General features: G+C 51.8%; 17 protein-coding genes and 4 long non-coding RNA genes across 38 annotated transcripts; 12 read left to right on the top strand and 9 right to left on the bottom strand.

Annotated features, from left to right (window-relative positions):
• Window positions 1-221: 221 nt before the first annotated feature.
• LOC146421600 (E3 ubiquitin-protein ligase TRIM39-like) lies at window positions 222-12,996 on the top strand. The gene is made up of 7 exons (XM_085047276.1): window positions 222-705; window positions 2,154-2,249; window positions 4,826-5,056; window positions 7,498-7,520; window positions 8,439-8,539; window positions 10,313-10,494; window positions 12,619-12,996. The coding sequence occupies exons 1-7, from the start codon at window positions 304-306 to the stop codon at window positions 12,949-12,951; spliced, it is 1,368 nt and encodes a 455-aa protein (XP_084903402.1). The 5' UTR covers window positions 222-303; the 3' UTR covers window positions 12,952-12,996.
• Window positions 12,997-18,274: 5,278 nt separating this feature from the next.
• Window positions 18,275-19,174, top strand: LOC146421599 (uncharacterized). Its single transcript, XR_014848659.1, has 3 exons — window positions 18,275-18,665; window positions 18,987-19,051; window positions 19,149-19,174. It is a non-coding gene; the product is annotated as an uncharacterized LOC146421599 (long non-coding RNA).
• Window positions 19,175-19,279: 105 nt separating this feature from the next.
• LOC146421598 (uncharacterized) lies at window positions 19,280-21,586 on the bottom strand. 5 transcript variants are annotated; one of them, XM_085047209.1, is made up of 2 exons: window positions 19,413-21,581; window positions 19,280-19,324 (listed from the first exon to the last, which is right to left on the bottom strand). In XM_085047209.1, exon 1 carries the CDS (start codon window positions 21,529-21,531, stop codon window positions 19,414-19,416), a length of 2,118 nt encoding a protein of 705 aa, XP_084903335.1. In that variant the 5' UTR covers window positions 21,532-21,581; the 3' UTR covers window positions 19,280-19,324; window position 19,413. The 5 variants fall into 5 exon arrangements, with proteins under 5 accessions (XP_084903335.1, XP_084903339.1, XP_084903337.1 ...); XM_085047213.1 differs by lacking the exon at window positions 19,280-19,324 and having other exon boundaries at window positions 19,344-19,835; window positions 19,989-21,586; XM_085047211.1 differs by lacking the exon at window positions 19,280-19,324 and having other exon boundaries at window positions 19,344-19,895; window positions 19,989-21,585.
• Window positions 21,587-21,724: 138 nt separating this feature from the next.
• Window positions 21,725-24,385, bottom strand: LOC146421597 (uncharacterized). Its single transcript, XR_014848653.1, has 3 exons — window positions 24,158-24,385; window positions 23,125-23,238; window positions 21,725-21,971 (listed from the first exon to the last, which is right to left on the bottom strand). It is a non-coding gene; the product is annotated as an uncharacterized LOC146421597 (long non-coding RNA).
• A 796-nt stretch (window positions 24,386-25,181) lies between these two features.
• LOC146421593 (uncharacterized) lies at window positions 25,182-59,805 on the bottom strand. Of its 4 annotated transcripts, none has more exons than XR_014848643.1 (7): window positions 59,673-59,805; window positions 49,924-50,633; window positions 49,532-49,633; window positions 49,092-49,294; window positions 48,899-48,999; window positions 47,781-48,806; window positions 25,182-25,440 (listed from the first exon to the last, which is right to left on the bottom strand). XR_014848643.1 is itself a non-coding variant. In XM_085047273.1 (7 exons), exons 2-6 carry the CDS (start codon window positions 50,471-50,473, stop codon window positions 48,692-48,694), a joined length of 1,071 nt encoding a protein of 356 aa, XP_084903399.1. In that variant the 5' UTR covers window positions 50,474-50,633; window positions 59,673-59,805; the 3' UTR covers window positions 30,721-31,260; window positions 48,680-48,691. The 4 variants fall into 4 exon arrangements, 3 of the variants coding, with proteins under 3 accessions (XP_084903399.1, XP_084903398.1, XP_084903397.1); XM_085047273.1 differs by lacking the exon at window positions 25,182-25,440 and adding an exon at window positions 30,721-31,260 and having other exon boundaries at window positions 48,680-48,806; XM_085047272.1 differs by lacking the exons at window positions 25,182-25,440; window positions 47,781-48,806 and adding an exon at window positions 30,721-31,536.
• On the top strand, window positions 25,580-28,804 carry LOC146421596 (killer cell lectin-like receptor subfamily B member 1B allele A). Its single transcript, XM_085047302.1, has 6 exons — window positions 25,580-26,141; window positions 26,856-26,951; window positions 27,528-27,656; window positions 27,872-28,026; window positions 28,245-28,360; window positions 28,448-28,804. Exons 1-6 carry the CDS (start codon window positions 26,057-26,059, stop codon window positions 28,563-28,565), a joined length of 699 nt encoding a protein of 232 aa, XP_084903428.1. The 5' UTR covers window positions 25,580-26,056; the 3' UTR covers window positions 28,566-28,804.
• LOC146421594 (C-type lectin domain family 2 member D-like) lies at window positions 39,120-58,204 on the top strand. Of its 5 annotated transcripts, none has more exons than XM_085047286.1 (6): window positions 54,460-54,573; window positions 55,687-56,314; window positions 56,695-56,799; window positions 57,037-57,239; window positions 57,331-57,431; window positions 57,525-58,204. In XM_085047286.1, the coding sequence occupies exons 2-6, from the start codon at window positions 55,924-55,926 to the stop codon at window positions 57,643-57,645; spliced, it is 921 nt and encodes a 306-aa protein (XP_084903412.1). In that variant the 5' UTR covers window positions 54,460-54,573; window positions 55,687-55,923; the 3' UTR covers window positions 57,646-58,204. The 5 variants fall into 5 exon arrangements, with proteins under 5 accessions (XP_084903415.1, XP_084903414.1, XP_084903412.1 ...); XM_085047285.1 differs by having other exon boundaries at window positions 54,463-54,573; window positions 55,591-56,314; XM_085047287.1 differs by lacking the exon at window positions 54,460-54,573 and having other exon boundaries at window positions 55,157-55,773; window positions 55,827-56,314.
• On the bottom strand, window positions 42,188-44,899 carry LOC146421595 (killer cell lectin-like receptor subfamily B member 1B allele A). The gene is made up of 6 exons (XM_085047323.1): window positions 44,625-44,899; window positions 43,946-44,041; window positions 43,240-43,368; window positions 42,870-43,024; window positions 42,530-42,645; window positions 42,188-42,443 (listed from the first exon to the last, which is right to left on the bottom strand). Exons 1-6 carry the CDS (start codon window positions 44,707-44,709, stop codon window positions 42,326-42,328), a joined length of 699 nt encoding a protein of 232 aa, XP_084903449.1. The 5' UTR covers window positions 44,710-44,899; the 3' UTR covers window positions 42,188-42,325.
• A 1,459-nt stretch (window positions 59,806-61,264) lies between the features above and the next one.
• Window positions 61,265-64,228, top strand: LOC146421592 (killer cell lectin-like receptor subfamily B member 1B allele A). Its single transcript, XM_085047300.1, has 6 exons — window positions 61,265-61,433; window positions 62,145-62,240; window positions 62,822-62,950; window positions 63,166-63,320; window positions 63,542-63,657; window positions 63,740-64,228. Exons 1-6 carry the CDS (start codon window positions 61,349-61,351, stop codon window positions 63,864-63,866), a joined length of 708 nt encoding a protein of 235 aa, XP_084903426.1. The 5' UTR covers window positions 61,265-61,348; the 3' UTR covers window positions 63,867-64,228.
• A 640-nt stretch (window positions 64,229-64,868) lies between these two features.
• LOC146421591 (early activation antigen CD69-like) lies at window positions 64,869-66,880 on the bottom strand. 2 transcript variants are annotated; one of them, XM_085047313.1, is made up of 4 exons: window positions 66,461-66,880; window positions 66,275-66,375; window positions 66,013-66,120; window positions 64,869-65,829 (listed from the first exon to the last, which is right to left on the bottom strand). In XM_085047313.1, the coding sequence occupies exons 1-4, from the start codon at window positions 66,647-66,649 to the stop codon at window positions 65,715-65,717; spliced, it is 513 nt and encodes a 170-aa protein (XP_084903439.1). In that variant the 5' UTR covers window positions 66,650-66,880; the 3' UTR covers window positions 64,869-65,714. The 2 variants fall into 2 exon arrangements, with proteins under 2 accessions (XP_084903439.1, XP_084903440.1); XM_085047314.1 differs by lacking the exon at window positions 66,013-66,120 and having other exon boundaries at window positions 66,461-66,829.
• Window positions 66,881-72,933: 6,053 nt separating this feature from the next.
• LOC146421590 (uncharacterized) lies at window positions 72,934-75,432 on the top strand. The gene is made up of 5 exons (XM_085047281.1): window positions 72,934-74,144; window positions 74,483-74,587; window positions 74,820-75,013; window positions 75,106-75,206; window positions 75,300-75,432. Exons 1-5 carry the CDS (start codon window positions 73,700-73,702, stop codon window positions 75,415-75,417), a joined length of 963 nt encoding a protein of 320 aa, XP_084903407.1. The 5' UTR covers window positions 72,934-73,699; the 3' UTR covers window positions 75,418-75,432.
• Window positions 75,433-76,266: 834 nt separating this feature from the next.
• On the bottom strand, window positions 76,267-79,376 carry LOC146421589 (killer cell lectin-like receptor subfamily B member 1B allele C). The gene is made up of 6 exons (XM_085047291.1): window positions 78,881-79,376; window positions 78,193-78,288; window positions 77,489-77,617; window positions 77,188-77,342; window positions 76,860-76,969; window positions 76,267-76,777 (listed from the first exon to the last, which is right to left on the bottom strand). The coding sequence occupies exons 1-6, from the start codon at window positions 78,963-78,965 to the stop codon at window positions 76,651-76,653; spliced, it is 702 nt and encodes a 233-aa protein (XP_084903417.1). The 5' UTR covers window positions 78,966-79,376; the 3' UTR covers window positions 76,267-76,650.
• A 2,558-nt stretch (window positions 79,377-81,934) lies between these two features.
• MGAT1 (alpha-1,3-mannosyl-glycoprotein 2-beta-N-acetylglucosaminyltransferase) lies at window positions 81,935-87,573 on the bottom strand. Of its 2 annotated transcripts, XM_085047252.1 has the most exons (3): window positions 87,405-87,573; window positions 86,820-86,988; window positions 81,935-83,734 (listed from the first exon to the last, which is right to left on the bottom strand). In XM_085047252.1, the coding sequence occupies exon 3, from the start codon at window positions 83,719-83,721 to the stop codon at window positions 82,387-82,389; it is 1,335 nt and encodes a 444-aa protein (XP_084903378.1). In that variant the 5' UTR covers window positions 83,722-83,734; window positions 86,820-86,988; window positions 87,405-87,573; the 3' UTR covers window positions 81,935-82,386. The 2 variants fall into 2 exon arrangements, with proteins under 2 accessions (XP_084903378.1, XP_084903379.1); XM_085047253.1 differs by lacking the exons at window positions 86,820-86,988; window positions 87,405-87,573 and adding an exon at window positions 86,088-86,364.
• LOC146421588 (uncharacterized) lies at window positions 83,734-84,777 on the top strand. Its single transcript, XR_014848665.1, has 2 exons — window positions 83,734-83,947; window positions 83,979-84,777. It is a non-coding gene; the product is annotated as an uncharacterized LOC146421588 (long non-coding RNA).
• Window positions 87,574-87,858: 285 nt separating the features above from the next.
• POLR1H (RNA polymerase I subunit H) lies at window positions 87,859-92,235 on the top strand. 2 transcript variants are annotated; one of them, XM_085047320.1, is made up of 5 exons: window positions 87,859-87,883; window positions 88,776-88,907; window positions 89,756-89,856; window positions 90,867-90,976; window positions 92,133-92,235. In XM_085047320.1, exons 2-5 carry the CDS (start codon window positions 88,778-88,780, stop codon window positions 92,155-92,157), a joined length of 366 nt encoding a protein of 121 aa, XP_084903446.1. In that variant the 5' UTR covers window positions 87,859-87,883; window positions 88,776-88,777; the 3' UTR covers window positions 92,158-92,235. The 2 variants fall into 2 exon arrangements, with proteins under 2 accessions (XP_084903446.1, XP_084903447.1); XM_085047321.1 differs by lacking the exon at window positions 87,859-87,883 and adding an exon at window positions 88,591-88,658.
• Window positions 92,236-92,718: 483 nt separating this feature from the next.
• PPP1R11 (protein phosphatase 1 regulatory inhibitor subunit 11) lies at window positions 92,719-95,712 on the top strand. Its single transcript, XM_085047317.1, has 3 exons — window positions 92,719-92,967; window positions 94,512-94,620; window positions 95,446-95,712. Exons 1-3 carry the CDS (start codon window positions 92,899-92,901, stop codon window positions 95,700-95,702), a joined length of 435 nt encoding a protein of 144 aa, XP_084903443.1. The 5' UTR covers window positions 92,719-92,898; the 3' UTR covers window positions 95,703-95,712.
• Window positions 95,713-95,889: 177 nt separating this feature from the next.
• Window positions 95,890-96,750, top strand: LOC146421584 (uncharacterized). Its single transcript, XR_014848647.1, has 2 exons — window positions 95,890-96,480; window positions 96,569-96,750. It is a non-coding gene; the product is annotated as an uncharacterized LOC146421584 (long non-coding RNA).
• Window positions 96,751-97,026: 276 nt separating this feature from the next.
• Window positions 97,027-100,591, bottom strand: RNF39 (ring finger protein 39). Of its 3 annotated transcripts, XM_085047237.1 has the most exons (4): window positions 100,331-100,591; window positions 100,073-100,109; window positions 99,391-99,901; window positions 97,027-97,125 (listed from the first exon to the last, which is right to left on the bottom strand). In XM_085047237.1, exons 3-4 carry the CDS (start codon window positions 99,753-99,755, stop codon window positions 97,044-97,046), a joined length of 447 nt encoding a protein of 148 aa, XP_084903363.1. In that variant the 5' UTR covers window positions 99,756-99,901; window positions 100,073-100,109; window positions 100,331-100,591; the 3' UTR covers window positions 97,027-97,043. The 3 variants fall into 3 exon arrangements, with proteins under 3 accessions (XP_084903363.1, XP_084903361.1, XP_084903362.1); XM_085047235.1 differs by having other exon boundaries at window positions 99,391-100,007; window positions 100,047-100,591; XM_085047236.1 differs by having other exon boundaries at window positions 100,073-100,591.
• Window positions 100,592-100,906: 315 nt separating this feature from the next.
• RPP21 (ribonuclease P subunit p21) lies at window positions 100,907-105,134 on the top strand. The gene is made up of 5 exons (XM_085047316.1): window positions 100,907-101,234; window positions 102,552-102,643; window positions 103,320-103,402; window positions 104,278-104,397; window positions 105,050-105,134. Exons 1-5 carry the CDS (start codon window positions 101,079-101,081, stop codon window positions 105,067-105,069), a joined length of 471 nt encoding a protein of 156 aa, XP_084903442.1. The 5' UTR covers window positions 100,907-101,078; the 3' UTR covers window positions 105,070-105,134.
• On the bottom strand, window positions 105,106-113,816 carry GNL1 (G protein nucleolar 1). Its single transcript, XM_085047229.1, has 12 exons — window positions 113,702-113,816; window positions 113,126-113,252; window positions 112,057-112,187; window positions 111,402-111,577; window positions 110,999-111,070; window positions 110,171-110,369; window positions 109,735-109,833; window positions 108,708-108,896; window positions 108,030-108,208; window positions 106,655-106,799; window positions 105,990-106,130; window positions 105,106-105,384 (listed from the first exon to the last, which is right to left on the bottom strand). Exons 1-12 carry the CDS (start codon window positions 113,775-113,777, stop codon window positions 105,194-105,196), a joined length of 1,725 nt encoding a protein of 574 aa, XP_084903355.1. The 5' UTR covers window positions 113,778-113,816; the 3' UTR covers window positions 105,106-105,193.
• Window positions 113,817-114,069: 253 nt separating this feature from the next.
• ABCF1 (ATP binding cassette subfamily F member 1) lies at window positions 114,070-129,040 on the top strand. 2 transcript variants are annotated; one of them, XM_085047207.1, is made up of 26 exons: window positions 114,070-114,189; window positions 115,222-115,268; window positions 115,357-115,443; window positions 116,269-116,404; window positions 116,474-116,508; window positions 117,270-117,383; window positions 117,667-117,732; window positions 117,855-117,911; window positions 118,099-118,176; window positions 118,783-118,863; window positions 119,370-119,495; window positions 120,208-120,308; window positions 120,741-120,826; window positions 121,578-121,717; window positions 122,224-122,372; window positions 123,085-123,168; window positions 123,616-123,740; window positions 124,421-124,533; window positions 125,209-125,380; window positions 126,054-126,128; window positions 126,414-126,484; window positions 126,958-126,990; window positions 127,555-127,723; window positions 128,272-128,336; window positions 128,586-128,658; window positions 128,741-129,040. In XM_085047207.1, the coding sequence occupies exons 1-26, from the start codon at window positions 114,105-114,107 to the stop codon at window positions 128,905-128,907; spliced, it is 2,535 nt and encodes an 844-aa protein (XP_084903333.1). In that variant the 5' UTR covers window positions 114,070-114,104; the 3' UTR covers window positions 128,908-129,040. The 2 variants fall into 2 exon arrangements, with proteins under 2 accessions (XP_084903333.1, XP_084903332.1); XM_085047206.1 differs by having other exon boundaries at window positions 117,846-117,911.
• The last annotated feature ends 1,481 nt before the right edge of the window (window positions 129,041-130,521 follow it).

Below are 130,521 nucleotides of genomic sequence, written 5' to 3'. Positions count from 1 at the left end.
CTCCCTGTCCCCTCGCTGTCCCTGTCCCTGTCCCTGTCCCTGTCCCTGTCCCTGTCCCTGTCCCTCTCCCTCTCCCTGTCCCTCTCCCTGTCCCTGTTCCCTCCCTCTCCCTGTCCCCATCCCCGTCCCTGTCCCCATCCCCATCCCTCTCCCTGTCCCCTCGCTGTCCCTGTCCCTGTCCCCTCCCTGTCCCCACCCCTCTCCCTGTCCCCTCCCTGTCCCTGTCCCCTCCCTGTCCCTGTTCCTGTTCCCTCCCTGTCCCTGTCCCCATCCCTGTCCCCTCGCTGTCCCCTCGCTGTCGCCATGGCCGCGCCCACTCTCCGCTCGGCAGCCTCCTGTCCCCTGTGCGGTCACCTGTTCCGTGACCCGGTGTCCATCCCCTGCGGCCACCACTTCTGCCGCGCCTGCATCGAGCGCCGCTGGCACAGCTCCCTGGTGACCTTCTGCTGTCCCCAATGTCACCAAACCGCCCCGGAGCGCAGCCTGCGACCCAACCGCCAGCTGGCCGAGATCATCCGCGTCGCTCAGCGCCTCAGCCTGCGGGGGACAGCGGCGACAGGCGACAGGCTGTGCCCGCGACACGGCCAGCCGCTGAAGCTCTTCTGCGAGGAGGACGAGGTGGCGCTGTGTCGCGCGTGTCGCCAGTCCCCCGAGCACGGCGGGCACCGCGCTGTCCCCATCGAGGAGGCGGCGGAGGAGCGCAAGGTGGGTGTGCTGCCTTCAGCCCCGGGAGGAGGAGGAGGAGGAGGAGAGCAAGGTTGGTGTCCTTCCACCCAAAAAAAAAAAAAAAAAAAAGAGGATGAGGATGAGGAGAGCACAAGGTGGGTGTCCCTCCTTCATCCCTGAGGAGGAGGAGGAAGGTGGGAGAAGGAGGTGGAGGAGGAGGAGGAAGAGGAGGAGGAGGAGGAGGAGAAGAGGATGAAGAGGAGGATGAAGAGGAGGAGGAGGAGGAGAAGGAGAATGACGAGGAGGAGGATGAAGAAGAGGGTGATGAAGAGAATGAGAAGGAGGAGGAGCACAAGGCTGGTGTCCCTCCTTCATCCCGGAGTGTCCCTGAGGAGGAGGAAGATGGGAGGAGGAGGAGGAAGAGGAAGAGGAGGAAGAGGAGGAGGAGGAGGAAGAGGAGGAAGAGGAGGAGGAGGAGGAAGAGGAGGAGGAGAATGAGGAGGAGGAGGAGGAAGAGGAGGAGGAAGAGGGTGATGAAGAGAATGAGGAGGAGGAGGAGCACAAGGCTGGTGTCCCTCCTTCATCCCCATGTGTCCCTGAGGAGGAGGAAGGTGGGAGAAGGAGGAGGAAGAGGAGGAAGAGGAGGAAGAGGAGGAAGAGGAGGAAGAGGAGAAGAGGAGGAGGAGGAGGAGCACAAGGTTGGTGTCCTGCCTTCATCCCCGAGTGTCCCTGAGGATGAGGAGGAGGAGGATGAGGAAGAGGAAGAGGATGAGGAGGAGGAGGAGGAAGCCAGGTGAGAATTGTTTCCCTCGCAAACATCTGGATTTCCTCCTGTTCTCCTCCCTTTTGGGTCACAATCCTCACAAACATCTGGATTTCCTCACCTTCTCCTCACAAACATCCGGATTTCCTCCTGTTCTCCGCAAACATCTGGATTTCCTCACCTCCTCCTCATCCCTTTTGGGTCACAATCCTCACCAACATCTGGATTTCCTCCTGTCCTCACAAACATCTGGATTTCCTCACCTTCTCCTCACCCCTTTTGGGTCACAATCCTCACCAACATCTGGATTTCCTCCTGTTGTCTGCAAACATCTGGATTTCCTCACCTTCTCCTCACCCCTTTTGGGTCACAATCCTCACAAACATCTGGATTTCCTCCTGTTCTTCACGAACATCTGGATTTCCTCACCTTCTCCTCACCAACATCTGGATTTCCTCCTGTTCTCCGCAAACATCTGGATTTCCTCACCTCCTCCTCATCCCTTTTGGGTCACAATCCACCCCAACCCTCCAGATGGACCAAAAAACCCCAAAAAATATGTTTTTTCTCCTCTCAGGAGGAATTCCAAATCCACCCCAACCCTCCAGATGGACCAAAAACCCCCCAAAAAAATGATTTTTCTCCTCTCAGGAGGAATTCCAAATCCACCCCAGAGCTCCAGATGGATGAAAAAAAACCCAAAAAATATTTTTTTTCTCCTCAGGAGGAATTCCAAGCTCAAGCTCAGATGCTGAAGGAGAGGAGAGAAAAGCTGCTGGAGCTGAAAGCGGCAGAGGAAGGGAAAATCTTGGATTTGCTGGTGAGAAATTCTTCGGCAAAACTGGGAAAATTTTCGCTTTTCTCGCAGGAATTTTGCAGGAATTTCTCGCTGGTTTGCAAGCTAAATCTGGATTTCGCCAGGTTGTTGTGGGTTTTTTTCCTCCCTATAAATTCCTCCCTCGTTTTGCCTTTCCTTGATCTTTATCATTGAATAATCTGGGATTTATTTTGGTTTATTTTGGTGTATTTTGGTATAAATTTATGGGTTTATTTTGGTATAATTCATGGGTTTATTTTGGTATATTTTGGTATAATTTATGGGTTTGTTTTGGTTTATTTTGGTCTATTTTGGTATAATTCATGGGTTTATTTTGGTTTATTTTGGTATATTTTAAGGGTTTATTTTGATATATTTTGGTTTATTTTTATATAATTCATGGGTATATTTTGTATAATTCATGGGTTTATTTTGGTATATTTTGGTATAATTTATGGCTTCATTTTGGTATAATTTCAGTATAATTAATCAATTTATTTTGGTATATTTTGGTATAATTCTTGGGTTTATTTTGCTATATTTCAATATAAGTCATTTGTTTCTTTTCCACCTTCCCTCCTCTGAAACATTTCAGCTAAAAACTTCCCAGACCGTTTTAAAACACTTTCCCAGCAACCTTCACCTCCAAATAACCCCAAATTTTTATTTTTCTTAATCCCTAATTTTTCAAATTTTTCTTTTTTTAACTCCCTAATTTTTTAAAAAAATTTTTTCTCTTAATCCCTAATTTTTCCAAAAATTTTTTTCCTTAATCCCTAATTTTTCCAAAATTTTTTTCTTAATCCCTAATTTTTCCAAATTTTTTTTCTTAATCCTAATTTTTCCAAAAATTTTTTTTCTTAATCCCTAATTTTTCAAAACTTTTTTTTTCTTAATCCCTAATTTTGTTAAAAACTTTTTTTTCTTAATCCCTCATTGTTCCAAAATTTTTTTTTTCTTAATCCCTAATTTTTCCAAAAATTTTTTTTCTTAATCCCTAATTTTTCCAAAATTTCTTTTTCTTAATCCCTAATTTTTCAATTTTTTCTTTTTTTAACTCCCTAATTTTTTTTAAAAAAATTTTCTCTTAATCCCTAATTTTTCCAACATTTTTTTCTCAATTCCAAGGACTTTCTGCTGGCGATAAATCAAATTTCCCTCCCCAACCCCAAAAAATTTTTTCCTTAATCCCTAATTTTTCCAAAAATTTTCTTTTTCTTAATCCCTAATTTTTCCAATTTTTTTTCTTACTCCCTAATTTTTCCAAAAATTCTTTTTCTTAATCCCTAATTTTTCCAAAATTTTCTTTTCTTAATCCCTAATTTTTCCAAAATTTCTTTTTCTTAATCCCTAATTTTTCCAAAAATTTTTTTCTTAATCCCTAATTTTTCCAAAAATTTTTTTTTCTTAATCCCTAATTGTTCCAAAATTTTATTTTTCCTTAATCCCTAATTTTTCCAAATTTTTTTCTCTTAATCCCTAATTTTTCCAAAATTTCTTTTTCTTAATCCCTAATTTTTCCAAAAATTTTTTTCTTAATCCCTAATTTTTCCAAAAATTCTTTTTTCTTAATCCCTAATTTTTCCAAATTCTTTTTCTTAATCCCTAATTTTTCCAAATTTTTTTTCCTTAATCCCTAATTTTTCCAAAAATTTTTTTTCTTAATCCCTAATTTTTCCAAAATTTTTTTTCCTTAATCCCTAATTTTTCAAAAAATTTTCTTTTACTTAATCCTTAATTTTTCCAATTTTTTTTTCTCTTAATCCCTAATTTTTCCAAAATTTTCTTTTCTTAATCCCTAATTTTTCCAAAAATTTTTTTTTCTTAATCCCTAATTTTTCAAATTTTTCTTTTTTTAACTCCCTAATTTTTCCAACAATTTTTTCTCAATTCCAAGGACTTTCTGCTGGCGATAAATCAAATTTCCCTCCCCAACCCCAAAATATTTTTTCCTTAATCCCTATTTTTTCCAAAAATTTTCTTTTTCTTAATCCCTAATTTTTCCAAAAATTTTTTTTCTTACTCCCTAATTTTTCCAAAAATTTTTTTCCTTAATCCCTAATTTTTCCAAAAATTTTCTTTTTCTTAATCCTTAATTTTTCCAAAATTTTTTTTCTTAATCCCTAATTTTTCCAAAAATTTTTTTCCTTAATCCCTAATTTTTCCAAAAATTTTTTTCCTTAATCCCTAATTTTTCCAAAAATTTTTTTTTCTTAATCCCTAATTTTTCAAATTTTTCTTTTTTTAACTCCCTAATTTTTCCAACAATTTTTTCTCAATTCCAAGGACTTTCTGCTGGCGATAAATCAAATTTCCCTCCCCAACCCCAAAATATTTTTTCCTTAATCCCTAATTTTTCCAAAAATTTTCTTTTCCTTAATCCCTAATTTTTCCAAAAATTTTTTTCTTAATCCCTAATTTTTCCAAAATTTTTTTTTCCTTAATCCCTAATTTTTCCAAAAATTTTTTTTCTTACTCCCTAATTTTTCTAACATTTTTTTTCTCAATTCCAAGGACTTTCTGGCGACGATAAATCAAATTTCCCTCCCTATTCCCCAAATTTCCCATCCCCCTCGCAGGACAAGCTGGACGAGGAGCGGCAGAAAATTCTCTCCCAACTCCAGGAGCTCCACCAACTCCTGGAAAAACAGGAAAATCTCCTCCTGGAGCGACTGGGAAAGCTGGAGAAGAAAATCCTACAAAAGCAGGAGGAGAACATCAGCAGGATCTCGGAGCAGATCTCCTCCGTGGGACAGAAAATCCGGGAGGTGGAGGAGAAATGTCAGCAGCCTGCCTGGGAAATCCTGCAGGTGAGACCCCAAAATCCTGGGAAATCCTGCAGGTGAGACCCCAAAATCCGGCAGGTGAGACCCCAAAATCCGGCAGGTGAGACCCCAAAATCCTGGGAAATCCTGCAGGTGAGACCCCAAAATCCGGCAGGTGAGACCCCAAAATCCTGGGAAATCCTGCAGGTGAGACCCCAAAATCCTGGGAAATCCTGCAGGTGAGATCCCAAAATCCTGCAGGTGAGATCCCAAAATCCTGCAGGTGAGATCCCAAAATCCTGCCAGGGAAATCCTGCAGGTGAGACCCCAAAATCCTGGGAAACCCTGCAGGTGAGACCCCAAAATCCTGCAGGTGAGACCCCAAAATCCTGGGAAACCCTGCAGGTGAGACCCCAAAATCCTGCAGGTGAGACCCCAAAATCCTGGGAAACCCTGCAGGTGAGACCCCAAAATCCTGCAGGTGAGACCCCAAAATCCTGCCTGGGAAATCCTGCAGGTGAGACCCCAAAATCCTGGGAAAAACTCAGGAAAAACCTTCAGGATCCTAAATAGAATCCTAAAGAGAATTCCAGGATTTTGGTTTGGGGTAGGAATCCAAAATCCTGCAGGTGAGACCCCAAAATCCTGGGAAATCCTGCAGGTGAGACCCCAAAATCCTGCAGGTGAGACCCCAAAATCCTGCCTGGGAAATCCTGCAGGTGAGACCCCAAAATCCTGGGAAAAAACTCAGGAAAAACCTTCAGGATCCTAAATAGAATCCTAAAGAGAATTTCAGGATTTTGGTTTGGGTAGGAATCCCAAATTCTCCATAAAAAATGGGATGTTGTGGATCATTCCTTCCTGGGAAATCCTGCAGGTGAGACCCCAAAATCCTGGGGAAAAAACTCAGGAAAAACCTTCAGGATCCTAAATAAAATCCCAGGATTTTGGTTTGGGGTAGGAATCCCAAATCCTGCAGGTTTGACCCCAAAATCCTGGGAAAAAACTCAGGAAAACCTTCACAATCCTAAATAGAATCCTAAAGAGAATTCCAGGATTTTTGTTGGGGTAGGAATCCCAAATTTTCCAATCCCTGTCCAATTTTCAGATATAAAAATTTCTAAAAAACTTTTATTTTTCCCCTAAATTATGCCATTTAATGCCCATAAAATCATCCCAGCTGTACACCAGAATCCTTGGAAAATTCTCAGGAAAAACCTTCAGGATCCTAAAGAGAATCCTAAAGAGAATTCCAGGATGGTGGTTTGGGGTGGGAATCCCAAATCCTGCAGGTGAGACCCCAAAATCCTGGGAAAAAACTCAGAAAAAACCTTCAGGATCCTAAATAAAATCCCAGGATTTTGGTTTGGGGTAGGAATCCCAAATCCTGCAGGTGAGACCCCAAAATCCTGCAGGTGAGACCCCAAAATCTTGGAAAAAAGTCAGGAAAAACCTTCAGGATCCTAAATAGAATCCTAAAGAGAATTTCAGGATTTTTGTTGGGTAGGAATCCCAAATTCTCCAATCCCTGTCCAATTTTCGGATATAAAAACTTCTAAAAATCATATTTTTTCCCCCAAATTATTCCATTTTATTCCCATAAAATCATCCCAGCTGTACACCAGAATCCTTGGAAAAAACTCAGGAAAAACCTTCAGGATCCTAAAGAGAATCAATATTCAAATATCAAAAAATCCAAACATCCAATTGTCTAAAAATTCAAATATCAAAAATTCCAAACATTCGAATGTCTAAATATTCAAATATCCAAACATTCAAATATCCAAAAATCCAAACATTGAAATGTTTAAATATTCAAATATCAAAAAATCTATACAACCAAATATTCAAATATTCAAATATCCAAAAATCCAAACATCCAATTGTCTAAATATTCAAATAACTAAATATTCAAATATCAAAAAATCCAAATATCCAAATATCTAAATATTCAAATATCCAAAAATCCAAACATCCAAATGTCTAAATATTCAAATATCAAAAAACCCAAACATTCAAATGTCTCAATATTCAAATACCAAAAAATCCAAACACTTGAATGTCTAAATATTCAAATATCAAAAAACCCAAACATCCAAATATCTAAATATTCAAATACCAAAAAATCCAAATATCCAAATATCAAAAAATCCAAACATTCAAATGTCAAAATATTCAAATACCAAAAAATCCAAACATTTGAATGTCTAAGTATTCAAATATCCAAAAATCCAAATGTCTCAATATTCAAAAATCAAAAAATTCCAAACATTCAATTGTCTAAATATTCAAATAGCAAAAAAACCAAACATTCAAATGTCAAAATATTCAAATGTCAAAATATTCAAATGTCTAAATATTCAAATACTCATGACCTCATCTGAAATCTCTCATTATTTGGGGTAATTTTGGGTAATTTTGGGTAATTTAGGGTAATTTTGGGTAATTTAGGGTAATTTATATTTTTCTCTCTCTCTCCCCTGCAGGACAGCAGAGACACCCTGAGCAGGTTTGTGCCAAAAATGTTAAATTCTGAGGGAATTCTCCAATTTTTAACATCCAAAAATGGTAAATTCTGAGGGAATTTTCCACCTTTTAACATCCAAAAATGGTAAATTCTGAGGGAATCCTCCAATTTTTAACATCCAAAAATGTTAGATTCTAAGGGAATTTTCCAATTTTTAACGTCCAAAAATGTTAAATTCTAAGGGAATCCTCCATCCCAAAAAATTCCTGAATATCCCAAAAAAATTCCTGTAATCCCAAGAAATTCCTGTAATCCCAAAAAATTCCTGTAGATCCCAAAATATTCCTGCAGATCCCAAAAAACTCCTGAATATCCAAAATAATTCCTGTAATCCCAAAAAATTCCTGAATATCCCAAAATATTCCTGTAGATCCCAAAATACTCCTGTAGATCCCAAAAAAATTCCTGCAGATCCCAAAAAACTCCTGAATATCCAAAAAAAATTCCTGTAGATCCCAAAATATTCCTGTAGATCCCAAAAAAATCCTGAATATCCCAAAAAATTTCTGCAGATCCCAAAAAATTCCTGCAGATCCCAAAAAACTCCTGAATATCCCAAAAAATTCCTGCAGATCCCAAAAAATTCCTGTAGATCCCAAAAAATTCCTGAATATCCAAAAAAATTCCTGAATATCCCAAAAAAATTCCTGTAATCCCAAAAAATTCCTGCAGATCCCAAAAAACTCCTGAATATCCAAAAAAATTCCTACAGATCCCAAAATATTCCCGCAGACACCAAAACCCAGAAGGAATAAATTACAAATCTGTGGAAATTTGGGATATTTTGGGTCGGAATTGACTTTTCAAGCCACTCCAGTCCCACCATTCCATATTTCAACTTTTCCGGAAGAAATGAAATAATTTTTTTCCAGGAGAAAATATTTTTCTTTTTTTTTCCAGGCTGGAGGAGCAAAATTCCCCGGAGCAGGAGGTGACAGCAGGAGCCACAGGGATGTCCCCAAAAATTGTCACCTTCAAGGAGGCGCTGGAGGAGTTCCGAGGTGTGGATTTCACCTCCAGAAATCACCCAAAATTGGGGGAAAATCCCAAATATTTCCACGCGGTGGGAAAACTGAGGAAAGCCGTGGGGCAGCAGGGAAAATTCACCACATTTCTCCTTTTTGGTCCCAAAATTTTTTGGTTCAAAATTTTTGGGTCCAAAATTTTTGGTCTGAAAATTTTTGGCTCCAAAATTTTTTGTCCAAAATTTTTGGCTCCAAAATTTTTGGTCCCAAAATTTTTGCTCCAAAAGTTTTGGTCTGAAAATTTTTGGTCCCAAATTTTTTGTCCAAATTTTTTGGTCTGAAAATTTTTGGTCCCAAATTTTTGGTCCCAAAGTTTTAGTCCAAAAGTTTTGGTCCAAATTTTTGGTCCCAAAATTTTTGGTCTGAAAATTTTTGGTCCAAAATTTTTTATCCCAAATTTTTGGTCCAAAATTTTTTGGTCTGAAAATTTTTGGTCTGAAAATTTTTTGGACCGAAAATTTTTTGTCCAAAATTTTTGGCTCCAAAATTTTTGGTCCGAAAATTTTTGGTCCCAAATTTTTGGTCCCAAATTTTTTGGTCTGAAAATTTTTGGTCCCAAATTTTTTGGTCCCAAAATTTTTGGTCCAAAATTTTTTGGTTCAAAATTTTTTGGTCCCAAAACTTTTGCTCCAAAATTTTTAGTCCAAAATTTTTGGTCCCAAATTTTTTGGTCCAAAATTTTTTGGTCTGAAAATTTTTGTTCCCAAATTTTTGGTCCAAAATTTCTGCTCTGAGATAAATTTTATTTGTTGGTTTTCCCACATAAAGCCAATCCCAAAATGATACAAAACCAACCCCAAAATGGGACAAATCCAACCCAAAATGGGACAAACTCAACCCCAAAATGGGGTAAACCCAACCCAACCCAAAATTGGACAAACCCCAAAAATGGGACAAACCCAAAATGGGACAAACTCAACCCAACTACTAAATGGGACAAACCCCAAAGATGGGATAAACCCCAAAATGGGATAAACCCCAAAATGGGACAAAGGCAAGCCAAAATGGAACAAATCCAACCCCAAAATGGGACAAACCCCAAAGATGGGATCAACCCCAAAACGGGATAAACCCAACCCAACCCCAAAATGGGATAAACCCAACCCAAAATGGAACAAACCCCAAAAATGGGACAAACCCCAAAATGGGACAAACTCAACCCCAAAATGCAACAAACCCAACCCAAAATAGGACAAACCCAATCCCAAAGATGGAACAAACCCCAAAGATGGGATAAACCCCAAAATGAGATAAACCCAAAAATGGGACAAACTCAACCCCAAAATGGGACAAACCCAACCCAAAATGAGATAAACCCAACCCAACCCCAAAATGGGATAAACCCCAAAATGGGACAAACCCAACCCCAAAACAGGACAAACCTAACCCAAAATGGGACAACCTCAACCCCAAAATGGGACAAACCAACCCAAAAGATGGAACAAACCCCAAAGATGGGATAAACCCCAAAATGGGACAAACCCAATCCAACCCCAAAACAGACCAAACCCAACCCCAAAATGGGACAAACCCAACCCAAAATGAGACAAACCCAACCCAAAATAGGACAAACCAAACCCAAAACACGACAAACCCAACCCAAAATAAGACAAACTCAACCCCAAAATTGGACAAACCCAACCCCAAAATGGAACAAACCCCAAAAATGGAACAAACCCAAAACAGGACAACCCCAACCCCAAACCCCCCTTGGACTGACCCCACACCTGACCCCATTGTCCCCCGCAGTGAGCCTGACGCTGGACCCCGACACTGCCCACCCGCGGCTCGCGCTGTCCGCGGACGGCAGGAGTGTCCGGTGGATGGACACTCGCCGGACAGTCCCCGACCACCCCAAACGCTTCGACTCGTCGCGCTGCGTCCTGAGCCGGCGGGGATTCACCTCCGGCCGCCACTGCTGGGAGGTGAAGGTGAGTTTGGGGTCGATTTGGGGTCTCAGGGATTTGGGGTTGGTGTAAAATCCCATTTGTTGGGAAGAAAAAGTCTTTTTTTATAGTGTTACGAAGTTTACGAAATCTTGGTTATGCGTTTTATTTTCCTGATGTTTTTCTTTTCTTTATTTTTCTTTCTGGGTTTTTTTTGGGGGGTTGGGTTTGTCCCATTTTGGGGTTTGTCCCATTTTGGGTTGGGTTTGTCCCATTTTGGGGTTTGTCCCGTTTGGGGTTGGGTTTGTCCCATTTTGGGTTGGGTTTGTCCCATTTGGGGTTTGTCCCATTTTGGGGTTTATCCCATTTTGGGTTGGGTTTGTCCCATTTTGGGGTTTGGGGTTTATCCCATTTGGGGTTGGGTTTATCCCATTTGGGGTTGGGTTTGTCCCATTTGGGGTTGGATTTATCCTATTTTTGGGGTTGGGTTTGTCCTATTTTGGGTTGGGGTTATCCCATTTTGGGGTTGGGGTTTATCCCATTTTAGGATTGGCTTTATCCCATTTGGGATTGGCTTTATCCCATTTTTGGGATTGGGTTTATCCCATTTTAGGATTGGGGTTTGTCCCATTTGGGGTGGGTTTGTCCCATCTTTGGGTTTATCCCATTTTTAGGATTAGCTTTATCCCATTTTTGGGATTGGGGTTTATCCCATTTTTGGGGTTAGTTTTATCCCATTTAGGATTACCTTTCCCCCATTTTCGGGATTAGTTTTATCCCATTTTTGGGGTTAGTTTTGTCCCATTTAGGATTACCTTTCCCCCATTTTTGGGATTAGGTTTATCCCATTTTTAGGATTGGCTTTATCCCATTTTGGGATTGGATTTATCCCATTTAGGATCACCTTTACCCCATTTTTAGGATTAGTTTTATCCCATTTTGGGATTAGTTTTATCCCATTTAGGATTACCTTTCCCCCATTTTTGGGATTGGGGTTTATCCCATTTTGGGATTGGATTTATCCCATTTAGGATCACCTTGACCCCATTTTTGGGATTCGCTTTATCCCATTTTTGGGATTGGCTTTATTGCATTTTTGGATTACCTTTACCCCATTTTTGGGATTAGTTTTATCCCATTTTAGGATTACCTTTACCCCATTTTTGGGGTTAGTTTTATCCCATTTTGGGGTTAGTTTTATCCCATTTAGGATTACCTTTACCCCATTTTTGGGATTGGATTTATCCCATTTTGGGATTGGATTTATCCCATTTAGGATCACCTTTACCCCATTTTTGGGATTGGGATTTATCCCATTTTTGGGGTTAGTTTTATCCCATTTAGGATTACCTTTCCCCCATTTTCGGGATTAGTTTTATCCCATTTTTGGAGTTAGTTTTGTCCCATTTAGGATTGGCTTTATCCCATTTTAGGATTACCTTTATCCCATTTTGGGATTAGGTTTGGCTTTACCCCATTTAGGATCACCTTTCCCCCATTTTTGGGATTACCTTTACCCCATTTAGGATCACCTTTCCCCCATTTTTGGGGTTAGTTTTACCCCATTTAGGATCACCTTTCCCCCATTTTTGGGATTACCTTTACCCCATTTTAGGATCACCTTTCCCCCATTTTTGGGATCACCTTTACCCCATTTACGATCACCTTTCCCCCATTTTTGGGATTACTTTTACCCCATTTACGATCACCTTTCCCCCATTTTTGGGATCACCTTTACCCCATTTAGGATCACCTTTCCCCCATTTTTGGGGTTAGTTTTACCCCATTTAGGATCACCTTTCCCCCATTTTTGGGATTACCTTTACCCCATTTTAGGATCACCTTTCCCCCATTTTTGGGATCACCTTTACCCCATTTACGATCACCTTTCCCCCATTTTTGGGATTACTTTTACCCCATTTACGATCACCTTTCCCCCATTTTTGGGATCACCTTTACCCCATTTAGGATCACCTTTCCCCCATTTTTGGGATTAGTTTTATCCCATTTTAGGATCACCTTTCCCCCATTTTTGGGATTAGTTTTATCCCATTTTAGGATCACCTTTCCCCCATTTTTGGGATTAGTTTTATCCCATTTTAGGATCACCTTTCCCCCATTTTCGGCACCACACCTCTCCCCCCATCACCATCACCCCAAACCCCGCAGGTGGTCAGCGGCGCCGCCTGGGCCATCGGCGTGGCCAGAGCCTCCGTCCGCCGGAAAGGCCGAGTCGCCGTCCAGCCGGCCGCGGGCATTTGGGCAGTTGGGCAGTGCGGGGCTCAGTGCCAGGCGCTCACCTCGCCCCCCACGCCGATCCCGCTGCCCCAAACCCCGCAGGTGATCGGGGTTTACCTGGATTACGGGGCAGGTAGGGTGGCGTTTTGGGATCCCCAGAGGGAAATCCCGATGTTCTCGTTCCCCGCGGCGTCCTTCGGAGGGGAGGAGGTGATGCCACTGCTGTGTCTGGGCAGGGATTGTCACCTCACCTTGTCCCCGTGACCTCCAGGTGGGTGATCACCTGGGTGATCACCTGGGTGGAAATTCCCTTTTCTCCATCATTGTTATTTCAAATAAAATGATTTTTCAAATGCAGAATTATTATTTTGAATTTTTTTCATCATTGACCCAAAACTCTCAATGAGGATGGATGGAAAAATCCTTTAAAATTGGGGAAAAACTCTTAAAAAATGGGAAAAAAACCCTTGAAAATGGGAAAAATGGATGGAAAGAAACCTTGAAAACTGGGGAAAAAAACCCTTAAAAACTGGGGAAAAAACCCTTGAAAATTGGGAAAAAAACCCTTAAAAATTGGGGGAAAACCCTCAAAAATTGGGGGAAAAAAACCTGAAAATTGGGGGAAAACTCTTAAAAATTGGGAAAAAAAACCCTTAAAATTGGGGAAAAAAAACCTTTAAAAATGGGAAAAAACCCTTAAAAACTGATGTCCTTCGGAGGGGAGGAGGTGATGCCACTGCTGTGCCTGGGCAGGGATTGTCACCTCACCCTGTCCCCGTGAGCCCCTGGCTCACCTGGGTGATCACCTGGGTGCCTCACCTGGCGGGGAAATTCTCCTTTCTCCATCATTGTTATTTCAAATAAAATGATTTTTTAAATGCAGAATTATTTTGGGTCAGTGGCCAAAAACTCTCAATGAGGATGGATGGAAAAAAACCTTGAAAATTGGGAAAAAACTCTTAAAAATTGGGAAAAATGGATGAAAAAATGCTTAAAAACTGGGGAAAAACTTTGAAAATTGGGGGAAAATACTTAAAAATTGGGGGGAAAATGGATGAAAAAACCACTTGAAAACTGGGGAAAAACCCATAAAAATTGGGGGAAAAACCCTTGAAAACTGGGGGAAAAACTTTTAAATATTAGGGAAAATGGTGTAAAAATTGGGGAAAATTGCTAAAAAACCCTTAAAAATTGGGAAAAAAACCCTTGAAACTTGGGGAAAAACTCTTAAAAATTGGGGGAAAAAAACCTTGAAAACTGGGAAAAAAACCCTTGAAAATTGGGGAAAAAACCCTTGAAAATTGGGGAAAAAAACCTTGAAAATTGGGGAAAAAACCCTTGAAAATTGGGGAAAAAACCCTTGAAAATTGGGGGAAAAACCATTAAAAATTGGGAAAAAACCCTTAAAATCTGGGAAAAATTGATTTAAAAAACGCTTAAAAATTGGGAAAAATGGATGAAAAAAACCGCTTAAAAATTGGGAAAAACGGACCAAAAAACCACAAAAAATGGGAGAAAAACCCCAAACCTCCCCGAAATCAACAAACACCACAACGCCATCAGTGAAAAAAAAACCACCTGTAATTATCATTCCAAATCTTCCAACCGTCCCACCAGACCCAAAACCCCCCAAAACCACCCCAAAAAACCACTCAGCAAGGCTGACTAGGATAAGCCCAGAGCGGCAGCAACGCCGCGGCGACCCCAGAAGTGACCCCAGCAGTGACCCCAGGGGTGACCCCAGCGGCGACCCCAGCACCACCACTGACCCCAGCAGTGGCCAAAGTGGCCGAATTGCCCGAAATTCCCCCGGAGTGAGTCCTGAGGTGCCGCTTGTGGTGCGAGCTCCTGCTGAAGCTCTTCCCGCACACCCCGCAGCTGTAGGGCTTCTCGCCGGTGTGCGTCCGGCGGTGTTGGGTCAGCGTGGACTTGTCCGTGAACTTCTTCCCGCAGTCGCCGCAGCCGTAGGGCTTCTCGCCGGTGTGGATGCGGCGGTGCCGGATCAGGTTGGAGCTCACGTTGAACTTCTTCCCGCAAACCCCGCAGCTGTAGGGTTTCTCCCCCGTGTGGATCCGGAGGTGCTTGACCAGGTCGGAGGACTGGCCGAAGCTCTGCCAGCACTCGCCGCAGGTGTTGGGGACGCCGAGGGTCATCTTGGGGACGGCGCGGCCGCTCTGGCCGCCGCCTCGGCCGCCCCGGCGGCGTTTCGGGGTGGGTTTGGGTTTGGTCAGTGGTGTGGTGGTGGTGGTCAAGGTTTTCCCGCAGTCCACGCATTTTTGGGGTCGGCGGGAGGGCGGGGCGGGTGTGGTCAGCGAGCGGCCGCAGTCGCGGCAGCCGAGGGCCGGAGCGGCGTGGGAACGGCGGTGAGTGACCAGGTGGGAGCTCTGGAGGAAGGTTTGGCCGCAGTCCTGGCAGGTGAAGGGGTGGTGGTCAGCGGGGTGGTCATCGCTGTGGTCCTGGTGGTCATCTGTGTGGTCTTGGTGGTCATCATCATGGTTCACCCTTTGGTCATCAGCAGCGTTGAGTCTTTGGCCATCATTGCCTCTTTGGCCATCGCTGACCCTTTGGCCATCGCCAATGTTGCCTTGACCATCACCACAATCCCACTGACCACTGCCATGGTCCTGCTGACCACCACGGTCCAACTGACCACCACCACAATCCCTCTGACCACCACGATTTCGTTGACCACCACGATTCCGCTGACCGCCGTGATGATCCCGCTGACCACCGCAGTCCCGCTGACCACTGCAGTCCCGCTGACCACCGTGACTCCGCTGACCGCCGTGATGATTCCGCTGACCGCGACTCCTCTGGCCGCCGTGATGATCCCGTTGACCACCACCCTGACCCCGATGACCACCGCGGCTCTGCTGACCGCCGTCACAGTCTCGTTGACCACCGTGGTCCAACTGACCGCCGCCACGATCCCTTTGACCACCACAATCCCACTGACCGCCACCACCCTCCCGCCATGCCACGCCACCCCGCTGACCACCATGGTCCAACTGACCACTACCGTCCAACTGACCACCCCGATGACCCTTCCGGTGCTCCTCCAGCGCCCCCTGGTGGACGAAGCTCTTCCCGCACTCCACGCAGATATTGGGGTGCTCGGCCGCCCCTCCCCCCCTCACCGCCTTCGTCTCCTTCCTCTTCCTCCCCCCTCGACCTCTGACCACTTCCGGGTGTCCTGGGGGCTCCGGGGGTCCCTCGGAGTGACCGCTGACCCCTTGGGGGGTCACTGCCCGGCAGCGTTTGGGTGACATGCAGACCAAGGGAAGGGGTTGGGTCTGAAATTTTGGGGTTTTGAGATCCCCAAATCTCCCCCAAAATCGATTTCAGACCCCCCCAACTTCACCTCAAATTTTGCCTCGATTTCTCCCCAATTTCTCCTCAATTTCCCCCGAATTTCACCCCAAATTTTGCCTCAATTTCCCCCCAATTTCATCCCAGCTTCCCCCAGTTTTGTCCTAATTTCACCCCAATTTTGCCCCAATTTTCTCCAAGTTCACCCCAATTTCTCCTTAATTTGACCCCAACTTGGTCACAGTTTCGCCCCAATTTTGCCCCAATTTCTCCTCAATTTCGCCCCAATTTCCCCCAGTTTTGCCCTAATTTCACTCCAATTTTGCCCCAATTTTGCCCTAATTTCACCCCAATTTTGCCCCAATTTTCTCCAATTTCACTCCAATTTCTCCTCAATTTGACCCCAACTCGGCCACAGTTTCGCCTCAATTTCCCCCAATTCTGCCCCAAATTCAGCCCAATTTTGCCCCAATTTCGCCCCAATTTCTCCTCAATTTTGTCCCAATTTCTCCGCAATTTGACCCAAATTTCCCCTCAATTCCTCCCCAGTTTCCTCTAACTTCACCCAAATTTCCCCTCAATTTCTCCCCAATTTCCTCCAATTTCACCCCAATTTCACCCCAATTTTACCTCAATTTCCCCACAATTTCCCCCCAATTTGACCCAAATTTCACCCCAAAAACAATTCCCGACCCCCCACTTTCATCCCAATTTCTCCCCAAATCCCCCAAATTTTTGGGCTCCCGCGACGCCCAAATCTCCCCCAAAAACCTTTTCCCCCCGAATTTTTTGGGGGTCCTGCGACCCTCAGGATTACCCCAAAATCCCTTCCTCCCCCTCCTCCCGACCCCAACCCCGAATTTTTGTGTTTCCGCGTCCCCCAGGATTGTCCCAAAAACGGTTTGTCCCCAAAATTTTGGGGTCTCGCGACCCCCCGGCTCCCTCCCGGCGCTGCCGCTCGGACAATGGAGGAGGAGGAGGAGGAGGAGGAGGAGGAAGAAGCGCTGCTGACCCAGGAAGTTCAACCCTCGGGGGCTGCGAGGAGGAAAAGGAGAGAAAAAAGGGGAGGGGGAGGCGAGCCGGGGGTCGGAGAGGGAATTTTGCCCAATTTCGGCTCAATTTCGGCGCAAATTCTCCGCAATTTCACCCCAGTTTGGCTACAATTTCCTCCACCTCAATTTCATCCCAATTTCACCCCAAATTCGCCCCAAATTCAGTCCAATATCTCCGCAATTCCACCCCAATTTCCGCCCCAATTTCAACCCAATTTCGCCCCGATTTTAGCTCGATTTCTCCCCAATTTCACCCCGAATTCACATCAATTTTCCCCATTTTCACCCCAATTCATCTGCAATTTCTTCTCAATTTCTCCGCAATTTCCTCCCATTTTCACCCCAATTTCTCCGCAATTTCACCCCAAAACCCCCCCCAAAACCACCCAAAATCCACCCACAGCCATTCCCCTATTTTTCTCACCTCCCCCCCATCCTCGACAACCCTTTTTTCCCCAAAAAAAATCCCAAATTTGGGATTTGGAGGCAAAAATCCCAAAGAGCCGCAAAATTGCAAAATTCTTTACTGCGCGGGAAAAGATTTGGGGACATTTTGGGGACATTTTGGGGACATTTTTGGGGCACTTTGGGGTCACCCCGGGGGGTCGTTTTGGGCTAATTTTTGGGGCACCCTAGGGGTCATTTTGGGGATATTTTAGGGACATTTTGGGGCTATTTTGGGGTCATTTTGGGGTTCTGGTACCGGAAGGATTTCGGTTCTTCTCCCACCGGTCCCGAAGTGCTCTCGGTGTCATTTCTGGAGGATTCCGGTTCTGTTTCTGGTTCCGAAGGAATTCCCAATCCTGGTTCTGGAAGGTTCTGGAAGATTCCCATTCCGTTTCCAGAGGGATATCCCAGTCCCGGTTCCGGTCCCAAAAAGCTCCCGATTTTGGAGAATTCTGGTCTCATTTCCAGCAGAATTCCCGGTTCTGGAGGATCCCAGTCCCGGTGGGATATCCTGCTCCCTGTCCCGGTTCCGGTCCCGTTTCCAGCAGAATTCCCGGTCCCTGTCCCGGTTCCGAAGAACTCCCAGATTTGGAGGATCTCGGTCCCGTTTCCAGCGGAATTCCCGGTTCTGAAGAGCTCCCGGTCCCGTTTCCAAACGAATTCCCAGACCCGGTTCCGGTCCCGTTTCCAGCGGAATTCCCTGTCCCGTTTTTCCAGGCTCCTGGTACCAGTGGGATATCCCGGTCCTGGTCCCGGTCCCGGTTCCGAAGGGTCCCGGTGGGATATTCCGGTTCCGATCCCAGTCCCGTTTCCCAAGGAATTCCCAGTCCCGGTCCCGCTTTTGGAAGGTTCCGATCCCGGTTCCAGGGAGATCTCCCGGTCCCGGTTCGGCTTCTCAAACCCTCCCGGTTCCGAAAGGCTCCCGGTTTTGGAGAGGTTCGGTTCCGAGGGAATTCCCGGTTCCGGTTCTGAACAGCTCCCGGTTTTAGAGGATCCCGGTCCCGGTGGGATATCCCGGTCCAGGTCCCGGTCTCGGTGGGATTCCCAGTCCCGGTTCCGGTTCTGGAAGGTCCCGGTGGGATATCCCGGTTCCGATCCAGGTCTCGGTTCCAGAGGAATTCCCAGTTCCATTTCCAGACGAATTCCTGCTCTCTGTCCCGGTTTTGGAAGGTCCCGGTTCCGGTCCTGGTGGGATATCCCGGTCTCGGTGGAATTCCCAGTCCCGGTCCCGGTTCTGGAAGGTCCCGGTGCCAGTGGGATATCCCGGTCTCGGTGGGATTCCCGGATCTGGTCCCGGTGGGATATCCCGGTCTCGGTGGGATTCCCGGTTCCGTTTCTGGAAGGTTCTGGTCCCGCTGGGATATCCCGGTCCAGGTCCCGGTCTCGGTGGGATTCCCAGTCCCGGTTCCGTTTCTGGAAGGTTCCGGTCCTCGTGGGATATCCCAGTCCAGGTCCCGGTGGGATTCCCTGTTCTGGTTCCGGTTCTGGAAGGTTCTGGTCCCGGTGGGATATCCCGGTCTCGGTGGAATTCCCGGTTCTGGTTCCGGTTCTGCAAGGTCCCAGTGGGATATCCCGGTCTCGGTGGGATATCCCGGTCCAGGTCCCGGTGGGATATCCCGGTCTCGGTGGAATTCCCAGTCCCGGTTCCGGTAGGTTCTGGTCCCGGTGGGATATCCCGGTCTCGGTGGAATTCCCGATTCTGGAGGGTTCTGGTCCCGGTGGGATATCCCGGTCTCGGTGGGATTCCCGGATCTGGTTCCGGTTCTGGTCCAGGTGGGATATCGCGGTCCAGGTCCCGGTCTCGGTGGGATTCCCGGTTCGGTTCCGTTTCTGGAATGTTCTGGTCCCGGTGGGATTCCCGGTCCCGGTCCCAGTAGGATATCCCGGTCCCGGTGGAATTCCCGGTTCGGTTCGGTTCCTATCCCAGGTGCAGCCGCTGGTGCCGAAGGAGAGCAGAGCTGCTCCGGAAACCTTTCCCGCAGTGTCCGCAGGTGTGCCGCTTGTCCCCATTGTCCCCAAAGGTGTGCCGCTTGTCCCCATTGTCCCCAAAGGTGTGGGGTTTGTCCCCATTGTCCCCAAAGGTGCGCCGTTTGTCCCCATTGTCCCCAGAGCTCTGGGATTTGTCCTCATTGTCCCCAAAGGTGCGCCGTTTGTCCCCAAAGGTGTGAGATTTGTCCCCATTGTCCCCAAAGCTCTGGGATTTGTCCTTATTGTCCCCAAAGTTCTGGGATTTGTCCTTACTGTCCCCAAAGGTGCGCCGTTTGTCCCCAAAGGTGTGAGATTTGTCCCCATTGTCCCCAAAGCTCTGGGGTTTGTCCCCATTGTCCCCAAAGCTCTGGGGTTTGTCCCCATTGTCCCCAAAGCTCTGGGATTTGTCCTCATTGTCCTCACAAGCACAGGGTTTGTCCCCGTTGTCCCCGCAGCGGCAGGGTTTGTCCCCACAGGTGTAGGATTTGTCCCCAAAGGTGTGGGGTTTGTCCCCGCAGGTGTAAGGTTCGTTCACACAGTTGTAGGGTTTGTCCCCATTGTCCCCAAAGGTGGGGGGTTTGTCCCCACAGGTCTGGGGCTTGTCCCCATTGTCCCCAAAGGTGTGGGATTGTTTGTCCCCACAGCCATAGGGTTTGTCCCCATTGTCCCCACAGCGCCAGCAGGGCAGCAGCTTCTTCCTCCTCCTCTTCCTCTTCCTCCCTTCCTCCTCCTCCTCCTCTTGGTGATGTTTGAGGGAAGCTGAGCTGCAGGTGACACTTTGCCTGCTGTCCCCATTGTCCCCACAGGTGTGGGGTTTGTCCCCAAAGGTGTGGGGTTTGTCCCCATTGTCCCCACAGCTATAGGGTTTCTCCTCAGCCACCCCCGAGCTCCACCCCAAACCCTTCCCACACTTCCCACAGTGGCCGGAGTGACCAATGGTCAGTCTGGAGTGACCACAGCACTGTCCAGAGTGACCACAGCACTGTCCAGAGTGACCGAGGGACAATGCCAGGTGGCCAAAGCCTTGCCCAGAGTGGTCAAACCCTTGTCCAGAGTGACCATAGCATTGTCCAGAGTGGCCAAACCCCTCCCCAGAGTGACCACAACCCTCCCCAGAGTGACCACAGCACTGTCCAGAGTGCCCAGTGGTCACTTTGGAATGACCACAGCCCTGTCCAGCGTGGTCAAACCCCTGTCCAGAGTGACCACAGCCCTCCCCAGAGTGACCACAACACTGTCCAGAGTGGCCAAAGGGCACTTTCAGGTGGTCAAACCCCTGTCCAGAGTGGCCACAGCACTGTCCAGAGTGTCCGCAGTGGCTGGAGTGACCACAGCAGTGTCCAGAGTGGTCACAGCCCTGCCTGCAGTGCCCAAAGGTCACTTTGGAGTGACCACACCCCTCCCCAGAGTGACCACAACCCTGTCCAGAGTGTTCAGTGGTCACTTCAGAGTGACCCCAGCCCTGTCCGGAGTGCTCAGTGGTCAGTGGGAAGTGGTCAAACCCCTGTCCGGAGTGTCCGAAGGTCACTTTGGAGTGACCATAACCCTCCCCAGAGTGACCACAGCCCTGTCCAGAGTGACCACTGGTCAGTCCAGAGTGACCAAACCCCTGTCCAGAGTGTCCAGAGTGGTCAGTGGTCACTCCAGAGTGACCAAACCCCTGTCCAGAGTGTCCAGAGTGGTCAGTGGTCACTCCAGAGTGACCAAACCCCTGTCCAGAGTGTCCGGAGTGGTCAGTGGTCACTCCAGAGTGACCACAGTGGCGCCGCTGGTGAGCGTTGCGGTTGGAGCTTCTCGTGAATCCTTTCCCACACTCGGGGCATTTGTAAGCTTTTTCTAACCGATTTTTCCACCCAATTTTTCCCTTTTCCTCCCCATTTTCCCACCCTGCTTTTCTTCCTTTTTCCTCATTTCTCCACCCCGTTTTTCCTCCTTTTTCCTCCCCGTTTTTCCACCTCGTTTTGCCTTTTTCCTCCCCGTTTTCCCACCCGCTTTTCCCCTTTTCCCGATTTTTCCACCCCGTTTTTCTGCCTCTTTTCCCTTTTTCCCCGCAGCTTCCCCACCCCATTTCCCCTCTTTCTTCCCCATTTTTCCACCTCGTTTTTCCTCCTCTTTCCCCCCAGTTTTCCCACCCCTTTTTCCCTTTTCCCCCATTTTCCCACCCCATTTCCCCTCCTTCTTCCCCACCGTTTTTCCACCCTTTTTCCTGATTTTTCCACCCGATTTCCCCATTTTTCCACCCCATTTCCCCCAAATTTTTCCCTCCCCGGCCACGCCCACGCCCCGCCCTGCCACGCCCTGGCCCCGCCCTGCCACGCCCTCTCCTCCCCCCGCGACCCCTGGGGGTTAAATTTAGGGAATTTTGGGGTCCCTGGGGGTCCCAGGGGGAGGGGAAGGGGGGGAAGGGCAGGTTTGGGGTTGGGGTTTCCCTGGAGAGGAAGATTTGGAGTTCAGGATCTTCATCTTCATCATCTTCATCTTCATCATCCTCCTCGCTCGGGGTGGAGTCTGGGGGAAATTGGGGGGAAAATTTGGGATTTTGGGTTAATTTGGGGTGAAATTGCAAAGAAATTGAGAGAAATTGCAAAGAAATTGCAAAGAAATTGAAAAGAAATTGCAGAGAGAAATTGGAGGATATTGGGAGGAATTGGGGAGAAATTGGGGCAAATTGGGGGAAATTTTGGGGGAAATTGGGGGAAATTGGGTGAAATTAGGGTGGGGAAAGGGAATTTTGGGATTGGAGGGAAAGGGGATTTTGGGATTGGGGAAAAAGGGGAAAAAATGGAAGGAAATGGGGGAAAAAGGGGGAAAAGGGGAAAAAGGGATTGGGGGAAAAGGGGATTCTGAGATTGGGGGGAAAAAGGATTGGGAAAAAGGGGAAAAAGGGGAAAAAGAGAATCCTGGGATTGGGAAAAAAAGGGAAAAAAATAAGGGATTGGGGGGAAAAAGGGGATTTTGGGAATGGGGAAAAAGTAATGGAAGGAAAAAGGGGAAAAAGGATGGAAGGAAAAAGGGGAAAAAGGGATTTGGGGAAAAAAAGGATTCTGAGATTGGGGGAAAAGGGGATTGGGGGAAATGGGGAAAAAGGGAATCCTGGGATTGGGGAAAAAAGGGAAAAAAATAAGGGATTGTGGGAAAAAGGGGAAAAAGGAAATTTCGGGAATGGGAAAAAGGGCATTGGGGGAAAAAGGGGAAAAAGGGAATCCTGGGATTGGGAAAAAAAGGGAAAAAAATAAGGGATTGGGGGGAAAAAGGGGATTTTGGGAATGGGGAAAAAGGGATAGAAGGAAAAAGGGAAAAAGGGGAAAAAGGATGGAAGGAAAAAGGGGAAAAAGGATGGAAGGAAAAAGGGGAAAAAGGGGAAAAATGGGGGAAAAGAGGATCCCACAATGGGGGAAAAAGGGGAAAAGGGAATCCTGGAATTTGGGAAAAAGGGGGAAAAAAGGGGGAAAATGGGAAAAAGGGGAAAAAGGGGAAAAAGGATAAAAGCAAAAGGGGGAAAAAGGGGAAAAAGAGGATCCCAGAATGGAGGAAAAAGGGGAAAAGGGAATCCTGGAATTTGGGAAAAAGGGGAAAAAAAGGGGGAAAAGGGGAAAAAAGGTGAAAAAGGGGGAAAGGAACCCCAAAAAGGTAAAAAAGGTTAAAAAAGGTCAGAGCTCACCTGCAAGGACAACCCTGAGGATTTCCCACTCCTTGGAGTCATTGGGGTCAGGAATTCCCAGATCCTCCTCAGGCTCCAGCCGGGAAACGATGTTGGGGTTGGGAATGGGGAAATCTGATCCAAAAAAACCCCAAAAAAAATCAGAAAAATCCCAAAATTTGGTTGGTTATGGGTCTGTTTGGAACAGGGAAATCTGCCCCAAAATAATCCCAAGAAAACAAAAAAAACCCCAAAAAACCACCAAAATTTGATTGTTATGGGTCTGTTGGGAATGGGGAAATCTGATTTAAAAAAAACCCAAAAAACATCAGAAAAATCCCAAAATTTGGTTGGTTATGGGTCTAATGGGAATGGGAAATCTGCCCCAAAAATACTCCCAAAAAACCCAAAAAAACCCCAAAATCGGGTTTGTTATGGCTCCATTTAGAATGGGGAAATCTATCCTGAAAACCCCAAAAAACCCCTTCAAATAAAACCCAAAAAAACCCCCAAAATCAGGTTAATTACATCTCGATTTGGGTTTCCTCAAAAATTTTAATTTAAAATCATACCGGATTTCATCCCAGATTTTTTTGCGGAGGGATTATTTTGGGGGATTTCTTTTTGGGGAATTATTTTTGGGGATTATTTTGGGGATGGCAATTTTGTGGGGTTTTACCCCAGATTTTTTAGATTTTTTGGGCTATTTCGTGGGAATTTTTTTTGTTTGTTTCTTTGTTTTGTGGGAATTTTGGGGTTTTTTTTTAGGGGTGGATTTTTTGGGGTTGTTTTTTTCCGAAAATTCCGATTTTTGGGGATAATTTGGGGTTGATTTCGAGGGTCTCAGCCCCCTCCTCACCCAGCGGGATCAGACACTCCCAGTTCTGCACAGTGCCTGATTTTATCCCAGATTTTTAGGATTTTTGAGCTTTTTTGTGTGATTTTTGGGGGGTTTTTTGGGGGGGAGATTCTTAATGGGGTATTTTGGGGTTGATTTTTAGGAAATTCCGATTTTTTGGGGGATGATTTCGGGGGTCGCAGCCCCCCGCCTCACCCAGCAGGATCAGCGACTCGTAATTCTCCTGCATGATGCTTCTTCTTCCTCCTCCTCCTCCTCTTCCTCCTCCTCCTCCTCCTTTCCCGGGGGTCTCAGAGGTATCCGGAGCCCCAAAGACCCCCAAAGACCCCCGAGGGTCTCCCCGGCCCGGGAAGCTCCGCAGCTCCGCCCGGAATCCGGATGGAGGAGCTGCGGCTGACCCAGGAAGTTCAGCCCCTGAGCCGGCGGAGCTTCCTCCTCCTCTTCCTCCTCCTCTTCCTCCTTTTCGTCCTCCTCCTCCTTCATTTTCATCTTCATCCTCATCCCGCTCTCCTCCTCTTCAGCTTCATCTCATCCTCATCCCTCTCTCCTCCTCCTCTTCCTTTCGTCTTCATCCTCCTCCTCTTCCTCATCTTCCTCTTCCTCATCTTCATCCTCCCCCTTTTCCTCTTCTTCCTCTTCCTCCTCCTTCATCTTCATCCTCATCCCTCTTTCCTCCTCCTTTTCCGCTTCTTCATCCCCACCCTGCTCTTTCCTCCTCCTCCTCTTTCTTCATTTTCATCCTCATCTCTCTCTCCTCCTCTTCCTTTTCTCTTTCTCCATCTTCAGCCCTCTCTCCTCTTCCTCCTCGTCTCTGTCTTCATCTTCATTCCACTCTCCTCCTCCTCTTCCTCATCCTGCTCTCCTCCTCTTCATCCTCATCCTGCTCTCTTCCTCCTCCTCCTCATCTCCATCTTCATCCTCATCCCTCTCTCCTCCTCTTTCCCTTCATCTTCATCCTCTTCCCTTTCTCCTCCTCTTCCTCCTCCTCTTTCTCCATATCCATCCTCATCCCCATCCTGCTCTTCTCTTCTTCATCCCCATCCCTCTTCTTCCTCCTCCTCCTCTTCTTCTTCCTCCCCATCCCTCTTCTTCCTCTTCTTCTTCATCTCCATCCTTCTCTCCTCCTCCTCCTCCTCTTCTTCATCCCCATCCCGCTCTTCCCTCCTCTTCTTCCTCCCCATCCAAGGGACAGAGCTGTTGGCACTGAGGGGACACGAGAGACAGCAGGGCGGAAACACTAATTTTATTGCAAAAGCAACAAATAATACAATAAATAACACTGTTGGAAAACGTACCATGTTAAAAATTTTGTATAACTGCAGTCAAAGGGCTCTGTGTTTACCTCAGAAAAAAGAATTTTAGGGTTTTTTTCCAGGGTATTGTTCCACCAGGTGAGGTCTGGTGAGCTCAGCTTATCAACAGACTGGAGCAACCCAAAAATAAAGTTCTCAGCAGAACAGCAGCTCCAGTTAAGACATCTAGTTAGGAAAGGAATAATAGGAAAACTGAATACTGAGGTTTTGCTCAACTTTGGCCCAATGAACACTGACTCAATAAATTTCTACACTCAGGGCTGGGAAAGCAAAGCTGGCAGCTCCACAAAACATTTTCTGTCCATTTTCAGACACCTCTGGCATTTCATTGATCAATTTGCCAATGTTTCATTTCTCCCTCAATGACATTTTATCAATTCTCACCTCTCAGAGATCAGGGCCAACCTCCTGCTCTTCTATTTTCACCATTTTAGGGCAGCCAGGGTGGCTTTTTCTCCAGCAGCACCTCCTGCCACAACTCCCTGTCCTTTCCCCCATGGGGACAAACCTCAAATCCCAATTTTCCTTTCCCCCATGGGGACAAACCCAAAATCTTGATTTTCCTTCCCCTGGAGACAAAATCCCACCCCTCCCAGCCCCTCCCCGGGGTGTCAGGGTTGTGATGAGGGCAGGAAGCTCCAGTCCAGCGGTCAGAGATGCTTTGGCTTCCTGTCCCCTCCTCTGAGCCACCAGCGCAGTGTCCCCACACTGTCCCCACCCAGTGTCCCCACGCTGTGTCCCCAAACTGTGTCCCCAAGCTGTCCCCAAGCTCTGCAGGGACATGGAGGATGAAGAAGGCTACATGGTGTTGGACCGACGGAGCAAGCAGGGGGCTGCAGGGAGATCCTCAGCCCTGCAGGGTGCAGGTAAAGGGGTTCAGCCCCTCTGGGGACCCCCAGGTGGGTGGGGGACAGGAACTGGGGGATGCTGGGGCTGCTTTTGGGGTGGAATGGCTTTGGTGCTCAGGCACTGCTTCACCTCCTCATCCTCTTCAGCTCAAAGCTGGGTTTGTAGGATGATTTTTAAGCCCTGACTGCCCCAGGCTCCTGTTTGAGCTTCATCTCTGCGTGGAGAGGCTGAGCTGGGCTAACTGAACTCCACACCAATTGCCATTTCAGGGGTTTGTTCTTTCTAGGGGTCACTGATTGGAGCAAAAGCCCCAAATCTGCCCCAATTCTGCAGCCCTGCCATGCTGAAGGGCAGCTGATGCCTTTGGAAATCCTCATCCAGCTCTTGATGCTCCTTGTCCATCTTCCCTGAGCTTCTGGGCGTTCCTGCTTTGTTTCCTTCTACTGCTGCTTGTGCCTCATCCTTTGTCCTGCTGACTCCAGTTTGGGTTTCCTTGTGGAGAAAAATCAGCAGAAGAATCAGAACCGTTTGGGTTGGGAAAGACCTCAAAGATCACAAGATATAACCATTAATTAAAAGGTTTAATTCCTGCTGTGAGTAACTCTGCAGGGAAAAACCCATCGAGGTTTGAACCCTGGGAGCTGCCAGGCTCTGAGCTGCTTTTGGGGACAAAACAACCCAAATCTGTAGGGTGACACCATGCGACCTGCTGTCCCCTCTGTCCCCTGCAGCTCCAGGCTGTCCTCGGTGGCACCGCGTGGCGCTCGGGGCTGGCTGGACCGGGAATGTCCTGCTGGGAGTGGCCGTGGTGGCTCTGGGCTGCTCGTGTGAGTGTGGGGAGGGGACAGGGGGGACACGGGGGGACACGGGGACAGCCTGACAGCGGGGAGGTGACCCGGGGGGTTGTGTGGCCATGGGGAAAATGTCTCGGGTGGGTCGGACAGCCCCGGGCTGAACTCGGGCTCACCCAGAGCCACCATTCCAGCAGCCCCGTGCCCAGCTGCTGGGACATGGCTGTTGTCACCCCCAGCACCCCCAAACCCCCCCGGGCAGGCGGCAGGGAGACCCCGATGGCTGCTGGATGTCGGGGAGACCCCCAGAGGGGCAGGGCTGGGGGAAACCCCCCCAAACCCAGGGCTGCCAGCTGTGCCCGTGTGGGGCAGGGGGTGCTGAGCAGCTCCTCAGCCTGGCCTCAGAGCCTCGGCGCTGCACGAGGGGGACAGAGGCTCTGCGGCTCTCGGAGGTGGCACCAGAGCCGCGGTGACACCTCGAGGGGCCACATCCTGTCACCGGCACGAAGCCACCGTGGGTGGGGACAGCTCTGAGCAGGGGCAGCTCAGGGCTGCACAGTTTGGGGCTGGCAAGGTGCTGTCACTGCTCAGCTCTCTTTCCTTCCTCTGCAGCTCTGCTCAGGCAGCCGGAGAACCAGGGAAGCTGCAAAATCGGGAATGGGAATGTTGGGGATATCAACAGCGTCCGGGAAACATTCCTCCAGGAGCTCAGGGAAGTTTTCTGCCCATCACAACCACTAGGTAACAACTCTGAGGTGTCTCTGTTCCAAAAAGCTTCCCAAAATCTCATGGCACACCCAGATCGGAGCCCCAAGGGCAGCTCAGGGTGTTCCCGGGGAGCAAATGGGAATGAAACAAACTAATCAAACCGGAATTAAACTATGGTGCTTCTCTGGTTCTGCGGGGGATGCAGTGGGGACTTGGTGACATAACCCAGCTCTGATCTCATTTTCCAGCGGCTCAGGGATGCAGGATTTGCCCTCAGGGTTGGACACTGGGAGGCACCAAGTGCTACTGGGTTTCCACTGGACAGAACCCTTGGGAGAAGAGCCAGGAGGAGTGCAGAGATCACGGGGCGACGCTGCTGCTGCCGTGGGATCAGAATGAGCTGGTGAGTGAATGATGGGGTCAGGGAGGTGGGATGGACTGGAGGGCTGGTGACACCATGGGAAGGGTGAGGAGGTTCCCAAAATCCCAAGATCAGCCCCTCCCCGTGTCACCCCCGGGTGCCTCTGAGGGACACATTGGGTCTCAGTTCTGGGCTGAGCACAGAGCCCATTTTGGGGTGACAATCCATGGCCATCAGGTCACCGTTTCTTCTTCCACCAGGAATTCCTCAATGAATCCCTGCAGAAATTCAAACGCAGCTTCTGGGTTGGGCTGTGGTTGCCTGAAGCTGGGAAAGGTTGGATGTGGGTGAATGGCTCCAGCCTGGACAGAAACCGGTGAGCACTGGGGGTCAGGGGACACAAACACCCCAATGTCACCTGAGGGACTCCAGGGGTGACCCAGGCTATATCCTGTCCCTGCAGGTTCCAGCTTGAGGAGCACCCTGGAGAATGTGGGACAGTCATGGGGGATATGATCAGCTCTGAGATTTGCAGCACAACGTTGCAGTGGATCTGCCAGAAAGAAGCCACCAAACTCTGAGCTGGGGGCTGGAGAGACACTCGGGGGGGATGTGGAAGCTGCTGCTGTCACTGCACAGCCACCTGCACAACTGGACGGTGACATTTCCTGCCTCTGCTCTCTGCTGTGTTCAAACCACATCATCAACAAAGAGCAAAACCCCTAAAATTGTGTTTCCCTGGCTGCAAAGTTCGGCGAGGCTTCTGCCTTAGATAAATACTTCTTATATTCTTATATAAACTAAGAATACAGTTTGTATATTCCAAGTTGTTTCACTGGAATCTGCCCCAAGGCATCAATCACAAGACCTTCAGTCATCACCTCAGGGCTAGGCTGGAACAGTAAATTTACTCTTACATTTTTTTACTGGAATAAAAGTACAACATTTACTCCGACAGTGAATTGCCATCACATTTGGGATTCTTTGGCTGTTGCCGTCAGCATGGCCCAGAGCTGCTGCTGTGAGGTTTTTCTCCAGGAGAAAAGTCCGAGAGACCCTGGGAGGGAAATGGGAGCACATTGACCCTGCTGGGGTCAGTGAGGGGTTGGAAAGGTCTGAGTGCTCTGGGAGAGTCAAACGAGAACTGTGCTCTCCTGAAGTTAAAGAGCTGCAAATGCTGATCCTCCTCCCCATAACAGCTGACAGAACCCGCAGGCAGTGCTGGAGGTGAACTCTGATCGCTCCGATCTGCTCCGGCAGAGCCCAAAGCTCTGCTCTCCCCAAATTCCCCTCCAGCACTTCCCCCGCCGCTGCAATCCCCGCCCGGCGGCTGAGATGTCGCTGCTCGCTGGGAGAGTCACGGCATAAAACCTTCCTGAAAAGGGTTTATAGTGCCTGGGAGAGAATTTCTGGGGTTTGTGGGCTCCGCGGGTTCTGCGGCTCCTTCAGGGATCTGGGGCGGCACAAACCCCTCGGTGCAGCTTTTAGATTCTTTATTTTATTTTTATCTTTTCTTGCACTCGCAGCTCGCTGGTCCCTCGCTGCGGCTCCTTCAGGGACGCGAGGCGGCCGAGAGCCCTCGGTGCAGCTTTTAGATTATTTATTTTATCTTTTCTTGCACTCGCAGCTCGCCAGTCTCTCGCTGAGGCTCCTTCAATGCCCGGGCGGGGGCGGAGGTGCTCCTCAGGGCGGCTCTGTTTATTACAGCTTATTGTATTTTTTATCTTTTCTGTCCTTCCCACCCCGCCCGTCTCCTTCAGGCCGGGCCTTCCTTCCATGAGGGATCACACAGCTCTTCCTTCCAGAGCTGGAAAGCAAAATCGCGGCTGCCCCACGGCCAACCCCACTGCCTTCCACAGCTCCAGCCTCGGCTCTATTCCCTTTACTTCGCACCGATGCCTCTCTGCTCCTCCCCTGACAGCGCCGAGGAGCGACATTTCACCCGCGGGCACCACGTCCCTGCATTTCCTCTGTCCCATGTTGCCCATTCTGTACTTATGCAGCCGCCAGCAGCCACTTCCATGGCTCTGCAGGAGCTTCCCATGGCTCAGGGTCTCTCTCAGGCATCCCCTGCTCCGGCCTGGGCTCCTGCCGGGGCTGCAGGGGAGTCCCTGCTCCATCCCAGCCTCACCCACAGCTCACACCGAGCTGGACCTGCAGCTCCAGGTCACACCGAGCTCCCGCCGGTTCAGGGCAGCAGCGATTCCTTGGCCTCCTGCCGGAACATTCCGGGACCGTTCATTCCCCGACATTTTGAGAATGCCTGAGGAGCTGCTCCCACCTCAGGGACGCCTTTATATACCCTGCGCAAAGCCCGCCTTAGCTCCCATTGGCTGAATCTCCCGCCACTCCTCGTTCTCGCGCGCTGATTGGCCAGAGCTGCTGTGAGGGACGATCTCCCTCAGCCCCCCATCGCTTTGATTTCCCCCAAAAAGCCAAAATCTCCCCAAACCCCTTGGGCTGAGCGGAGGAACGGACAGGCTTTGGGCAGAAAACTCCCAAATCGTTGTTCCCCAGGCTGGGAAGGAGAAACGGAACCAAACTGATTCGGGAGCTCCAGCAGCTCCTCTCTGCCGGCCCAGCTGAAGGCCTCGCTGGCTGCTGGAGGCTGCACGGGCAGACTGGGAGCACTGGGAGCACTGGGAAGAGGCTCTGGCTCAACTGAAGCCCCCGGAGCAGGGGCAGCAGGGCAAGGGACAGGGCTGCAGGTGCTGAGGGGACACGAGGGACAGCGCGGCCTTGATTATCATTTATTGCAAAAGTAATAAAATAATACTGTAAATAACAACAGCAGTATTGGCACTGTAAATACTGATAGGGTCACACAGGGACATCTCAAAGAATGCTCTGAGTTAGGAGGGACCCACAGCTCTTAAGGAAATGGTCCCTGTGGGGTCAAATCCACACCTTGGCATTATTGCTACCTTACACCAAGGAAGGTCACATTCATATGGAAGCCCCTGTTCATAGTCTGTATGCAAAGAAGTATATATCAATGTATATGCACAAGATTAGTGTAGAAATACAGTGTTAGGAGACTGTTTTTGAAATCTGTTTCCACAGCATTATATCCGTATATATAGAAAAGATCACTGTAGAAAAATGCAGTGCAAGAGAAACAGGATTAGTTCTGGAATGGCTGCAGAACGATAAAGCAACCTCCTGCCCCAAGCAAAGCACCCACATATCAGCTTCCTCACCATCTCCTCCTCCTGCAGGTTCATCTCCTGCAGATCAGGAACTGAGCTGATCATGAGATCAGAACCTCGGGTGACTCTGAGCAGAGGCACTGAGGTGATCATGAGAACAAACACTGAGATGACACTGAGGGTCAATGCAAGGCAGGCGCTGCAGCTGAGGAAGGAAATCCCTGTCCTGGGGGGAAGAAATGAACCTTTGACTGCTCAGCGTGGAGGAGCTCCTTCCTCTATCCTCTGTCACAGCTGAGTTTGGGCTCTGCTGCACATATACTGCATCTTATTTGAGCAGCTCCCACTCCTCAGCCTATTCTCAGCCAGGAACACACAGTCTGCATTGCCCAGCACAGGAAACCTGAAAGGAAAAGCAGAGACAGCGCTGGAACCTCAGGAGAACACCTTGTGCCCCTGTGCCCCCCAGGCCCTGCCTGTGCCCCCAGGACTCACAAGGAGCTGAAGTTTCTGCCATCCACCCACTGCAGCCACTGGTCCTGTCTGTGCAGCCCGACCCAGTAATCGTCGCTCCCACTGTGGCGGAACAGGAACTCCTGGCAAGCAGAGAGGAGCAAACAATGGGAGCTGCACCCCTGGCCCAGGAGCTCCCCAGGCTCCCCTCAGCCACCCCAAACCCCTCACTCACCATTTCCTTGTCCTTCAGCACAGCCAGGGAGGCCTCGAGCTCAGAGCACTGAGCCTTAGCCTGATCCCAGGAGCGGTGATCCCTCGAGAGGAAGTAGCAGATCCCTCGGTACCCAACCCAGCCATCGGGACAGGCCAGCAGCCGCGGAGTGTCAGAGCTAACCGGGGTGCCAGGAGTAACCGGAGTGCCAGGAGTAACCGGAGTGCCAGGAGTAACCGGAGTGTCTGCACAGCTTCTCCCTGCAGAGCAAACAGAAGGTCTGAACATTCTCCCCTCACGGAGCAGCCCGAGCTCCCATTGGCTGATTTTCCCGCTCAAACCCCCTCGGCCCCAGCGATTGGCTGATTCAGCCGTCACTCCTCGCTCTCCCGCGCGCTGATTGGTCAGAGCGGGGCTGAGGGACGATCCCGGCCGTGAGGGAGCAGTGAGCCCGCAATGCCCCGAGGGGTTGGGCTGAGGCTGCTGCTCCTCCTTACCTGACATAGCACACAAGGACAACGCCAAAGCCGAAAGCAGGGCCACGACCAGGAGCACAATCAGCGCAATGTAGGTGAGCACGAGACGGGACCTGATCCTATCATCTGGAGCGGGAAAGAGTCACAGGCCGTGAGGATGGAGCTGTCCTGAGCAGGCCCAGCCCTCACATCCCCACCCAATGCCAGGGGAGCACAGGAGGGACCCTCAGCCCGTGTGCCACTCACTGAGCTGGCAGCAGGAACAGGGACAGCCAGGGGCCGGGCACAGCCTGCAGGAGGACTGTCCAGGGCCAGGGGTGTCAATCCCATCCACTGCTGGGGCCCAGCAGAGCACCAGGCCTCTTCCATAGCCCTGGACACAGCAACACCCTGCCAGCCCTGTGCTCCTGGGCTGACACTGTCCATTGTCCCCTCCCTACAGACCAGTGTGCTGGCCCTACAGTCACCCAGATATCCTCCAAGGGTGTTTCTGCGTATGAGTCCTGTTGCTGATCCATCCTGGCAATCCTGGCACTTCTCTCCAATCCCATCCCTGGGCTGGGATTCACTCTGCCCCAACAGAGAAGCAGCTTCTCCCTGCCTGTGCCCAGCAGGATCTGACAGCTGATGCAGTCCTGTACCTCTGGTTGCTGCTCCATTCTGGGAACCCAGGGCATCTTCGGGAATCTCAACAACAGCTTCATCCCCCCTTGGCCTCATTTCAGACTCACAGGTAGAATCTCTCTGGTTGTGCCCAGCAGGATCTAGCACCTGAGACAGCTCTGCAGACCCTAATCTGTCGATCTTCTGCTTCCAATAACCAGGATCTTGCATCCGAAGGACGTGTACACCCCCAGCAACCTGTGCACCACTGGAGCAGAATCCGCTGGCCGTATCTTCACCCACTGCCCACTTAGAAGAAAGATCTCACTCCTGAGACATCAGCAGCAGTGCTGGCACACTCATATCGAGTCCATTTTCCAGTGCAGCTTCAGAGCTGTTTTCCCAACAGACTGAAGAGCAGACGATGAGAAACCCCCGCCGCTCCCGGATTGCACAGACGTCTCCCTAAAACCCACGAAGCTCATCTGAGCAGTGCTGTGGGGCGACGGCCAGGCATGGTACATATAGCCCATTCGGACCAATCAGCACGCGAGAAGGATGAGTGACAGGAGGAATCAGCCAATGGGAGAGAGGGGCGGGCTCCACACAGCGCAGGAAAGCCTTTTCGGTCACTCCATTTCTCCGAAATCACATCAGGTTACTGCAGCTCTTGGTGCTGTGCTGGGCTGGGCAAGAGGCCAAGGATTTGCGGTGGGTGAGGCCAGAATAGAGCAGAATAGAGCCCCGGCCGGATGCCAGGGTGGAGCAGGAGATACCTGAGAGAGACCCTGAGCCCTGAGAAGCTCCTGCAGAGCCGTGGAAGTGGCTGCTGGTGGGACTTGTGGGGAATGACCACTGGAGCAGCTTTTCAGAGGGGTTGTGTCCCCTGGGAGAGACCCCAGGCTGGAGCAGGACAGGGATTCCTCTCTGGGACCATGATACCAAAAGCAGCCCGAAAATGACCTTTCTAACAAATGTTTCTAATCTGAAGCATTTGAAAGCAGCTGTTCTTTCTTCATTGGTGCTGAACACAACCCGAGGATCTCTTCTTTAATCTGATTTGTGGGGTAGAACTTCTGAATAGGGTATTTGTTCCAACCCGGATCACACATATTCATTACTGAACATTTCCTGGCTAATTCATAACCCTTTCCTGGTACTCATTTCCATCCATCCACCTCCTGCTCAGAGTCCTTTTATGGTCCTGGAGGATCATCTAAAGGGGTTTCTGGTGGTTGCACTCACTGATGTTACAGCTCAGCTTTCCTCAGAATTGCTTCTCATTCCATAACTTGGCCAAACTCTCACTGTAGTTCTCTTTCTTTGTTCCTGTCCTAATTCAGTGCACCTTTATCATCCTGTAGCACGCCTTTATCCCCTTTTATCTCTCTGCTAGTTAATCTTTAAGCTCCATCCAGCACCTCTAGGGGAGCTGAAAACTTCTATTGTCTCTTCTTGATCAAGTCTCCCCTTTTTTTGTGATTCTGTGCCTTTTTGGAGCAGTCCCAGCACAAAGTGTCACAAGGACTCTGCCATGGGATGATGACACACCCAGAGCAGTCAGATGTTGCAATTACAGTGTATCCAAGTTCAATTACAATGTATCTAACTCCAATTAAAATGCACCCAACTTCAATTACAATATACCCAACACCAGTTTTTAAAATGTATCCAAGTGCAGATATAAAATTATTCCTCCTTCTCCCTGAACCCCATTGGGTTTGGGGACAACAATCCCATTGTCCACAGACCTGGAGTGTTTTTAATTCCAGAACAAATCCCCCATGAAATGCTGCCCAGCATCACCGTGTGGCTCTGGGTGACAACAGCTGGCAGAGTCCTTTCCCCTCGGGCTGGAGAGCAGTCAGGGCAGAGCCTTGAGGTGCTCCTGAGTCCTGGTGGAATTTCTGCCCTGCTGTGTCCAGTTCTGGACAAATGCCCACAGTAAATGTTTTATCCAAAGATCAGATGGAGTTACTGATCTCTGGCTCACCTTTTTCCCTGGCCTGGATGAGGTTTGATAGGTTTGACCACAAAGCAGCTCACAGGACTTGAATTATTCCTCTGCCCCTGGGTTTTATCTTTATTCTCAACAAAGAATTGAAATCTCTTTCCCCCTAACCAGTGAGGATTCCTGAGAGATTTTACTCAGTTGTAAATTAAAAATAGAATTCATCCTTTTTCCATTTCTGTGGCCAATGTGGAGTGGGTAAATCCCACAGAATTCCCAAAGCCTTGCTGACTTGTCCCACTGTTCTTGCTATGAAATGGGACCCTCTGGCTGAGGACATTCCTGGAGGAGCTCCAAAGTGTGCAATGATTTGATTTAACAATATTTTCACTACTGCTTTTACAGGGAAACATTTCAGGCCATCTGGAAATGGCACCAATTAAAAGACAATTAATTAAAAGACAGAAATGCTGTGAAGTCAATTCACCAAAAACCTCATTGGGAGTTTCCAGATTTGAGAGCTCCCAATTCTTTATTCACAGTATTTGGGTCATTTCTTCTACACGTGCCACACTTCTGAGTCTTTGAAGGAACAGTTTCAGTCATTTTGGAGATAATTCCTGTCTTAAACCTATCTAAAATTTAATGTTTGAGTTCACTGACAATCTCTCACACCATGTTCAGAGGTGGTTTAATATCTGGCAGAGTGATCTCTTGGGAAACCAAAACACGTGCTCTTCCTCTCTGTGGCTCTTTTTGGCCCTGAGCACTTATGTCATTATTTAGTATTATGTATTTCTCCTGTGCTCTGCAGTGCAGAATGGAAACTTCAGCATGGTTTGCATTTCCTGTAGGCTTAGATCAAGATGAACTCTGCTGATAACAAACATCTCTCTGCTCAGAGTTTGGCACTAAGGCAAACCACACTTAGAATCCCTACTGATGTTTGCTTTTCTTCCCCTCAGCCTTAATTTCCATATCAGAGCAACCACTTGGTCCTTCTGTGCTGAAACAGCTCATGGCAAAGCCTTAGATTAAATTACATTGTTCAGGGTGGGGAATGCAATTTCTGCAATGCATTTTCGGCTGTAAACAAAGTTATTTCTTTCTGTGCCATTTCCAATCTGAGTTCTCTATCAGGCTTGGCCTTTACATCCGGTTGGCCTGAAATAAACTTCTTCAGTTGTTTGTAGTCACTGATGACCTGGAATGTTTCTGATTTTGGAGTCAGAAGCACAACAGGATTTTGAATTTCAAAGATAATTTCCTGTCCCATTGTCCTGTTGACTGAGCTCAGTCAGTGGCTCCTCTTGTGTCCCAAACCCTTCTGTCCCACCTGTGTCCCACTGACCTCAGCCTCTGTCCCAGAGGGAATTTTGGGATTCTGAAGCAGCAGCTCCATGGCTGTGACTCCTCACGATCAGCTGGGACACCCTTGGCTCAGATTATTGAGCTGCTCAGGAAAATTTGCAGTGATTCACCCCTGAGCCACTGGGATTGTGCCAGAATTACTTGGAAAGATGTTTGCTCCCAAAAGTGAATAATTAAAGACATTTTCCAGCAAGCCCAAAGCCAGAACTTATCAGTGTTTTCTTAGGTTGTTCTAACACAGCCCGAATATGATCAGCAATAAACAATAAAATCTTTTGGGTAATTTCAAATGTCCATATCATAGTCATTAATTCCTGACCATCCCAAGGAAGGTGTGAAATTCCCTCAGTTTATGGCTCTGCTGAGTTTCCTTTGACCACAGATAATTTCAAACCCCAGAACTGTCCCAGTTCATTTTCACATTTTAGCTTTTTTTCTCAATTCCCTGTGACCATTTAATGCTAAAAAGCTTAATAATTCAAGACTTGGGTCTCAGCCCTGTCCTTCAGTGCCTCTCAGGAAAACATCAGAGCCCCTTGGGGATTAAAACTCTTATTTTCCACTCATTCCTTTGCCAATGGAGTCCCAAAAACTGTGGGGCTGATTTGAAATCCTCCTGCTAACCCAGGCCTGGCTGTGGATTTTCCACTCAAATGTGCAAAGCTCCTGGCTGGAATGGCCAGAGATGTGCAGGAAATGTGTCCTTTAAACCTCTGCAGTGACTCCTCCCAAATTCTCTCCCAGTGTGGTTAGGAGTGTGGATGGATTAGCTCCCACATTTTATTAATTGCTATTAACTCTTGTGCTAATTGATCATCTTTGCCATTAGCCTTTGGGACTAGGAAATTGGGGTGATTTTATACAGATTCACATTCCACCATGAAAAAACACCCTAAAAATCTGTTAGTGACAGGTAAGGAGCCTTTTCACCTTTATAGTTTTTGAGGATTTTGTAATATCTGTGCCTGTTTTTAATTTTAGTTTCATTCTTGCAGGTTCTGTTGTTTGTAATTTTGCAGAAATCTCTCTGCCCCCACATTGTCTGTTACTGCAGTTTTTATTTACTTTGCAAAAGGCTCAGATGTGACGTTCTTTCCTGTCCCATGAGAATTGAAGGATACACCTATTTATACTCAGGACTAGACACATTTCCATCTGAATTTCCCCTTCATGAGACTTGATCTGTTTTTTCAATTTTTCCAGCCTATTTCCCCCTGATAATGGTTCTGGAGAGCTGGGCAGGTGCAAAATCCATGAGTTTTTCATCATTTCCCCAGTTTGAATTCAATTGGGTGTAAAAAAGGGCTCATTTGACTGATAGTTGTGACAAAGTCACCACTTCATTCCCCTTGCAGGATGTTTAATTTGGAATAAACAGCTCCTGTGCCTACCAAAAATCCCAATTTTCCATTTCCCAGAGGCACAAACTTCTGGTTTTCTTCACAATTTCTCTGCTCTTGCCAGGAGAAAGAGCTCAGGCGAGTCCTGGGTTTCACCTGAGGATCCCAAAGTCCATCCTTTTATAAAATGCACTTGGATTTGTTCTCAGTCTTTCTAATGGAGGTTGAGGAACTCACAAGACTCCTGCCTGGGTGCAGGTGCTCTGCTGATTTCATCTCTAAATGATGTTATTGCATTGCCTTTAATGATTTATTCTGTCCTTATCACATCATTTAATCATTTATTGTGTCCTTCTCCAACAATTGGCCTGTTTATATCCTCTATGGATTGCACTTCAGGCCTAAATTTAAACTTTCTTGCTTTTGATAATCTGAATACTTAGAGCAGACTTGGCCTGTGCTACAGATTGGGCAACAGTGAAAATATTTGAACTTATGATTGAAATCCTAAATGAAACAACTTCCCCATATCTCTCTCTCCTTCCCAATTCCCTCCTCCCCACCCAGGGGCACAGAGGATTGGGGTCACAGCCAGCTCATGGCACTGCCACCCCTCAGGGACAGAAATCCTTGTCCTGCTCCAGACTGGCGTCTCTCCCAGGGGACACAACCCCTAAAAAAGGCTGCTCCACAAGTGCCACCAGCAGCCACTTCAATGGCTCTGCAGGAGCTTCTCATGGCTCAGGGTCTCTCTCAGTATCTCCTGCTCCGGCCTGGAGTCCTGCCAGGGCTGCTGGGGAGTCTCTGCTCCATCCCGGCCTCACCCACAGCAGCTCTTGCCTTCCTGCCCAGCCCAGCACTGCAGTAAGCTGGTAAAACTTCATGCAAAACAAGTGAACAGAATCGCTTTTGTTTTCGGTGCAGTCGTCCCTCGCTGCCATTTCCTGAGTCGTCCCGTCACTCACCATTCGCGCGCGGATTGGTCAGAACATGATAGTGATGCCTGATGGGTTTTTGTCCTTTTAATTTTACTTTTATACTCTCTATATATCCTTTATATATATCCTTTTACCCTTCCCCATTCCTGTACTTTTTACTCCCTGTATCTTAACCCTACGTTCTATCACCCTAGTGCCCATTGCCCTGCTCAGAATCCTTTGGGGAAGACGAAACAAACCCCACAATCTCAAGATCATGAGGCACCAACCTTGAACAGAGCCTCATCACTGAGACATGTTTTTGTAAACTAAGTAGTAATCTTTTGGGGGGAGGTAATTTTAATAAGGGGGCAATTACTTCATTTGTTAGACTTCTGATTGGAGACTTTTAGATAGGTATTCTAATCTAGGCTGCCCATAAATTGTATACGAGAGATATCGTCGGGGTTTGTTTGTCGGTGTGCATCTGGGATCCTATTAAACCAAGGTAATACCCTTTTCCTGTGCTGTGTGTCTGCGTCTAAATTTTTTTTTACTAGCGATTTAAGGCCTCAATAGAGGAACGCTCTGTCTTCATTTCCACTCAGCACTTCTCGGAAAAACGCCGTTCGGACCAGAGAACGTGCGCTGCAATTGGGACTCGGCATGCGTTTGCAACTGCTGCTGATGCCTCCGGAGCGAGATCTGTCGCCTAAGTGGGCAGTGAGTGAAGATGTGGCCAGTGGATAGTGCCCCTGGGGTGCAAAGGCTGCTGGGGGTGCAAACATACTTCGGGTGCAAGATCCTGGTTATGGGAAGCAGAAGAGTCACACATTGGGGTCTGTAGGTAGTCAAGGGAGCGAGAGTGGGTATAACTCCAACAACGATAGTGCAGAGGATCTCCAGGATCCAGAGGACAGGTCAGGAACCAACCATGCAGAGCTGCCTCAGGTGCCACATCCTGCCAAGCACAACTGGAGAGTTTCAATTTGTGAGTCTGAAATGAGGCCAAGGAAGGATGAAGCTGTTGTTGAGATTCCCATGGATGCCCTGGGTGCCCAGAATGGATCAGCAACCAGAGGTACAGGATTGCCTCAGCTGTCAGACCCTGCTGGGCACAGGCAGGGAGAAGCTGGGGCAGAGTGAATCCCAGCCCAGGGATGGGATTGGAGAGAAGTGCCAGGATTCCCAGGATGGATCAGCAACCAGGAATGAACAGAAAAGAGCCCTCAGAGGATATCTGGGTTAGTGCAGGGACAGCGCTGTGGCCTGTAGGGAGCGGACAATGGACAGTGTCACCCCAGGAGCACAGGGCTGGCAGGGTGTGGCTGTGTCCAGGGCTCTGGAATAGACCTTGTGCTCTGCTGGGACTGACAGCCCCGGGTGCCTCTGGCCCTGGGCAGTTTTCCTGCTGCAGGCTGTTCCCTGGCCCTGGCTGTCCCTGTCAGTGTCCCCATCCCTGATCTTTCCTGCTGCCAGCTCAGTGAGTGGCACACGGGCTGAGAGTCCCTCCTGTGCTCCCCGGGCGTTGGGTGGGGATGTGAGGGCTGGGCCTGCTCAGGACAGCTCCATCCTCACGGCCTGCGGCTCTTTCCAGCTCGTGTTGAGTGGATCAGATCCCATCCCCTGCTCACCCTGGCTGTGCTGACTCTGCTCCTGCTCCTGGCTGTGGCTCTGGCGGTGTCCTTGGCTGCTGTGTCAGGTAAGGAGGAGCAGCAGCCTCAGCCCAACCCCTCGGGGCACTGCGGGCTCACTGCTCCCTCACGGCCGGGATCGTCCCTCAGCCCCGCTCTGACCAATCGGCGCGCGGGAGAGCGAGAAGTGACGGCTGAATCAGCCAATCGCTGGGGCCGAGGGGGTTTGAGCGGGAAAATCAGCCAATGGGAGCTCGGGCTGCTCCGTGAGGGGAGAATCCTCAGACCTGTTCTCTCTGCAGAGAGAAGACAAAGAGACACTCCGGTTACTGCAGTTACTCCTGACACGCCCCTGCTGCTGGCCTGTCCCCATGACTGGGTTGGGTACAACAGGATCTGCTACTTCCTCTCGAGGGATCGTCTCTCCTGGGATGAGGCTAAGGCTCACTGCTCTGAGCTCAGGGCCTCCCTGGCTGTGCTCAAGGACTGGGCAATAGTGAGTGAGGGGTTTGGGGTGGCTGAGGGGAGCCTGGGGAGCTCCTGGGCCAGCAGTGCAGCTCCCACTACTTCTCTCTCCTTGCCAGGAGTTCCTGTTCTGCCTCAGCAAGCACAGCCGTTACTGGCTCGGGCTGCACAGACAGGACCAGCGGCTGCAGTGGGTGGATGGCAGCAACTTCAACTCCTCGTGAGTCCTGGGGGCACAGGCAGGGCCTGGGGGGCACAGGGGCACAAGGTGTTCCCCTGAGGTTCCATCACTGTCTCTGCTCCTCCCTGCAGGGTTCCTGTGCTGGGCAATGCAGGGTGTGTTTTGCTGGCTGAGAATGTGTTCAGGAGTGGGAGCTGCTCGAATGAAATGCAGTATATCTGCAGCAGACCCCAAACTCACCTGTGACAGAGGATAGAGGAAGGATTTTCTCTGTGCTGGGCAGTCCGAGCTTCAGCTCTTCCCCGCCAGCACAGGGAGATCCTTCCTCAGCTGCAGTGTCTGCCTTGCACTGATCCTCAGGGTCACCTCAGTGCCTGGTCAGCAGCAGATGAACCTGCAGGAAAAGTTCATCATGTGGAAGCTGATGGTCCAGGAGGCCTCAGGGAGCAGTGGTGGGTGAGGCCCCTTTTGAAGCCCGAGAGGTTTGTGCAGCCCAGCGTCCTTGGTGGGATGGGCGAGGTGGGAATGACAGAAAGGATCAAAAATAGAATAAGCTCTGAGAAAAAGAGGTGCATTTCTGCTCTCCCCTGGCACTGGAGGAGCTGCAGTGAGGCACCAGCAAGGTGCGAGTTTGAAAAAAGGCAAATAAAATTAAATAAAATAGGTAACATGAAAGTTGCACTTAGTGGCTTGTGCCACCCCGTGTCCCTGAGGGAGCCACAGAACCCACGGAGCCCAGAAACCCGAGAAATTCTCTCCCAGGCACTATAAACCCTTTTCAGGAAGGTTTTATGCCGTGACTCTCTCGGCGAGCAGCGACATCTCAGCTGCCGGGCGGGGATTGCAGCGGCGGGGGAAGTGCTGGAGGGGAATTTGGGGCAGAGCAGAGCTTTGGGCTCTGCCGGAGCAGATCGGAGCGATCAGAGTTCACCTCCAGCACTGCCTGCGGGTTCTGTCAGCCGTTATGGGGAGGAGGATCAGCATTTGCAGCTCTTTAACTTCAGGAGAGCACAGTTCTCGTTTGACTCTCCCGGGGCACTCAGACCTTTCCAACCTCTCACTGACCCCAGCAGGGTCAATGTCCTCCTGTTTCACTCCCAGGGTCTCTCGGACTTTTCTCCTGGAGAAAAACCTCACAGCAGCAGAAAAGCCCACAGCAGCTCTGGACCACACTGATGGAAACAGCCAAGGAATCCCAAATGTGATGGCAATTTACTGTTGGAGTAAATGTTGTGCTTTTTTTCCAGTAAAAATACCAATTAATTTACTGTTCCAGCCCAGCCCTGAGGTGGTGACTGAGGGACTTGTGATTGATGCTTTGGGGCAGATTCGAGTGAAACAAATCAGAATATATAAACTATATTCTTAGTTTATATAAGAATATAAGAAGTATTTATCTAAGGCAGAAGCCTTGCCAAACTTTGCAGGCAGGAAAACACAATTTGGGGGTTTTGCTCTTTGTTGATGATGTGGTTTGAACACAGCAGAGAGCAGAGGCAGGAAATGTCACCGTCCAGTTGTGCAGGTGGTTGTGCAGTGACAGCAGCAGCTTCCACATCCCCCCCGAGTGTCTCTCCAGCCCCCAGCTCAGAGTTTGGTGGCTTCTTTCTCGCAGATCCACTGCAACGTTCTGGTGCAAATATCAGAGCTGATCTTGTCCCCCATGACTGTCCCACATTCTCCAGGTTTCTCCTCAAGCTGGAACCTGCAGGGACAGGAGATAGCCTGGGTCACCCTGGAGTCCCTCAGGTGACATTGGGGTGTTTGTGTCCCCTGACCCCCAGTGCTCACCGGTTTCTGTCCAGGCTGGAGCCATTCACCCACATCCAGCCTTTCCCAGCCTCAGGCATCCACAGCCCAATCCAGAAGCTGCGTTTGGATTTCTTCAGGGTGTCATTGAGGAATGCCTGGTGGAAGGACAAGCGGTGACCCTGATGGCCATGGATTGTCACCCCAAAATGGGTCTGTGCTCATCCCAGGACTGAGACCCATTATGTCCCTCAGAGGCACCTGGGGGTGACAGGGGGAGGGAGCTGATCCTGGGATTTTGGGAACCTCCTCACCCCTCCTGGGTGCCACCAGCCCTCAGCCCCGGGTCAATCCCATATTTTCACCCCAATCATTCCTTCACCAGCTCATTCTGATCCCACGGCAGCAGCAGCGTCGCCCCGTGATCTCTGCACTCCTCCTGGCTCTTGTTCCAAGGGTTCTGTCCAGTGGAAACCCAGTAGCACTTGGTCCTTCCCAGCGTCCAGCCCTGGGGGCAAATCCTGCATCCCTGAGCCGCTGGAAAATGGGATCAGAGTTGGGTTAAGTCACCAAATCCCCACTGCATCCCCAGCACACCCAGTGAAGCACCATAGTTTAATTCTGGTTTGATTAATTTGTTTCATTCCCATTTGCTCCCCGGGGACACCCTGAGCTGCCCTTGGGGCTCCGATCTGGGTGTGCCACGAGATTTTGGGAAGGTTTTTGGAGCAGAGACACCTCAGGGTTGTTACCTGGTGGCTGTGACGGGCAGAGAGCTCCCCTGAGCTCCTGGAGAACATTCTCTCGGACGCTGTTGATATCCCCAACATTCCCATTCCCGATTTTGCAGCTCCTCTGGTTCTCCGGCTGCCGGAGCAGAGCTGCAGAGGAAGGAAAGAAAGCTGAGCAGTGACAGCACCTTGCCAGCCCCAAACTGTGCAGCCCTGAGCTCCCCCTGCTCAGAGCTGTCCCCACCCACGGTGGCTTCGTGCCGGTGACAGGATGTGGCCCCTCGAGGTGTCACCGCGGCTCTGGTGCCACCTCCGAGAGCCGCAGAGCCTCTGTCCCCCTCGTGCAGCGCCGAGGCTCTGAGGCCAGGCTGAGGAGCTGCTCAGCACCCCCTGCCCCACACGGGCACAGCTGGCAGCCCTGGGTTTGGGGGGGTTTCCCCCAGCCCTGCCCCTCTGGGGGTCTCCCCGACATCCAGCAGCCATCGGGGTCTCCCTGCCGCCTGCCCGGGGGGGTTTGGGGGTGCTGGGGGTGACAACAGCTATGTGCCACCAGCTGGGCACGGGGCTGATGGAATGGTGGCTCTGGGTGAGCCCGAGTTCAGCCCGGGGCTGTCCGACCCACCCGAGACATTTTCCCCATGGCCACACAACCCCCCGGGTCACCTCCCCGCTGTCAGGCTGTCCCCATGTCCCCCCGTGTCCCCCCCTGTCCCCTCCCCACACTCACACGAGCAGCCCAGAGCCACCACGGCCACTCCCAGCAGGACATTCCCGGTCCAGCCAGCCCCGAGCGCCACGCGGTGCCACCGAGGACAGCCTGGAGCTGCAGGGGACAGAGGGGACAGCAGGTCGCATGGTGTCACACTCTGGGATTCCCGGGGCACCGGAGGAGGAAACCCGGGAGGAATTCCCAGGGGAGGAAACCCGGAGAGGAATCCCAGAGATTCTCGGAGGAGAAATCCCGCGGAAAGATGCTCGGGGAGGAATGCCATGGGGTGAATCGCAGCGGGAAGATGCCGGGGGGAAGAATTCCTGGGGGAGAAATTCCGGCAGAAATCCCCGGGGAGGATCCCGGGGGAGAAATTCCGAGGGGAAAAATCCCTTGGAGGATCCGGGGTAGGATTCCCGGAGGAGGAATCCCGAGGGAGGGAATCCCGAGGAGGAATCCCCCGGGAGGGAATCGCAGTGGAGGAATTAATTAAGGAATTAGCCCCGTTTAATTGCGCCGCGGAGCAAAGCAGTGCCCGGCGCATCCAAGAAATTCAACCCCAAATCGCATCGGGATCTGATCCCACCCGCAGCCCTTCCCCTCCTGCACCACCTGCGACTTTTCACAACCACAACCCCCCAAAATCCCCCCCAAATCCCCCCAAATCCTCCCCAAATCTCCCCAAATCCGCACTCACAGCCCGGCTCGGGGGGCTGCAGCCTCCCCCCGCAGCGCTGCTCCAGCCCCAGCTCCAGGTCGGCATAAACGATCTCGGTGGCCATGGTGGCACCGGCGGCAGCTCCGGCTGGCCCTGGCCGAGCTGGCCGGAGCCTGCCGGGGGTCGCTAGCCCTGCCCAGCCCGGCCCCGGGCGGGGGGAGCTGAGCGGAGCCACCCCCAGAGCCCGGCCCCGGGCAAAAGCGAAACCTGCCACATCCTCCGCCTCCCAACCGGGCAGGAATTGGGGAGAAATTGTTCCTCCCGAGGGGATCGAGGAGAGTGTGGTGGCAGAAATGTAGCCGCGGCTTTTCCGAGCATTAAAAATCACCCAAACTGCGCGACTTTAACAATAAAAAAAGCCGAACTAACTCAAAATTCGGGTTGAGCAAAGCGGCGGCTTTAGCTTTTCCCCCCTCTGTCCAATGTGCTGATTTAAGGTGGGGAAGAGAAAATCGGGTGGTTCTGAGGGAATGGTGGGATTGTTGAGGTTGGAAAATGTTGTTAAAAATCTTGGGGTTCGGCAGTGCCAAAGTCACCCCTGAGTGTCCCCAAGTGCCACAAACTCAGGGCTGTTCAATCCCCCCAGGGATGGGGAATTTCCACCTGGACAACCCTTTCCATAAAGGAATTTTCCTGATTTTCTCCCTCAAAGTCTTTCCTGGAGTTTGAATCCCACCAGGTCATCCCAAAAAACAGAGTGACCCTTTGGAAATAAGGTTCTCCTTCAAGGGGAAAGGATGGAAAATGTTTCCAAGAGCTCAGAAAATCTATTTTTCACCAATTTCTCATTTTCAGGAGACAGTCAGCTGCTCCCTTTGGAAACCAGGATGGGACTGGATTTGTTGGAGGCAGAAAAGACACAAAACAACCCAAAATTACAGGAATTAAAGGTATAAAAGTGTGAGGCACCATCGCTGATGGTGCATTTGGGAGCTTTGCTCCTCTCCGAGGGGCTGAGAACCCCCCAAGCACCTCCTGAAACACCCCAAAATCAGCACTTTATCCCCATTTAAGAGAAAATGACCTGGCTGAGGTGATTTTTAAACTCTGCAGCGAGCACCCAGCCAAGCCAGAGCCCCATTTCCGCAGCTCCTCCGCCCTGACCCCCCCGATTTCCGTCCCTCCTGAGACAAACATCACCCAAAGCTCTTTTTCCACCCCATAAATGGCCTTGAGGCGCTGGTGGTCGCTGTCCCCCCTGAGAGCAAAGGCGGCTCTTGTGGTCAGCAGTGTGAAACATCAGAGAGCTGCACTAGAGCAGCTTGTTCAGGTGTTTGCTGCAGTCAAGGGGAGGCTGATCGTGAAAAAAAACTGATTCTAAAATTGGGAATGTTGTTTTTTGTGGGAAATTCTTCCCTCCTTGCAGCCTGAGCTCACCTGAGCAGGGGGACAGGAATCTTCCAGAATCTTCCACCTTCCTCTCCTTCAGGGAGGCAGATTGAAGCACAACCCAGCAGTGCCAAGGGGAGGGGAAGAGGGAGAGAGAGGAGTCTCTCCAGGGTAGGAACCTCAAAAATAATTTTTCCTCAGGCAGGAAGGACAAACCAAACTGAACTGATTTGGGAGCTCCCAGCAGAGCCTCTCTGCCGGCCCAGCTGAAGCCCTCGTGGGGCTGTTGGTGCTGAGGGGACACGAGGGACAGCTGGGTGGCTTCATAAGCATTTATTGCAAAAGAAATAAAATAATGAAGGAGATAAAACCTGCAAAATCCGCACCGCAATTGGGGTCGCGTCAGGAGCGGAGACATCGCAGCGCTGAGGGGATGAGGCGGGATCGCCCCTCAGAGCCGCTCTGGGCCACCAGCGTTCGCGTATGATGAGTGAGGGGAGAATCAGCCAATCAGAAGGAGCGGTGGGCTTTGGGCGGGAAAATCAACCAATCGGGATGAGAGGCGGGCTTTATATGGGGTATAAAAGGGTCCGTGAGGGGAGCGAAGCTTCCAGACCTTTCCTCAAAATGTCGGGAGAGAAAAAAAAGCCTGGAATGTCCCGGGCCGGGCAGGAGGCTAAGGAACCACTGTGGTGAGTCCGGGATGGAGCAGAGACTTCCTGCAGCCCCGGCAGGAGCAGAGATACCTGAGAGAGACCCCGAGCCCGTGGGAAGCCCCTCAGAGCCATGGCAGTTGCTCCCGGCGGGACTCCCGGCCTGTTCTGAGGGACTCTGTGCGGTGCCTCACAGGATTCCCTCATTCCCTTGTGAAATTCCTCCCCCTGGCGGAGGCACTGGGCATTCCCACCTGAATTTGAGCTAATTTAACCAGGTTTGGGGACTTGGGGACATCGGTGCCACTGTATGGAGCCAGAGGCGCGGGGGAAGTGCTGGAGGGGAATTTGGGGAGAGCAGAGCTTTGGGCTCTGCCGGAGCAGATCGGAGCGATCAGAGTTCACCATCCAGCACTGCCTGCGGGTTCTGTCAGCTGTTATGGGGAGGAGGATCAGCATTTGCAGCTCTTTAACTTCAGGAGAGCACAGTTCTCTTTGACTCTCCCGAGGCACTCAGACCTTTCCAACCCCTCTGTCTTGGTTGGAAAGACAGGTGCCTGCTAAGAGAGGTAGAACCCTCCTTTAGAGTAGAAAATGTAACCCTCCTTCCCTCCGAATTATTTTAACTTTGAAATCAAGGGCTTTCAGGCAAAGATATGGGGGAAGGTATAACAGTTCTTTACTAGTATCTACAGCAGAGTAAACAAGCAATAACAAGAATAGCAGCAACAAACAAAACCAGAAACCAGTAGCAGCTCTCCTCCTCTTCTCCATCTTCATCTCATCCCCATCCCCATCCCTCTCTCCTCCTCCTCCTTTCCCTCTTCTTCCTCTTCCTCCTCCTTCTCCACATCTTCATCCCCATCCCACTTTCCTCCTCCCCCTCCTTTCTTCATTTTCATCCTCATCCGTCTCTCCTCCTCTTCCTTTTCTCCTTCATCCCTCTCTCCTCTTCCTCCTCCTCGTCTGTCTTCATCTCCATTCCACTCTCCCCCTCCTCTTCCTCCTCCCCTTCCTCATCCTGCTCTCTTCCTCCTCCTCCTCATCTCCATCTTCATCCTCATCCCTCTCTCCTCCTTTTCCTCCCCTTTCTCATTCCCATCCCACACTCCTCTTCCTCCTCCTCTTCAGAACATCACTCCAGTTAAGACACCTGGTCAGGAAAGGACTGATAGGAAAACTGAAGAATGAAAAATCTAATTAACATCAGAGGTGAGGAGATTCGGATCCAACAGGAAAACTGAATACTGGGGGTTTGCTCAACTTTGGCCCATTGAACACTGTATAAAATATCTGAAAAATCAAGTCAAATGATGTGTCATGGAATGATTCTCTCTGCACAGCCAGGCTATGTGTGGATGATTTCTGAGGTACATCCTGGCCAGAAAATAAAGTAATGCCTTGACTCTCTAACATTAAAAATGTTGTTAGAGGGTTTTTGGTTTTGTTTTTCCCGCAGTTTTGCTGACAAAAGTAACATTGGCACCATAAATACTGCTGGGGTCACACAAGGACATCTCACACACCCCCCTGAGTTGGAAGAGTTCAAGTTTTGAGTCCAGTCCTTAAAGGAATGGTCCAGGTGGGGTTAAACCCCAATTTTGGCATTATTGCTACCAAGGAAGATCACATTCACATGGAAGGACCTGTTTGTAGTGTGTATGCAATGATGTAAACCAGTGTAGAGATACAGGATTAGTGTAGAAATCCACTGTTAGGAGAATGTGTTTGAAATCCGTTTCCACAGCATTATATAAAGATATATAGAAAAGATCACGGTAGAAACATGTAGTGTAAGAGAAACAGGATGAGGTCTGGAATGATTGCAGAAGGAGAAAGGAACCTCCAGCCCCAGGCAAAGCAGCTACCTATCAGCTTCTTCATCATTTCCTGCTTCTGCAGGTTCATCTCCCTGCTGAGGTGACTCTGAGAAGAGGCACTGAGGTGATCATGAGGATCAGTGCAAGGCAGACACTGTGGCTGAGCAAGGACATCCTTGTGCTGTCGGGGAAGAAATGAAGCTTTGACTACTCAGCACAGGGAAAATCCTACTTCTATCCTCTGTCACAGCTGAGTTTGGGCTCTGCTGCAGATATACTGCATCTCACTTGAACAGCTCCCACTCCTGAGATAATTCTCAGCCAGGTGCACACACCCTGCTTCACCCCGCACAGGAAACCTGAAAGGAAAAGCAGAGACAGCGCTGGAACCTCAGGGGGACACCTTGTGCCCCTGTGCCCCCCAGGCCCTGCCTGTGCCCCCAGGACTCACGAGGAGTTGAAGTTGCTGCCATCCACCCACTGCAGCCGCTGGCCCTGTCTGTGCAGCCCGAGCCAGTAATCGTTGTTCTTGCTGAAGTGGAACAGGAACTCCTGGCAAGGAGAGAGGAGCCAACAGTCAGAGCTGCACCCCTGGCCCAGGAGCTCCCCAGGCTCCCCTCAGCCACCCCAAACCCCTCACTCACTATTTCCTTGTCATTGAGCACAGCCAGGGTGGTGTTGAGCTTGGGGCACTGAGCCTTAGCCTGATCCCAGGTGACACGATCGCTCGAGAGGAAGTAGCAGGTCCTGTTGTACCCAACCCAGCCATCGGGACAGGCCAGCAGCCGCGGAGTGTCAGAGCTAACCGGAGTGTCAGAACTAACCGGAGTGTCTGCACAGCTTCTCCCTGCAGAGCGAACAGAAGGTCTGAGGATTCTCCCCTCACGGAGCAGCCCGATCTCCCATTGGCTGATTTTCCCGCTCAAACCCCCTTGGCCCCAGCGATTCGCTGATTCAGCCGTCACTCCTCGCTCTCCCGCGCGCTGATTGGTCAGGGCGGGGCTGAGGGACGATCCCGGCCGTGAGGGAGCAGTGAGCCCGCAGTGCCCCGAGGGGTTGGGCTGAGGCTGCTGCTCCTCCTTACCTGACACAGCAGCCAAGGACACCGCCAGAGCCACAGCCAGGAGCAGGAGCACAATCAGCACCAGCGTGAGCACAGGGTGGGATCTGATCCTCTTAACACGAGCTGGAAAGAGGCACAGGCCGTGAGTATGAAGCTGCCCTGAGCAGGAAGGAACCCCCAGCTCATTCACCCCTCACTGAGCTGGCAGCAAGGGAGCCATGGGAGAGGGCATGGGGACAAACAGGGACATACCATGGGGACAGCCTATGGCAGGAGAACTGCCCAGGGCCAGGGCAGTCAGTCCCAGCAGAGCACAAGGCTGGACACAGTAACTCCCTGTCAGCCCTGTGCTCCTGGGGTGACACTGTCCATTGTCCCCTCCCTACAGGCCTCAGCGCTGGCCCTGCACTCACCCAGATATCGTCCAAGGGTTCTTTTCTGTTTATTCCTGGTTGCTGATCCATCCTGGCACTTCTCTCCAATCCGATTCCTAGGCTGGGATTCACTCTGCCCGAACAGAAGAGCAGCTTCTCCCTGCCTGTGCCCAGCAGGGTCTGCCAGCTGAGGCAATCCTGTACCTCTGGTTGCTGATCCATTCTGAGCACCCAGGGCATCCATGGGAATCTCAACATCTCCGTCCTTCCTTGGCCTCATTTCAGATTCATAAATCAAATCTCTCTGGTTGTGCTCAGCAGGATGTGGCACCTGAGGCAGGTCTGGGTGCTCACTTCCTGACCTGTCCTCAGGATCCTGGAGATCCTTTGCACCGTGATAGATGGAGCCATAGGCACTGTCCTGGACTTGACTCGTTACAGACACAGGACTGTCGCTGTTTAGCTCCTGATAAACAGGATTTTGCACCTGAACAAAGCCCACAGCAGCCTGTGCATCACTGGTACCGATTCCACTCTTCATATCTTGACTCACTGCACACTTAGAAGAGAGATCTTGCTCAGGAGACATCAGCACTGATGGTACACACACACCGAGTTGAGTTTCCAGTGCAGTTTCACAGCCGCTGCCCTGGCTGACTGTGGAGCACACGATGAGAGGCCCTGGCTAGTCGTGGCTCTGGAAGTTGCTGCCAGCTCAGCCCTGCCCTGTCTCTGCTCCCCGGCAGCACCTGGGGACACAAACACAGTGTCAGAGAGCTCCGGGCCCAGCTCGGCCCTGCAGCCCCAACCCCTCTGGCTGTGCAGCTCCGGGCTGGGACAGTTAGGGACAGGCAGGGACAGTTAGGGACAGGCAAGGACAGCGCCCGGGAGCTGCCGAGTGCGGGAACAGGGCAGCTGCGGATCGGGCTCAGCCTGCCGGGGGGGGGGAAGAACCAGCAGCCCTGAGGGGCTCAGCATTGTCCCCTGCATGCCCTGCGCTGAGGGTTGGAGCTCAGGGATAGCGAGCGCTGGCATTGCCGTTTGGGTCCCTGTCTGGGACAGGAGGAAGGACTGGCGGCGCCTGGCAGGGAAGGCGCAACTTTGATGGCTCTGCTCCCGAAAGCAACAGGGTGCGACGAGACTCCCCCCCGCCCTGCACTGAACATCTTATTCTTCCTGTCCCCAAGTGCTTTGGGTTTTAAAGGACGTTCAAGTTCCTCCCGTCGCACCCAGCCCCTGGCACGGACATCTCCCGCTACACGAGGGCTCCCAGCCCGGTCCCGCATGGCCAGAAACAGCCCCGGGGACAGCGCAGCCAACTGTGCTCCCCACAGCAAGCGGGACGAGCCAGCGCTGCTCCGGCACCGCCTCCTGCCGAGGCAGCAGCGGCAAGGAGACCGCGGGCAGCCGCTCCCTCAGCGGCCTCAGGGCAAGGGGAACACGGGGGGAACACGGGGGGAACACGGGAGAACGAAGGCGCCACTGCCCCTCTGCTGCCCTCTCCGCCCGCAGCGAGCCCCGAGCCCCGGCAGAACCGAGTGCGGCTCCGCCCTGCTCTGAGGCTGTTTTTGAGTTCCGATGCTCACCGGTGTCTCTGTCACAGCGGCGGCTTCGCTGTCAGCCGCACCAATCTGTTCTGACCAATCAGCGCCCGCGAGGAGGCGTGTCGGGAGAATCAGTAACAGAGCGCGGGACAGTCCATGTGGCTGTTGCTTTTGTGATAAAAGATATTCTAGTGTTGGGTTTTCGCACATGTCGAGGGGTATGCTCTGTGTGCGCTGTTGATTCTTATAGAAGTAGATTTTTTTATACAATAATAACTAAATGCCTTTATCGAGGGCTGGCAGCCCCCTTTGGGCACCTGCCCGGAGCAGGAGGTGGGGACTGGCAGGGAAGGCAGAACTCGGATGGCTTCACCCCGAGAAACCCAGCGGGACGAGGCTCTGCCTGCCCTGAGCGCGGCTGGCTCACAGGCCGTGTAAGGAATGTTCAAGTCAACCCCAGCCCAGCCCGGGCAGGGACATCTCCCGCTGCACCAGTGGCCCCCAGCGCGGTGCCGCAGGCCCGGGAACGGTCCCGGGGACAAGGCAGCCAAGCCCCTCATACCGAGAGCAACCGGGACGAGCCCGCCATGGTCCAGCATCAGCGGCAAGGTGACCGCGAGCAGCCGCTCCCTCAGCGGCCTCAGGGCAGGGGGAACACGGGGAGGACCGGGGGAACGCGGGGGGAACACAGCGGGGACACGGGAGAACGAAACCGCCAGAGCCTCCCTGCCGCACCCTCCGCCCGCAGCGAGCCCCGAGCCCCGGCACAAGGCAGCGCGGCTCCCACCTGCGCTGAGGCCTCTCCGAGCTCCGCCGCCGCTCCGGGTCCGCTCCACTCACCGCCACCTCTCACGGAGCTCTCCACCCCCTCCACCCACGCTGCAGGCGCCGCGCGAAATGCCAGACGAAGGGACGGGAATCGCTTTTCTATCACGTTCTGACCAATCAGCGCGCTAGAGAAGGATGAGTGACGGGACTCAGCCAATGGGAGCGAGGGGCGGGCTCTGAAAAAGGAACAGAAATGCAGTTTCACTCACTCGATTTTCTTGGGTTACGTTCCGTAATCCAGTTCTTGGCTCTTGCGTCTGGAGTAGGGGATGCCTGAGAATGACCCTGAGCCATGGGAAGCTCCTGCAGAGCCATGGAAGTGACTGCTGGTGGCACTTGTGGGGAATCACCGCTGGAGCAGCCTTTTTTAGGGGTTGTGCCCCCTGGGAGAGACGCCAGTCTGGACCAGAACAAGGATTTCTGTCCCTGAGGGGGTGGCAGTGCCATGAGCTGGCTGTGACCCCAATCCTCTGTGCCCCTGGGTGGGTAGGAGGCAATCAGGATTGGGGATAAAAGGAAGCCTGGGAAGGAGGGAAGAGTGGGAGGAAGGTGTTTTTGTAGGATTTATTTTACTAGTCATTCTCCTGCTGTGATTTGATAATTAATTCAACGAAATAATTAATTAATTTCGACCATGAGTGAACTCTCCCCGCCCTTATCCCAGCCCTCGAGCCTTTCCTTGTTTTTTCTCTTTCCTGTGCAGCCTGAGGAGGCTGAGTGACAGACCAGCTTAGTCAGAGGGAGGAACTGCTCCAGGACAACTCCAAGAGACTGTTGGGACATTTTGGATCGCTGTTTTTAAGGCCAGAGAGGTGTGTTTTGGTCATGTACGGAAAATCCCGCTGTGAAAAGTCAACATAAAGGAGACAGAGGAGTCCTGTGACTTTATTGGAATAAAGAGAGAATCTGACAAGGCAAACACCTGCTTTCTCTCTCGAGGTTTCAGGGGGTGCTTTTATCCCTTTTATCCCAAACTCTCGGCTGCTTGTTGCCCTGTTCCTTTCCCCATCGGCTGAGGTACTAGGAAGGCACAGCCTTCCCGAACTACCTACCACATATTTCCCCGTTGAACCTCTAGTTTCATCCCAAAGTTCAGAAACTCAGGCTGGTGTGGTTTCAGGATTTACTTCTGGACTCTGTATCAAACCTGCAGCCTGCAGTTGATCCAGTTAACAGCCATTCCTTCACCCATGGAATTGTTTGGAAAGACATCAGCACCCATCTTTCTTATCAATCAGAACAATGTTTTTAACGTGGCCACAGTCTGGCTCTGCAGCTCGCTTTGAAAGTGTGAGCACAGGGATGTTGTGTCACTCAGGAAGGAAAAAAAGTGCGTGGGGCTGTTGGTAGGGAAAAGAGGAGCGTCGGACAGCAGCAGTGTGTGGGAGGTTGGTGGTGTTTGTGATCAACTCCAGAGGATTGGAGCACAAGGGATTTTTGCCAATGCGTGACTCAGATCAGAGTGGGGAGAAGAGGACCACAGATGTGCAACCACAATGTGAAAAACGAAGTTTAAATCCTGTTAGGATTTCAAAGGTTTAATAAAGGACAATAGGAGAAGAAAGACAATAAAGCAAAAAGTAACAGCGCTGGGTGTTTGGCCCTCAGCCAAAAGCACACTGTGACTATAGATCAAGTCATGTACATAGGTCAAGTCTAGGTCGACACCATCCAATGCATATTCATAGACAATTATGCATATTCAAGCATTTCTTCAAACTAGTTTACATGTTCCAGGAACTTTTTGCATGGTTTCTCTGGCCCTGCCTCTGTTGAGCTTGCGTGTTCCTTTTGTTAAGTCCTGTATCTCCCCCCTATTCCATGGTTTCAGCAGGTGACATCGCTTATAGAAGTGGCAGGGATCCTTGTCACGCCCGCTTTTTAGATGTTATCCAACTAAGCAGGTGGTTTAATTACTGTAGGTTAACTAGAAGTATTTAAAAGCAACTATATTAGCTCTTTCAGCACTATACCTTAGTTACCAAGAAAAAGAAAGGCATTTAGTTATTATTATATAACAAAGCTACTTCTATAAGAATCAACAGCACACACAGAGCATCCACCTCGACACGTGCGAAAAGCCACCACTAGAGTATCTATTTTGGCACAACGAGAAACTCCACCCAGCCGTGGGAACAGCAACAGCCGCGGGCACGAATTTCCCGCGCTCCCATTGGCTGATTCTCCCGCCACTCTTCCTCCTCGCGGGCGCTGATTGGTCAGAACAGGGCAGACATATCTGTACAGCCAAGCCGCCATTGCGAGAGTGTCTGTGAGGACTGAGGGGCCTCGGAGCTCAAAAACAGCCTCAGAGCAGGTGGGAGCCGCGCTCGGGTCTGCCGGGGCTCGGGGCTCGCTGCGGGCGGAGAGGGCAGCAGAGGAGCAGTGGCGCGCCTTCGTTCTCCTGTGTCCCCACCATGCTGCCGCTGCTGCCTCGGCAGGAGGCGGTGCCGGAGCAGCGCTGGCTCGTCCCACTTGCTGTGGGTAGCACAGAGGTGTCTCTCCTGTCCCCGGGGCTGTTTCTGGCCATGCGGCACCCGGCTGGGACCCCTCGTGTCGCGGGAGATGTCCCTGCCCGGGCTGGGATGGGACAGGATAGATTTGAGCGTCACTTGGAGAGCTGTGAGCAAGCCGAGCTCAGGGCAGGCAGAGTTTTGTCCCGCCCGATTGCCGCGGAGGCACAACCATTGGAGTTTTGCTGGTCCCTCCTCCTGTTCCGGTCAGGGACACAAAGGTCGCTGCCAGCGCTTGATGTCGCCAGGCTGCAACCCGCCAGGGCAGGGCATGCAGGGGACAATGCTGAGTCCCTCAGGGCTGTTTATTGTCACCTCAGTCACCTCACTGCCTGGTCCCATGAACATCTCACTACCTGTTCTGCGGGAGATGAACTTTCAGGATGCTGCCTGGGCTGGAGCTGGGGGTTTCTTTCTCCTTCTGGAACCATCCCAGAACTCATCCTGTGTCTCTAGCATAACATGTTTATACCGTAATGCTGTACTTGTATATTTAACCATTTCTCTATTGCCTTGACACATGTGCTGCCATAGGAATGGACCTCGTTTAGAGCATGGTGCCAATAATGGCAAGGTTGGGATTTCACCCCACAGCAGCCATTGCCTGAGGGTTACACTCAATACTTGTGGGTTCTGTCCAGCTCAGAGGATTCTGTGATGCTGTGAAATGGCCTTGTGTGACCCCAGTGATGTTACTGTGCCAATGCTGCTGCTGTGCTTCTCTTCCTTATTATATAATTACATTTGTTTGTGGCTAATCCAAGACATGAATACATTCCATCTCTACCTGTGCCCAAAAATCGTTGCCAACTCTTTCCTAGGCAGTGCCAGAATGGGAATCTGAGGACAGGCAGGGCTGAAGCCATTCCCTTTTGAATCAGGATCCAGAAACTGAGAGTTTGTCTCTGTCCTGGCAGGGTTTGCTGAGTATGGAGTCTCTGCCTCGGAGGGGATTCCTTGGGACTTGGAGAGAGCCCCAGGAGCATCGGTGACAGTGACAGCCCCAGGAGCATCAGTGACAGTGACAGCCCAGGAGCGTCGGTGACAGTGACAGCCTGGGGAACATCACTTCTCTGTCCCCCTGATCCACAGGGACAGGGCAGGACTGAGCTGGATCACCCTCCTGAGCCTGGAACCAGCCTGGATCTCTCATCATGGTCCTTTCCACCTGCGATCGTGGATGTCAAACTCTTCCCGAGGCTAAACTCCGAAAGGTTTCTTCAGCACCGCAGTTGTCTTGGCAGTCACATGAGCTTTATGCCAAGCAGAGAGAACCCAGCTGTGAGCTGGAGGAGAGGGAGTCCAGCCCTGTTCGTGTGGTTATGAAGAAGCTCCAGGATCCCCAGGATAGATCAGCAGCCACGGTTACAATCCTGCCTCAGAAACGGAAAGCCACTTGTCCTAAGCAGGAAGGTGCCACTTGGGAGTGTATAGCAAATGAAGATTTGGAGGAAGAATTCTTGTCCAGTGATAGGAGTGTGAAGGAGCCCTGGAGCAGATCAGCAACCAGGAATAAACAGAAAAGAACCATTGGAGGATATCTGAGTGAGTGCAGGGCCAGCGCTGTGGCCTGTAGGGAGGAGACAATGGACAGTGTCACCCCAGGAGCACAGGGCTGGCAGGGTATGGCTGTGTCCAGGGCTCTGGAAGAGGCCTTGTGCTCTGCTGGGCCTGACAGCCCCGGTCCTCCTGCAGGCTGTCCCCTGTCCCCTGGCTATCCTGTGGCTGTCCCCACACCTGTGTCCCTGTCCCTGGCTGTGTCCCTTGTCCCTGTTTGTATCCCATCCCTTACCTCTCCTGCTGCCAGCTCAGTGAGTGGCACACGGGCTGAGGGTCCCTGCTGTGCTCCCCGGGCGTTGGGTGGGGATGTGAGGGCTGGGCCTGCTCAGGACAGCTCCATGCTCACGGCCTGCGCCTCTTTCCAGCTGCTGTTGAGTGGATCAGATCCCACCCCAAGGTCACACTGGTTATGCAGATTGTGCACCTGGTCCTGGTTGTAGCTTTGCTGCTGTCCTTGGCTGCTGTGTCAGGTAAGGAGGAGCAGCAGCCTCAGCCCAACCCCTCGGGGCACTGCGGGCTCACTGCTCCCTCACGGCCGGGATCGTCCCTCAGCCCCGCTCTGACCAATCAGCGCGCGGGAGAGCGAGGAGTGACGGCTGAATCAGCCAATCGTGACGTACAGAGGGGTTTGAGCGGGAAAACCAGCCAATGGGAGCTCGGGCTGCTCCGTGAGGGGAGAATCCTCAGACCTTCTGTTCGCTCTGCAGGGAGAAGCTGTGCAGACACTCCGGTTACTCCTGACCCTCCGGTTCCATCTGACACTCCTCTGCTGCTGGCCTGTCCCCATGGCTGGGTTGGGTACCGAGGGATCTGCTACTTCCTCTCCAGGGATCATCTCACCTGGTATCAGGCTCAGGCTCGGTGCTCTGAGCTCGGGGCCTCCCTGGCTGTGCTTGAGGACTGGGAAATGGTGAGTGAGGGGTTTGGGGTGGCTGAGGGGAGCCTGGGGAGCTCCTGGGCCAGGCTGCAGCTCCCACTGTTGGCTCCTCTCTCCTTGCCAGGAGTTCCTCTTCCACTGCAGTGGGAATGTCGATTACTGGCTCGGGCTGCACAGACAGGACCAGCGGCTGCAGTGGGTGGATGGCAGCAACTTCAACTCCTCGTGAGTCCTGGGGGGCACAGGCAGGGCCTGGGGGGCACAGGGGCACAAGGTGTTTCACTGAGATTCCATCACTGTCTCTGCTCCTCCCTGCAGGATTCGTGTCCTGAGCAATGCACCATGTGTATTCCTGGCTGAGAATGTGCTCAGGAGTGGGAGCTGCTTAAATGAAATGCAGTACCTGTGCAGCAGAGCCCAAACTCACTACATTGGGTAGTCACACCTTTGCCTCTTTCTTCAGCACGGGGAGTTCCTTCCTCAGCCTTAGCCTCTCTCTTGCACTGATCCTCAGGGTCACCTCAGTGCCACTTTGCAGAGTCCCTTCAGTGCCTGTTCTGCAGGATATGAACCTGCAGGAGGAGGAGATGATGAGGAAGCTGATGTGTGCCTGTCTGGGCTGGGCCTGAGGGTTCCTTGAGCCTTCTGAAAAAAGAGAAAAAACTTCACAAAACTCATTGTGTTTCTCTTGCACCCTGTATATTTACTAATCACGTACATATATGTATATATGTATATATGTGGGCACAGCTCTGAAAAATTTGCTGCCTTATGCATGTGACCTTGGCTGGGGTACGGTTCTGATAATGCCAAAGTCATGATTTGACCCCACAGGGGCCATTCACTGAAGAGTTGGACTGCAACCTTGTGGGTCCCTTCCAACTCAGAGCATTCTGTGAGATGTCCTTGTGTGATCTCCAATAGTGTATATGGTGCCTATATTGCTGTTATTGTTATTTATTATTTTATTACTTTTTCAATAAACACTTGTCAAGGCCGCGCTGTCCCTCGTGTCCCCTCAGCACCTGCAGCCCTGTCCCTTGCCCTGCTGCCCCTGCCCCGGGGGCTTCAGCCGAGCCAGAGCCTCTTCCCAGTGCTCCCAGTGCTCCCAGTCTGCCCGTGCAGCCTCCAGCAGCCAGCGAGGCCTTCAGCTGGGCCGGCAGAGAGGAGCTGCTGGGAGCTCCCGAATCAGTTTGGTTCCGTTTGTCCTTCCCAGCCTGGGGAACAACGATTTGGGAGTTTTCTGCCCAAAGCCTGTCCGTTCCTCCGCTCAGCCCAAGGGGTTTGGGGAGATTTTGGCTTTTTGGGGGAAATCAAAGCGATGTGGGGACAAGGCGGGATTGTCCCTCAGCCGCGTTCTGACCAATCAGAGTTCGAGAACGAGGAGTGGCGGCAGAATCAGCCAATGGGAGTGGAGGGCGGGATCTCCACAGGGTACATAAAGGGTCACTGAGCTGCAGGGAATTCCTCATAGGTTTTAAAATGTTGGAGGAGAAGAAGGTCTGTAATGTCCCGAGCCGTGCTGGAGGTCAAGAAACCGCTGCTGCTCTGAACCGGCGGGAGGCAAAAACCGCTGTGACACTGTCCTCCTCACCCTGGTGTCCCTCGACAGCACACAATGCCTCAGGAACAGGCTGCTCCAGCAGGGATCCCCCACAAGTCCCGCCAGCAGCCACTTCCATGGCTCTGCAGGAGCTTCCCATGGCTCAGGGTCTCTCTCAGGCATCCCCTGCTCCGGCCTGGGCTCCTGCCGGGGCTGCAGGGGAGTCCCTGCTCCATCCCGGCCTCACCCACAGCTCACACCGAGCTGGACCTGCAGCTCCAGGTCACACCGAGCTCCCGGCGGTTGAGGGCAGCAGCGATTCTTTGTCCTCCTGCCCGGGCTGGGACACTGCAGGGCTGAGGAGCCAAAAAGCGAATTTCGGCCACAACCCCGGGATTGTGCCTGGAGAGACCGGGGCGATTCTGTGCCGTGTGCAGAGCTCTCCCACCTCATTCCCATTGGCTTACTGTGCCGTCACTCATAATTCTCGCGCGGTGATTGGTCAGAGGGGAACAAGCCCCACCCCGGTGCCGCCGCTGTACCGCCATTGCTGCAGGGTCAGTGAGGGCTCGGGAGCGGCAGCGGCCGGAGCGCCGTGAGGCGGCGGAGCTCGGAGGCGGCGGAGCTCGGCGGTGACCACAGCGCAGCGACCCGGGGACAGGAGAGACACCTCTGTGCTACCGACAGCAAGCGGGACGAGCCAGCGCTGCTCCGGCACCGCCTCCTGCCGAGGCAGCAGCGGCAAGGAGACCGCGGGCAGCCGCTCCCTCAGCGGCCTCAGGCCAGCGGCAACACGGCGCCACAGCCAGGGAGGGAGGGAGACGGGAGAAGGAAGCCGCCACAGCCCCCCTGCCGCCCCCTGCATCCCCTCCATCCGCCCGCAGCGAGCCCCGAGCCCCGGCACAAGGCAGCGCGGCTCCCACCTGCGCTGGGACAGCCTCTCCGAGCTCCGCCGCCTCCCCGGGTGTCACAGACGCTCCGGGAACCTGCACTGCCAATTCCCTGACAGAATAGTGTCTCTCCAGAGGGGATTTACATCGAGCAGCTCTGACCAAATCATACGCGAGTCAGCGAAGACTGGAGGATCAGAGAATAGACCTGATGCAATGTTACTGGTCACGCCCCTTGCAGGGGGGGCGGTTTCTCTGGGCTCTTTACAGGCTGTCGTTAACAGCCTTGATGAATAACCCCTTGACTGAGCTCCACTAGTCACAAACACTTCACCAAGAGGGACGGATCCAAGGAGCTCCCATTTTCCCTTCCAACAGCCCGAACCGCTTTTCATCCCTCCTGCATGGCTCAACATGCCTGTTTATCTCACTTTCAGAGCAAGTTGGCAGCCCTAAGTGCAGGCAGCATGAAACACTGCTGTGACTAAAGCCCATCTCTCAGGCCCTATAAACAGGGCTCCAAAATGAGCCCCTCGGAGCTCTCCTGGAGCAGCTCCTCCCTCTGAATGAAGCCTTTCCAAGCTGGGAAATCTCCTCTTTGCTGCACTCAGGGATCCCCAAAAAACGAGGGACCCTGGGCTGATCCCCCCACTCCTCGAGGCTCAACCCTTTGCCTGCTGGAGAAATGCAAAAGCATCCAGAGTGAGCATTTCATGTGCTCGGGGAGATTTCCTGGCAGGCACTGACTCTCTGTGCACACACTGTGCCTGTGCAGGGGCTGCTGCCGAGCCAGAGCCTCTTCCCAGTGCTCCCAGTCCTTCCCAACCTGGGCAAAAACCATTTGGGGAGTTTCCTGCCTGCAATCTCTCCCCTCCTGCACTCAGCCCAAGGGGTTTGGGGAGATTTGCCCTTTTTGGGGGAAAACCAAAGCAATGCACAGAGCTCACACAGGACAGGACAGCTTTGCAGGCCCTGAGCTGGATTGGGGCTGGAAGAGGAGCAAAGCGGCTCAGGGATAGAGAATCACCAATTAAATAATCATTAATTCGACCGGTTAATTGTTCCTAATTCGGGGGCAGGAGAAGTGAGGCCCCAGAGTGCTGAGTCAGCACCACCACACTCAGGGCTGGGAAAGCAAAGCTGGCAGCTCCACAAAACATTTTGTGTCTATTTTCAGACACCTCTGGCATTTCATTGATCAATTTGCCAACGTTTCATTTCTCCCTCAATAAGATTTTATCAATTCTCACCTCTCAGAGATCAGGGCCAACCTCCTGCTCTTCTATTTTCACCATTTTAGGGCAGCCAGGGTGGCTTTTTCTCCAGCAGCACCTCCTGCCACAACTCCCTGTCCTTTCCCCCATGGGGACAAACCCCAAATCTTGATTTTCCTTTCCCCCATGGGGACAAACCCCAAATCCCGATTTTCCTTTCCCCCATGGGGACAAACCCAAAATCTCGATTTTCCTTCCCCTGGAGACAAAATCCCACCCCTCCCAGCTCCTCCCCGGGGTGTCAGGGCTGTGACGAGGGCAGGAAGCTCCAGGCCAGCGGTCAGAGGTGCTTTGGCTTCCTGTCCCCTCCTCTGAGCCACCAGTGCAGTGTCCCCACGCTGTCCCCAAGCTGTGTCCCCAAGCTGTGTCCCCAGGCTGTGTCCCCAGGCTGTGTCCCCAAGCTGTCCCCAAGCTGTCCCCAAGCTCTGCAGGGACATGGAGGATGAAGAAGACTACATGGTGTTGGACCAACAGAGCAAGCGAGGGACTGCAGGGAGATCCTCAGCCCTGCAGGGTGCAGGTAAAGGGGTTCAGCCCCTCTGGGGACCCCCAGGTGGGTGGGGGACAGGAACTGGGGGATGCTGGGGCTGCTTTTGGGGTGGGATGGCTTTGGTGCTCAGGGATCACTTTACCTCCTCCTCTTCAGCTCAAAGCTGGGTTTGTGGGATGATTTTTAAGCCCTGACTGCCCCAGGCTCCTGTTTGAGCTTCATCTCTGCGTGGAGAGGCTGAGCTGGGCTAACTGAACTCCACACCAATTGCCATTTCAGGGTTTGGTTCTTCCTAGGGGTCATTGATTGGAGCAAAAGCCCCAAATCTGCCCCAATTCTGCAGCCCTGCCATGCTGAAGGGCAGCTGATGCCTTTGGAAATCCTCATCCAGCTCTTGATGCTCCTTGTCCATCTTCCCTGAGCTTCTGGGGGTTCCTGCTTTGTTTCCTTCTACTGCTCCTTGAGCCTCGTCCTTTGTCCTGCTGACTCCAGTTTGGGTTTCCTTGTGGAGAAAAATCAGCAGAAGAATCAGAACCGTTTGGGTTGGGAAAGACCTTGAAAATCACAAAATCTAACCATTAATTAAAAGATTTAATTCCTGCTGCGAATAACTCTGCTGGGAAAAACCCATCAAGGTTTGCACCCTGGGGGCTGCCAGGCTCTGAGCTGCTTTTGGGGACAAAACAACCCAAATCTGTGGGGTGACACCATGCGACCTGCTGTCCCCTCTGTCCCCTGCAGCTCCAGGCTGTCCTTGGTGGCACCGCGTGGCGCTCGGGGCTGGCTGGACCGGGAATGTCCTGCTGGGAGTGGCCGTGGTGGCTCTGAGCTGCTCGTGTGAGTGTGGGGAGGGGACAGGGGGGACACGGGGGGACACGGGGACAGCCTGACAGCAGGGAGGTGGCCCGGGGGGTTGTGTGGCCATGGGGAAAATGTCTCGGGTGGGTCGGACAGCCCCGGGCTGAACTCGGGCTCACCCAGAGCCACCATTCCAGCAGCCCCGTGCCCAGCTGGTGGCACATGGCTGTTGTCACCCCCAGCACCCCCAAACCCCCCCAGGGCAGGCGGCAGGGAGACCCCGATGGCTGCTGGATGTCGGGGAGACCCCCAGAGGGGCAGGGCTGGGGGAAACCCCCCCAAACCCAGGGCTGCCAGCTGTGCCCGTGTGGGGCAGGGGGTGCTGAGCAGCTCCTCAGCCTGGCCTCAGAGCCTCGGCGCTGCACGAGGGGGACAGAGGCTCTGCGGCTCTTGGAGGTGGCACCAGAGCCGCGGTGACACCTCGAGGGACCACATCCTGTCACCGGCACGAAGCCACCGTGGGTGGGGACAGCTCTGAGCAGGGGGAGCTCAGGGCTGCACAGTTTGGGGCTGGCAAGGTGCTGTCACTGCTCAGCTCTCTTTCTTTCCTTCCTCTGCAGTAATGCACCGGCAGCTGGAGAGCTTGGGAAGTGGCAAATACGGGAATGGGAATGTTGGGGATATCAACAGCGTCCGAGAGAATGTTCTCCAGGAGCTCAGGGGAGCTCTCTGCCTGTCACAGCCACCAGGTAACAACCCTGAGGTGTCTCTGCTCCAAAAACTTTCCCAAAATCTCGTGGCACACCCAGATCGGAGCCCCAAGGGCAGCTCAGGGTGTCTCCTGGGAGCAAATGGGAATGAAACAAATTAATCAAACCAGAATTAAACTATGGTGCTTCACTGGGTCTGCTGGGGATGCAGTGGGGACTTGGTGACTTAACCCAACTCTGATCCCATTTTCCAGCGGCTCAGGGATGCAGGATTTGCCCCCAGGGCTGGACGCTGGGAAGGACCAAGTGCTACTGGGTTTCCACTGGATACAACTCTTGGAAGAAGAGCCAGGAGGAGTGCAAGGATCAGGGAGCAACACTGCTGCTGCCATGGGATCAGGATGAGCTGGTGAGGGAATGATGGAGATGGGGAGGTGGGATGGACTGGAGGGCTGGAGGCACCCGGGAAGGGTGAGGAGGATCCCAAAATCCCAGGATCAGCCCCTTTCCTGTGTCACCCCCAGGTGCCTCTGAGGGACACAATGGGTCTCAGTCCTGGGATGAGCACAGAGCCCATTTTGGGGTGACAATCCATGTCCCAATGTCACCACTTCTCCTTCCCCGAGCCAGGCATTCTTCAATGACACCCTGCAGAAATCCAAGCGCAGCTTCTGGATTGGGCTGTGGTTGCCTGAAGCTGGGAAAGGCTGGATGTGGGTGAATGGCTCCAGCCTGGACAGAAACCGGTGAGCATCAGGGGCCAAGGAAAGCACCCCAATGTCCCCTCAGGGACCTCAGGGTGACCCAGGCTCTCTCCTGCACCCACAGGTTCCAGGTGGACCTCAAGGAGCAACCTGGACTCTGTGGGGTGATCAAGGGAGACAGGATCAGCTCTGACAGCTGCAGCGCAGCAGCGTTGCAGTGGATCTGCCAGAAAGAAGCCACCAAACTCTGAGCTGGGGTGGGAGAGACGCTCGGGGGAATGTGGGAGCCAGGTGGGGATGATGTGGGAGCTACTGCCACCATCACTGCACGACAACCACCTGCACAAACGGACAGTGACGTTTCCTGGCTCTGTTCTCTGCTGCATTCAAACCACACCACAAACAGGAAGCAAACAAAAACCCAAAACGGAGTTTCCTCTGCTGCAGAGCTCACTGAGGCTTTTACCCTATATAAACTTTCCTACTGCAGTCCTTCAGTGTCTTTTCACTCCAATCTGCCCCAAGGCATCAATCACGGTGTGGGGCAGCTTTGGCCTCAGGGCACCCAACAAATCACAGCAGAATAACTAGTAAAATAAATCCTACAAAAACACCTCCACCCCACCCTTCCCTCCTTCCCGGGTTTCCTTTTATCCCCCATTCCCTCCCTCCTCCCCACACAGAGGCACAGGGGACTGGGGTCACAGCCAGCTCATGGCACTGCCACCCTCTCAGGCAGAGAGTCCTTGTCCTGCTCCAGCCTGGCGTCCTGCCAGGGCTTCAGGTCACACCGAGGTCCCAGCGGTTCAGGAGAGCAGCAGCTCTTTGGCCTCCTGCCCGGGCCGGGGACATTCCAGGTTGTGCAAATCACGATATCTCCTGGAGAGCAGCGCACCGAGAGGGGTGGAGCAATTTGTGCCAAGGCTGTGACTCACCTGGCTGATTCTCCCATCACTCCTCATCCTTGAGCGCTGATTGATCAGAAAGAGGCGGGGGGAGAAACCATCCCGGGTTAGTCCCACATCTCGCCCCCTGGGGCTGCCCCGTTCTGGCAGGGCTCAGCCCTACATCACTTTGATTTCCCCCAGAAAGGGAAAACGGCTCCAAATCCCTCTGGCTGTGCAGAGAAGGGGAGACATTTCTCACCTTCTCCACGGCAGCTCCAAGGTTCTGCCAGCCGCAATGGAACGGGGCAGAGGGAGCAGGGCAAGGGACAGCAGTGCCAGTGCTGAGGGGACAGGAGGGAAAACAGAGGCATTTCACAAACATTTAATGAAAAAGTAACAAAATAACATAGTATTCAGCAACAAAACATCACATTCTTTGTATTATCAGCATCCTAAGACCGCACTTTTCAATGATATAGCCACATGATTTTTAAGTGTATATATATATATATACATATATATATCAACTTACTGTATAAAACCATGATATTTCTGAGGCATTATATTGAGAAAGGAGTGGTCAAATAGAAAACCCAAATCTATTCAACAATTCTTGTTTCTTTCAGCTTTTGCCCCTTCCACCAGCACGGCGCCTGTCAGTTCTGGCCTTGTAGATTCCCTAATCTTATCAAGGTAAAAGGGGGCAAAAGGAATCCTTTTGCCATTGAGCACAAGAAATCACTAGTAATATTAATGACTTATGAGAAGTAATTTGTATAACCACTCCTATCCTGGGGAATGTGATGAGTATTCATGAATTTTACCTGTAACACTGTGTCTTTGCGGGCACTGAGGTGTGTGTTTGGGGGAAACAATTCCCACACACCCGGTGCATCGAATAAAGCAAATACCCACTTCTCTGACTTGGTCTCTGAAGTGTCTCTTGGCTTGACTGGGGCGAATCAATATTTCTGTGAACAAAGCTAGAAGGAGCAAGAAGCCCACCCAGTGAAAGCTCCAGCCCAGGCAGCCACACACCAGTTTCTACATAATCTCCTATTCCTGCAGGTTCATCTCCTGCAGAACAGACACTGAGGTGACCCTGAGGATCAGTGCAAGGCAGATGTTGCAGTTGAGGAAGGAAATCCCCATGGTGGGGGGGGAAGGAGAAGTAAAGTGCTCAGCACGGAGAAGGTCCTTCCTCCACCCTTGCTACAGGTGAGTTTGGGGTCTGCTGCAGATATACTGCATGTCATTTGAGCAGATCCCACTCCCAAGACGATTGTCAGCCAGGTACACACAGTCTGCATTGCCCAGAAGACGAACCCTGCAAGGAAAAACAGAGACAGCGCTGCAACCTCAGGGGAACACCTTGTGCCCCTTCTAATGAAAAAATGCTGTTTGTTCATCAAAAATCTTACTAACGCTTCTTGCAAAGGAACTTGCAGGTCTTGCTAACACTGCTTAAACAAAGACAAGCTGGTTTGGGTGGGAAAAACTTATCTGTAACCTTGGCATTCTGCAAAATACTGTCTCAGCAGATGAAGAACAGAAGAAGCCTTCAGCAACACAGAAAACGCAGTACACACAGCCCAGAAGATAAAAGCCTATAAAAAGACTGTGGGAGAAGCGAGGGGTTTGCACACCTTTGGCCGCCCAGCACTGCTATCCTCGCTACCGCTTACTAATAAATTATAAATTCTTAATTGGCTTGACTCCGTATTGGTTCTGTGAGTCCAATCTATAACACCCCTGTGCCCCCCAGCACTCACGAGGAGTTGAAGTTGCTGCCATCCACCCACTGCAGCCGCTGGCCCTGTCTGTGCAGCCCGAGCCAGTAATCGACATTCCCACCGTGGTGGAACAGGAACTCCTGGCAAGGAGAGAGTAGTGGGAGTTGCACCCCTGGCCCAGGAGCTCCCCAGGCTCCCCTCAGCCACCCCAAACCCCTCACTCACCATTTCCCAGTCCTCGAGCACAGCCAGGGAGGCCCCGAGCTCAGAGCACCGAGCCTTAGCCTGATCCCAGGTGAGACGATCCCTCGAGATGAAGTAGCAGATCCCGTTGTACCCAACCCAGTCATCGGGACAGGCCAGCAGCAGAGGAGTGTCAGATGTAACCGGAGTAACTGGAGTGTCTCTGTGCATTCTCCCTGCAGAGCGAACAGAACGTCTGAGGATTCTCCCCTCACGGAGCAGCCCGAGCTCCCATTGGCTGGTTTTCCCGCTCAAACCCCACCACCCCAGCGATTGGCTGATTCAGCCGTCACTCCTCGTTCTCCCGCGCGCTGATTGGTCAGAGCGGGGCTGAGGGGCGATCCCGGCCGTGAGGGAGCAGTGAGCCCGCAGTGCCCCGAGGGGTTGGGCTGAGGCTGCTGCTCCTCCTTACCTGATAGAATAGCCAGAGCCACAACCTGGAGCAGGAGCAGAGTCAGCATAGCCACGGTGAGCACGGGATGGGATCTGATCCACTCAACAGGAGCTGGAAAGAGCCGCAGGCCGCGAGGACGGAGCTGTCCTGAGCAGGCCCAGCCCTCACATCCCCACCCAACGCCCGGGGAGCACAGGAGGGACCCTCAGCCCGTGTGCCACTCACTGAGCTGGCAGCAGGCACAGGGACAGGGACACAGCCAGGGACATGGCCAGTAGTCAGCCTGCAGCAGCAGAACTGCCCAGGGCCAGGTGTGTCAGTCCTAGCAGAGCACAAGGGCTGTTTCATAGCCCTGGACACAGCCACACCCTGCCAGCCCTGTGCTCCTGGGCTGGCACTGTCCATTGACCCCTCCCTACAGGCCACAGCACTGGCTCTGCACTCACCCAGATATCCTCCTAGGGCTCTTTTCTGTTTATTCCTGGTTGCTAATCCATCCAGGCACTTCTCTCCAGTCCCATTCCTGGGCTGGGATTCACTCTGCCCCAGCAGAGAAGCAGCTTCTCCCTGCCTGTGCCCAGCAGGGTCTGGCAGCTGAGGTAATCCTGTACCTCTGGTTGCTGATCCATTCTGGGCACCCAGGGCATCCATGGGAATCTCAACAACAGCTTTATCCTTCCTTGGCCTTACATCACACTCCCGAAGCAAAAAACTCCAGGGGTTCTTGGCAGGATCCTGCAGCTGAGGCAGCTCTGCATGCCCAGTTCCTGACTTGTCCTCAGGATCCTAGAGATCCTCTACACTCTCATGGTTGGAGTTATATCCACTCTCCATCCCTTGACTGCCCACAGACCCCAATAGCTCACTGATCTGCTTCCAATAACCAGGACTTTGCACTCGAGGGATGTTTGCATCCCCAGCAGCACTCGAGGGATGTTTGCATCCCCAGCAGCCTGTGCACCACTGGAGCTTAATCCACTGGCTATATCTTGACTCTCTACCCACTTAGACGACAGATCTCGCTCCTGAGACATCATGACCAGTGGTGGCAAACTCGCTTCGAGTCCTTCTTCCAGTGCAGCTTCAGAGCTGTTTTCCCAACAGACTGCAGAGCAAACGCTGAGAATCCCCTGACGCTCCCAGAGCACACAGACATCTCCCTATGCCCCCGTGAAGTTGAAACGCGAAATGCTGAGCAGAGTGCAGGGCCGGAGCATTTATTCTGTCCAACCCACTCGATTCTGACCAATCAGCGCTCGAGAAGGAGGCGTGGTGGGAGGAATCAGCCAATGGGAGCGAGGGGCGGGGCTCTGTAATGTCACACGAAAGCAGTTTCGGTCACTCCATTTCTCCGAAATCACATGAACAAGATCTTGGCTCTGTGCCGGGCTGGGCAGGAAGCCATGGTATTGTTGTGAGGGCGGAACAGGGCAGAGACCTTCCTGCAGCCCTGGCAGGAGCCCAGGGTGGAGCAGGAGATACCTGAGAGAGGCCCTGAGCCATGGGAAGCTCCTGCAGAGCCATGGAAGTGGCTGCTGGCGGGACTTGTGGGGAATCACCACTGGAGCAGCTTTTCTGAGGGGTTGTGTCCCCTGGGAGAGACCTCAGGCTGGAGCAGGACAAGGATTCCTCTCAGTGACCATAATACCAAAATTAGCCAGAAAATGACCTTTCTAACAATGCTTCTAATTTGAAGCATCTGAAAGCAGCTGTTCTTTCAGTGCTGAACAAGCCCCGACGATCTCGTGGGTCTGACTTGTGGGTGGAGCTTTACAATCGGGTATTTGTTCCAGCCTGATCACACATATTCATCACGGAACGTTTTCTCACTAATTCATAACCCTTTCCTGGTACTCATTTCCATCCACCCACCTCCTGCTCAGAGTCCTTTTATGGTCCTGGCAGGTTGTCTAAAGGTGTTTCTAGTGATTGCACTCACTGATGTTACAGCTCAGCTTTCCTCAGAATTGATTCTCATTCCATAACTTGGCAAAACCCTCACTGTAGTTCTCTTTCTCTGTTCCTGTCCTAATTCAGTGCACCTTTATCATCCTGTAGCACGCCTTTATCCCCTTTTATCTCTCTGCTAGTTAATCTTTACACTCCATCTAGCACCTTTAGGAGAACTGAAAATTTCTATTGTCTCAAGTCTCCACTTTTTTGGTGATTCTGTGTTTTTTTGGAGCAGTCCCAGCACAAAAAAAGTGTCACAAGGACTCTGCCATGGGATCAGGACATACCTAGGACAGATGTTTCAGTTACAGTGTATCTGAGTTCAATTACAACATACCCATCTTCAACTACAATATATCTAACTTCAATTATAAGTGTACCCAATGTCAATTACAAAGCACCCAACACCAATTTTTAAAATGCATCCAAGTGCAGATACAAAGTTATTCCTTCTTCATTTTGGAGCAAATTCCTGTCTCAGAACCTGTCTAGAATTTAATGCTTCAGTTCACTGACAAACTCTGGCGCCACATTTAGTTTTAATAACTGGTAGGGTGATCTCTTGTGAAACCAAAATGTGTGCTTCTCTCTGTGGCTTTTTTGGCCCTGTGAGCCAAGTAATTTCGTTATTTTCATCTTGTTTGGTTCTCTCTTTGTGCTCTGCAGTGCAGAATGGAAACTTCAGCTGGTTTTCCCCTTCCTGCAGGCTTAGATCAACATGAACTCTGCCAATAAAAAACTTTTCTCTGCTCAGAGTGCACTAAGCCAAACCATACTTACAATCCCTCCAGATCTTTTCTTTCCCTCAGCTGCAAAGTGGGAATGCAAATGTTACAACAACCATTTCTTCCTTCTGTGCTCAAACAACTCATGGTAAAGCTTTAGATTAAATCACCTCCTTCAGGATGGGGAATGCAAATCCTGCAGTGCATTTTCTGTTGCAAAAAAAAAGTTATTTCTTTCTGTGTTGTTTCCAATCTAGGTGCTCTGTCAGGCTTGCCTTTAAACACAGCTGGGCTGGAGTAAACTCCTTGTGATTGTCTGAAGTGCTTTTGGTTTAGGAATCAGAAGCAGAGCAGGATTTTGAATTTCAAAGGTGATTTCCTGTCCCACTGTACAACAGGACTGAGCTCAGTCAGTGGCTTCTCTTGTGTCCCAAACCCTTCTGTCCCCCCTGTGTCCCACTGACCTCAGGCTCTGTCCCAGAGGGAATTTTGGGATCCTGATTTAGCAGCTCCATGGCTGTGACTCCTCACTAGCAGCTGGGTCATCCTTGACTCACATCATTGATCTGGTCAGGAAAATTGGCAGTGATTCACCCCTGAGCCACTGGGAATTGTGCCAGAATTCCTTGGGAAAGATTTTGGCTCTCAGAAGGGAATAATTTAAAAGATGCCTGGTACTTCCCAAGCCCAGAGGCAGAATTATCAATTCTTGCTTAAGTTTTTAGAGCACAGCCTGAGTATGATCAGCCAAAACAATAAAATCTTTATGAGTAATTTCAAAAGTCAGTACCATAATAATTTCTGATCCATGCCCTGATCATGCCAAGGCAAGTCTGCAATTCCCTCACAGTTTGTCTCCTGCTCAGTTGAATTTAACCTTGGGCATTTCAAAATCCAGAACTTTGACCTCAGAGAATTTCAAACCGTTTTTCCAGTAAATTCCCTCCTACTAATGGTTCTGGAGAGCTGGGCAGTGCAAAAATCCATGAATTATCCATCATTTCCCCAGTTTGAATTCAATTAGATGGAAAAGGAGCTCATTTCACTGACAGTTGTGACAAAATCACCACTTCATTCCCCTTGCAGGGTGTTTAATTTGGAATAAACAGCTCCTGTGCCTACCAAAAATCCCAATTTTCCATTTCCCAGAGGCAGAACCTTCTGGTTCTCTTCACAGTTTCTCTGCTGTTGCAGGAGAAAGAGCTCAGAGGAGTCCTGGGTTTCACCTGAGGATGCCAAAGTCCATCCTTTTATCAAATGCACTTGGATTTGTTCTCAATCTTCCTAATGAAGGAACTGTAACACAGAACAACCCTTCCCCCTCCCTGGTAGCTGATTTCATCTCTGATTGCTATCACTTTGAGTTTAGTCATCTCCTGATGATTTGGGGGTTTTTGGGAGTCACATTTACATCTCATGAATCTCAGGAGTTTCACTATCAAAACCAGCAATACCCTGGATTTTCTGTACTTTTATTCTAACATTATGAGAGGATTTTCCTATCAAAACAGGAGACAGATGGTGTTTGCCTTCCTGGTGAGCTTTTATCTTTTATTGCTTCCTTGTTTACACATGAAGCAGCCTATTTAACCCTCTGTGCACTGGACTTTACACCTGAATTTACTCTTTTCTCCTGACAGTCTCAGTGCTTAGAGCACACTTGGCCCATGCTATAGATGGAAAAATAGTGAAATTAATTGTACTTATTATCAGAGAGACCAGAGGAGGAGAATCAAAAGTGAAACAACTCCTAAGTTAAACAATTCCCTTGACCTCTATCTCCTTCCTCAATTCCCAGTTTACCAGTACTTTAACTTATTTTTTCCTTTTAACTTATGCCTTAACTGACGTCTTAACAATTCAACAAAAGGAATTACACTTAGCAACATTTAACCTTAATTGAGCAATTCAACAGTGGAGCAACACTCAGCAGCATTTAACTGGGCTTGTAACTCTGACTTAACCTCACTTACAGGCCTGACTTACTCAGATGTCTGAGGCACTAAAACTCCTCCGAGCAGAATTTCTGACACATTATTCAGGGCAGTGTTTGCTCACAGATGGAAAGAGTCAGTTCCTGTCAGGAAATCTCCTCAAGTACATTAAATGCTCACTATGGATGGTTGTCCATCTCCCCAGCAGGCAAAGGGTTGAGCCTCGAGCAGTGAGGGGATCAGCCCAGGGTCCCTCGTTGTTTGGGGATCACTGAGTGCAGCAAAGAGGAGATTTTCCAGCTCGGAAAGGCATCACTCAGAGGGAGGAGCTGCTCCAGGAGAGCTCCGAGGGGCTCATTTTGGGTTGCTGTTTATAGGACCTGAGAGATAAGTTTTAGTCACAGCAGTGTTTCGCCCTGGCTGCACTTAGGGCTGTCAGCTTGGTCTGAAAGTGAGATAAACAGGCATGTTGAGTCATGGAGGAGGATAAAAAGCGAGTTGGGCTGTTGGTGGGGAAAAGAGGAGCTCATGGACTCGTGTAAGGGAGACAAGGTTTGTGACCAAGTGGAACTCAGCCAAGACATTGTTTATCAAGGCTTTTTTGAACAGTTAGCGCAGCCTGGGACAGAAGAGACCAACTTTCCCAAAGGGTAAAGGAGGCGTGTCCAGGGGAATAGCTCATTCCTATTGGCTGATTCTCCCAGAAATCTTCGTTGTCTTGGGTGTTGCTTGGTCAGAGCTGCTCTCTATAAATACCCACTGAGCAACGAGCCACCTTTCTCAGCATTGACAGCACAGGTCCTGGGGCGTCGGCAGTGACCGACCCCCGGACCCCAGAGCTGCGGCAGTGACCGGAGCGGAGCGCAGAGCCCGGGGAGGCGGCGGCGCAGCTCGGAGAGGCTGTCCCAGCGCAGGTGGGAGCCGCGCTGCCTTGTGCCGGGGCTCGGGGCTCGCTGCGGGCGGATGGAGGGGGCGGCAGGGGGGCTGTGGCGGCTTCCTTCTCCCGTCTCCCTCCCTCCCTCCCTCCCTGGCTGTGGCGCCGTGTTGCCGCTGGCCTGAGGCCGCTGAGGGAGCGGCTGCCCACGGTCTCCTTGCCGGTGATGCCGGAGCAGCGCTGGCTCGTCCCGCTTGCTGTGGGGGGCACAGAGGTGTCTCTCCTGTGATCGGGACAGTTTCTGGCCATGCAGGACCGGGCTGGGAGCCCCTGGTGCAGCGGGAGATGTCCGTGCCAGGGGCTGGGTGGAAGCAGAAAAACATCTTTCATAACCCAAAGCACTCGGGGACGGAAAGGAGGAGGCGGTCCGGGGGAGTCCCGTCCCGCCTTGTCGCCTCGGGGGCAGAACCGCCCACGCTCCGCCTTCCCCGCCACTCCCTCCCTGTCAACGCACACAAAGGGCGCTGTCCGCGCTCGCTGTCCCTGAGCTCCAACCCTCAGCGCAGGACATGCCGGGGACAATGCTGAGTCACTCCGGGCTGCTTCTTGGCGGCATCAGCTCAGTGCCTGATCTGGAGGGAATGAACCTGCAGGAAGAGGAGATGATGTGGAAGCTGCCTGGGCTGGGGCTGGGGATTTCCTTCTCCCTCTGGAACCATCCCAGAACTCATCCCGTGTCCCTAGCATTACACGTTTATACCCTAACCCTGTATTTATATATTTAACCGTTTCTCTATTGCCTTGACACATGTGCTGCTAAAAGAAATGGGACATTGGGTAGAGCATGGTGCCGATAATGCCAAGGTTGGGATTTCACCCCACAGCAGGCATTCTGTCAAGAGTTAGACTCGAAGTTCCTTGTGGGTTCTGTCCAGCTCAGAGGATTCTGTCATGCTGTGAATTGGCCTTGTGTGACCCCAGCGATGTCACGCTGCCAGTGCTGCTGCTGTGGTTCTCTCCTTGTTGCTTCATTACTTTTTCTTGTGGCTAAACCAAGACATGAGTACATCCCATCGCTGTGCCCAAAAATCGTTGCTGTCTGTTCCTGAGCTGCTGCTTTGGCCACAATGGGAACTGGGGTGGAGCTGCTCCCTTTTGAATTGGAGCTTCAAAGCTGAGAGCTTTCTTTGTGTTCCAGCACGGTTTGGTGAGTGTGGAGTCTCTGCCTCGAGGGGATCCTTTGGAGCATCGGTGACAGTGACAGCCCTGGAAACATCACTTCTCTGTCCCCCCCTACCTATAGTGTCAGGGCAGGACTAAGCTGGCAGCTCCCTCCTGACCATGGGGAAAGCGCAGGGCCAGGACCAGCCCAGATGTCTCATCATGCCCTGTTTAACCATCCATCAATGTAGTTGTCAAACTGTGTCCAACGCTGAACTTAAAAAGGCCTTCTCAGCACTGCTGATGTCTCAGAAACCAGGTGTTCTCCATGCCAAGCAGAGAGATCCCAGCTGTGAGCTGGAGGAGAGCGAATTCTGCTCCACTCATGGGGTTGTGAAGGAGATCTTGCATCCCCAGAATAGATTGGCAGGTGGGATTACATATTTTCCTCAGGCACAAGAAATCACTTGTTACAAGCAGAAAGGTGCCACTAGTGAGTGTGAAGCAAATGAGGATGTGCAGAAAGTACTCTGCTCCAGTAATAGGAGTGTGAAAGAACCCCATGATCCCGAGGGCAGATCAGCAACCAGGAATAAACAGAAAAGAACTCTCGGAGGATTTCTGGGTGAGTGCAGGGACAGCACTGTGGCCTGTAGGGAGGGGACAATGGACAGTGTGAGCCCAGGAGCACAGGGCTGCCAGGGTATGGCTGTGTCCAGGGCTCTGGAAGAGGCCTTGTGCTCTGCTGGACTGACACACCTGGCCCTGGGCAGTTCTGCTGCTGCAGGCAGTCCCCTGGCCATGTCCCTGGCTGTGTCCCCATCCCTGGTCTCTCCTGCTGCCAGTAGAGTCAGGAGCACAAGGGCTGAGAGTCCCTCCTGTGCTCCCCGGGTGTTGGGTGGGGATGTGAGGGCTGGGCCTGCTCAGGACAGCTCCATCCTCACGGCGAGCTGCTCTTTCCAGCTCTTGTTAAGTGGATCAGATCCCATCCCGTGCTCACCCTGGCTGTGCTGACTCTGCTCCTGCTCCTGGCTGTGGCTCTGGCGGTGTCCTTGGCTGCTGTGTCAGGTAAGGAGGAGCAGCAGCCTCAGCCCAACCGCTCGGGGCACTGCGGGCTCACTGCTCCCTCACGGCCGGGATCGTCCCTCAGCCCCGCCCTGACCAATCAGCGCGGGAGAGCGAGGAGTGACGGCTGAATCAGCCAATTGTGACGGGTAGAGGTGTTTGAGCGGGAAAACCAGCCAATGGGAGCTCGGGCTGCTCCGTGAGGGGAGAATCCTCAGACCTGTTCTCTCTGCAGAGAGAAGACATGGAGACACTCCGGTTACTGCAGTTACTCCTGACACTCCTCTGCTTCTGGCCTGTCCCCATGGCTGGGTTGGGTACCACGGGATCTGCTACTTCCTCTCGAGCGATCGTCTCACCTGGGATCAGGCTAAGGCTCGGTGCTCTGAGCTCGGGGCCTCCCTGGCTGTGCTCGAGGACTGGGAAATGGTGAGTGAGGGGTTTGGGGTGGCTGAGGGGAGCCTGGGGAGCTCCTGGGCCAGAGGTGCAGCTCCCATTGTTGGCTTCTCTCCCCTTGCCAGGAGTTCCTGTTCAACTTCAGCAGGAACAACGATTATTGGCTCGGGCTGCACAGACAGGACCAGCAGCTGCAGTGGGTGGATGGCAGCAACTTCAACTCCTCGTGAGTGCTGGGGGGCACAGGCAGGGCCTGGGTGGCACAGGGGCACAAGGTATCTCCCTGAGGTTCCATCACTGTCTCTGCTCCTCCCTGCAGGGTTCCTGCGCTGGGCAATGCACCGTGTGTGTATCTGGCTGAGAATTATCTCTGGAGTGGGATCTGCTCAAATGACATGCAGTATATCTGTAGCAGACTCCAAACCCCCACACTGTAGCAAGGGTGGAGGAAGGACCTTCTCCGTGCTGAGCACTCTACTTCTCCTTTCCACCCACCCCCAGCACAGGGATGTCCTTCCTTAGCTGCAGTGTCTGCCCTGCACAGACTCTCAGCGTCACCTCAGTGCCTGATAATATAAAGAATGTGATGTTTTGTTGCTGAATACTATGTTATTTTGTTACTTTTTCATTAAATGTTTGTGAAATGCCTCTGTTTTCCCTCCTGTCCCCTCAGCACTGGCACTGCTGTCCCTTGCCCTGCTCCCTCTGCCCGTTCCATTGCGGCTGGCAGAACCTTGGAGCTGCCGTGGAGAAGGTGAGAAATGTCTCCCCTTCTCTGCACAGCCAGAGGGATTTGGAGCCGTTTTCCCTTTCTGGGGGAAATCAAAGTGATGTAGGGCTGAGCCCTGCCAGAACGGGGCAGCCCCAGGGGGCGAGATGTGGGACTAACCCGGGATGGTTTCTCCCCCCGCCTCTTTCTGATCAATCAGCGCTCAAGGATGAGGAGTGATGGGAGAATCAGCCAGGTGAGTCACAGCCTTGGCACAAATTGCTCCACCCCTCTCGGTGCGCTGCTCTCCAGGAGATATCGTGATTTGCACAACCTGGAATGTCCCGGCCCGGGCAGGAGGCCAAAGAGCTGCTGCTCTCCTGAACCGCTGGGACCTCGGTGTGACCTGGAGCCCTGGCAGGACGCCAGGCTGGAGCAGGACAAGGATTCTCTGCCTGAGAGGGTGGCAGTGCCATGAGCTGGCTGTGACCCCAGTCCCCTGTGCCTCTGTGTGGGGAGGAGGGAGGGAATGGGGGATAAAAGGAAACCCGGGAAGGAGGGAAGGGTGGGGTGGAGGTGTTTTTGTAGGATTTGTTTTACTAGTTATTCTGCTGTGATTTGTTGGGTGCCCTGAGGCCAAAGCTGCCCCACACCGTGATTGATGCCTTGGGGCAGATTGGAGTGAAAAGACACTGAAGGACTGCAGTAGGAAAGTTTATATAGGGTAAAAGCCTCAGTGAGCTCTGCAGCAGAGGAAACTCCGTTTTGGGTTTTTGTTTGCTTCCTGTTTGTGATGTGGTTTGAATGCAGCAGAGAACAGAGCCAGGAAACGTCACTGCCCATTTGTGCAGCTGTGCACAAATGTGCAGTGCAGTGCTGTCATGCACTGATGGTGGCAGTAGCTCCCACATCATCCCCACCTGGCTCTCACATCCCCCCCGAGTGTCTCTCCCGCCCCAGCTCAGAGTTTGGTGGCTTCTCTCTGGCAGATCCATGGCATCACTGCTGCACTGCAGCTGTCAGAGCTGATCCTGTCTCCCTTGATCACCCCACAGAGTCCAGGTTGCTCCTTGAGGTCCACCTGGAACCTGTGGGTGCAGGAGAGAGCCTGGGTCACCCTGGGGTCCCCCAGGGGACATTGGGGTGCTTTCCTTGGCCCCTGATGCTCACCGGTCTCTGTCCAGGCTGGAGCCATTCAACCACATCCAGCCTTTCCCAGCTTCAGGCATCCACAGCCCAATCCAGAATCCGCGTTTCTGCAGGGTGTCATTGAGGAATTCCTGGTGGAAGGACAAACGGTGACCCTGATGGCCAATGGATTGTCACCCCAAAATGGGTCTGTGCTCATCCCAGGACTGAGACCCTTTGTGTCCCTCAGAGGCACCTGGGGGTGACACGGGGAGGGGCTGATCCTGGGATTTTGGGAACCTCCTCACCCTTCCCGGGTGCCCCCAGCCCCCCAGTCCATCCCACATTCCCAACCCCATCATTCCCTCACCAGCTCCTCCTGATCCTGCAGGACCAGCAGTGTTGCCCCCCGACTTCTGCACTCCTCCTGGCTCTTCTTCCAAGAGTTGTATCCAGTGGAAACCCAGTAGCACTTGGTGCCTCCCAGTGTCCAGCCCTGGGGGCAAATCCTGCATCCCTGAGCCTCTGGAAAATGGGATCAGAGCTGGGTCAGTCCAGCAAGTCCTCACCAAGTCCCCGGGGACACCCAGAGCTGCCCTTGGGGCTCCGATCTGGGTGTGCCACGAGATTTTGGGAAAGCTTTTGGAGCAGAGACACCTCAGGGTTGTTACCTGGTGGCTGTGACAGGCAGAGAGCTTTCCTCAACTTCAAAATGTCATTCTCCTGGCTGTTGGTTTCGTTTCCAACATTCCCATTCCTGATCCTGTAGCTTCCCTGGTTCTCCGGCTGCCGGAGCAGAGCTGCAGGGAAGGAAAGAGAGCTGAGCAGTGACAGCACCTTGCCAGCCCCAAACTGTGCAGCCCTGAGCTCCCCCTGCTCAGAGCTGTCCCCACCCACGGTGGCTTCGTGCCGGTGACAGGATGTGGCCCCTCGAGGTGTCACCGCGGCTCTGGTGCCACCTCCGAGAGCCGCAGAGCCTCTGTCCCCCTCGTGCAGCGCCGAGGCTCTGAGGCCAGGCTGAGGAGCTGCTCAGCACCCCCTGCCCCACACGGGCACAGCTGGCAGCCCTGGGTTTGGGGGGGTTTCCCCCAGCCCTGCCCCTCTGGGGGTCTCCCCGACATCCAGCAGCCATCGGGGTCTCCCTGCCGCCTGCCCGGGGGGGTTTGGGGGTGCTGGGGGTGACAACAGCCATGTGCCACCAGCTGGGCACGGGGCTGCTGCAATGGTGGCTCTGGGTGAGCCCGAGTTCAGCCCGGGGCTGTCCGACCCACCCGAGACATTTTCCCCATGGCCACACAACCCCCCGGGTCACCTCCCCGCTGTCAGGCTGTCCCCGTGTCCCCCCGTGTCCCCCCTGTCCCCTCCCCACACTCACACGAGCAGCCCAGAGCCACCACGGCCACTCCCAGCAGGACATTCCCGGTCCAGCCAGCCCCGAGCGCCACGCGGTGCCACCGAGGACAGCCTGGAGCTGCAGGGGACAGAGGGGACAGCAGGTCGCATGGTGTCACACTCTGGGATTCCCGGGGCACCGGGGGAGGAATCCCGGGAGGAATTCCCAGGGGAGGAAACCCGGAGAGGAATCCCAGAGATTCTCGGAGGAGAAATCCCGGGGAACGATGCTCGGGGAGGAATGCCATGGGGTGAATCGCAGCGGGAAGATTCCGGGGGAAGGAATTCCTGGGGGAGAAATTCCGGGAGAAATCCCCGGGAAGGATCCTGGGGGAGAAATTCCGAGGGGAAAAGTCCATGGGAGGATCCGGGGTAGGATTCCCGGAGGAGGAATCGCGAGGGAGGGAATCCCGAGGAGGAATTCCCTGGGAAGGAATCGCAGTGGAGGAATTAATTAAGGAATTAGTCCCATTTAATTGCGTCGCGGAGAGATGCAATGCCGGGCGCATCCAAGAAATTCAACCCCAAATCTCATCGGGATCTGATCCCACCCCAGCCCTTCCCCTCCTGCACCGCCCGCGACTTTTCACAACCAAATCCCCCCCAGATCTCCCCAAATCTCCCCAAAATCCCCCCAAATCCTCCCCAAATCCCCCCAAATCCGCACTCACAGCCCGGCTCGGGGGGCTGCAGCCTCCCCCCGCAGCGCTGCCCCTGCCCCAGCTCCAGGTCGGCATAAACGATCTCGGTGGCCATGGTGGCACCGGCGGCAGCTCCGGCTGGCCCTGGCCGAGCTGGCCGGAGCCTGCCGGGGGTCGCTAGCCCTGCCCAGCCCGGCCCCGGGCGGGGGGAGCTGAGCGGAGCCACCCCCAGAGCCCGGCCCCGGGCAAAAGCGAAACCTGCCACATCCTCCGCCTCCCAACCGGGCAGGAATTGGGAGAAATTGTTCCTCCCGAGGGGATCGAGGAGAGTGTGGTGGCAGAAATCCTACCGCGGCTTTTCCGAGAATCAAAAATCACCCAAACTGCGTGAGTTTAACAATAAAAAAAGCCGAACTAACTCAAAATTCGGGTTGAGCGAAGCGGCGGCTTTAGCTTTTCCTCCCTCTGTCCAATGTGCTGATTTAAGGTGGGGAAGAGAAAATCGGGTGGTTCTGAGGGAATGGTGGGATTGTTGAGGATGGAAAATGTTGTTAAAAATCTTGGGGTTCGGCAGTGCCAAAGTCACTCCTGAGTGTCCCCAAGTGCCACAAACTCAGGGCTGTTCAATCCCCCCAGAGATGGGGAATTTCCACCTGGACAACCCTTTCCATAAAGGAATTTTCCTGATTTTCTCCCTCAAAGTCTTTCCTGGAGTTTGAATCCCACCAGGTCATCCCAAAAAACAGAGTGACCATTTGGAAATAAGGTTCTCCTTCAAGGGGAAAGGATGGAAAATGTTCCCAAGAGCTCAGAAAATCAGTTTTTCACTAATTTCTTGTTTTTAGGTCACTTCCATGAGACAGTCAGCTGCTCCCTTTGGAAACCAGGATGGGACTGGATTTGTTGGAGGCAGGAAAGGTAGAAAACAACCCAAAATTACGGGAACTAAAGGTATAAAAGTGTGAGGCACCATCGCTGATGGTGCATTTGGGAGCTTTGCTCCTCTCCGAGGGGCTGAGAACCCCCCAAGCACCTCCTGAAACACCCCAAAATCACCACTTTATCCCCATTTAAGAGAAAATGACCTGGCTGAGGTGGTTTTTACACTCTGCAGCGAGCACCCAGCCAAGCCAGAGCCCCATTTCCGCAGCTCCTCCGCCCTGACCCCCCCGATTTCCGTCCCTCCTGAGACAAACATCACCCAAAGCTCTTTTTCCACCCCATAAATGGCCTTGAGGCGCCGGTGGTCGCTGTCCTCCCTGAGGGCGAAGGTGGCTCTTGTGGTCAGCAGTGTGAAACAACACACGGCTGCCCTGGGGCAGCTTGTTCAGGTGGTTGCTGCAGTCAAGGGGAGGCTGATCACGAAAAAAAATTGATCCTAAAACTGGGAATGTTGTTTTTTGTGGGAAATTCTTCCCTCCTTGCAGCCTGAGCTCACCTGAGCAAAGGGACAGGAATCTTCCAGAATCTTCCTCTTCTCCTTCAGGGAGGCAGATTGAAGCACAACGAAGCAGTGCCAAGGGGAGGGGAAGAGGGAGAGAAAGGAGGATCTCTCCACAGGTAAAGAGCCTCAAAAATAATTTCTCCTCAGAACGAACCGAACCAAACTGATTTGGGAGCTCCCAGCAGAGCCTCTTTGCCAGCCCAGCTGAAGCCCTCGCGGGGCTGCTGGTGCTGAGAGGACACGAGGGACAGTGGAGGGGATGGAGAAACATTTAATGCAAAAGAAATAAAATAATGTAGGAGGTAAAAGCTGCAAAGTCCGCACCGCAATTAGAGTCGCGTCAGGAGCGGAGACATGGCAGCGATGTGGGGATGAGGCGGGATCGCCCCTCAGAGCCGCTCTGGCCAATCAGGGCGTGAGGATGAGGAGTGACGGGAGAGTCGGCCAATCAAAAGGAGTGGTGGGCTTTGGGCGGGAAAGTTGCCAATGGGGGTGAGAGGCGGGCTTTTCATGGGGTATAAAAGGGTCCGTGAGGGGAGCGAAGCTTCCAGACCTTTCCTCAAAATGTCGGGAGAGGAAAAAAAGCCTGGAATGTCCCGGGCTGGGCAGGAGGCCAAGGAACCGCTGTGGTGAGTCCGGGATGGAGCAGAGACGTCCTGCAGCCCCGGCAGGAGCAGAGATACCTGGGAGAGACCCCGAGCCCGTGGGAAGCCCCTCAGAGCCATGGCAGTTGCTCCCGGCGGGACTCCCGGCCTGTTCTGAGGGACTCTGTGCAGTGCCTCACAGGATTCCCTCATTCCCTTGTGAAATTCCTCCCCCTGGCGGAGGCACTGGGCATTCCCACCTGAATTTGAGCCAATTTCATCAGGTTTGGGGACTTGGGGACATCGGCAGCACTGGATGGATATAGGAGGAGCAGAACTTCCACTGGACTGCGACCCCCCCAGCCTGAACTCCGATTTTATGGTTTTTAAACCAGTTTCTTTCTATATATGTAGTTTTATTTTAGTTTTTTTAAATTAAATTGTGGCTCCGACCTGAAATCTCTTTCAAGATTGTCATCCCTCCTGCTGGTTTCATCTGGCAGAAAAAGTGTTTCAAAACCCTTCTGGATTTAACCCAAATCCTGCTTGAGACACAAATCCCTCCCAGTGTCACCAGTTTGCCCAGTTTCCCACTCCATCGCTTCCCCGCTATTTTAATTCAAATTTATTAGGATGAAATAAAACTCTGAGATTTTGTGTCATTTTTTAACTTTCCATGCTCAAAAAGATGCTTTTTCTCCCCCAAAACGAGGGTCAGTGGGACATTCCTCCCTGCAAGACCCAAAAATTCCCCCTGAAAAGCCAAATTTGAGGGGTTTTTTTAACCTAAAAAGGAATTTTTTCAACAGGTACATGCAAGGATGAAGCTCAGATGGAATTGGCAGCGAAATAAACCTGCAATTTTGGGGAGAATCCCCCATTTCACCTTTTATTCATGAAAATAATTCCCCACTCTGCTTTAACCCCATGACAGTGCTGGTGAATGCAAAATCTGCCCCAAATCTGCACCAAAACCACCCCAAAAAAGCCAAATTTAACAATTTTTTTTTTTTTAATAGCTGAATGCAGGGATGGAAGCGGCAGTGACAAAAACCCAGAATTTCAGGGAGAATCCCCCATTTTTTCACCTTTTATTCTGGAAAAGAACTCACCTGATCCATGCTGCAGGTACCAAGTCCACCCAAAAAAAGCCAAATCTAAGCCCAAAAGGGATGGATGAAATTCAGATGGAAGTGTCAATGAAACCAACCCAGAATTTTGGGGTGAAGTCCCCATTTTTTCACCTTTTATTCTGGAAAAGTGCTCACCTGTTTCACCCCGCAGGCCCCAAATCCACCCCAAAAAACCCAAATTTAAGTCCAAAAGGGGTGGATGAAGATTGGATGGAAGTGGCAACGAAACCAACCCAGAATTTCGGGGAGAATTCCCCATTTTTTCACCTTTTATTCTGGAAAACAACTCACCCACTCCACCCCGCAAGCTCCAAATCCACCCCAAATCCACCCCAAACCCCCCAAAATCGGGGCAAACGCCCCCCAGGCCAGGCCTCAGCTCCAGGAGGGGTCGTAGCCCGTCCAGTCCGAGGGAGGAGCCAGGAAGACGCGGCGGCCGCGGCACACGAAGCTGACGATGCCGCGGTAGCCGGCGCGGGGAACGCCGGATTTGAGGTCATCCATCAACCCCAAGGCTTTGGCCATCGCCTTGAAGGAATCCCTGCCCCGATATTGGAGCCTCACCGCCCCAGAATCCCTGCCAGGATCCTTCTGCAGCTCCTCCAGTTGGATTTCGGGGGCTGAATAAACCTGCTGCAGGAAGAATTTTTCGTATTCCTCCTTTTTGAGGTAAGAAAGGTCCAGTTGGGTGAAAGGCACGAAGCGGTCGTTGAGTTTGATGAACTTCAGGTATTGATCGAAGAACTGCCCGTGGCTGACGCCCTTGCGGCCGAAGGTCATCGTCCTGGACACCTCCGGCCGCACGCAGGAACGACCGCGGCGTTGCTCCGGCTGCCTCATCCAATCGTCCCAAAAAGCCGCCGGCCATTTGGGTTCCAACTCATCCCAAAGTTCCGCCAGGAGCAACCAACCCAAGCCCGGGAAAAAATCCGTGCGGTAAAGCAGCTCCGCCCTCCCCGGATCCACCATGGCTTCCTTGCCGTTGTCATTCCACGCCGAAATACACCACAAACTGGGATCCCTCTGCAGCAGCGGGAAAACCGCCTGGAAATACTCGAAAAAATCCGGAGCCACCTCCAGGTCGTCCTCCACCACGATGGCGGCGCGGTAGCGGAAAGTACGAAACACCTGGCCGAGCGCCCAGCGGTAATGCCGGGAAATGCGGTAATAACCCTGGAATTTGCGGTGCTCCGGCGGCACCGGGATGTCGCTGAGGTCCGGCTGGCGGATGTGGGACACCGACTGGCCGTAGGAGGCGATGACCCTGGCGGTCTCGGCGTGGCCGCAGTCCTGCGAAACGATGACCGGGAAGCGGCGGGCGCTGGGCCGGTAGCGCAGCAGTTTATCCAGGCAGCGGCGCACGGAGCTCCTGTCGCACGCCAGCACCAGCACCGGGATCACCGGGAACTCCGCCTCGCTCGGCGCGGCCGCTTGGGGCGGTTTGGGGGTTTTTTTGTGGTGCTGGAGTTGGTGGAGCTGGCTGAACTTCTGGATCTGCAGGAGGAGCTCGCGCTGCAGGCGCAGCTCGGATTCGGCGTCCTGAGCCAGGCGGAGCAGCTGGGCGGGCAGGAGGTGGGAATTGTCGGGATTTTGGGGGTTTTGGGAATTGGGGAGGACGGCCGGGCGGCTCCAGAGGAAGAGGAGGAGGAGGCCGTTCCAGGCGAGGAAGAGCGCGGCTCCCCACAGAGCCAGGCTGGTCTTCTTCAGCATCCTTCACATGGGGCTGGGGGGAAATAACGGGATTTTGGGGTTAGGAAAAGTAAAATTCACAAGTTTTGGGGTGTGGGAAAGGTGAAATTCCCAACATTAGGGGCACCAAAATATCGCAATTCCCAAATTTCAGGCACAGAAAAGTCACGGTTTTCACACTTCAGGTATGGAAAAGTCACCATTTCCAAGTTATGGGCAGAGAAAAGCTAAAATTCCCAAATTTCGGGTATGGAAAAGCCAAAATTCCCAAATTTCAGGTATGGAAAAGGCAAAATTCCCAAAATTAGGGACAAGGAAAAGACACAATTCCCAAATTTCAGGCATAGAAAAATCACAATTCCCACATTTCAAGTATGGAAAAGTAACAATTCCCAAATTTCAGGCACAAAAAAGTCACAACTTCCAAATCAGGAAATAATTTCCAAATCAGGGGAACCAAAATATCACAATTCCCAAATTTCAGGTACAGAAAAGTCACGATTTCCACACTTCAGGTATGGAAAGGTCACCATTTCCAAGTTATGGACAGAGAAAAGCTAAAATTCCCAAATTTTGGGTATGGAAAAGGTGAAATTCCCAAAATTAGGGATGAGGAAAAGACACAATTCCCAAATTTCAGGCATAGAAAAGTTACAATTTCCAAGTTAGGGGAACCAAAAAGTCACAATTCCCAAATTTCAGGCCCAGAAAAGTTACAATTTCTAAATTAGGAGAACCAAAAAGTCACAATTCCCAAATTTCAAGTATGGAAAGCCAAAATTCCCAAAATTAGGGACAAGGAAAAGTCACAATTCCCAAATTTCAGGCATAAAAATGTTACAATTTTTAAGTTTGGAGAACCAAAAAGTCACAATTCCCAAATTTCAGGTATGGAAAAGCTGAAATTTCCAAAATTAAGGACACAAAAAAGTCACAGTTTCAAAATTAGGGGAACCCAGAGAGTCACAATTCCCAAATTTCAGGCACAGAAAAGTGGCAATTCCCACATTTCAAGTATGGAAAAGTCCCAATTTCTAAATTAGGGACAAGGAAAAACCACAATTTCTAAATTAAGGGACCCAAAAAGCCACAATTCCCAAATTTCAGGAACATTTCCTGAGTTAAAACGACAGAAAAGCCACAATTCCCAAAATTATGGACACAAAAAAGCCACAAATCCCTAATTAGTGGCAAAAAAACCCCCAAAATTCCCAAATTTCAGGCAGGAAAAAGCCTCAATTCCCAAACTAGGAACACAAAAACTCCACAATTCCCAAATTTCAGCCCCAAAAATTACTTATTTTGCCCCAAAATTTTCCCCCGGAAGCCAAAACCCCAAAGCAGCAAAGCCACACCCCAAAGAGGAACTGAAACCTCAGTTTTGGGACCAAAATAGCCCCAAAATCCCCTAAAAAACGGCAAAAAAAGGATTTTAAAAAAGTGAGGAAAGCAAATTGGAGCAAATAGGCAATAAAATCCTAAAAATTCCCTAAAATTCATTTAAAAATTCCCTAAAATTGAATTGAAAATGAGCCAAAATTGCTTTAAAAAGTGGGGAAAAAGCAAATCCAGTTCCCTTCTGGGAGGGCAAAGTCCAATTCTGTTAAATTTCAACTCAGATTTGTTCCAGGGAGGATTTTCAACCCAAAAGGGTGGAAAAAATGGGATAAAATCCATGGGATTTGAGGATTTAAATGTTCCCCGAATTTGGGGTTGAAGAAGGGGGGAAAAAAGGGACAAAAAAATGGAAAAAAATGGGAAAAAAAGGAGAAAAAAGGGTGGAAAACAGAAAAAAAATAGAGAAAAAAGGGGGGAAATGGAGGAATGAAGGGAAAATAGATAAAAAAGCAGGGAGAGCTCAAAAAAAGAAAAAAACAGGGAAAAAGGGGAAAAAATCCAGGAGATCTCAAAAAAAAAAACCTGGAAAAAGGGGAAAAAAAGCAGGGAGATGCCAAAAAAAACCAGAAAAAAGGGGAAAAACTATGGGAGGGTTGAAATAAAACGGGAAAAAGAGAAAAAAAACAGAGAAAACTCAAAAAAAAAAAAACCCAAAAAAAGGGAAAAAGCTCCAGGATTGCTCAATCCGGGAGAAGCTCAAGGGTTAAACTCTGCCCCGGGCCACGTCGGCGGCGGAAAAGGGGAATTAAAGAGCAAAAAAAACCCGGAAAAGTGAGATTTGATCCCAAAAAATGGGCTGGAAAAGGGTTGGGGACAAAGGGAATCCCTTGGGAAAGGAGGGGGAAACAGGAAATGCCAAAAAAACCCCCAAAATCCCCTAAAAACGCCCAAAAAAAACCCGGAAAAGCGGTTGAAAAGGAAGGAAAAAAAGTGGGAAAAGTGAATTTAGGGGGAAAAGTTGGGAAAAGAGAGGTGGGGGAGGGAATTACCTGCGGGGTTTGGCTCCAAAATCCAGGGATTTGCCCCCAAAATTGTGGGCTTTGCCGCTAAATCCGGAGGGTTTGACCCAAATCTGGAAGTTGTGATCCAAAAATCCTGGGATTTGACCCAAAATCCTGGGTTTTTGACCCAAAATTCTGCTTTTTTCACTCAAAACCTCGGGATTTCCACCCAAATCCGGAAGGTTTTGTCCAAAATTCTGGGGATTTTTGGCCAAAATCGGGGAGTTTTGCCCCAAACGTGGCTCCGGCTGCAGCTGGAGGTGCTGAGTGAGCAAAACGTGGGATTTTCCCTTCCCTCCTGGGAAGGAGCCAATTGATTAAATCCCATCAAATCTCCAAAAAATTCCTAAATTTTGGGGCTGGGAGTGAAATATTCCCTTTTTTTCCCATTCCCACGAGGAATTTTTGAGGTCAAACCACCCAATTCCTGAATTTTTGGGAGGATTTTCACTCCTTTCCCTCCTCCCAGACCCCAAACTCAGCAATTCCTCCCCAAAATTCCTCCTTAATTCCCATTTTTAACCAATCCAACCTCTTTTAGGCATCCAAACTTCCCAAATCCCACACGGAAAACACCAAAACAACCCAAATTTTGATGCAAAAACCCCAAATTTTGGGCAAAACGATGCTTTTTTCACACACCCAACCCACAAATCTTCCCGAAAATCCCAATTTTTTCCCGTTTTTGCGGCTTTTTTTGGGCTAAAATCCCAAATTTACCTGGCGCTGCCTCGCTCCGGGGGGAGGGGGGTCGCTGGGGTTCCCCCCTCCCCCTCCGTTTTCCAGAGAATCCCGAAAATCCCTCGGGAATTTATAATTTTTTTGGGGGGAAAAGTTTGGGAATTCGCAGCTCCGAAGCCTTGAGGGGGAAGGGGAAAGTCGAGAGCTCCTGAAAAAAAAGGAGGAAAAGGTTAAAATTCCCCCAAATTCCCTCCTGATTTCCCGATTTATGGAGGGAAAAATCCCTAAAAAAAAATTCCTCAGGGAGGGAATTCCAACCGGGAATTCTGGAGATCCCTAAAAGCCTCAAAAAGACCCCAAAAAAGGCCCCAAAAAAGGCCCCAAAAACCCCCAAATAAACCCGGAAGAACCTCAGAAAATCCCCCCAGACCCCCAAAAAAATCCCCAAAAAACCCGGAAGAACCTCAGAAAATCCCCCCAACCCCCAAAAAAGCCTCACAAAACCCCTCCAGACCCCCAAAAAACCCCAAAAATCTCCCCCAGACCCTTTCCGGCCCTCAGCAAAGCCCCCCGACCACCTCCCCGCACCAAAACAAGGCCCCAGGAAAGCCCTCCGGGAATCACCTGCGGCCTCTCCGCGCCTCGCCGCCCCTCAGCGGCTCCGCGGCTTTCCCGCCACCCCGGGGGATCCCCAAAATTTGGGGTTTTTCCCCCAAAATTCGCCCCTTTTCAGGCCGCGATCCAACCCCGCGCCCCCTCCCGGTACCGGCGGCGCCTCCCGGCAGCGCCGCCAACTTCCGGTTGGCCGCACCGGAAGCGTCGCTATAGCAACGGGGAAACCACGCCCATCAGCGGCGCGGAGACCAATCAGAGCGGTATATGCAAATTAAGCGCGTAGTGGCCACGCCCCCTCCCTCACAAGCCACGCCCCTCATCTGTCCCGCCCTTCACAGTAATTAGCTCATTAATTAATTAAATGGGGATTAATTAAGCTCTCCTGGGGTCAGCGAGGGCGGGCCGCGCGGGGAGGAGGGAGCGGAAGTGACGTCAGGAAGGGGCGGAGTTCCCCGCGCGTGCTGGGGCTGAGGCGGCGGCGGGAAGAGGTGAAGGGGAGGAGAATTTTTGGGGTAAAATGAGGGAAATTTGGAGGTTTTGGGGGAGTTTTAGGGGGTGAGGGAAATGTGGGGGTTTGGGGAAGTCGAGAGGGTTGGATTTTGGGAGGATTTGAGGAGAATTTTGGGTTTTTTGGGGAGTTTTAGGGGGTGAGGGAAATGAAGGTGTTGCGGAGAGTTGAATTTTGGGGTAAAATGAGGGAAATTTTGGGGTTTTTGGGGAGTTGTAGGGGATGAGGGAAATGGAGGGGTTGGGGAAAGTCGGGAGGGATTGAATTTTGGGGTAAATTTGGGGTTTTGAGGGGAATTTTGGGGTTTTTGGGGAGTTTTAGGTACTGAGGGAAATGTGGGGGTTTGGGAAGGCTGAGGGGGAGGCGAATTTTGGGGAAAATGAGGGAAATTTGGGTTTTTTTGGGAGTTTTAGGGGGTGAGGAAAATGGAGGGGTTGGGGAAAGTCGGGAGGGATTGGATTTTGGGGTAAATTTGGGGTTTTGAGGGGAATTTTGGGGTTTTTGAGAGGTTTTAATGGGTGAGGGAAATTGAGGTATTGGGTTTTGGGGGGAATTTTGGAGTTTTTGTGGAGATTTGGGGTAAACTCGGGAATTTGGAGAAATGGGGGAACTTGACCTCTGGGGTAATTGAGGCGTTTGGGGTGAATTTGGGGTAAATTTTGGTTTTTTTGGGATTTGGGGCAAATAGAGGAACTTGGGGAGCCATGGGGGAGTTTGGGCCTGAGGGGAATTGAAGGAATTAAAGATATTTTGAGGTAAATTTGGGTAGAATTTATGTTTTTTGGGGTGAAATCATGACCTGGGAAGCAATGGGAGAATCAGGGGAGGATTTGGGGTGGAATTGGGGGAAAAAACCCTAATTTTCCCCTCAGCCATGGAGTTCTCCCAGTCCTGTTTCCAATCCCAGCTGGAATTTTGCCCTGAATGTGGTTCAGTTCTGCCTCGGCCTGGAGCTCCCAGCTCTGTTCGCTGTCCTCGCTGCTCCTTCTGCCTCAACTGCGCAGGTTTGGGGGGAAAAACCCCAAAAAAATCCCAAATCCTAAAGAAATCCTGAAAAAAAATCCCAAAATCCCCATAAAATCCTGAAAAAATCCCAAAAAAACCCACCCCAAAAATCCCCCTCAGCTCTGTTCGGTGTCCTCGCTGCTTCTTCTGCCTCAACTGCTCAGGTTTGGGGGGAAAAACCCTAAAAAATACCCCAAAATAATGCGAAATCCCAAAAAAAACCCCATAAAAATCTAAAATCCCCCAAAAAAATCCCATAAAAATCAATAAAATGTCAAAGAAAATTGACAGAAATCCCAAAACAAAGTCCACCCCACCTCCATCTGCTGCTCTCACTGCTCCTTCTGCCTCAGCTGCTCAGATTTGGGGGAAAAACCCTGAAAAAAACCCCAAAAAATCCTAAATCTGAAAAAAACAGCAAGAAGTTAACAAAATCGCCCCAAAATCCATAAAAACCTCAAATTCTCCCCCAAAACAACCCCAAAATCCCACATGAACCCCTCCCAAACCCTCAAAAACCTCTCCAAAAAAACCCCAAATCCCCTCATTTACCCCAAATCCCCAAAATTTCCCAAAATTCCCGTTTTTCCCCCCAAATTTTGTGGGCAGAGCCATGCAAAAAATCCCTAAATTCACCCCAAAATTCCCCCTAAAAAACCCCAAATCCCCCAAAATTCACAAAAATCCCAAATTTCCCCAAATTCCTGTTTTTTCCCCCCAGGTTTCGAGGGCAGAACTATGCAAAAAATCCCCTAAAATTCCCAAATTCACCCCAAAATTTCCCCCCAAATCCCCTGATTTACCCCAAATTCCCAATTTTCCCCCAAATTCCTGGTTTTTTCCCCAGATTTCGAGGGCAGAACCATCCGGAGTTCTCTGGAATTTAACCCTTTGGAGCCCGGCGGGGGGAGGGGCGGGGGGGCTGCAGCCCCCCAGGAGGGACCCACGGTGAGAATTCCCAAAAAATCCTTGGGAATTGGGGAAAATCCCCAAAAAAAAATCATTGGGAATGGGGAAAACAAAAAAAAATTCGTGGGAAATCCCAAAAAATTCGGGGGGGGGGGAAAAAGGGAATTTTTTGGGGGGGAAGCTAGAAATTTGGGAATTTTGGTGGTGGGTGGGAAATGGCTGGAATTTTTGGGGATAACGCTGGAATTTTGGGAATTTCTGGGAGGAGTTCTAATGGAATTCTGGGGGAGGATGATGCTGCAATTTTAGGGGCTAAACCATGGAATTTCCGGGTGCAAAAACTGGAATTTTAAGGGAATAATGCTTTAATTTCATGCTTAGAAATGGGAATTTTTGGGTGTAAACTGTGGGATTTTTTCTGGAACCAATACGGGAATTTTTTGGGATGAATAACTGGAGTTTTTGGGGTGAATAACTGGAATTTTAGGGTGTAAAAATCGGAATTATAAGGGGATAACACTTGAATTTCAGGCTTAAAAATGGGAATTTTGTGGCGTAAACAGCGGGATTTTTTTGGAACCAATATGGGAATTTTTTGGGATGAATAACTGGAATTTTTGGGGTGAATGCCTGGATTTTTTGGGGTGAATAACTGGAATTTTTTTGGGATGGATAACTGGAATTTTTGGGGTGAATGACTGGAATTTTTGGGATGAATGACTGGAATTTTTGGGATGAATGACTGGAATTTTTGGGATGAATAAGTGGATTTTTTGGGGTGAATAAATGGATTTTTTGGGGTGAGTAACTTGTATTTTTGGGGTGAATGACTGGAGTTTTTGGGGATGAATCACTGGAATTTTTGGGGATGGATAACTGGAATTTTTGGGGTGAATAACTGGAAGTTTTGGGATGGATAACTTGTATTTTTGGGGTGAATGACTGGATTTTTTGGGGTGAATGACTGGATTTTTTTGGGATGGATAACTGGATTTTTTTGGGATGGATAACTTGTATTTTTGGGGTGACTAACTGGGATTTTGGCGCAGGTGGAGCGGCGCTGCCCCAGGTGTGGCCACGAGGGGATGTTTTACCACACGAGGCAAATGCGTTCAGCTGATGAAGGACAAACTGTGTTCTACACCTGTCCTCAGTGCAGGTGAGAGCTGAGCTGAAATCCCCCCAAATTATCCCAAAATCCCCCTGAAATCATCCCAAAATCACCCTGAAATCATCCCAAAAATCACCCTGAAATCATCCCAAAAATCACCCTAAAATAGCAAACAAAATCGCCCCAAAATTCCCAAAAAATCACCCTGAAATGTCCAAAAAATTACGCTGAAATCATCCCAAAATCACCTGGAAATAATCCCAAAAATCACCCTGAAATAGCATCCAAAATCGTCCCAAAATTCCCAAAAACAATCGCAAAATAGCACCTGAAATAACCCCAAAATCACACCCAAAATAAGCCCCAAAAACCCAAAAAAATCACCCTGAAATAACTTATATAGTCATCTCAAAATCATACCCCAAATTCCCTAAAATAATCCCAAAATCACCCTGAAATTATCCCAAAATAATCCCAAAAAATCACCCTGAAATGCCAAAAAAATCACCCTGAAATAACCCCAAAATCACCAAAAATCACCCCAAAATAAAAAAAATCACCCTGAAATCATCCCAAAATCACACCCAAAATTCCCCAAAATAATCCCAAAATAGCACCTGAAAGAACCCCAAAATCACACCCAAAATAACCCTAAAAATCACCACAAAATCTCCCTAAAATAAAAAAAAATCACCCCAAAATAACCTAAAAATTGTCCCAAAATCACCCCCAAAATCACCACAAAATTCCCTAAAATAATCCCAAAATAACCCCAAAATCACCCTAAGATCAAAAAAACCACCCTGAAATAACCCTGAAATAATCCCCAAATCACCCCAAAAATCACCCTGAAATAGCCTCCAAAATCGCCTCAAAATTCCCAAAAAATCACCATGAAATCCCAAAAATTACCCCAAAATCATCGCAAAATTACACCCAAAATCACCCTGAAATAATCCCAAAATCGCCCCGAAATTATCCCAAAATAACCCCAAAAAATCACCCTGAAATTATCCCAAAATAACACCAGAAATCCCCAAAAATCACTCTGAAATCCCAAAAAATCACCCCAAAATCACCTCAAAAATCACCCCAAAATCACCCTGAAATAATCCCAAAATTCCCCTAAAATAATCCCCCAAATCCCAGGAATTCCCCCCAAAATCCTGGGATTCCCCCCAACCCACCTCCCTTTTCCCCACAGGTTGCAGGAGAAAGAAGATTCCTAAAATTGGGATTTTTTTGGGATCGTTTTCGGTGCCAAAGGAGGAATAAAAGTGACACACCCCTCAAATTTGGGGTTTTTTTAGGGCTGTTTTGGTTTCTGAGACCCCAAAAAGTGACCCCAGACCCTTTTTTGTCACCCTAAATGTGACCTCAGACCCGTTTTGGGATCCCTAAAGTGACCCCAGACCCTTTTTGGGATCTGAAAAGTGACCCCAAACCCCTTTTGCCACCCCAAAAGTGACCCCAAACCCTTTTTGGGATCCCAAAAGTGACCCCAGATCCTCTCTGACCCCCCCTAAAGTGACCCCAGACCCTTCTTGGAACCCCACAAGTGACCCCACACCCTCTTCGACCTCCCAAATTTCCCCCAAATCCCCTTAATTACCCCTTTACCCCCTAAATTCCCCCAAATTGCGCCTTCAGCCCTGTTTTGTCCCTTCCGCCATCCCGTATTTCCCACAATCCCCCTCGCCGTACGGCGGAAGCGCCGCGCAGTGCAGCACGCCGGAAGTGCCGTACGCCGGAAGTGCCTCGCACAGGGGGACCTCATTCCCTGCCGCACCCACCGGAAGCGGCGCGGCCGCGCACACCGGAAGTGGGGGAGGCGTCGGGCGCTGCACCGGGGGCGGGCGAGAGCGGCCCGGCCCTTCCCAGTTCCGCCCCCTCCCCATCCCAGTAGCGGCGCCTTTCCCTCCCAGTGCCGCGCTCTCCCCCCGAGGAGGCCCCGGGAGTCCCCCGGGGCCATGGCGGAGGCGGCGGACAGCGGCGGTTGTGGCACTGCCACTGTCACCGAGACCGGAGCCGTTGAACCGGTGAGGGCCGCGGGGGGGGTGGGGGGGAACTGGGATATACTGGGAATGGGGGTTGGGGGTACTGGGAGGCTCCATTTTGGATACTGGGAATGGGTTGGGGATACTGGGAATGGGGTTATGGGTACTGGGGATATACTGGGATGTACTGGGAAGGGGTTGGGGTACTGGGAATGGGCTGTGGGTGTGCTGGGATATACTGGGAATGGGGTTGGGATACTGGGGATGGGATTATGGGTATTGTGGGTATACTGGGATGTACTGGGAATGAGGTTTGGATACTGGGAATGGGGTCTGGGGTACTGGGAGGAGTCCATTTTGGATACTGGGAAGGGGCTGTGGGTATACTGGGATATACTGGGAATGGGGTTGGGGTATTGGGAAGGGGTTTTGGATACTGGGAGGGATCCATTTTGAATACTGGGAATGGGAGTTGGGTACTGGGAGGGGGTTTGGATACTGGGAATGGGGTTCTGGGTGTTGTGGGTGAACTGGGATATACTGGGAAGGGTCTGTGGTGACCCTTTGGGGACACAAAATGACCCTTGAGTGACCCCAGAGTGACCAGTGAGTGACCCCTGATGACCCAAAGTGACCCCTGGGTGTCCCTAGTGGCCTTTTGGGGACACTGAGTGACCAATGAGTGACCCAGAGTGACCCCTGGGTGATACTGGGGACACAGAGTGACCCAAACTGACCCCTGAGTGACCAATGAGTGACCCCTGGGTGTCCCTAGTGACCTTTTGGGGACACAAAATGACCCTTGGGAACACTGAGTGACCAGTGAGTGACCCCTGAGTGACTCCAAGTGACCTTTTGGGGACAAAGAGTGACCCCTGAGTGACTCCTGGTAACCCAGAATGACCCCTGAGTGACCAATGAGTGACCCTGAGTGACCCTGGGGACACAGAGTGACCCCTGAGTGACCCCTGGTAACCCTGAGTGACCCCAAGGGACCAATGAGTGACCATGAGTGATCCCTGGGTGTCCCTGGTGACTGTTTGGGGACACAAAATGACCCCTGAGTGACCCCAAAGTGACCCCAAGTGACCAATGAGTGACCTGTGATAACTCAAAGTGACCCCGAGTGACCCCTGGAGACCCTGAGTGACCAATAAGTGACCCAGAGTGACCCCTGATGACCCAAAGTGACCCTTGAGTGACCCCAACTCACCCCTGAATGACCCAAAATGACCCTTGGGGACACAGAGTGACCCAAAATGACCCCTGAGTGACCAATGAGTGATCCAGAGTGACCCCTGGCTAATACTGAGGATACAGAGTGACCCAAAGTGACCCCTGAGTGACCATGAGTGACCCCTGGGTGTCCCTGGTGACCATGTGGGGACACTTGAGTGACCCCAAAGTGACCCCAAGTGACCAATGAGTGACCTGTGATAACTCAAAGTGACCCTGAGTGACCCCTGGAGACCCTGAGTGACCAATGAGTGACCATGAGTGACCCCTGATGACCCAAAGTGACCTTTGGGGACACAAAATGACCCCTGCGTGACCCCAGAGTGACCCCAAGTGACCTCTGGCCGCAGGAGAATCGCAGTTTGACGCTGAAGTTGAGGAAGAGAAAACCTGACAAGAAGGTCGAGTGGTCAAGTGACACAGTGGACAATGAGCACCTGGGGCGGCGTTCCTCCAAGTGTGAGTGACCCAAAAATGCCCCAAAATTATCCCAAAATTATCCCCGAATTTCCTTGGGAATGGGAGCCCCAAAAACGCCACCCAGATATCCCCAAAATCCCTTAAAATCACCTCAAAATGGCCTCAAAATGGCTCTGAAAACCACCCCAGGGCTGAGTGGGAGTAGCCAAAATCATCCCAAATTGTCCTAAATCATCCCAGAATTTTTGGGGGCTGAGTGGGAGGAACTGGAGCCCCAAAATCCCCCAAAACCCCCTCAAGACCTCCCAAAAAACACCCCCAGGGACCCCAAAATGACCCGAAACTCCCTCAAAATCCCCCAAACCCTCAAAAATTCCTCCCCGGGGACCCCAAAATTTCCTCTCCCCCAACTCCCAAACCCCCAGCCCTCCCCAAAACCCCTCCAGGGACCCCAAAATCCCCTCAAAATCCCCCAAAACTTACCCAAATTCCCCCTCCCCCAACTCCCGACCCCCCAAACACCCCCAAAACCCCCAGAAATCCCCAAAACAACCCCAGAAATGCTCCCATTGTTCCCCCAAGGACCCCAAAATCCCCCTGGGGAGCCCCAAAACCCTCTCAAAATCCACCAAAACCTCCCCAAATTCCCTCTTCCCCAACTCCCAACCTCCCAAAAATCCCTCCAGACCCCCAAAACTTCCCCAAAACCCCTCAAGACCTCCCCAAAAACACCCCCAGGGACCCCAAAATGCCCCGAAACCCCCTCAAAATCCCCCAAAATTTAGCCAAATTTCATCTCCTCCAACTCCCAACCCCCCCAAAACCCCCAGAAACCCCCAAAAAAACCCCAAATTTGCCCCCCAGGCTGCTGCATCTACGAGAAGCCGCGGGCGTTCGGCGAGAGCTCCTCGGAGAGCTCGGAGGAAGAGGAGGAGGAGGAGGAAGAGGGAAGCCCAGGGGGGATCCCGGGGGGCTCCCGGGGCGGGGAGGGGGGCTGCGGGCATCAGCACTGCGTCAGGGGCCACAAAAGGGGGAGGGGGCGCCGGGGGGGGGCAGGGGGAGGACCCCAAAATCTGCCCCCTCCCCCCGCCGGGGCGTCGCCGACGGCCATGGAGCACTGAAGGGGTTAAATCTCCTCCTTCGGCACCGAGGGGGTTAAGAATCCCATCCCGTCCCGGCACTGAAGGGGTTAAACTCCGGGCGTGGAAATTCCAGAGGTTTTTTGGGGCCCCAAAAAAAAAAAAAAAAAAAAAGTGGATGTTTAGTCACAAATTTTGGGGGTTTTTGACCCAAAATTCCAGGGTTTTAACCCCCAAAATTTCAGGGCTTTAGCTCCAAAAATTTCGGGGTTTTGGCTCCGAAATTTCTGGGGTTTTGGATTGAAACTGACAGAATTGAAGCCCTAAAATTTTGGGGTTTTAAACCTAAAATTCTGGGGGTTTTAGGCCTAAAATTCCAGGGGTTTCATCCTAAAATTCCAGAATTTAAGGTGGAAAATTCTGGAGTTTTAGACCCAAAATTTCAAGGGTTTGAACCTGAAATTCAAGGGTTTTAACCCCAAAATTCCCAAGTTCTACCCCAAAATTGTGGAGTTGAAGCCCTAAAATTCAAGGATTTTCGAGCCAAAATTCCAGGGCTTTAACCCCAAAATCTTGGGGTTTTAGACCCAAAATTCAAGGGTTTTAACACCAAAATTCCATGGCTTTAGCTCTAAAAATTCTGGGATTTTAGTGCAAAAATTCTGGGTTTTTTGCCTCAAAATTCTGGGGTTTTAGGCCTAAAATTCCAGAGTTTAATCTCCAAAATTCTGGGGTTTTAGCTCCAAAACTCCATAGTTGTTGCCTAAAATTCTGGAGTTTAAGCCCCGAAATTCCAGAATTTTAGACCCAAAATTCCAGGGTTTTATCCCCAAAACTGTGGGGTTTTAGACCCAAAATTCCGGAGTTTTAGACCCAAAAACTCTGGAGTTTTACCCCCAAAATTCCAGAGTTTTACCCCAAAAATTCATCTCCCAACACCTTAAATTTCAATGTCTGGGATTGAGGCTTGAAACCCCCAAAAATAGACAAATGGACACAGAAACCCCCAAATGGACACAGAAACCCCCAAAATGGACACTGAGACCCCAAAATGGACAAAAAATGGACACAGAAACCCCAAAAATGGACACTCAGACCCCAAAAATGGACACAGAAACCCCAAAAATGGACACTGAGACCCCAAAATGGACAAAAAATCGACACAGAAACCCCAAAACTGGAGAAAAAATGGACACAGAAACCCCAAAAATGGACACTCAGACCCCAAAATGGACACCTGGACACCCCAAAAAATGGACACTGAGACCCCCAAAGACCCCAAAACCGCCCCTCCCCCCCATTCCCCTCCCCCCCATTTTTGGGAGGATTTTGGGGTTTCCCCTCCCCCCATTAAAGGTGACACCTGTGAGGATTTTTTGGGGTTTATTTGGGGGGAGGGGAGGGTTTTTGGGGGTCCCGCGGGGGTGGGGGAGGGGCGCCGTCTGCTCGCAGTTTGGCTCCGAGGCTGTGGGGAGAGAAAGGGGAGGAGTCAGGAAAATTTGGGGTGGGACACAAAAAACCCCCAAAATTTGGGGTGGGAATACGAAAAAATAACAGAATTTAGGGTAAAAACATGAAAAAATAACAAAATTTGGGGTGGGACACAGGAAAAAGCAAAATTTGGGGTGAGGACATGAAAATAGAACAAAATTTGGACGGTAGGAACATGAAAAAGTAACAAAATTTGGGGATGGAATATGAAAAAATAACAAAATTTGGGGTGGGAATACAAAAAAATAACAAATTTTAGGGTGGGAACATGAAAAAATAATAAATTTTAGGGATGGGGACACGAAAAAAATAACAAAATTTGGGGGGGAATATGAAAAAATAACAGAATTTGAAGTGGGAATACCAAAAAAATCCCAAATTTGGGGGTGGGAATATGAAAAAATAACAAAATTTGGGGGAGGAACCCAAAAACCCCCAAATTTTAGGGGTGGGAACATGAAAAAATCCCAAAATTTGGGGTGGGAATACAAGAAAAACCCCAAAATTTGGGGGTGGGACATGAAAAATCCTGAAATTTGGAGGGTGGGACATGAAAAGAAAAGCAAAAATTTGGGAGTGGGACACAAAAATACTTCAAAATTTGGAGGGTGGGATGGGAAAAAAAACCCCAAATTTTGGAGGAAGATACAAAGAAACCCCAAAATTTGAGGGGTGGGACAGAAAAAATCCCAAAATTTGCAGGGGATGTTAAAAAATCCTCAAAATTTTGGGGTGGGATATTAAAAAACTTAAAAATTTGGGGTGGGACATAAAAAAAATCACAAAATTTTGGGGGTTGGGACACAAAAAGTTCCCAAAATTTGGGGTGAGAGATAAAAAACCCCAAAAATTTGGAGGGAAGGATTAAAAAAAACCCAAAATTCGGGGTTGGGGAGGAGGAGGAGCCCAGGTGGCACCAAAACAAAACTTTGTCACCTCCCAAAAATGTCACCTGGCCGGGCGGGGAGGGGGCGGGGCTGCCCAGGGCTGGGGACATCGAGGTCACGTTTGGGGCGCGGTGACAGCCCGGGGTGGCTCAGGTGGCCTCGGCACGTGAGGGGTAAGGAAATCCCAAAATTTCCCCCAAAATTCTGTCCAAAAATGGGATTTTTTTGGATTTTTTGTTCCAATCCTTAATTTCTCTGTGGAATTTTGGGGATTTTGATGTCCCCAATGTCCCCCCGAGTCACCCCAGATCTAAAATCCTACAAATTTTGTCCTCCTCAATGTCCCCAAATTCTCCGAATTCAACCCAAACTCTCCCAGGACCCCAATTTTCCTTAAATCCCCCAAATTTCCCCCAAATCTCCCCCAAATCCTCTCCATCCTCCCCATGTCCCTAAATCCCCCAATTCCCCCAAATTTCCCTCCAAAATCCCAAATCTCCCCAATCCCGTTCCCCTCACCTGCACCTCCGCTGTCCCCTCTGTCCCTCCCGTGTCCCCAAATCCCCAAAATTCCCCAAATTCTCCCCTCTGGTGTCCCCCGCGGTGTCCCCTCCATCCCCCTCATGTCCCCAAATCCCCAAATCTCCCCAAAATCCCACAAAATTTCCCAAATCCCATACCTCTCACCTGCACCTCCTCACTCTTCCTTGTCCCCTCTGTCCCTCCATGTCCCCAAAATCCCCTAAATCTGCCCCAAATTCCCCTTTCCCCCCTCACCTGCACCAGCGCACTCTCCACTGTCCCCTCCCCTGTCCCAAAATCCTCCAAATCCCCCAAAATTCCCCAAAACTCCTCCTCTCACCTGCACCTCCTCGCTGTCCGTTGTCCCCTCTGTCCCTCTCATGTCCCCAAATCCCCAAATCTCTCACAAATCCCCCAAATCTCCCCCAAAACCCCAAATCCCGTCCCTCTCACCTGCACCTCCTCACTCTGCACTGTCCCCTCTGTCCTCCCCCTGTCCCCAAATCCCCCAAATCTCCCCCAAAATTTCCCCCTCTCCCCTGCACCGCCGCACTCTGCGCTGTCCCAGCCGCGTTCCGGTCCCTCCCATGTCCCCTCCATGTCCCCAAATCCCAAAATCCCAAATCCCCTGTCCCTCTCACCTGCACCTCCACATTCTGCGGTGTCCCCTCCCTGTCCCCAAATCCCCCAAATCTCCCCCAAAATCCCAAATCTTCTGTTTTCTCCCCTGCACCGCCGCACTCTGCGCTTTCCCAGCCGCGCTGCGGTCCCTCCCATGTCCCCTCCGTGTCCCCAAATCCCCAAAATCCCCCCAAAATTCCCCCTCTCACCTGCACCTCCGCACTCTGCGCTGTCCCGGCCGTGTCGCCGTCCCCGCCGCGTCCCCTCCGCTGTCCCCAATGTCCCCCTCCTTGTCCCCAGCTCTGTCCCCCGCCAGCCTCCGCACGATCCTCGCCTCCACCGCCAGCGCCACCGCCGTGCGCAGCCGGCCGAGGGGACAAGGACGGCGACAGCGGGGACACGCGGGGGTCCCGGCCGTGTCGCCGAGGGGAGGGGACAGCAGGCAGCGGCGACAGCAGCTGTGGTCGCAGGGCAGCAGCACAGGGTCCTGCAGGGCCACCCCGCACGAGGGACACTGGGTGGCTTCGGCCAGCCGGGCCAGGGGACCGCGGGATGGTGGCGCTGAGGGGGACATGGCGGGATGGGGTGGCGCGGGGGACAGAGGGGACAGGGATGGGACAGGGAGGGACAGAGGTGGGAGGGACGGGGGAGGGGACAGGGAGGGGCGTGAGGACAAAAAAACACGGACGCGGGGACAGGGAGGGACAGAGGGACAGGGGAGTTTGGGGACGGGGAGTGACAAGGGGACACGGAGGGACATTGGAATGTGGGGACAGGGAAATGTGGGGACAGGAAAAGCACGGACACGAGGACAGGGAGGGACAGGGTGGGGACAAAAGTGGGAGGGGACAGGGGAGGGGACAAGGAGGGGAAAAACACGGACACGAGGAGGGACACGGGAATCTGGGGATGGGGACACGGAGGGACACGGAGGGACAATGGAATGTCGGGGTGGGGAGGGACAAGGGGACACGGAGGGACACTGGAATGTGGGGACAGGAAAACACGGACACGAGGACAGGGAGGGGACAGGGGAGGGGACAGGGAGAGGCGTGGGGACAGGAAAAACACGGACACGGTGACACGGAGGGACACGGGAGTGACACGGGAAATTGGGGATGAAGAGTGACAAGGGGACACGGAGGGACATTGGAATGTGGGGACAGGAAAACACGGACACGAGGACAGGGAGGGGACAGAGGTGGGGACAGAAGTGGGAGGGACAAGGGAGGAGAAAAACACCGACGCGGGGACAGGGAGGGACAGAGCGACACGCAGGGACAGCGGAATTTGGGGACGGGGACAGGGAGGGACACTGGGATTTGGGGACGAGGAGTGACAAGGGGACACGGAGGGACATTGGAATGTGGGGACGGAAAAAACTCGGACACGGGGACAGGGAGGGGACAGCGAGGAAGGAGCGGCTTGGGGTGGGAGGGACAGGGAGGGACAGGGGAGGGGACACAGAGGGACAAGAAAAACACGGGCACGGCGACAGGGAGTGGCGTGGGAAACACGCGGGGACAAGGAGGAACTTGGGAATGTCGTGTGGGGAGGGACAGGGATGGACATGAGGGGACAAGGGGACAGGGAGGGACAGAGATGGACATGAGGGGACAGGGAGGGACAGGGATGGACATGAGGGGACAGAGATAGACATGAGGGGACAGGGAGGGACAGGAGGGGACAGGGAGGGACATGAGGGGACAGGGATGGACATGAGGGGACAGGGATGGACATGAGGGGACAGAGATGGACAGGAGGCCATTGCGGGGTCCCTATGAGGACTTCCCAAAAGGATCCCCAAAAAGGGCCTCCAAAAGCGTCCCTAAAAGGCGGGAATCCATAAAAGCAGTCCCAAAATTGTCCCCAAATTCTCCCCAAACTCGACCCCAAAATGGCTCCCTCCCCCTTCCCCTCACGGCCTTTCGCGCCGAAACCGCCGCCGGAAGTGACGCAACGCCGCACGGAAGTCCCCCCCTCCCCGCGGGGCAAGATGGCGGCGCCCGTGAGGGACCGAGAGGCGCTGCAGAGACTGAACTTCTTGTTCCAGGTGAGGGGAGCAGAATTGGGGCGATTTTGGGGCTTTGGGGGTCTTGGGGGAGAGTTTGAGTGGTCCTGAGGGGATTTGGGGGAGAATCGGGAGGTTTTTCGGGGTTTTTGGAGGGTTTTGGGGGGTCTGGGTGGGTTCTGAGGGGATTATGGGGACAGTCCGGGTGGTCCTGAGGGGGTTTTGGGGGTTTATGGGGGGAAGTTTGGGGGTCCTGAAGGGTCTGGGGGGTCTTGGGGTGGGTTTAGGGAGTCTTGGGGGTGTTCGGGGGATCCCCAGAGGGGTTTCGGGGTGAGTTTTGGGGAGTTTTCCATCAATTTCGGGACCCTCGGGGGTCTCCGTGGGGATTTAGGGAATTTGGGGAGGGGTCTGCAGCCCCGGGTGACCCTTAGGGGTGTCCTGGAGGTGATTTTGGGGTGTCCAGGAGGACTTTTGGGGTGTCCAGATGACCTCAAGGTTGGCTTTCCCTAACCCGGGTGGGTCTCAGGCTAACTTTGGGGGTCTCAGGGTAACTCTGGGGGTCTCGGGGTTGGAATTTTGGGGGTTTAGGGAATTTGGGGAGGGGTCTGCACCCCTGGGTGACCTTTGGAGAGGCTTTAGGGTGTCCTGGGGGTGTCCAGGTGGACTTTTGGGGTGTCCAGATGACCTCAAGGTTGGGTTTCCCTAACCCGGGGGGTCTCAGGGTAACTTTGGGGGTCTCGGGGTTGGAATTTTGGGGATTTTGGGAATTTGGGGAGGGGTTTGCACCCCTGGGTGACCCTTAGGGATGTCCTGAGGGTGTCCAGGTGGAGTTTTGGGGTGTCCAGGTGTCCTCAAGGTTGGGTTTCCCCAACCCGGGTGGGTCTCAGGGTAACTTTGGTGGTTTCAGGCTAACTTTGGGGGTCTCGGGGTTGGAATTTGGGGGTTTAGGGAATTTGGGGAGGGGTCTGCACCCCTGGGTGACCCTTAGGGGTGTCCTGAGGGTGTCCAGGTGGACTTTTGGGGTGTCCAGATGACCTCAAGGTTGGCTTTCCCTAACCCGGGGGGTCTCAGGCTAACTTTGGGGGTCTCAGGGTAACTCTGGGGGTCTCGGGGTTGGAATTTTGGGGGTTTAGGGAATTTGGGGAGGGGTCTGCACCCCTGGGTGACCTTTGGAGAGGCTTTAGGGTGTCCTGGGGGTGTCCAGGTGGACTTTTGGGGTGTCCAGATGACCTCAAGGTTGGGTTTCCCTAACCCGGGGGGTCTCAGGGTAACTTTGGGGGTCTCGGGGTTGGAATTTTGGGGGTTTAGGGAATTTGGGGAGGGGTCTGCACCCCCTGACCCCCCGTTTTTTGCCCCCAGGCAGCTCACTGGGCTCTGCCGCTCAGCCCAGGCCTGGCTCGCTTCTACTGCAGCACCCAGCGGGCGGCGGCGCGGCGCCTCGTGCTGCGCATGTGCGGGTTTGGGGGAATTTTGGGGGATTTTGGGGATTTTGGGGGGTTTGGGAGGAAGTTTGGGATGTCTGGGGAGATTTTGGGGAGATCTGAGGGGGTTTTGGGGTTTTTTCGCGGTTTTTCGGGGCGTTGAGAGGGAAATTTGGGAGGTCTGGGGGAGATTTTGGGGGGTTTGGGAGGAAATTTGGGGGAATTTTGGGGGTTTGGGACGAAGTTTGGGATGTCTGGGGGAGATTTGGGGGGATTTGATGGGGTTTTGGGGGATTTTTGGGGGCTTTGCAGGGGATTTGGTGGGGATTTTGGGATCTGGGGGATTTTGGGGTGATTTTTAGGGGCTTCGTGGTGTTTTTTTGACATTTTATGGTGATTTTGGGGTGATTTTGTGGTGATTTTGGGTAATTTGGGGGTATGTTGGGGTGATTTCTGGTGATTTTGGGGTGATCTGTGGGGATTTTGGGTAATTCTGGGGCATTTTGGGGCGATTTTTAGGGAATTTTGTGGGGGTTTTTTGACATTTTATGGTGATTTTGGGGTAATACGTGCCAATTTTGGGGTGATTTGTGCTGATTTTGGGGTATTTTGGGGTGATTTGTGCTGGTTTTGGGGTATTTTGGGGTGATTTGTGCCAATTTTGGGATATTTTGGGGTGATTTTTGGGGTTTTTTCCCCTCCCCAGGGCTCCCTCGGTCAAACGCCGTCTCTGCCGCCGCTGCTGCTCCCTGCTGGCGCCCGGGGAGGGCAGTGGGGTGAGGATCAGAGGTGATTTGGGGGAAATTCGGGGGAATTTGGGATTTTGGGGGATTTAGGGCTGTTTTGGGGCCGTTTTGGGGCAATTTTTGGAGGTTTTGTGGGGGATTTTAGGGCATTTTTGGGGAAGTTTTAGGGGGATTTTGGGGAGCCTTTTGAGGAGATTTGGGAGAGATTTTGGGGAGAGTTTTGGGGCTATTTTGAGGGGGATTTTAGGGCATTTTTGGGGAAATTTTTGGGGGGATTTTTGGGAGGGTTTTTGGCAAGATTTTGGGAAGGTTTTGGGAGGATTTAGGGACAACTTCTGAAGGGATTTGGGAGGGATTTTGGGAAGTTTTTAGGGGATTTTGGGGCTGTTTTGGGGGTATTTTTTTGGGGTTTTGTGGGGGATTTTAGGGCATTTTTGTGGAGCTTTTTGGGGGATTTAGGGGAGACTTTTGAAGGGATTTGGGAGGGATTTTGGGGAGAGTTCTGTGGGAATTTTGGGGAGGATTTTGGGGCTATTTTGGAACAGGTTTGTGTGGGATTTTTGTAGGGTTTTTGGATGGTTTTGGGAGCATTCCAGGGGGATTTTTGGGGGGATTTTGGGGAGACTTTTGAAGGGATTTGGGAAATATTTTGGGGGGGATTTGCAGGCAGTTTTAGGGGAATTTTTGGGGAAGATTTTGGGGGCATTTGAGAGGGATGTAGAAAGAATTTTTGGGGAGGATTTTGGGAGTTTTTTGGGGGGAATTAGAATAAGTTTAAAGAAAATTTTTAACGAGGATTTTGGAGGGTTTTGGGGAAGATTTGGGAAAGGTCTTGGTGGCCTCAGGGGTCACTTTTTGGGGATTTTTGGGATATTTTGGGTGTGTCCAGAGCTGACCACGCCCCCTGCCCCACCCTAGGGCGTGGTCAGCCCCGCCTAGTCCTGCGCTGTCTGAGCTGTGGCCACGCCCGGCGCTACCTGTGCCCACCTGAGCCACGCCCACCTGAGCCACACCCACCCGACCAGGCCACGCCCAGCGGTCAGTGAGGGGCGGGGCTTAAAGGGAAGGGGTGGAGCCAAAGGGAATGTGGGAGTGGCTTTTAAAAGCTACATATGTCCATATAAGGGCATGTGGGAGTGGCTAAAGAATGGGCGTGGCCAAGCCCATCTATGGCAATGTTATGGTTGTGTGTAAATCCATATAAGGTGATGTGGGTGTGGCCAATAAAGGGGCGGGGCTGAGTGCAACTATGGGTGGGGCTAATTCCATATAAGGGAATGTGGGTGTGGCCAGAGGAAAAGGCATTGCACCAAAACATGGGCGGGGCCAAGTCCATATAAGGAATTGTGGGTGTGGCCAAACGAAGGGGTGGAGCTAAATGCAAATATGGGTGGAGCTAAAGCCAAATATGGGGATGTGGGTGTGGCCAAAGGATGTAGAGTTAAACCTAATTGTGGGCGGGGCTAAATCCAAATAAGGCAATGTGGGTGTGGCTAAAATAAGGTGGAGCTAATTCCCAATGTGGGTGGGGCTAAAGCCATATAAGGGAATGTGGGTGTGGCTATGGAGGGACAAGCTAATTCCATATAAGGCAATGTGGGTGTGGCTATGGAGGATCAAGCTAATTCCATATAAGGCAATGTGGGTGTGGCCACAAGAGTGTGACTTCATCAATGACATCACCCCCCAGGCCCCACCCCTGCCCCGTGATTGGTCCCCACCGCGCCACCATCAACCAATCAGCTCTGCAGAAATAAACCTCCCTTTATTCCATATATGGTCGTGCGACAATCCTCGCGCTCTGATTGGCTGTTTGCACCCGAGTGGGCGTGGCTTAGCATTCATCCTCCCCCAGCAGTGCGAAGGGGTTGTGGGCGGGGCTGGGAGGGGGCGTGGCCTCGCTTGGCTCCTCCTCTTCCTCCTCCTCCTCGGAACTGGAAGCTTCTCCAGGGGGATTTCGGGGTGCTGCCCCTCCCCCCGTCATGGCCGCCATGGCTGAGGTGTCCGGATGCTCCTCCCACTGCTCTGGGGGAGGGGAAAGGGGCGGGGTTAGTGAAAAGGGGCATGGTCAGGGAAAAGGGGTGGGGCTGGGAGAGCCTGGGTGGGATTTGAACCCAAAAAACAACCATTGGCCCCAAAAAACTTCCACTGATCCCCAAAAAAATCTCCACTGATCCCAAAAAAAACCACCCCAGGATCCCAAAAAACACCCCCTGATCCCAAAAAACTTCTACTGAGCCTAAAAAAAAGTCTACTGACCCCAAAAAACACCCCCAGGATGAACCCAGACCCCAAAGATGAACTCCAAACCCCCCATAAACGTTGATTTTAGGGCTTTTTGGGGTTATTTTAATTTTTTTGGGTTTTCTTTTGCTGATTTTGGATACCTTCCTGCTGTGAAAATTTTGATGGTGTCATGCAAAGAGATTTTATGATTTTTTTTGGGTTTTCAGGATATCTTTTTGCTAGGAAAAGCCTGAGTGTGTCATGCAGATGCTTTTAATGGTTTTAAAATTATTTTTACATGATATTTTGGGGGTTTTTTGGTACCCATTTGCTCTGGAAATTCTCGGGATCATGCAGAGAATTTTTGTGATTTTTTTGGGGTTTTTTTGGGGGATTTTGGGTACCTTTTTCCCGGGAGAACCCCGGGGGTGTCATGCAGAGCCTCAGCCTCCCCTCAGCTGCCATCCTGAGGATGCCATTGGCAGCTCTGGCCACATCATTCCGAGCTGCTCGCGCCGTCTTGTAACCTCTTTTCTCCGCCCAGGCTGTGGAAATCCCAAAAAAACATGGAATTTTGGGGTGGTTTCGAGGAAATGTCTCTATTTGCTGTGAAATTCCCAGATTTCCCAAATTTCTGATTTCTTGGTTTTCCCCTTGCGTTCTAATTTCCTCCCAAATTCCCCCTGAATTCTGAAATTCCTGAATTTTCCCTGGATTCCCAAATTTCCCCCTGAATTCCCAAATTCCCCTGAATTCCCGGATTTCCCTGAATTCCTGAATTCCCAATTTCCCCCGCAATTCCCCCATGAATCCCCAAATTCCCAAATTCCTGACTTTCCCCTGAACTTCCTCAAATTCCCCAATTCCCCCTGATTTCTTAAATTCTCCCTGAATTCCCCAAATTCCCCCGAACTTCTCAGATCTCCCTGAATTCCCGAATTACCCTAAAATTCCCAAATTCCCTCCGAATTCCTCAATTCCCCCCAGTTCTCAAATTCTCCCAAATTTCCAAATTCCCCCAAAATTCCCAAATTCTCCAAAAATTCCCCCAAAATTCCCGAGTTCCCACCTTCACAGAGCTCCCAGGCAGTCCAGCCAGGGCCGCTGGGAGGTCTGAGCTGCAGCAAGGTTGGCAAATCCAGGCGAGAGCCAAGAAATCCCACGGCTGAGTAAGGATCCTGCAGCTGGGCGATGGGATACACACCTGCCAGGACCTGGGAGAGAGAGAAAACTGGGTACACACCTGCCAGGACCTGGGAGAGAGAGAAAACTGGGTACAGCCCTGCCAGGACCTGGGAATGGGACTGATTACACACCTGCCAGGACCTGGGAATGGGGAAAAATGGGGGGAGATGGGAAAAAAAATGGGGGAAAATGGGGAAAAAAATGGGATTTGATACAGCCCTGCCAGGACCTGAGAGAGAGATAAAACTGGCTACACACCTGCCAGGACCTGGGAATGGGGAAAAATGGGGGGAAATGGAAAAAAAATGGGATTTGATACAGCCCTGCCAGGACCTGGGAAAATAGAAAAAAAAAATGGGATTTGGTACACCCCTACCAGGACCTGGGAGAGAGATAAAACTGGGTACACCCCTGCCAGGACCTGGGAATGGGACTGATTACACACCTGCCAGGACCAGGGAATGGGGAAAAATGGGGGAAAATGGGGGGAAATGGAGAAAAAAAATGGGATTTGGTACAGCCCTGCCAGCACCTGGGAGAGAGATAAAACTGGGCACACAGCTGCCAGGACCTGGGGGAAAAAACGGGGGAAAATGGGGAAAAAAATGGGATTTGGTATGCCTCTGCCAGGACCTGGGAATGGGGAAAAATGGGAAAAAAATGGGATTGGGTACAGCCCTGCCAGGACCTGGGAATGGGGAAAATGGGGAAAAAATGGGGGAAAATGGGAAAAATAGATTTAGTACAGTCCTGCCAAAACCTGGTAATGGGTAAAAATGGGTGAAAATGGGGAAAAATGGGGGAAATGAGGAAAAAATGGGGGAAAATGGGGAAAAAAAGGGATTTGATACACATAGGTCACATCTGGATTGGTCAGGGTTACACCTGGATGGGTTTGGGTCACACCTGGCTGGATTTAGGTCCTATCTAGATAGCTTATGGTCACACCTGGCTGGATTTAGGTCCTATCTAGATAGCTTATGGTCACACCTGGCTGGATTTAGGTCCCACCTGGATGGATTTAGGTCATGTCTGGATAGCTTATGGTCACACCTGGCTGGATTTAGATCACACCTGGATGGATTAGGGTCACACCTGGCAGATCAAGGTCACACCTGGATGGTTCAGGGTAACACCTGGATGGTTTGGGATCACACCTGGCTGGATTTTGGTTGTATCTGGGTAAGTTATGGTCACACCTGGATGGATTTAGATCACACCTGGACGGCTTTAGGTCCCACCTGTCCAGGTGAGCTCACCTGCAGCTCGGGCGGCGCCCGGGAAGGGAACACCAGGCCTGGGCAGTCGCAGAGCCTCACGGTGGGCGTCAGGAAGTGAGTCTGGAAGTAGCGAGTGCGGCCGGGAGCTCGGGACACGCCCACCGCGCTACGCCCCAGCAGCGCGTTCAGCACCGAGGATTTGCCGGCGTTGGGCAGACCTGGGCGGGGCAGGGCGGGGCCAGGGTGAGCCACGCCCAGCTGGAACACACCCAGAGTGAGCCACGCCCGTCTAGACCACACCCACACTGAGCCACGCCCAGCTGGGATACACCTAGAGTGAGCCACGCCCCTCTAAACCACACCCACACTGAGCCACGCCCACCTAAAACCACACCCACATTGAGCCACGCCCACCTAAAGCCACACCCACATTGAGCCACGCCCACCTGGGACACACCCAGAGCCAGCCACACCCCTCTAAACCACACCCACACTGAGCCACACCCAGGGTGAGCCACGCCCAGCTGGGATACACCTAGAGTGAGCCACACCCACTTGGGATACAGTTAGTGGCCACACCTATTTTAGCTCCACCCACAATGACTACACCCCTTGTAGTTCCACCATGACCACACCCACTTTAGCTCCACCCACTCTGATCACACCCACATAAATCCACCCACCCTGACCACGCCCCCCCGCAGCCACGCCCCTCACCGACACATCCCAGGGTGAGGACGCCATGCCGATATCTCTCCCACTGCCGAGGCGCCATTGCTCCATCCCTGTCCTCGTCACTGTCATTGTCACCTCCCGGGGCTTCCTCCCCTTCCTCCTCCTCCTCCTCATCCTCCTCCGGCCGCTGCTCTGCTCTCTCCAGCCGCGCCCGCCAGCTCGACAGGTCCACTGGGGACACCAGGGACACTCAGAGGTGGCTTTGGGACACCCTTGGGACACTCAGGGGTGGCTTTGGGGCACCCTTGGGACACTCAGGGGTGGCTTTGGGGCACCCCAGGGGACATGGGGACACTGGGGTGACACTTGGGGACAAGCCCAGGACACCCCAGGGACTCCCAGGGTGACCAGGGAGTCCCACAACACCCAGGGGACACCTGGGGGACACTCAGGGACATCCATAGGACACCTGGGGGATGCTCAGGGACACCCCTGTGGCACTCAGAGGACATGGGGACACCTGGGGAATATTTAAGGACAACCCCAGGGCATCCCAAGGACGCCCAGAGTGACCAGGGGACACCAGGGGGACACTCGGATGGCTTTGTGACACCCAGGGACCCCCTGAGCACCCAGGGGACACTGAGGGGACACTCAGGGACACCCCAGGGACCCCCTTGGGTCACCCTTCCCATTACAAAGCTAAGCAGGGTCTGCCCCGGGTACAGCCTGGATGGGTGACCCCAACCCCAATTCCCCCCCTTAGGTGATCCCATGTCTCCCAGACCCCTCTGAGACCCCCAGGTGACCCCCTGAGACCCCCAGGTGACCTCCAGGTGACCCCAGGTGACCCCCAGGGACCTCTCCCAACTCATCTGCCCCCCCAAGACCCCCAGAGCCCCCCTTGGGTCACCCCCACCATTACAAAGCTAAGCAGGGTCTGCCCCAGGCACAGCCTGGATGGGTGACCCCAACCCCAATTCCACCCTAGGTGATCCCAGGTCTCCCAAACCCCTCTGAGACCCCCAGGTGACCCTCAGGTGACCCCCAGAGACCCCTCGCCACTGACCTGCGCCCCCCACAATGTCCTCACAGGCCTCCAGCAACAGTCGAGGTCCCACAGCGCGACCCCAGCGACTCCCCATCTTCTTCTGCTTCTTCTGCAGCCCTGGGGGGCAATGTGGGGGGGTCAGGACCCCAAAAATGCCCCCAATATCACTCTAAAAACCCTCCAATGTCACCCTAAAAGCCCCTCTAATGTTACCCCAAAAGCTCTAAGTCATTCCAAAAATCTCCCAATGTCATCCTAAAATCCCCACAAGTCAACTCCAAAAACCACCCAATGTAAGACTAAAAATCCCCCACTGCCACCCCAAACCCCCCAGATGTCACCCCAAAAGCCCACCAGGACCCCAAAGTCCCTTCAAGGTCACCCCAAACCCCCTCAATCCCACCCCAAACCCCCTCAATTCCACCCCAAATCTCTCAAAAACCCCCCAAATTACCCGGGGCGGGGGTCCCGCTTTGGGGCGGCGCCGTGCTGAAAGGGACAACCCGAGCAGGACTGAAACGTCCCCTCAGCAGGTGACTCCAGGCCACTGCCACCGCAGGGGGCGTCAGGTCCACCTTGTTGAGGATGAGGATGAGACCCTTCCCCAATTCCTGCGTCACGTGGGCGGCCAGGGCGGGGGGCACCGACAGGGCCTGGGGGGACAGCGGGGTCAGGGGGGACCTGGGGGTTTGGGGACATCGATGTGGATGTGTTTGGGGGGGTGAGGAGGGTCATTGAGGGTTTGGGGACACCAATATGGATGTGTTTGGGGGGTTTCAGGGGTCACTGGGGGGTCCTGGGGGTTTGGGGACATTGACATGGACAGGTTTGGGGGGGTCAGGGGGTCATTGAGGGTTTGGGGACACCGATATGGATGTGTCTGGGGGGGTTTGAGGGGTCACTGGGGGGTCCTGGACACTCCTGGGGGGAGGTCACTGGGGGGTCCTGGACACTTGGGGACATTGATATGGACAGGTTTGAGGGGGACAGGGGGTCACTGGAGGGTCCTGGACACCCTTGGGGTGACACAAGGGGCCAGTGTGGCTTTGGACATCTAGGGACTCCCAGATGACCGAGGAGGGTTCAGGACCCCCAGGAGATCCTCAGGTGACAGAGGAGAGGTCGATGTGGCCCTGAGGGGATTTCAGGACGCCCAGGTGACCCTCAGGTGACCCTCAAGTGACCCCCAGGTGACAGAGGAGAGGTCAATGTGGCCCTGGGGGGATTCAGGACCCCCAGGTGACCCCCAAGTGACCCCCAGGTGACCCCCAGCCCCCCTTACCGGGTGCCGAGCGTCGGCGATCAGCAGCACGACGTCAGACATCTCCAGCACTCGCCACAGCTGGCGCCACGTCTGGGGACAATTTGGGGACAGCAGGGTCACCTCTGTGTGCCTGAGAGCCCCTGGGGTGGCCTGTGAGCCTCGTGCCACCTCCTCACAGTCCCCAAGGTGTCCCTAATGTCCCCAAATGTCCCAAATGTCTCCAATATCTCCAATGCCCCCAATGTCCCCAACACCCTTAGTGTCCCCAATGTCCAAAATATTTCCAATATCCCCCAAATGTCCCCAATGTCCCCAATACCCTCAATATCCTCAATGTCCCCATTAATGTCCCCAATGCCCCCAATCCCCCTGATGTCCCCAACGTCCCCAAACCACCCCCAACCACCCCATCCCCTCTCACCTCCAGGTTGTGCTCGAAAGGCGCCAGGTCCCCATTAGTGTCCCCACTGGTGTCCCCCTTGTCCCCTCGGTGTCCCAAAGCCCTCAGGAAGTCCCCAAACGCTGCTTCCTCCTTCACCCGCAGCTCCTCGGGGTTCATCCCGAAACTCCAGGGGGGGCGGCGGGGAAAGTCCAGCCCTGGGGACATCCAAGGGGTCACTCGGGGTCACAGGGCCACCCTCGGGGGGGTTTGGGGTCCCTCAGGGGGGTTTGTCCCTCTCAGGGGCCACTTGAGTCCTTCCAGTGGTAACTTTATCCTTTCCTGGGACAATTAATTCCACCCTGTGGTCAATTAGCTCTGCTCAATAGTCAATTAACTCCTCCCACTAATGAATTACGCCTCCCAAAAGCCAATTAACTCCTCTCAGTAATTAATCAACTCTTCTCTGCAATCAATTAACTCCTCCCAGTAGCCAACTAACTCCTCCCAGTGGTCAATTAGCTCCTCCCCATAGCCAATTAGCTGCTCCCAGCAGTCAGTTAATTCCTCCAAGTGGTCAACTAACTCCTCCCAGTAGTCAATTAACCCCTCCCAGTAGCCAATGAACCCCTCCAAGTGGTCACTCCACCCCTCCCAGTGGCCATTTTGCCCCTCCCAGTGGTCACTCCCCCCTCACCAGGCCCATAGACACTGTCTGGCTCGAGCTCCAAGGCACTGTCCGGCAGAAGCTCCAGCAGCTCCTCCTGGGCTCTTCTCTTGCTCCTCTCCAGAGCCTCAGCCCGAGGTCCTCCCAGCTGCAGCCGGAACCTGGAGGGACACTGGGGTCACCAACCTGCCGCTGGACACCCTGCAGGGCCTGGAGACCCCTGGGTGTGGCTGGAATCCAGGGCGGGTTTTCCTTCCAGGCTGGATTTTGGGTGAAATCCAGGCCAGGTTTTCCTTCCAGTCAGAATTTTGGGTGAAATCCAGGCTGGATTTTCCTTCCAGCCTGGATTATAGGTGAAATCCAGACCAGGTTTTCCCTTGGTCTGAATTCCAGCAGAAATCCAGGCTGGGTTTGCCCTTGGTCTCGATTCCAACTGAAATCCAGACCAGGTTTTCCTTCCAGTCTGGATTTAGGGTAAAATCCAGGCCGGGTTTTCCCTCATTTTAGATTCCAGATAAAATCCAGTCCAGGTTCTCTCATTTCAGATCCCAGGTTTGATTGAGTCCAGCTTTTCTCAATCCAGATTCCAGTCCAGGTTTTCGTTCCTCATCTTGGATTCCAGACAAAATCCACTCTGGATTTTTATTCCCTTCCAGATTTCAATGAAAATCCAGTCCAGGCTTTTCCCCAATCCAATTCCCGCCTAAATCCAGTCCAGGCTTTCCTCCACTTCCAATTCCAGCCCAAATCCAATCCGTGCTTTCTTCCAATTCCAGCTGAAAGCCAGTCCAGGCTTTCCCCATTTTAAATTCCAGCGGAAATCTAGTCCGGGCTTTCCTCTACTTCCAATTCCAGCTGAAATCCAGTCCAGGCTTTCCTCCACTTCCAATTCCAGCCCAAATCCAGTTTAGGCTTTCCCCATTTTAAATTCCAGCGGAAATCCAGTCCGGGCTTTCCTCCATTTCCAATTCCAGCATAAATCCAGTCCGGGCTTTCCCCCATTTCAAACTCCAGCCAAAACCCAAGCGTTTTCCCTAATTCCCGATTAATTCCCCCCAAACCCCGACCCCTCCCCACATCTCCCGCTGCCCCTCGGTACCTGCCGGGGTCGTGGCGCCGGGGAGGCGCGGCAGGCTCAGCCGGGGGGTCTCCAGGAGGACCATCGCCGCCTCTCTCGCGGCTCCCGCTGCGGCTGCCGGGACCCTGGGCAGGTCCTGCCGGGGCATCTGCGGCCAGCGAGGGATGGAATTAGGGGGTTCTGGAAACTTCCAGAGGATTCTGTCCCGGGATTTCCCTGTCACTATCCCGGGATTTCCCTGTCACCATCCTGCGGGTGGCATCCTGAGGGTCCCTGTCACCATCCCGGGGATCTCCGTCTCCATCCCGGGAGGGCTTTTTCTCCCTTTTTTCAGGGATTCTTCTCTGCCATCCTTATCCCCAAATCCCGGTGAGTTCCTATTCCCATTCCCGGGGATTTCTCTCTCTATATCCCGAGGGTTCCCAGCCCTCATTCCCGGGGGTTTATCTCCCCCAATTCCGGGACTACCAGCCCTCCTTCCCGGGACTCCCAGCCCCTTCCATCCCTATCCCCATTCCCAGGGTTTCCCGCCCTCATTCCCGGGGATCTCTCTCCCCACATCCCGAGGGTTCCCCTCCCTCACCGCCCTCCCCTCACCGCCCCGTTTCCGCTCCCGCCGATCCCGGAGCTGCTGCTTTTTCCGCTTGGCGCTGAACGGCAGCTTGCGGGGCATGACGGGAGCTCACGGGACTGGGCGGAGCCTCGCTCCACCAATAGGAGAGAAGGGGCGGAGACACTACGGGGGAGGAGCCAATGGGAAACCGCAAGGCCGCAGGGCAGCGTGGTGATTGACAGCTAAGCGAACTAATAGCAGCGCACGACACTGGGCGGGGCGGGATCAACCAATAGGAAAGCGAGTTACCTCACGGGTGGGCGGGACCAACAGGCGAGAGCGAATAGGAGGAGGGGCGTGTGGAGGGTGGGCGGGGCTTGAGTGAGAGCGGACCAATGGGGAGCGGCGGTGCTGCCCGGAAGCGGCGCGGGGCCGCGGTGGGTGCGCATGCGCAGTGCGCGGTGCCAGGCCATGCCGAAGGGAGCGCGGCAGGCGGGGGCCAAGCAGGAGGAATGGAAGGGGGGCGAGGAGGGTGAGACCCCCGGGATGGAGGGGAAAACCGGGAATTTGGGGGAAATCCGGGATGGGACCGCCGGGATGAGACCCCCGGGACTGAGGGGAGACCCCCGGGATGGGACCCTCGGGATTGGGGGAAAGTCCGGGATTGGGATCCCCTCAGGATCCCCTCAGGATCCCCTCAGGATCCCCTCAGGATCCCCTCAGGATTCCCGGGATTTCGGGGAGCGGGAAGCGGGGAAATCCCGGGATGGGAATCCCTCAGGATCACCGGGATTGGGTCGGGAATAGGGGGAAGCCCTCGAGATGAGACCTCCAGGACCCCCTGGGAAATGAGGGGGAGGAGGGTTCGACCCCTTTCCGTGAGGGGAAATTCCTCTTTTTCTGTGGAGAATCCCCACTTTCCGTGAGGGGAAATCCTCATTTTTCTGTGGAGAATCTTTCCTTTCCATGAGGGGAAATCCTCCTTTTCTGTGAACTCCTTTCTCTGTGAGGGGAAATTCCTTCTTTTTCTGTGGAGAATCCTTCTTTTCCATGAGGGGAAATCCCTCTTTTTCTGTGGAAAATCCTTCCTTTCCATGAAGGGAAATCTCCCTTTTTTTGGTAGTGAATCCCCACTTTCTGTGAGGGGAAATCCCTCTTTTCTCTGATGGAAAAATTCTCTTCTTTCTGTGGAGAATTCTCCCTTTCTGTGAGGGGAAATCTCCCTTTTTTTGGCAGAGAATCCCCTCTTTCCATGAGGGAAATTCCCCCTTTTTTTGTGGAAAATTCCCCTTTCTATGAGGGGAAATTCTCCTTTTTCTGTGGAGAATCCCTCTTTTTATGAGGGGAAATCCCTTTTTTTTGTCAAAAATCCCCCTTTTTTGTCAAAAATCCCCCTTTTTTTGTCAAAAATCCCCCTTTTTTTTGGTCAAAAATCCCCCTTTTTTGGGACAATCCCCCTTTTTGTACCCCGGCCTGCACTAAAGAGCAAACCCCAAATTCCGGGAAGGGATTTTTCCCCTAAATCCTTGGATTTTGGGACACCCCAGACCCTTTTCCCCCTCAGACACTCCGGTCAAGAAGGGCAAGAAGGACCGGAGGAGCAAAAAATCCGTGAGTGACCTTTGACTTTTGACCTTCCCCAAATCCCCTGCCCTTCCCAAAATCCCAAAAATCCCAAAATTCCCAAATTTCCCCTCAGTTTTTCGAGGAATTGGCCGAGGAGGAGAAGGCGACGCCGGCTGAGCAACCCCAGAGCCCTGAGAAGGAGGGACCTCCCCAACCTCAGGTTAATTAGGGTTAATTAGCGTTAATTAGGGGCGGGGCTTGTGAGGGGAGGGGCTTAAAAGGGTGTGGCTAAAGGGGGAGGGGCTAAAGAGGGTGGGGATTAAGGGAAGGGATTAACAAATAGAATGGGAGGAGCTAAAAGGGGGCGTGGCCTAAAAGGGAGGGGCTAAATGGGGAGGAGTTACATGTTAAAAGGGGAGGAGCAGAAAGTGATTGGCATTGAAAAGAGGCGGGGCTTAAAGGGGTGTGGCCAGAATAGGAGGGGATTGACTGGGTGGGGCTTAAAGGGGTGGGGCAGGGAGAAAGTGGGTGGAGCTAATGGGCAGTGAGTGGGTGGGGCTTAAAGGGGTGTGGCTTAAGGGGAGGAGCTTAATGGGTGTGGAATTAGGGGTGGGGCTTAAAGGGGTGTGGCCAGTGTAGGAGAGGATTTAATGGGTGGGGCTTAAAGGCTAAAGTGTGTGGCAGGGAAAAGTGGGTGGAGCTAATGGGCCGGGAGTGGGCGGGGCTTAAAGGGGTGTGGCGGGAAGGGGAGGAGCTTAAGTGGGTGTGGCCAGGAGGGGAGAGCCTGGTTTCTGGTGGTGAGGGGAGGGGCTTAAGGGGGTGTGGCAGAAGGGGGAGGGGCCTAAAGGGGTGTGGCTTAGAGACACCAAAAGGGTGTGGCAGAGGGGGAGTGGCCTAAATGGGTGGTGCCTAATGGGAGGAGCTAAAGTGGGCGTGGCCAGAGCGGGCAGAGCCAAACCCTCCATGAATCCAAGTCCCAGGGGAGCTAATCAAGGCACTAATTAAGGGCCAATTAACGCTAATTAGAAGTTAATTAACCCCTCAGGCCTCCCGGCGGAAGCGCGAGCGGCGGAAGGAAGGGCGGAGGGCCAAGGGGGCGGAGCCTGAGCCGGAAGAGGAGGAGCTTAGCCGGCGGCTGCAGGCATTGGTTGCTGCGGATTCCGAGGAGGAGGAGGAGGAAGGTCTGGGAGGGAATTTTGGGGTCCTGGGGGGGATTTTGACCCCTTGGTGACCCCAGATTGTTCCCACAGCTCCGGCGGCGAGGAAAGGAGGGAGGAGGAGGAAGGTGAGGGAGAGGAAAAATTAAAATTTGGGGTGGGAAATGGGAAATTTGGGAAAAAAAACCCAAAATGTGGGAAGGGTTTCAATATGAGGGGGAGGGACCCTGAAATTTGGGTGGGGGGCTTTGAAATAGGGGGAGAGGAGTCCAAAATGAAGGGAAAATATTCTAAATTATGAAGAATTAACTTAAAATCAAATGGAAAAAGTGCTAAAGTAAGGAAAGTCCTAAAATAAGAAAAGGATTTCAAAATGGGGAGGGAAAGTTTTGAAATAAATAGAAATGGAACTGAAATAGGAGACAAAGACTCCAATTTAAAGAAAAAAAACCCCTAAAATAAGGGGGAAGATTCCCAAAAATAAGGAAAATATGTTAAAATAAAGAAGTCTAAAAATAGGGAAAGATTCTGAAATAGAGGGAGAGGAACCCAAAATGTGAGAGACAGACACAAAATTTGGGAAAGAAACCAAAACTGGTGGGAAAAGAGATTGGAAATGAGAAAAAAAAAACCCCAAAATGCAGAGAAGGAACCCCAGAATGAGAGGAAAATACCAAAATAGGAGAGGAAGATCTCAAAACAGAGGAAAAACCCGAAAATAGGAGGGAAAACCCCAAAATGTGGAGGGAATTTGGAAGGAAAACTTTGCCAAAAATGGGAGAAAATGCAATAATTCCCCAAATTTTAGGGTATTTGGTGGGTGTTAAAGCTGTGAGGAACTGGAATTTGAGGAAATATTGGATATTTTGGGTTTTTTTTCCTTTTTTAGGGTGGGAATGTCTTTGCTGCGCTGAGCCAGGAGCAGAGTGAGGAAGAAGAGGAGGAAGAGGAAGAAAAGGAGAAGGAAAAGAATAAAAAGATCCCCAAGGGGAAAAGCAACAAGGTGGGGTTAAAACTTCCCAAAATCTGTGGGAAAAACCCTAAAATCTTTGGGAAAAAACACCCAAAATTCCTGGAAAAAAAGTCCCAAAATCCTTTGAAAAAAATCCCAAAATCCCTTGAGACAAAATGCAAAATCTTTGGGGAAAAAAAAAAGTAAAATTCGTGGGGAAAAAACCCAAAAATTTTGGAGAAAAACCTCAAAATCCTGAAAGAAACCCCAAATTCCTGAAGGAAACCCCAAAATCCTTGGGAAAAAACCCCAAAATTTTGGGAATTCCCAACAGGAGGAAGAAGAGGCTGAGAAGAAAAAGAAGAAAGGCAAAAATGAAAAACCCAAAGGGAAGAAACAGGTGAAGGATTTGGGGATTTTCCTCATTTTTGGGGTTTTTTTTCCCCACTTTTGAGGATCCCAGATCTAGGGGGAATCCTGAAATATTCCAAATTTTGTTGTTTTTGTCCTCAAAATGCTCAGGGCAAATCCCTCAGCGAGGATGAGGCTGAAGGCTCTGAGGAGGCTAAGAACAGGAAGGTAAAGGGGGGAAAATTTGGGATTTTTCTTTGATTTTTGGGGTTTTTAGGGCTTTTTTTTAAGGGGCTTGAAACCCTAAAACTTGGTTGGGTTTTTTTTATTTTTGGGGTTTTTTGGGATTCTTTTATGGGATTTTTTTTCTGCTTAAAACCCTGAAATTTGGGATTTTTCCCCCATTCTGTGACAGAACAAATTTGGAGCTCTGAGGGATGAGGAAGAGGAAGATGAGGAGGAAGAGGAAAAGACCCGGAAAGGAAGTGACAATGTGAGTTTGGGGTTGGATTTGGGGTCCCTTAATGTGTTTTGGGGTCCCTGAAGGTTTTTCAGGGTTATTTTTGGGGTTCCTGGGGATATTTTTGGGCTCCCTGAGGGTATTTTGGGTTCCCTGAGGGTATTTAGGGGTAATTTTGGAGTTCCTGGTTGTATTTTGGGCTCACTGAGGATATTATGAGCTCTCTGGGTGTATTTTTGGGGTAATTTTGGGATCCCTGAGAATATTTTTGGAATCCCTGAGGATATTTTTGGGATCCCTGAGGCTATTTTTAGGGTCCCTGAAGACATTTTTGGGATCCCTGAGGATATTTTGGGGTTCCTGTGGGTATTTAGGGGTAATTTTGGGATCCTTGAGGCTATTTTTGGGATCCTTGAGGCCATTTTTGGGATCCTTGAGGCCATTTTTGGGATCCCTGAAGATATTTTTGGGATTCCTGAGGTTATTTTTGGGATCCCTGAAGACATTTTTGGGGTTCCTGTGGGTATTCAGGGGTAATTTTGGGATCCCTGATGATATTTTTGGGCTCCCTAAGGCTATTTTTGGGATCCCTGAAGCTATTTTTGGGATCCCTGAGGCTATTTTTGGGTTTTCCCACAGGAGGAGGAGGAGGGGGCGGGGCCGAGGGCGGGGCCTGACGCTCGAGTCAGCAAGAAGGAGAAGAAAAAGCTGAAGAAGCAGGTGAGGGGGCGTGGTTTTATGGGTGTGGTTTGTGGGTGTGGCCTGATAATGGGTGTGGCTTTGTGGGGTGTGGCTGGGAATAGTGGGTGTGGCTTAATACGGGACTTGTTTTAATGATGTGGGTGTGGTTTAACAGGTGTGGCTGATTCTGGGCGTGGCTTAATGGGGTGTGGCTGAGACTAGTGGGCGTGGTCTAATGAGCATATATGTTTTCATGATGTGGGCGTGGCTTAAAGGGGTGTGGCTGGGTGGGGTGGGTGTGGCTTAATGTATAATGTGGCTTAACTGGGTGGGTGTGGCTTAAGGGGGTGTGGCTTTGACTAGTAGGTGTGGCTTTTTCTGGGCTGTGACTTAATGATGTGGGTGTGGCTTAGTGGGGTGTGGTTTGGCATAGTGGGTGTGGCTTAGCCCTGCATGTTGTTTCCCAAAACGGGTGTGGTTTAACGGGGGCGTGGCCTCGCTGTGGGCGTGTCCATTGCTGACCACGCCCCCCCTGCCCCGCCCAGGCGGAGTACGAGCGCCAGGTGGCGTCGCTGAGAGCCGCGGCAGCCTCGGGGGACAGCGACTTCGCCGTGTCCCAGGCTGAGCTGTCCTCGCGCCAGGCCATGCTGGAGAACGCCTCCGACATCAAGGTGAGCCCCAAAATCCCCTGGGGACCCCAAAATCTGCTTCAGAAACCCCAAAAACCCCTTTGGGATCCCCAAAATCTGCTTCAGGGACCCCAAAATCACCTTTGGGAACCCCAAAATTTGCTTCAGGAGCCCCAAAAACCCCTTTGGGAACCCTAAAATCTGCTTCAGAAACCCCAAAAACCCCTTTGGTATCCCCAAAATCTGCCTCGGCGACCACAGAATCCCCCAAAATCACCTTTGGGAACCCCAAAATCTGCTTCAGGAACCCTAAAAACCCAAGAAATCCTCCTGCAAAGCCCCAGAAAATTGCATAATTCGCCCTGGAAGCCCTAAAAATCCAATTCAAGGACTGCAGAATTGCCGTAAAAACCTCAAAGTCCTTCCCGGGGACCCCAAAATCTGCTTTGGGAACCCTAAAATCCACTTTGGGAATCCTAAAATCCCCTTTGGGACCCCCCAGTCTGCTTCGGGGACCCCAAACCCCCCCAAAATCCGCAATAAAAACCCCAAAATTTGCTTTGAGAACTTCCAAGTCCACTTCAGGAATCCCAAAATTTGCTTTGGGAATCCCAAAATCTGCTTCAGGAGCCTCAAAATCCCCTTTAAGAACCCCAGTATGTGCTTTGGGAACCCAAATCTGCTTCAGGAATCCCAAAATCTGCTTTGGGACCCCAAAAAAACCCCATTTTTCCCGTTTTTCCCTCTTTTTCAGCTGGAAAAATTCAGCATTTCTGCTCATGGGAAGGAGCTCTACGTCAACGCCGATCTCTACATCGTGGCTGGGCGGCGCTATGGCCTCGTGGGGCCCAACGGGTGAGCAGTTTTGGGGCAAAATCTCCCAGTTTTGGGATTTCTGGGGCCAAATCCCAATATTCTGGGATTCCCGGGATTCCATTCTGGGGTCAAATCCCCCAAATTTTGGGATTTCTAGGGCAAAATCACCAAATTTTGGGATTTCTGGGGCCAAATCCCAATGTTTCGGGGTTCTCAGGATTCCCTTCTGGGGTCAAATCCCCCAGTTTTAGGACTTCTGGGGCCAAATCCCCAAATTTTGGGATTTCTGGGGCCAAATCCTGGAATTTTGAGGTTCCTGGGATTCCATTCTGGGTCCAAATCGCAGCTTTTTGGGATTGCTGGGGCCAAATCCTGGAATTTTGGGATTCCTGCAATTCCTGGCATTCCCGGGGGTTGGGAGCTCTGGAGTTTGGGGTTAATTTTGGGGTAAATTCTGGGTTTTTTGGGCAGGAAAGGGAAGACGACGCTGCTGAAGCACATCGCGAACAGAGCGCTGAGCATCCCACCCAATATTGATGTGCTGCTGTGTGAGCAAGGTGAGCTCACCTGGGACACCTGAGATACACCTGAACACACCTGAGATAGACCTGAACACACCTGGAGACATTTGAGATACACGTGGGATACACCTGAACACACCTGGGGGCACCTGGGATACACCTGGGATACACCTGAGATACACCTGGGGGCATTTGAGATACACCTGGGCACACCTGAATGGCACCTGGGATGCACCTGGGCACACTTGGACACACCTGGGGACACCTGGGATACACCTGGGGACACCTGGGATACACCTGAACACACCTTGGTGCGCCTCGGCACACCTGGGGGAACCTGAGATATACCTGAACATACCTTGGGGCACTTGAGATACACCTGGAGACACCTGGGACACACCTAGGCACACCTGAGATAGACTTGAACACACTTGGGCACACCTGGATGGCATCTGAGATACACCTGTGACACACCTGGGGGTTATCAATGACACACCTGTAACACATCTGTGTATTTACTTGTTTTACCTGTACACAGAGGTGGCAGCTGATGACACACCTGCTGTTCAGAGCTACCTGTGACACACCTAGGGGTTACCCATGACTCACCCGTGTATTTACCTGTCTCACCTGTCCCTTACCTGTCCCCAGAGGTGGTGGCTGATGACACACCTGCCGTCCAGGCCGTGCTCAAAGCTACCTGTACCACACCTAGGGGTTACCTGTGACACACCTGGGGGTTATCAATGACACACCTGTGACTCACCTGTGCCTTACCTGTCCCCAGAGGTGGTGGCCGATGACACACCTGCCGTCCAGGCCGTGCTCAAAGCCGACACCAAACGCCTGCGGCTGCTGGATGAGGAGCGACGGCTGCAGGGGCTGATCGAGGGCGGGGATGATGCAGCTGCTGAACAGCTGGAGAAGGTAGCTGGGCACACCTGGGGGACACCTGGGCACACCTGGGATACACATGGGGGGAAGTAAAACACATCTGGAGGGACTGGGATACACCTGGGGGGCACTAAAATACACCTGGACACACCTGGGATACAGCTGGGCACCTGGGATACACCTGGGCACACCTGGGATACACCTGGGCACACCTGAGCAAACCTGGGCACACCTGAGAGACCTACCTGGGATACACCTGGGATACACCTGGGCACACTGGGGATATACCTGGATACTCTTGGGGATACCTGGGATACATCTGGGCACACCTGGGGCACACCTGGGATACACTTGGGGACACCTGGGATACACCTGGGGACACACCTGAGATACACCTTGACACACCTGAGACACCTGAGATACACCTTGACACACCTGAGATACACCTTGGCACACCTGGGCACACCTGGGGCACACCTGGGGCACACCTGGGCACACCTGGGGCACACCTGGGCACACCTGCCCCCTCACCTGCGCAGGTGTACGAGGAGCTCCGCGCCATCGGCGCAGCAGCAGCCGAAGCCAAAGCCAGGAGGATCCTGGCAGGTTTGGGATTCACGCCGGAAATGCAGAACAGAGCAACGCGGAAGTTCTCCGGAGGGTGGAGGATGAGAGTTTCCCTGGCCAGGTGAGTACAGGTGAAGCTCAGGTGAGCTCCAGGTGAGGGTGTGACCATGGGTGTGGTTGGGATTCACCTGGAAATGCAGAACAGCTCAAGCTGGAAGTTGGAGGAGTGGAGAGTGAAAGTGTCCTTGGCCAGGTGAGGGTGGGGCAGGGGCGTGGCCAGGTGTGGGTGTGGCCAGGTGTGGGTGTGGCACCTCCCAGGTGTTCCCCAGGTGTATCCCAGGTGTCCCCAGATATATCTCAGGTCTATCCCAGGTGTATCCAGATGTTCCCCAGGTGTCCCTAGTTATATCCAGGTGTATCCAGGTGTATCCCAGATGTCCCCAGGTGTCCCCAGATGTTGCCCAGGTATATCCCAGGTGTATCCAGGTGTATCCCAGGTGTCCCCAGGTGTGTTCCAGCTGTTTCCAGATTTCCCCAGGTGTTCCCTAGGTGTCCCCAGCTACATCCAGGTGTATCCAGGTCTATCCCAGATATCCCAGGTGTTCCCCAGGTGTTTCCAAGTGTTCCCCAGGTGTATCCAGGTGTATCCCAGATGTCCCCAACTGTATCTCAGGTGTATCCAGCTGTCCCCAGGTGTATCTCAGGTGTTCCCCAGGTGTATCCAGGTCTATCCCAGATATCCCAGGTGTCCCCAGGTATATCCCAGGTGTCCCCAGGTGTCCCCAGGTGTTCCCCAGGTGTATCCAGGTGTATCCAGGTGTTTCCCCCCCCAGGGCTCTGTTCCTGGAGCCAACGCTGCTCATGCTGGATGAACCCACCAATCACCTGGACCTCAACGCTGTCATCTGGCTCAACAAGTGAGGCATTTCGGGAAATTTTGGGGCAATTTTCAGGGATTTTGGGGTGTTTGGGGTGTGTGGGAATTTTCTGGGAATTTTTGGGATTTTTTTTACAATTTTTGGGAATTTATTTTATTTTTAGGAATTTTTTTTTAATTTTTGGGAAGGTGGAAAACATGGGCTTTGGGTCATTCAGAAATCCCTTCCACCCCTTAAATTGTGGCTTTTCCCCCAAATTCTTGTTTTTTCCCCCAAATCCCCATTTCCCCAAAATTCCCATTTTCCCCCAAATCCCCATTTCCCCTCAAATCCACATTTCCCCCAATTTCTTTCCCCAAATTCCCCTTTTTCCCCAAACTCCATTTTCCCCCAAATCCCCATTTTCCCCCCAATTTTTTTCCCAAATCCCCACTTCCCCAAAATGCCCATTTTCCCCAAAATCCCCATTTTTTCCCCCATTTCCAGTTACCTGCAGAGCTGGAAGAAAACTCTCCTGGTTGTTTCCCACGACCAAGGATTCCTGGATGACGTTTGCACTGACATCATCCACCTGGATTCCCAGCGGCTGCACTACTATCGGGGCAATTACAGTGAGAATTCCAGGGAATTCAGGGAATTCTGGGCGGAAAAATGGCAAGAATGGGAAAAAACGGAAAAAAAATGGGAAAATCGAGGAAAAAAATGGGGAAAAAATGGGGAAAAATGGGAAAAACTGCCAAAAATGGGGCTTTGTGGTCTGGATTGGCAATGGCTGCACTGCTGATGTGGGAATTACAGTGAGGATTCCAGGGAAATCCAGGAATGGTGAAAATGGGAAAAAATGGGGAAAAAGTGGGGAAAAATGGCAAAAATGGGGAAAAAACCTGGGAAAAACAGGGAAAAAATGAGAAAAAGGGGGGGAAATGGGTGGAAATTTGGAATGGGAATTGGGGAAAAATGGAAAGAAAGGGAGAAAAATTGGAAGAAATTTGGAATGGAAATTTGGGGAAAAACTGGGGAAAAAATGGAGAAAAATTGGGGAGAAATTGGGAATGAAAATTGGTGAAAAATTGGGAAGAAATGGAGAAAAATTTGAAATGGGAATTGTAATGAAAATGAGAGTAGAATGGGAAAATGAGGAGTGAGGGGAAAACTGGGAGAAAACCTTGGGAATTACAGTGAAAAATCCCGGAATTCTGGGAAATTTTGGGTGGAAAAACGGCGAGAATGGGAAAAAATGGGAAAACACTGATCTGGAATTCCCAAAATTCCCCAAATTTTTGGATTTCAGTGACTTTCAAGAAGATGTACCAGCAGAAGCAAAAGGAACTCATGAAGCAATTTGAGAAACAGGAGAAGAAACTTCGAGATCTCAAAGCTGGAGGGAAATCCACCAAGCAGGCGGTGAGGAATTCCCCAAAATCCTGGGATTTCAGCCCAAAATTCATGGGATTTGACCCGAAAAAACTCTGGGATTTGAGCCTGAAATTGACCCAAAAAAATTTCTGAGATTTGAGCCCCAAAATCCTGGGATTTAAGCCCCAAAATCCTGGGATTTCAGCCTCAAAACTGCAGGGATTTCAGCCCAAAAATCCTGGGATTTGAGTCCAAAAATTGCAGAGATTTCAACCTGAAAATCATGGGATTTAGATCCAAAAATCTCAGGAATCTGAGTGCAAAAATCCCAGGGATTTGGGTCCCACAATGTTGCCCCAAAAATTCCTCCAGAATTCCTCCAAAATTCTCATGAAATTCCCACAAAATTTGCTCAAAATTCCCCCAAAATTCTCACAAAGTCCCCACAAAATCCTACAAAATTTCCCTAAATCCTCACTAAATTCCTGCAAAATCCCCCCCAAAATTCCTCTTAAAATTCTTCCCAAAAAATCCTCTTAAAATTCTCAAGAAATTCCCATAAAAATCTCACAAAATTTCCCGAAAATTTCTCCAAAATCAAGAAAAAAATGCCCACAAAAATCCCCCAAAAATTCCTAAAAATTCCCCAAAAATGCCCAAAAATTCCCACAAAAATTCCTAAAAAATTCCTAAAAAATCCCCAAAAACCCCCGAAAATTTCAGGAGAAGCAGACGAAGGAAGCTCTGACCAGGAAGCAGCAGAAGTGTCGCCGTCGAGCTCCGGATGAAAGTTCAGCTGAAGCTCCTGAGCTGCTCAGGAAACCTCGAGAATATACAGTGAAATTCACCTTCCCCAACCCTCCTCCCCTCAGCCCCCCCATCCTCGGCCTCCACGGTAATTTTGGGGGAAAATTTGGGGAGTTTTGGGGGGATTTTGGGGGTTTGAGGGGAAATTTGGGGATTTGGGGGTGAAAAATGGGGAATTGTGGGAATTTGGGGTTGAAATCTGAGGGTTTGGGGGAAAATTCAAAGGTTTGGGGAGTTTTGGGGTTTGGGGAATTTGGGGGTTTGAAATCTGTGATTTGGGTTAAAAGGGGGTAGGGGTTTAGAGGGAAATTGGGAATTTTGGGGGACAATTTGGGGTTTGGAATTTCGGGGATTTGGGGAGAAATTTTTGCTGTTTGGGAGAGAAAGTTTGAGATTTTGGAAATTTGGGGGTTGGGGGAAAATTTGGGAGAATTTTGGGTGTTTGGGGGAATACTTGGGCATTTGGGGGAATTTTGGGGAATTTTTGGGGTTTGGGAGGGAAATATGGGGGTTTGGAGGGAAATTTGGGGCATTTTGGGGGTTTGAGGGTGAAATTTGGGAGTCTGGGGGTGAAAATTTGGGGGGAAATCTGGGGGTTTGGGGGCACAAAATTGGGGTTAAAGGAGGATTTTCTGGGATTTGGGAAGGATTTTCGGGATTTTGAGGGATGGGAAAACCTCTAGGATGAATTTTGGGCTCCCAGGATGGATTTTGGTCTCTTTTTCCCCCCAAAAAATCCCTGATTTCTCCCCAAATCTCAGGTGTAGATTTTGGCTATGAGGGCCAAGAGCTTCTTTTCAAGAATTTGGATTTTGGGATCGACATGGAATCCCGAGGTGAGAATCCCCAAAAATCCCGAAAAAATCCCCAAAAAAACCCTGAAATCCCCCCCAAAAAAACCCTGGCATCCCCAAAAATCCCAAAAAAATCCCCAAAAATCCCAAAAAAATCCCAAAAAAATCCCCAAAAACCCCCTGGAATCCCCAAAAATCCAAAAAAATCCCCAAAAAACCTCTGAAATCCCCCCAAAAACCCCCTGGGATCCCCAAAAATCCCACGGGGGGTCCTGGGGGTTTCTGCCCTAATTCAGGATTCCCAAATTTCCTCCCCAAAATTCCCAGTTTGCATCGTGGGCCCCAATGGGGTCGGCAAGAGCACTTTGCTGCAGCTGCTCACCGGAGCTTTGACACCGGTAGGGACCTCGAAAATGGGGAAAAAAACCCCAAAAAATGGGATTGGGGACACTGGAAATGGGAAGAGGGACCCCAGAAATGGGGGGGAAAATATTAAAATAACGTTGGGGGGAAAAAAGCCAAAAATGGGGGGAAGAAATGCAAAAAAATGGGGAGGAGAAAATCCCAAAAATAGGGGGGAAATGCCCTAAAATGAGGGGAGGAAATTCCAAAAATTGGAGGGGAAAAAATCCCAAGAATTGGGTGGGAAAATCCCCTAAAATGGGGGGGATAAAAATACTAAATCCAGGGAGAAATTGCAAAAAGCTGGGAGGGAAAACTCCTCAAAAACGGAAGGAAAATCCAAAAAAATGAGAGGAGAGAAACTCCCAAAAATGGAAGAAACCCCTAAAAATTGAAGAGGGCCCAAAAATGGTGGGAAATTCCTAAAAATGAGGCATTTTAACTCTTTTTCTCCCCGATTTCTCCGCAGCTCCGAGGGCAGATGAGGCGAAACCACCGCCTGGTGAGGGGGTGGGGCTTGGGGGTGGGGCGGGGCTTGGGTGGGTGTGGCCTGAATTGGCTCCTCTCCCTGCAGAGGGTGGAGTTATTGCATCATCTAGAGTGGGTGTGGTCATGCCTGACCACACCCATTTTGGCCACGCCCACACAAAGTGGGACTCTAGCCAACTGGGTGTGTCAGTGGGTGTGTCCATCACTGACCACGCCCCCTCTGGCCACGCCTCTTGTAGACCTGGAGGGTCTTACCTAACAAGGCATGGTGGGTGTGTCCATTTCTGACCACACCCCTTTCCCTCTGGCCCCACCCCCTGCAGAAGTTGGGGTTCTTTAACCAACACACTGTAATGGGTGTGTCCCTCGCTGGCCACGCCCCTTTCCCATTGGCCCCTCCCACAGAAAGATGGGGTCTTTAACAAACAAGGTGTAATGAGTGTGTCAATCACTAACCACACCCCCTTTTGGCCCCGCCCCCAGAAAAATCAGGCTGGTTAACCTACAGAGTGTAATGGGTGTGGCCATGGGTGTGGCCATGACTAACCACGCCCCTTTCCCTTGGCCCCGCCCCCAGAAAATCGGGTTCTTCAACCAGCAAGCAGCAGAGCAGCTGCGATTGGAGGAAACGGCGGCAGAATTCCTGCAGAGGAACTTCAACCTCGCGCACCAGGACGCCAGGAGGTGTCTGGGGAGATTTGGCCTGGAGGGACACGCCCACACCCTGCAGATTGCCAAATTATCGGGTGGGTGTGGCCTCGGGTGGGTGGGGTTAGTCACAGCCACGCCCACACCCTGCATATAACCAAATTGTCAGGTGGGTGGGGCTTAGGGCCTGGGGGGTGGGGTTAGAGTCACAGCCATGCCCACACCTTGGCGATTGCCAAATTATCAGGTGGGTGTGACCTCAGGTGGGCGGGGCTTCATGAGGTGGGGGTGTCACCTGGAGGTGTGTGGTTAATGTGTAGGGGGTGTGGCTACCATCTGGGAAAGTGTGGCACATAGCAGGGAGGATGTAGTTTCCACGTGGGAGGGCGTGGCTGTGAGCTAGAGGGTGTGGCAAGCACCTGAGAGGGTGTGGCCAGTGCCGGAAGGGGCGTGGCCAGTGTCTAGGGACTGGCAATTGTCTTGGGTGGGTGTGGCAAGCACCTGTGTGGGCGTGGCTTCAACCTAGAGGGCATGGCTACTGTCTGGTTTCCATCTGTGGGCGTGACGAGCACCTGGGAGGGCGTGGCTATGTTCTGGAGGGCGTGGCCTGGGTGTGGGCGTGGCTAACCACACCCATTTCCCACAGGTGGGCAGAAAGCTCGAGTTGTGTTTGCCGAATTGTCCTGCAGAGAACCTGATGTCCTCATCCTGGTGAGGGGCGTGGCCTGGCTGGGAGGGGCGTGGCCAGTCCTGGGGTGGGGCCTGGCCAGGTGTGACCACACCTGAGTGACCCTTTGACCCCTTGGCCTTATCCTGGTTACAGCCTGGGTGTGGCCTGGGTGTGGTCAGGGATTGTGGGTGTGGTTTTGGGGGCGTGGTCAGTCTGGGAGGGGCGCGGCCATTCTGGAAAGGTCACCCCCAGGTGTGACCACACCCACCTGACCCCCTGACCTCTCCCAGGACGAGCCAACCAACAACCTGGACATCGAATCCATCGACGCTCTGGCCGACGCCATCAACGAGTACAAAGGAGGTGAGGCTGGGCGTGGCAGGGTGGGCGTGGCCTGGCTGTGACATCATTGTGAGGTCACTGTGATGTCATTGCGGTCACCCAGCGGTCATCGTGGTCAGCCACGACGCCAGGCTGATCACCGAGACCAACTGCCAGCTGTGGGTGGTGGAGGAGCAAGGCTTGAGCCAAATCGACGGCGACTTCGACGACTACAAACGGGAGGTGCTGGAGGCCCTGGGGGAGGTGATGGTGCATCGACCCCGGGAGTGACCACCAGAGTGACCAGAGTGACCGGAGTGACCAGTGGAGTGACCACAGTGACCAGCAGAGTGACCAGCAGGGGTCACAGGGGAGGGGCTGAAGGGGAAGGTCCAACTAGGAATAATAAAAGGTGGTGGAGCAATGGTGGTGTTGGGTGTGGTCATTGTGGGTGTGGTCATTGTGGGTGTGGTCATTGTGGGTGAGGTCATTGTGGGGTGATGTCATTGTGGGTGTGGTCATTGTGGGGTGTGGTCCTTGTGGGATCGGAGCAGTTGGGTGTGGTCATTGTGGGTGTGGTCATTGTGGGTGTGGTCATTGTGGGTGTGGTCATTGTGGGGTGATGTTATTGTGGCTGTGGTCACTTGGGTGTGGTCATTTGGGGTGACATCATTGTAAGGTTATGTCATTGTGAGGTGTGGTCATTGGGTCATTTTGGGTGTGGTCAATGGGGTGTGGTCAGTTGGAGTGACAGTGGGGATGATCAGTTGGGTGTGGTCAGTGGGGGTGTGGTCAGCAGGCTGAGGCCATTTAGGGATGATGTCACTGTGGGGTGTGGTCAGTTGAGGTGAAATCACTTTGGTGAGTGATTCTTGATGACGTCATTTAGAGGCGTGGTCACTGTAGGGTGTGGGTGTGGTCAGCAAGGTGACGTCATTCACCTGCCCCAGTGGGTTCCAGAGGGACCAAATGACCCCAAATAGGTCCTAGAGTGACCCAATGACCCCAAATGTGTTCCAGAGTGACCCCAAGTGAGTTCCTGAATGACCAAATGACCCCAAAATGGCATCTGGACTGATCCCAAATAGACCCTAGAATGGACAAATGACCCCAAATAGGTCCTAGAGTGACCAAATGACCCCAAATGGCTTCTGCAGTTACCCCAAATGGGATCCAGAGTGACCAAATGACCCCAAATGGGTTCCAGACTGACCCAATGACCCCAAGAACATTCCGGAATGTCCTCCCTCTCCCTCCCCTCCCCCACAGATCCAGCCTCAGCCATTCCTGCAGGATTTTCTGGGATTTTCTCCCCAAAAAAAGTTTATTATTAATGTACAAAATATACAAAAGGTGGGGGGAGGGGCGGGCGGGAAGCCCCTCCCCCCCAGCCGAAGTTTTCACAGAAAACAGCGTCCGGCGCAGCCCCTCCCCCACCCCGCCCCTCCCCCACCCCCACCCCACCCCCCAAAATGGCGGCGGCGCTGAGTGGGGGAGGGGCGGCGGCAGAGACCCCGAGCTGAGGGGGGAGGGGAGGATTTTGGGGGTCCGGGGGGGGGTTTGAGGGGTGGGGGAGGGGAAATTCCCCTCCCCCCATGGGCAGAGTTGGACCCGGGGGGGGAGGGGTGGTGGTGATCAATGGCTAATCATTAATTAATGAGTAATTAATGATTAATTAGTGGATATTTAATGAATTTTCTGCCCCCAGGGGGGGTCTGTCACCCGTTGGGGGAGGGGCCAGCCCCCCCTCAAAGGGGGAGGGACACCCTGGGGGGCATTTGGGCCCCAAAAATTAAAGGTTTTGACCCAAAAATTTGAGAATTTTGATACCCTGGGGGGTTAAAACTGAAAAAAATTGACATTCTTTTGCCCCAGAAATGAGAATTTCTGCCCCAAAACAGAGGA

Source organism: Lichenostomus cassidix, unplaced genomic scaffold (genome assembly GCF_008360975.1).
Source record: "Lichenostomus cassidix isolate B80296 unplaced genomic scaffold, HeHo_3.0 HiC_scaffold_33, whole genome shotgun sequence".
NCBI classification, from domain to species: Eukaryota; Metazoa; Chordata; class Aves; order Passeriformes; family Meliphagidae; genus Lichenostomus; species Lichenostomus cassidix.
Note: the sequence above shows the minus strand (reverse complement) of the source record. Positions and strands in the feature narration are given on the sequence as shown.

Coding starts and splice junctions, on each gene's coding strand:
- LOC146421592 (XM_085047300.1), top strand. CDS start 61,349: ATGGAGGATGAAGAAGACTACATGGTGTTGGACCAACAGAGCAAGCGA. Junction 62,951..63,165: donor CTGCCTGTCACAGCCACCAG/GTAACAACCCTG, acceptor CCCATTTTCCAG/CGGCTCAGGGATGCAGGATT. Junction 63,658..63,739: donor TCCAGCCTGGACAGAAACCG/GTGAGCATCAGG, acceptor CTGCACCCACAG/GTTCCAGGTGGACCTCAAGG.
- LOC146421589 (XM_085047291.1), bottom strand. CDS start 78,965: ATGGCCACCGAGATCGTTTATGCCGACCTGGAGCTGGGGCAGGGGCAG. Junction 78,289..78,880: donor GCAGCCCCCCGAGCCGGGCT/GTGAGTGCGGAT, acceptor TGTCCCCTGCAG/CTCCAGGCTGTCCTCGGTGG. Junction 76,778..76,859: donor TCCAGCCTGGACAGAGACCG/GTGAGCATCAGG, acceptor CTGCACCCACAG/GTTCCAGGTGGACCTCAAGG.
- LOC146421600 (XM_085047276.1), top strand. CDS start 304: ATGGCCGCGCCCACTCTCCGCTCGGCAGCCTCCTGTCCCCTGTGCGGT. Junction 5,057..7,497: donor CTGCCTGGGAAATCCTGCAG/GTGAGACCCCAA, acceptor TCTCCCCTGCAG/GACAGCAGAGACACCCTGAG. Junction 10,495..12,618: donor GCCACTGCTGGGAGGTGAAG/GTGAGTTTGGGG, acceptor CAAACCCCGCAG/GTGGTCAGCGGCGCCGCCTG.
- LOC146421598 (XM_085047209.1), bottom strand. CDS start 21,531: ATGGGGTGGGGAAGCTGCGGGGAAAAAGGGAAAAGAGGCAGAAAAACG.
- ABCF1 (XM_085047206.1), top strand. CDS start 114,105: ATGCGCAGTGCGCGGTGCCAGGCCATGCCGAAGGGAGCGCGGCAGGCG. Junction 120,827..121,577: donor TGTGCTGCTGTGTGAGCAAG/GTGAGCTCACCT, acceptor ACCTGTCCCCAG/AGGTGGTGGCCGATGACACA. Junction 124,534..125,208: donor GGAAATCCACCAAGCAGGCG/GTGAGGAATTCC, acceptor CGAAAATTTCAG/GAGAAGCAGACGAAGGAAGC.
- LOC146421590 (XM_085047281.1), top strand. CDS start 73,700: ATGGGGAAAGCGCAGGGCCAGGACCAGCCCAGATGTCTCATCATGCCC. Junction 75,014..75,105: donor TGCTCGAGGACTGGGAAATG/GTGAGTGAGGGG, acceptor TCCCCTTGCCAG/GAGTTCCTGTTCAACTTCAG. Junction 75,207..75,299: donor GGCAGCAACTTCAACTCCTC/GTGAGTGCTGGG, acceptor TCCTCCCTGCAG/GGTTCCTGCGCTGGGCAATG.
- RNF39 (XM_085047235.1), bottom strand. CDS start 100,541: ATGTCCCTCCGTGTCCCCTTGTCACTCCTCGTCCCCAAATCCCAGTGT. Junction 100,008..100,046: donor GTGTCCGTGTTTTTCCCCTC/CTTGTCCCCTCC, acceptor TTTTGTCCCCAC/CCTGTCCCTCCCTGTCCTCG. Junction 97,126..99,390: donor CGCAGAGTGCGGAGGTGCAG/GTGAGAGGGGGA, acceptor CTCTCCCCACAG/CCTCGGAGCCAAACTGCGAG.
- GNL1 (XM_085047229.1), bottom strand. CDS start 113,777: ATGCCCCGCAAGCTGCCGTTCAGCGCCAAGCGGAAAAAGCAGCAGCTC. Junction 111,071..111,401: donor CTTTCGAGCACAACCTGGAG/GTGAGAGGGGAT, acceptor AATTGTCCCCAG/ACGTGGCGCCAGCTGTGGCG. Junction 106,131..106,654: donor TGCCTGGGAGCTCTGTGAAG/GTGGGAACTCGG, acceptor GGATTTCCACAG/CCTGGGCGGAGAAAAGAGGT.
- POLR1H (XM_085047320.1), top strand. CDS start 88,778: ATGGAGTTCTCCCAGTCCTGTTTCCAATCCCAGCTGGAATTTTGCCCT. Junction 89,857..90,866: donor CCCCCCAGGAGGGACCCACG/GTGAGAATTCCC, acceptor ATTTTGGCGCAG/GTGGAGCGGCGCTGCCCCAG. Junction 90,977..92,132: donor TACACCTGTCCTCAGTGCAG/GTGAGAGCTGAG, acceptor TTTTCCCCACAG/GTTGCAGGAGAAAGAAGATT.
- RPP21 (XM_085047316.1), top strand. CDS start 101,079: ATGGCTCCCTCCCCCTTCCCCTCACGGCCTTTCGCGCCGAAACCGCCG. Junction 102,644..103,319: donor CGGCGCCTCGTGCTGCGCAT/GTGCGGGTTTGG, acceptor TCCCCTCCCCAG/GGCTCCCTCGGTCAAACGCC. Junction 103,403..104,277: donor CAGTGGGGTGAGGATCAGAG/GTGATTTGGGGG, acceptor GCCCCACCCTAG/GGCGTGGTCAGCCCCGCCTA.
- LOC146421591 (XM_085047313.1), bottom strand. CDS start 66,649: ATGCACAGAGACACTCCAGTTACTCCGGTTACATCTGACACTCCTCTG. Junction 66,376..66,460: donor TGCTCGAGGACTGGGAAATG/GTGAGTGAGGGG, acceptor TCTCCTTGCCAG/GAGTTCCTGTTCCACCACGG. Junction 65,830..66,012: donor GTATTTTGCAGAATGCCAAG/GTTACAGATAAG, acceptor TTTTCCTTGCAG/GGTTCGTCTTCTGGGCAATG.
- LOC146421596 (XM_085047302.1), top strand. CDS start 26,057: ATGGAGGATGAAGAAGGCTACATGGTGTTGGACCGACGGAGCAAGCAG. Junction 28,027..28,244: donor CGTGGGATCAGAATGAGCTG/GTGAGTGAATGA, acceptor TTCTTCCACCAG/GAATTCCTCAATGAATCCCT. Junction 28,361..28,447: donor TCCAGCCTGGACAGAAACCG/GTGAGCACTGGG, acceptor CTGTCCCTGCAG/GTTCCAGCTTGAGGAGCACC.
- MGAT1 (XM_085047252.1), bottom strand. CDS start 83,721: ATGCTGAAGAAGACCAGCCTGGCTCTGTGGGGAGCCGCGCTCTTCCTC.
- PPP1R11 (XM_085047317.1), top strand. CDS start 92,899: ATGGCGGAGGCGGCGGACAGCGGCGGTTGTGGCACTGCCACTGTCACC. Junction 92,968..94,511: donor AGACCGGAGCCGTTGAACCG/GTGAGGGCCGCG, acceptor CTCTGGCCGCAG/GAGAATCGCAGTTTGACGCT. Junction 94,621..95,445: donor GGGGCGGCGTTCCTCCAAGT/GTGAGTGACCCA, acceptor TTTGCCCCCCAG/GCTGCTGCATCTACGAGAAG.
- LOC146421593 (XM_085047271.1), bottom strand. CDS start 50,473: ATGTCTCCTGAGCAAGATCTCTCTTCTAAGTGTGCAGTGAGTCAAGAT. Junction 49,634..49,923: donor AACCCTTGGACGATATCTGG/GTGAGTGCAGGG, acceptor GCCTCTTTCCAG/CTCGTGTTAAGAGGATCAGA. Junction 31,537..31,628: donor GGCAGAAACTTCAGCTCCTT/GTGAGTCCTGGG, acceptor TTTTCCTTTCAG/GTTTCCTGTGCTGGGCAATG.
- LOC146421594 (XM_085047286.1), top strand. CDS start 55,924: ATGGTCCTTTCCACCTGCGATCGTGGATGTCAAACTCTTCCCGAGGCT. Junction 57,240..57,330: donor TGCTTGAGGACTGGGAAATG/GTGAGTGAGGGG, acceptor TCTCCTTGCCAG/GAGTTCCTCTTCCACTGCAG. Junction 57,432..57,524: donor GGCAGCAACTTCAACTCCTC/GTGAGTCCTGGG, acceptor TCCTCCCTGCAG/GATTCGTGTCCTGAGCAATG.
- LOC146421595 (XM_085047323.1), bottom strand. CDS start 44,709: ATGGCCACCGAGATCGTTTATGCCGACCTGGAGCTGGGGCTGGAGCAG. Junction 43,369..43,945: donor GGTGGCTCTGGGCTGCTCGT/GTGAGTGTGGGG, acceptor CTTCCTCTGCAG/CTCTGCTCCGGCAGCCGGAG. Junction 43,025..43,239: donor CTGCCCGTCACAGCCACCAG/GTAACAACCCTG, acceptor CCCATTTTCCAG/CGGCTCAGGGATGCAGGATT.